General features: G+C 39.3%; 1 protein-coding gene across 6 annotated transcripts; it reads left to right on the plus strand.

Moving 5' to 3' along the window:
* The first annotated feature begins 869 nt into the window (after positions 1-869).
* COX18 (cytochrome c oxidase assembly factor COX18) lies at positions 870-87,962 on the plus strand. 6 transcript variants are annotated; one of them, XR_011073919.1, is made up of 9 exons: positions 950-1,334; positions 1,929-2,029; positions 4,407-4,570; positions 5,269-5,390; positions 6,988-7,095; positions 11,732-14,376; positions 15,199-15,301; positions 86,915-87,097; positions 87,894-87,962. XR_011073919.1 is itself a non-coding variant. In XM_068542841.1 (6 exons), exons 1-6 carry the CDS (start codon positions 993-995, stop codon positions 8,262-8,264), a joined length of 867 nt encoding a protein of 288 aa, XP_068398942.1. In that variant the 5' UTR covers positions 870-992; the 3' UTR covers positions 8,265-11,910. The 6 variants fall into 6 exon arrangements, 4 of the variants coding, with proteins under 4 accessions (XP_068398942.1, XP_068398943.1, XP_068398941.1 ...); XR_011073920.1 differs by lacking the exons at positions 15,199-15,301; positions 86,915-87,097; positions 87,894-87,962 and adding an exon at positions 8,238-11,119 and having other exon boundaries at positions 870-1,334; positions 5,266-5,390; positions 11,732-11,813; XM_068542841.1 differs by lacking the exons at positions 15,199-15,301; positions 86,915-87,097; positions 87,894-87,962 and having other exon boundaries at positions 870-1,334; positions 5,266-5,390; positions 8,238-11,910.
* Positions 87,963-144,179: the final 56,217 nt, after the last annotated feature.

The following is a 144,179-nucleotide window of genomic DNA, read 5'->3' on the forward strand; positions in this document are numbered from 1 at the left end:
AATCAACGTTTTATTCCTCACAACACAATTTGGCCTCTAGGTGTAGGGGTGACCCTTCTTTTAGGAAACTCCATGTCATTCCCGTGTTTGCTTTTGCCAGGAACAGAAAGCCAAAAATTAGTCCATGTACATTTAGCCTATTCCGTTTAATCAGAAGACACCTAATGTTGCTGTTCAGGCTCTTGAAAGCTTATATAGGATATATGTTAAGCCCCAGTAAAGAATTCACTGCGCTGCCAGTGGTAATTCCCCTTAACTCAGGAGATGGTACTTCACCCTTAACATAAGGTGTTTTGCGGCTCTTTATGATGAAAGAAAACACTTAAGTTGGGTCTGAAAATGTCTATTAGGACAGATGAGCCAATTCTTTATACCACAGACTAAACTATGCCTAGTGCATAAAGGTTGTTGATTAAAACAATCCAGAAACACACGCCTTTCTCCAAACTGGCATTTCAGCAACATGTTGACTCCTGGGTAGTATAATCTATCTCAATCTCTAGCGGAAGCAATTGGGGCGCACAAAAAGACGTGGGGGACTACCTCCTGATCACATAAGGTTAAAACTTAAACCGTGACCCGATTAGTTTAAGTGAAAAAGAACGGAAAGGCACAACCCGAAGACCAACTTTCAAAGCTGAGCGCTTCCCAGAAAACACCTCTCCCAGCCCCGGGCAGCAAGCCCCGCCCCCGACTCTACAATTCCGGTCGAGCCTCTGAGGAGCTCCACCGCAGCAGCGCGAAAGTTTCGCGTGTGCGCAGTAGGCTTGCTTAGTGCCGCGTGGGAAAGGCGGGACTTCCCTACCTCCTGCGTCATCTCTACTGCGACGCAAGACGTCACTGGTGTGACTGGGGAAGTCAATTATGGCTGCCGGCGGGCTCCCGCCATCTTTACGCCCGGGGTCGCTGGCGCATGCGCGTAGCGGCCTCGGCGGAACGGTATGCGCAGCTAGTCCGTGTCGTCCGCGTGCTGGATACAGTCGTGTGCAGAGATGTTGTGCCGGCTGAGCGTTAGGTGGCTGCAGCCGCGGCCTGCCCTGCAGCTCCGGGGCTTGGGCCCACCGGCCGCACCGGCCCCCACCGGCGGCCCCAAGCCCTCCGCTCTGCCATTGTGGGCGGTGGCATCAGTCTCTGCAGTTGGCCCGAGTGGCGCGGGTGGCTGGTACGAAGCCCTGGCTACGTCGGCGCCGGTGCAGGGTGCCGAGGACGTGCTGCTCTTTGCGCACACCGCCTCGGGCCTGCCCTGGTGGGGCAGCATTCTCCTCACCACCATGGCCCTGCGCGGCGCTGTCACGCTTCCCCTGGCCGCCTACCAGCACTACATCCTGGCCAAGGTGAGGGGCGCCGAGCCGCTCGTGGACCCGGTTCGGTGGTGAGGAGTGGTCGACGTCTACCCGGGGCTTAAGGTCGCCAGGTACTCCCGGAGTGCTTGGTGTTAGTCATCAGTACCAGTAAGGCAGTGAGCTACTTTACAAAAAGGAATTAACACAGGGCAGAAGTAAATGCAATTTTTGGTGGCTCTGTGACTGCCACAGAGCATATTGACTCTTAATAGACTTCTGTTTCCTCAGTTGACATTACTGGGAAATCCAGGAATTGAAACATTAAAGTGCAGAGTGTAGTTCTTATATAATCCTTATAATAACCCTGTGAAGTAGGTGCTGATATACGTTTTATATATGAGAGAACAGGACTTTAGAGGTTAAATAATTTGTCCAAGATCATACTGATGTACAAGATGGAGTTTGAATTTGGTTGCAACTGAGGAAATCTTAGATTAACATCTTATACGCAGACTTAGGGTTTCTTGACATGACCAGTAAACCACATTTTTAAATGAGCTGAGGGGATAGAGAGTGAAATTATGAATGGTTATGAATAAAGATCTTTTATGTTCTCATAACAAAGTCTACTTTTTCTTTAGCTAGGTGGAAAATTTGCAGCCAGAAATAAAAAACATTGCAAGGCATCTTAACCAAGAAGTTGCAGTTCGTGCAAATCAGTTGGGGTGGTCCAAAAGAGCTGCCAGGTAAGCTAATTCTGTGCATATAAGACCATGAAAATATATATACATATATATAATGTATAAGTGATATTTATTGTAGGTTTTGGTATTCTGTAGCTTTAGCAGCAAAGTAGTTCTTTTTTCTCTTTAATATTTTAATAAGTTTATGTGGCATGGTAGTTTTATATACTGGACTGAAAGCAAAAAAAATAGAGAAACAAGAAGAGAGAGTTCCTTGTCCTTAAGGGACTTCAGGCTACTGAAAAAGACAGACATGTAATCAAATAATGACTGAACTAAGTACTGTACAAAAGATTATGTACAAGAGTTGGGTCATCACGGAAAGTCAGGAAAGGCTTCACAGGATGATACTGTGACAGTTGTTGGGATTTTAGTCAACAAATGATACAGGTTATTTACAAACTTGACCTTTTGACAACATATAGCAGGTAGTAGCCCAAAGGAATGGGGAGGTAGAAAGTATGAATGCCATGGTAAAAGCAGCTGGATAGGCAAGGTGTTGTCATTCTGCTGTGGTTACCCTGTGTAGTTGTCTGCCTGGGCTCTTAGAAAGCCCTTGCCCAAGGGTGCTTGACCATGGCACAGTTCTATGCCTGCAGTCATCCACTAGGAACTTCTAAGTCCACCTCCTTCTATCAGCCTAGCTGGTTTGCTTAGTCAGTGTCCCAAATTCTGATCCTTACTAGACTGTGACAAAGTGTTCACCAGTTCACAGCAATGAGAAGAATAAGGGTTTTTTAGTATGAATATGTAATATATATATATATAGCTTTCCATATATTTTTATCTATATAGGTGTAAATTGGCCAACTATCTTCAGTATGAAATTGTGTTCCTCTTTATATAGAGTTAAAAAGACCTGACATTTAAAAAAAAAATCATTTTTACAGCTTAATGTCTTTACTTGCTAAAATAGAAAGTTGGGGGCTTCCCTGATGGCGCAGTGGTTGAGAGTCTGCCTGCCAATGCAGGGGACACGGGTTCGGGCCCTGGTCTGGGAGGATCCCACGTGCCGCGGAGCAACTAGGCCCGTGAGCCACAACTACTGAGCCTGCGCGTCTGGAGCCTGTGCTCCGCAACAGGAGACGCCGCGATAGTGAGAGGCCCGTGCACCGCGATGAAGAGTGGCCCCCGCTTGCCGCAACTAGAGAAAGCCCTCGCACAGAAACAAAGACCCAACACAGCCAAAAATAAATAAATAAATAAATAAATAAATAAACCCAAAGTTTAAAAAAAAAAAAAAAAGAAAGTTGGTAAGCCTATAGTTTTGAAGTTTTACTAATCAGGGAAATCTGAGGACTACAGCTCTAGACCAGAAGAACAGATTAGTAGCTGCTCACCTGGGTTGTAAATGCAGCCTAGACAAGACTGTGGCACCTTGCTTATGCAGCACCAGCAGGATGATTGTCCAGACACATCCTTAAACAGATGAGTGGCTTTCTAGGAAGACATATCTGAGGTTTCCTGCATTTTCAATGGAGCTGGGTTTTGAAGCGTGAAAGGGAGGTTGTCAGGTGAACAGCCAGGAAACTGGGCAGTCCACACAGATGATATAATAACTTCCAAAGGCATGCTGATGTGGAAGTCTGATTTGTTGGATGACCCCAGTCATTCAAGGGACCAGAATATACAGGTGTCTAAAGAAGAGTAACAGGAAATAAAGTTGGAAAAGTAGGCAGAGGCTGAATTACAAAGAGCCTGCAATGTCTCCGTATACTGTCTTAATTCAGTACATTATAATTTGATTAAATTCAACAAACCTATTGAAAACCAGCCTTGTACAAAACATGCTATGAGAGATTTAAAGAAGACCCAATACTATAGTCTAGAAAGTGGGACTTAGGAACAGAAATAACTAATATGGTTAATAGAGAAACAGAGTAAGAAAGTCTTTATGAAAGAGTTGATTGAAGAGTGAAGACCATTTTGACGGGCCAAGAGCATACACAGTACAGAACCACATTGCAAGGTATGTTCGGGGATCAAGTGATTGGCTGGAGTGGAGAGATACGAGTAAAATGTGCTTTCACCTCTAGTATTTGTGATTTAAATTGTGGTCATACCATGTTAGTAGTGAAATTTCCCTCCTCAAAGCCTAGTTTGCCAGAGATCACCAGAAGCAAAGACTGTAGTCTGACAGTGTCAGATTTATCAAATTGTTAATATAATTTGCGTACATTGCAAAAGAACTTTGAGTAAAAGGCTTTATTTGCCTTTTGTTTAGGCAGCCCCGTGGTATAGCTTACAACAACCAAAAATCCTGCATAAATCCTTTAGCCAGTAACCACAGCACGGGTGTGTTTGTGCTGTGGGGATGAAGCACTGCTAGTAGTCAAATGACATTTTCTCCCTTCCCTTTTTCCCTCTTCCCTCAAACTAGGCTCACTTATCTAAAGACTATGCGGAGGCTTGTTTCAGAGCTGTATGTTCGGGATAACTGCCACCCTTTCAAAGCCACTGTGTTGGTCTGGATTCAGCTTCCAATGTGGATATTCATGTCTGTTGCTCTCCGGAATTTTAGCACAGGGGCAACACATTCAGAAGGTAGTTATTATTGAAGTCTGTTTCCCCCGAATACGTTTTCTAACATTGTCTTTGTACTCTTAAAAAAAAGAAAAAACCAAGCAAAAAATAAAAAACATCCATACTTCTCATAACTAGAATACACTTTTATCATCTCCCTTACAAGGGTATAGAATTTAAAATATTAAGTGTAAAGCAAACTAGCTGTGTTGAGAAAACAAATTAATCTAGGAAGGACGTCACTAGTACTGCTTCTAGGAGGTCATGATAAAATTAGTGTTATAATTCCATAATACGTTTTCCTGGCCAAGAATTTTTTCTATTTATAAATTTAAGAAGCCAGAAAAGCTTTCACAGTTATAAGTGTAAACATTAATTAAGAAAGGTTATAAACTAAAGGGCTTGTTTTTTACTTTCATTTAAAGGCATTTCTAACCAGAAAGTAATCTAAATAGACTTGAAAGAAAGTCTAATTTTTAAAATTTTTTAAATTTAAGTTTGAAAAGATTACTGCTACGTATCTTTATTGTCTCTACATCTGTTTACTACAGAAAGCTTCTTGCCTCTTTCTCAGTACAGGAAGAACTAACTTATGTTGTGGAATGAAAATAACCTAAATAAAAAGTGTAGATCTTTAGTGTGAGGAACACCTTATTGGAATTACTTCCCTCTGCTATTTTAGAAATTCTTTTGTTTTACTTATAAACATGTTTCAGCAGGTTTTTCTGTTCAGGAGCAGTTAGCTACCGGTGGGGTCCTATGGTTTCCTGACCTCACTGCCCTGGATTCCACTTGGATTCTGCCTGTCTCCATTGGTGTCATCAATTTATTAATAGTGGAGGTCAGTGGTTTTAACTGAGATTTGCTTGCCATTTAAATCATTGGGGTTTTTGTTGTTGCTGTTCTGACCTCAAATGTAAACGTATTTGAGTTGGTGGTGATAGCTCTGAGCTAAAATTGGGACTCCTTAGTTTTGGTCGCTGATCAGCTGTTGATGAATTGTCTTAGGCCAGTTCCTTAACATCTCTGGGGGTCAGAATGCTCATAATTAAAATAAGAGAGCTGAATTAGAACATTTCCAAAATGTCTTTTAGCTTTAAAATTATATGATTCTAATACATACAGTTTTGTGATTTGCTTTTTGGTAAAGACAGCAGTTAAGATGCCTAATGAATCTGGTTTTCTTCCCACAATATATTGATGTTTTGTGTATATGTTTAATATGTCAATTTGTAGGTGGTCAGTACCTGACTGCCATTTTTTAGTTACACAACCTTAGAAAAGTCACAGAACTTCTTTATAAGATGGAGTGTAGAAACATACATATAAAATATGACCCCTATTCCATAAAGAACTGTTCTCAGACTCTGAGTAGAACATAGACTCTTTGAGCTAGAAGAAACCTTAGAAAAGACCTAACTCAGTTGAGATTTCACAGACCTCATATCCACTGCTCTCTGTTTGGGAAATTTAATACACCCCTTATTTTTTCAGACGAGAAAAGTGAGGATGATACTCTGAGGTCTTGGGTGAAGTTTTCCTGAGGAAAGACTCTATGTGTAGTCTAAGTGTGTTAGCCTAAGAGCATCTAGCACAGTTCTGTTAACGTGGTTGGTAATTAGTGAATATTTCTTAGAAAGAAAGAATCGATAATACAGGGTCACAGTGGATAGTGTCAGTCCTCTAGTCTTTCTTTCATTCCATCTAACGACCCAGCATGCATAAGTTTAATAAAAACCTGTTCTTACTTAACATTCACCATGTGCCAGGCACTATTGTAAGCAATTTACATGAATTAACTCATTTACTTCTTAAAATAATCCTGTGATGTCGGTGCTACTATTACCCCCATTTTAAGGTGCAGAAGATAAGGCACAGAAAGGTTGAGTAACTTGTGCAAAGTCACATAACCACTGAATGCAGGGCTGCCTTGTGAATCTAGGTAGTTTGAGTGTAGAATCTGTGCTCGTAATCATTAAGTTATGCTGCCTCTTAAATAAGTAATTCATAAACCATAACTGCCTTTCCTAGCCTTGGTTCTTTTCCGTACTCCACGTAGCCAGATCACAAACCTTTGAGATACCTGTTAAGTTCCTTCTTTATGCCAGGTCCTGTGTTTAGGTGCTAAAAAACAAGGACAGGGATTCATACATAATACCTATCTTGAAGGGACTTCAGTTTTACACACAATCTTTAAAAAACATTGACTTGTAAAAATTGTGCTGTGATACTATTTAGTATAGATGAATCTCTTTATTGCTGTTACGTAAAGTTCCACTTAAGAATTGTACATAAAGTTGTCAGTTTTATTTTTAATTTTTATTGCTCTTCTTAAAATATAGGTAGAGGCCAGTCAAAAATCAGTTTGTATTTTAAAGCTTGTCTCATTTAATGTGCATTTCAATAATCAGCATGTGTTATATATTCTACCCCTTCAGATTTTTGCTCTGCAAAAAATTGGAATGTCTCGTTTCCAGACATATATTACGTACTTTGTTCGTGCAGTATCAGTGTTGATGATTCCAATTGCAGCGACAGTACCTTCAGTGAGTAAGCACCAGTATTGCGCGAAGCATGTGCTAAATATAAATCTTCTGTTTCTAGCTTAGACTGGCTGGGATTCTGCCTCTTCTATTGAGCTTCCTCTGACTACTCGATCCCTTACTGGTTTCTGGGTTTCTGTAGTAACGAATCTACTGTCTCTATCACCAAGTGACATCTGAATATTTCTTGGGGGATTGGTTAATCTTCCTTTACGTGAATGTGTCTTAACCCTCCTATTAAACCAAACTCCTTTTTCCTCTTTTTCTTTTCTTAATCTTGCAAAGTACCTGACACAGTACTATGAACGTAGTATTTGCTCTGTTTGATTAACTGATATATTGAATTCTTTCTGTCTTCATAGACTAGTCCAAGGAATTTTAGCACTGAAAAAAGAAACAAAACTTTGTGCTAGGTTTGTATGGGTTCATATGTAATATTGTTTAATCTCATAATAGTTTTATGAGATACATATACTTGTCCCTATTTATATGTAATTAAACTTTTATAGAAATAGAAAAAGAAATGTTATATTTGCAGTTATTTCATATTTTTAGCCTTTTGCTTCCATGGATACTTTAGTGCTAAGATGGGTAAAGCTATGTCAGGTATAGAGCTGTCTTAGCTCAGAGCCAACACATAGACCATAAAGTAGTAGTCATTTGTTGCTGGTAGTTAGAGTTATATCATTTATATAAAAGTACTTTATAGGACTTGTCTTAGGAATCTGAAATAGTATGTTTCATCATAAAAAATGTGAATTAAATGTTTGGTTTTTTTAAGACACATTTATTCAACATCATGATCAGACTATTACATTTAGCAATCAATAGCATGGGTGCAAAAAAAAAAAAAAAGTCACAGTGAAAACCTTTGTTGGACTGCTTTACACTTTCCACAGAACAGAAACTGAAATACCCTGTTATACACTTAAGTCACAAATACAGTCCTCGAGTTTTTTTGCCCATACACATGAGTATTGTCTAAAACATGTCTTCTTTGTAGCATCTAGGCCCTGGCTACCACTGTGCTTGGCTGAGTTCACAAATCTGTTGTACCCTGTAGCTTCCCTGTCACTTCTCTGCCTCTCCTCTCCTGCTAAGCTTTGTTTCCTGGCAGTAATTAAAACCTTCTGCCACTGCCATAGCTCCTGCTGCTGCTGGAACCACCATAGCCACCTTGGTTTTATCGTTTGACGAAGTACTGGCCTCCACCACCATAGAGGCGAGAACTTTTGCCTCCAAAGTTTCCTCCTTTCATCAGTCCAGAATTTGAAGATTGACTGTTGTAAATGCCAGAATCATTGTAGCTTCCACCACCCCTGAAATTGCTTCCGTCATTACCAAATCCATTATAGCCATCCCCACTGCCACCATAGCCACCACCACCATGGCTGCCACCAAAGGCATCTTGACCACTGAAGTTTCCTCCACCACCAGAGTTGTCATTCCCACCAAAACCACCGCCACGACCACCACCAAAGTTTCCAGAACCACTTCGACCTCTTTGGCTGGATGAAGCACTAGCCTTCTCTTGCTGAGATAGGGCTTTCCGTACTTCACAGCTGTGGCCGTTCACAGTGTGGTATTTCTGAATGACAATCTTGTCTATGGAGTCATGGTCACCAAAGGTTACAAAAGCAAAGTCTCTCTTTTTGCCGCTGCCTTGGTTAGTCATGATTTCAATCACTTCAGTTTTCCCGTACTGTTCAGAATAATCTCTTTGGTGATGTTCTTCAGTGTCTTCTTTAATGCCACCAACAAAAATCTTTTTCACAGTGAAGTGGGCACCAGGTCTTTGAGAATCTTCTCTTGAGACAGCCCTCTTTGGTTCCCCAACTCTCCCATCCACCTTGTGTGGCCTTGCATTCATGGCCGCATCCATCTCCTCCACAGTGGCATACGTGACAACCCCGAAGCCTCTGGAGCGCTTGGTGTTTGGATCCCTCGTTACCACACAATCTGGGAGCGTTCCCCGTTGCTGAAAATGGCTCCCCAGACTCTCATCGGCTGTTTCAAAGCTCAAACCTCCGATGAAGAGCTTCTGCAGATGTTTGGGCTCTTTGGGAGACTCCGACTAGACATGACGGCAGTAGATGGGGGAGACTTCAACGACGCTTACTTGGCGGTGTCCATGGGCTCAATGAAATGTTAAATGTTTTTAAGCTGTCACTTAGACATAGTACCATCATTAATCCTGTGTAAAATAAGTTTCCTTGTTTCATAGTACCATCATTAATCCTGTGTAAAATAAGTTTCCTTGTTTCTAAAATTTCCTTGTTTCTAGTACCATCATTAATCCTGTGTAAAATAAGTTTCCTTGTTTCCTTGTTTCATAGTACCATCATTAATCCTGTGTAAAATAAGTTTCCTTGTTTCTAAATTAAGGAAATGACAAATGTCTGTTATAGTACTTTTCATGTAATGATAATATTGTTATAAAATACTCTGTAAAAACAGAACAATACAAATTCACTGCGTTTCTAAGGAGAAATAATACCAATTATAACTGAGGAAACCCCCAGATCAAGTAAAATAGGAGCAGTAAAGTTTTAGTGAGAGGTTGGATTCAAAGTGAGTAACAGAGATCTGAAAAACAGGGTCTTTTTTTTTTTTATTTAAAGCTTTTTTTTTAACTTATTTATTTTATCTTATATATTTTTGTCTGTGTTGGGTCTTTGTTGCTGTGGGCAGGCTTTCTCTAGTTGCAGTGAGCAGGGGCTACTCTTGGTTGCGGTGCGCAGACTTCTCATTGTGATTGCGGTGGCTTCTCTTATTGCGGAGCACGGGCTCTAGGCGCGCAGGCTTCAGTAGTTGTGGCTTGCAGGCTCTGGAGCGCAGGCTCAGTAGTTGTGGCGCACGGGCTTAGGTGTTCCACGGCATGTGGGATCTTCCCGGACCAGGGCTGGAACCTGGGTCCCCTGCATTGGCAGGTAGATTCTTAACCACTGCGCCACCAGGGAAGCCCTGAAAAACAGTGTCTTAAGTACCCAAAAATTCATTCCCTCAAATACAGGAAATTCTGAATTAGGTATTTCAATGTAGAGCTGATGTAGCGTCCCTGTGAAGACTTGAGAAAGGCAGCCTGCTTCTCTCTCAGTGCTGCATCGTCCACAGCCTGTAATGGTCTTGAAGGCCGCAGGATAGTCACGATGGCCACTGGAGCTTGTTGTCTTGCGAGAATAGTAAAAAGGTTCCTCAAGCGCAGTCAGCCACTTTCAGGACCCTTGCCGGGCGCCCCACCAAACACTGTGCTTCCATCTTAAATATGTGGCTGTGCCTAACTGCAGAAGAGGTTGGGAAGGATAGTCTTCTTTTTCTTCTTTGTAGATGGCAGTATACCCTGCTGAAAATTAGTATTTTTTTTACTAAGAAAGAAGAATGATACTTAGTAGGCAGTTTTTAGTCTGACGTAGTTGAGGCTCAGGATACTGTTCGCTTCGTGGATAAGTTTGACGATGATGGTAGTTAATATTTATTCAACATTAACATTGTACCAGGCCATTTTTAAAATCATTTACATATATTAGTACAAATATTTCTCCCAACAATGCACTGAAGTAGGAGCTATTATAATCTCCACTTTACTGCTGAGGAAACTGAGGCACAGAGAGGATAAGTAACTCATCAAGGTTACTCATCTTTTAAGTGGCAGAGTCTAACACACTTCCAGGCCGTTTGGCTCTTACTCTTAACTACTGTGCTAACCTGCCTTTAAGGATGTATTGCTTACTGCCCTTAAAAACTTGCTCTGGAACAAATGCAGGTGCTTAATATGGGCCACATACTGTGCTTACCACTCTACCTGAATTTTCTCATTTATTCCTCACAGCATCTCTTTGAGGTGGGTACAGTTCTGTCTCCATTTTATAGAAGAGAAAACTGAAACAAGAAAAATAACGTACCCAAAGTTAAATAAATAGATTTCAAACTCAGGCAGTTTGACTCCGGGACCTGGATTCAACCAACACGTGGTCTTGCCTCTGGGGACTGATTACCTTCTGATGCCAAAGAAAGGCTTGGGAAAGATGTATGTATGTACAGGAATGTTTTGAGTGGCCACAGAACTTAGTCTTTGACCTAAATAAGTCAATGTGAATGGTAGTAAAAAAGAAAGTTGAAGATAATGCTGAGACTCTTTGTCTCAGGAAGAGGCAAAGATAACGCAGTCCTGACTACACTTAGAAACTGGTTAGTGGGAAAAATTTGGAAGATAGGTGACTGTATATAGGTCTAGGGGGGCTAAGTTTGCCGTGATAAATGGCCGTCCCCCCAGTAGCGTACCTTCAGTGTAGCAGCCTGTCAAGACTCTTGGTGGGGAAAAAGTATGCTTAACTGCCAGAGACGGAGGTGAGATCTCTCTTGGACCTCTGCTTGGGAGCTGTTCTCTGTCATCCACTTTCTGTCATGAATACCTCTCCTTTTTGTTTCTTTTCGCTTTTGAGTCTTCCTGTCAACTTTCTTACCTGTCTATTAGATCTGTCACGGGTATCTAATAGCTACTGAGGGTCTTGGTCAGTCCTGGTGTACTTATATTTACAGAGATTGTAATTTTTTTTTTATTGCCTACCTATTTCTAGACCTTGGTGTCCTTGGAGAATGGAGAGATAACTAACTTTCACGTCCTTTCTTCTCTTTACAGTCGATTGTTCTCTACTGGTTATGCTCCAGCCTCATGGGCCTTGCACAGAACTTGCTGCTGCGTTCTCCTAGATTTCGCCAACTTTGTCGAATACCGTTGACCAAGTCAGATTCAGACACTCCTTATAAAGACCTCTTTGCTGCCTTTTACGCCAAGTTCATTTCAAGAAAATGACATACTTTCTAGTAATTTTGAAACAATTACAAGTTTCACTGTTAATGTATTTAGAAGACTTAGAAATTCAGATATGGTTTAATTTGCTTTTTAAAATCATGAGCTCTGTGAAGTACTGTGGATTAAGATATAATCCAGATATATTTGACAGTACTTAAAATCTTTTAAGTGCTAAAAATGTAGTATGTTCAATTATATAAAAGTGGGATCAAAGCGTCGGGCCCTGTTTATAAAATTACAACTTGCGAAAGGTGCTAGAACTTTGGAGAACAGGACTAGAGAAGTTTTATAAAATAGAAGAATCCAATGAAGTGATTCTTAAAATTTTGGGGGTGTGGAGGATCATAGACCCGTTTGATCATTTAATAAAGCCATGGTTTTCAGAAAAGTCCTGGAACTCACAACATGGAGGCTTTTATTGACCCCCCCTTCTGGTAATTCCTGGTTAATAAGTATTATTCTAATGGAACATGCATTGATGATGAGTTAATGTGTGATTTTAAAATGAAAAGGACTTGAGATACATGCAGTGGAGTAGTCCACGCATGGAAGAAAGTACCTAGTAGGGTAGGTAGTGTTGCTTCTCAGCCTTGCTCTGAAAGGATACAAAGGGTGTACATTTCCTTTCTCTATAATTTAAGAAGTCCGGAATACAGAGCATAGAACTAAGTACTGCTAGAGCCCAAAGTAGAAAATCTTAAGCTAATCATATAGAATATGAAGGAACCCAATATCTCTGATAATCCTTTAAGAAAGTGAAAAACTGGCACTAGGGTCAAGGTTATGCTAATTGGGAGACTCCTTTAGACCTGTACACCTTGGTATGATAATACGTAACATTAAATTGGTCTGAGGATCTTATATATTACAAAATTCATAATTTCATAGCTTGGAAAAAAGGATCAAAGTAAATTTTAAAAGCTCAAAAGATCAGGATAGTATTTAGCAAGTTTTAAAAATAATGACTGAATACATGAAGATACATTAGTTACACTATTACTAGAAATTAAATAGTAGGTGAAGAATCATCTTATTCAGCCAGAGAGCATGCATATGAATGTTGTGTATTCAGTCATTAGAGAATGTAGGTAGATCACATAATTGTGAAATAAGCTTGTTGTGTAGAATTCTGGAGACAGAGCTGTTTGAGTCTTTCCTGTCATCTCAAAGTACAGTAGACCCTTCTGTCTCCTAGCCCCAAAGCCACAACCATTAAGAGCTTCAAACTGTCAGCAGCTAGAATCCCAACAAACAGCTGAACCAGACTTCATTAGATAAGGACTAACATAGCCACAGAGAGGGAATGATTCTGTGACTCTTGAACATATTGACTGTAGTCATTTGTGGAATACAGTTTCAAAGTAAAAAGGACTATTGGAAAACTTTGAACTTTATTTGGTAATTGTATTGCTCTTGTTAATATTGCATTGCTGTTTTGGAACTCTTATTGTCAGGTAAAATATGTAATGATGTTTACTGGTATATTTGTTTTCTGTGGATGCTGTTAACAAAATCTTTATGCTGCTTATGCACCAAGAGGAAGATGCTATTGAATGTATTTGATATTATAAGATATATCTCTTTCAAATTTTTCTTTTAGGGGATAGATTTAGGGATTGTCCCTGAGGTCCTACAAAAGAGGGTCCTCCCCACAGTTCTCCACCCATATACTCAGAAAGCCTAGGCTTCATATCTCTTTCACCTAAGACCTTCCACAATCTCAGTTAAGAACTGATGAAATAAAATTCATGTTTGATGGCAAGGTGAGAAAAGTTTAAACATAAATTTTTTCTTTGTCCCTTTGGGCCTCCTGCCTCCCCTTTAGCAGGTATTGTGCCTCTGCATTAACCAGAGCTCTTTAGGAGATAACATTCCTTAATCTCATTAAGGGGCACTGACTCTTAGGAGATAACCTTCCTTCTTGTAAGGGACCATGATGACTCATGACCCACTATTTGCTTTGTACCTGTAGGTCTGGATTGTGTAAATGGTTAATAATACGTCATTTGACATAAACCCTTTGTCTCAAAAACGTACATAACTGTGCTTTGACCCCTAATTGGCAGAACAGCCCCCAGAGCTTTCTGAAAGTCTATCTCTCAGATTATAACCCTCAAATTGCCTTGAAATTTTTCCATATTTTTCTTAAACGGTTGATGAATTTTTCTGTTGACAGGACTGTACATAAAAGCACTTTGATCCTGGTTGATTCCTGTCCATAGCAACCACAAGGCCTGGCAATTACCACAAAAAAAAGAAAAACATTACCAGCTGAAGAATGGCAGCAAAAGAGATTAAACCAAGAAAGCACTTTTACACAGAAGCCTTGCCTAGTTATTAGAGCAGTAACTTTTGCTTTGCTGTAACTTGAACATGAGAGAGATCCGACACAACTGTCCCAAAGGAATACGTAACAAGAGAACCCTGTTCCCTTGTATTCTCACTGACCTTCTTGACTGCCCAGTTTTTACGTAAGTTTTGCAAGATAGTCTTACCTTTAATTGCCTAGGCCTATACTGCTGATTTTCTTCTGTAAAATGAGGACTTCTGGGTGTTTGAGAACAAAAACCTTGATGGAAAGACCTTAAAATCAAAATAAATGCTTTAAGAAAGCAGCCCAGCTTCCCTGGTGGCACAGTGGTTAAGAATCCGCCTGCCAGTGCAGGGGACATGGGTTCGAGCCCTGGTCCGGGAAGATCCCACATGCCGCAGAGCAACTGAGCCTGCGCTCTACAGCCCGTGAGCCACAACTACTGAGCCTGTGTGCTGCAACTACTGAAGCCCGCGTGCCTAGAGCCCGTGCTCCACAACAAGAGAAGCCACTGCAATGAGAAGCCTGTGCACTGCAACGAACAGTAGCCCCCGCCCTACGCAACTAGAGAAAGCCCGTGTGCAGCAACGAAGATCCAGTGCAGCCAAAAATAAATAAAAATAAATAAATAATTTTAAAAAAAGCAGCCACTGTTATTGAGTTATTCTGTCTAAGGCAACAAAAAAGAAATTTCTATCCTTGAAAGTCCCTGCTAGACTCCAGAGGGCCAAGAATTTCTTGAAAAAGAAGCCTGTAGGGAAAATGCCCCATTTCTATCTTTCCTATTTTGAGAAAATTTTACGGTCATGCTCCTCTTCCTTTGTATCCCTGATATGGCAGTTATATTTGTTCTTCCTTAGTTGAGAAGGCAGCATTGTATTTAATTTAGCTTTGGTTTTTGTCTTCTGGCTAAATTGTAGCTCTCCGGGGAAACTTAAGACTGGAATATGAAATATACCTAACTATATCCCTTTCATTGCAGCTGCATTTCTGCATGTTCCAACGGTAGTACAATTGATAATTTGAGGAATTTCTTCTAATCTCAGACTTCCTGGCTTTTCTGTGAGTGATGGATGCTTCTGAGGGTAAGGAGTATTAAAAATATGAATTCTGTATCTGAGAGAATTAACAGCTTCTTATTCCATGTTATTCAAAATGTGTCCCATGTGTTGCTATAGGTAGGAAACTCCTTTTGTGGTTTCATTATAGAAGCTTCAGTTGTGCTTATATGAGTTTTCAAATACAGATGTTCCATTTTGGGATGCAAGTGAAAACCAGAAATTCCCATTTAAAATTACAGTCACAACCAAGTAGAGATTTTAAAATGAAATATCTTCTTCCTTATCTTTAACTCTCACCTATCTACATCATAATGTGTTACTTTACTTTAAAATACAGTCGGTCCTCATTATTCACAGTTTCATGTTCGTGAATTCACCTACTCACTAAAATTTATTTGTAAAATGCTCGTGATGTTTTTGCTGTTACTAGCAGACATGTGGCTGCACGCTCAGAGCAGCAAAAAATGAGACCAGTGCACACATTCCCAGCAGCAGTCAAACCAAGTGACACTGCGTTTTGTTCCAACTCTCATGCTGTAAACATGTGTCCTTCTTGTGGTCTATTTAGTGCCGTGTTTTTCTCATTTTTACACTTTTTGATGATTTCTGTGTTTCAGCTGGCCCCCAAGCACTAAGTACAAGGAGACTGTGATGCCCTCACAGAGAAAATGTGTGTTAGGTGAGCCTCTTCCCAGTGTGAGTTACGGTGCTACTGGCCGTGAGTTCAGTGTTAATGAATCAACAGTATATATTACATAAGGTGTCTTTAAACAGAAACACACAGAGGACATGATTATGTCTTGATTGGTTGATGAAATTGGTTGTTGTGACCAAAGGCTTGAAGGAACCTAACTCTGAATTTCCTCTAAGAGTGATGGGAGGCTTTATAGAACAAAACTGCCGTGAATAATGAGAATTGAATGTATTTCAGCCTATGCCACACAGTTTTATAGTCATATGATGGTTTCAATCAGGCATCCTGAAATTGAGGACCCATGGGCCACAAATCTAGCTCACTGCCCTTTTTTGTACAGCCTGAAAGCCGAGAGTAGTTTTTACATTCTTAAATGATTGAAAAAAAATGAAAAGATAGTATTCCGTGACACATAAAAATTATATGAAGTTCACATTTCAGTGTTTTACTGGAGCACAGCCATGTTTGTTTATGTATTGTCTGCGGCTTTCATGCTTCAACTGCAGAGCTGAGTGGTTGTGACAGAGGTTTTATGTCACAGTACTTCATACTCTGCTCAGCACACAGATCTTAGTGATACAGTTATAACTCCACAGCATTTCATGTGTACTGCCCTACTGCGACACTTTATTTTTTATTACCAGTTCATATCCAGTCAAAATAAGAAAAGTGGATTTCAAATGTCATACTTTTAAAGCACAGTAGAGTATGGATTATTTTGTTATTGAATTAGATGGCAAAACATTGTGTTTATTATGCAATGACACTATGGCTGCACTGAAAGAACACGACGTATGTTGACATTACCAGACATCATGATATTCCCAACTTGCAGGAAAGCGATGGTCAGAAAAAGTAGAAAATTTAAAGTGGAATATCTCATCACAGCAGAATGGATTTGAAAGAAAAACTCACAACTAATGGAAAATTCTGTTTCCTCTATATACTACCCACAGAACCCTTTTGGCCACCAAAAGTGTGTGTGTGTTCTCCATACCAAGCAGTTCTCCAGTTCTTTGCAGGCACCAACTGAGTGTCCTACAATTTAGTTCAGTTCTGATACTACCTGGAGTTTTTACCTGAAAACTGGGTTTGCCTCTTGGTGGGTGTCCAGCCAAGAGACACGAACAAGCCAAAGATCAGGAGAAGAAAGGATTTATTACTTGCAGCAAGTAAGGAGGACACGGGGGATTTTCCAAAAGGAATGTCTCCCCGAACTGCAAAATTGGGGAGGTTTTAAGCTAAGGATATGTGCACATTCACGAAGGGGCTAGAGCAGAGGAGAATTCAGCACAGAATTGGGGCAAAGGTCGACAGTCCAAGCTCCCAAGGGTCGGAAAAGGTTAACATCATCATTCCTTCGGTTCTGACCTATCTGAGGTCTCAGTGTGTCGTTACCATCCTACACCTGGGTGGGGGCCTTAGTGCCTTCAGAACTCAAAGATGATGTATCAGATTGTTACGTATATCCCTTGAGGAGGAACTAGGACGCTTTTATCTCTGAACTGTTGTTTCTTGACTGCATTTCCTTTGTTCCTGCATCCCCTTATGATCATTGATTACAGAGACCTGTTCAAGGGCAAGCATCGTAGGCAGGCTTAGATCACAAAATGGCTTAGGGCAAAAATGGCTTCTCTTACATCAAGGAAGCCATGCCTAGTTCACCCCCTACCTTATCTGCTTACAGAGTCAGTACAGATTGCACAGTCCCACAAGACTGCCCTCCCAACACCGCCCCCCCAGACACCAATCTGAAGTATTACCTACAACCTCCGCCCGACTTGGTTGCAAATCTGGGGTTCCCATAACCCTTTCCTTGGGTTTGATAATTTGCTAGAACAGCTCACAAAACTTAGGAAAGCATTTAACTGACTATTATCCATTTATTATAAAGGATGCAACTCAGGAACAGCTAAATGGAAGGATTGCCTGGGTCAATGTATAGGGCTGGGTACACGGAGCTCCCATACTCTGCAGGCTTCATTACGTAGGCACGAGTGATTACATCATTGGTCATTGGTGATTGGATTCGGTCTCCAGCCCCTTTCCCCACCTGGGAGGTCAAGGGATGGGGCTGAAAGTTTCCATTTCAACCCTCTGATCTTGTGGTTGGTTCCTCTGGCATTCAGCCTCCATCCTTTGGTTTTCCAGGAGGGGCTTTCCAAAAATTACCTCATTACTATAAACTCAGCTGTGTTTGAAAGGGCCTTGTTATGAATAACAAAACTCACAGCTCCTTTAGGAGCTGTTTGAGGTGCACAAAAGACAAATAGCATAACAGAAGGTCCTTCTATTGCTCTTTTCACCTAGGAAATTACAAGTGTTCTAGGAGCTCTGTGCCAGGAGGAATCATGAATGAAGACCAAATACGTATTTCTTATTATATTACAGTATCACAGGGTTTTATTTGATGAAATTAGTGGCTTTTTAATCACCACAATGGATATTTGAAATGGATTCTCATTGGTCAAATTAGTTGTATGAAGGCATTTGGATTGGTTGAGATAGTTTAGCAACATGCCTACATTTGAATGAATAGGGGATAAGAATCTGATGAGGTCTATACCTGCAACCTCAGTGATGGTCCTAAGGCTTAATCTGTGTGAGCAGTTCTGATTCCTTCCGAGGATAACAGAACCCTGCCTGTAGTAAGTCTTCATGCCAGATGTGATGAGATCACCTAAAGGACAGGGGCTGGGATTTCTTTGAGCTCAGAGCACAGAGCTGAACTTTTTGTGTCTACTTGCTAATCAGATATTTTTGTTTAATAAATGTATATGTGGTAGAGTTTAGTCTGAGACTTGCTTTCATTTTAACCTGCTAGTGAAATTGGAGAGTGGGATGGGGGAACAACAACTAACATTCACCCCTATCAAACTCTTGAAAGAGTATCATTATCTGCCAAAAAGAACCTAACAATTTGGTATATAGCCAGATTGACTTATTTGTTACTTTTATAACCCACTATTCCCAAACTAGCTGCTATGGTGAAAGAGAAAAAAAAAAAAAATATATATATATATGTATATATATATATATATATATACACACACACACATATACACATATGCCTTCAAAAAGGCTTTGGAAAGACATGATGTCATCAAGATGTTCTGTGAATTGAAGTGATATTTTTAAGAACATTTTAAGAATCTTTCTAATGGTGGTAAAAGAAAATTAAAGTGGCTACCCCAAAGGGATTGGTCCCTGGAACCAGATTTCAGCGCTGGCCTGCTCTTATGAGCTAGGACACATTCAGAAATAACCCCACCAGGCTTTAGTATGTTTCTCTGAGTGGACACCAACCCCTGCAGAGGGGCACAGCTAGAGTGAATTATTTGGGAAAACACGTGGTTGCCTAAATCCATGATGCCTGATCACTGGTTCTTTCTGTCATCTATTGACTCTGGAGCTCTCCTTCTCATTCTGATCTAGGTTTCCCTTCTCTTTAACTAAGCTTCCCACTGTATCCCTACTCTCCCAAACCTCTCCACTCTGCTCCTCTTATCTTCATGGTAAACAAAACTCCCCACAACTTCCACATCCTTTTCAGCTTTCTTTCCTCACTCCCCTTGTAACTCAGGATGGTAGAAAATAGGGACCTCCAATTTTTACTCATAGATTACTATCCCCTTACTCTTATGTAAAAATAACTTTCTCTTGATATACATGCCAACTGGATCTACCACTGCCTACCCTCTTTTTTTTTCTGACATCTACTGGCTGCCTGGTCACCCCTCTTATTTACTGGCTTCCTCTCTATCTTCAGTCCTGCCATCACACTGGGTGACTTTGATAGCTAAACAGATGTCCCATCAGACAGCTTTGCCACTCAGTCGTTTCACCTGTTATGTTTGCTAGGTTTGTAATTTCCTCTCCACCCTTCAGGAGTAAGTTTTTTTACCAGGTGACAAGTCATTACCATTGCAGGCCATAGATGATTGGGTCAGGGTTGTTCAGGTAGCTCAAGCTGGACCGATTAAATCTTGGAGATTTGAACTAAGGTATGGAGACCAAGTCAGTTGGGGAACAGATTCATGCACAATGAATGCTAGACCAGCCACCCACCAGCCCAAACTCACATGCGTGATAAGACTAGGATGTTGCAGAGAAGGCAAGGGTAGCGGAGAAAGCTTATGATAAGAGGGGAGGCAAAATTACACCATCTTGCGAAAAGAAGCTGAGACTGAGAGATCTCATAGACTCCACCACCTTAAGAGATGGAGCAATTAGCCACAATTCCAGATTTTGAAGTTCAAGCCACGTGTTATTTTCCTATTGCTGCTGTAGTGAATTACCACAAACTTAGTGACTTAGAACAACCCACATTTATTATCTTACAACTCTGGAGGTCAGATGTCTGAAATGGATCCACAGGGCTGCGTTCCTTCTGGAGGCTCTAGGAGAGACTGTAGTTTCCCACCTTTTCCAGCTTCTAGAGGCTGCTCAAGTTGCTTAGCTCATGGCCTCCCTCCCCCCCCAACACACACCCAGTCTCTTTCTTGTCTTATCTCTTTCTTTCACTATGATCCTCCTGCCTCCCTCTTATAAGGACTCTTGTAATTATATTGGGCTGCTCTGATAATCCAGGATAATCTTCCCATCTCAAGATCTTTAATTTAGGCACATTTTTTGACCTTGTTTCTCATGTCTAAGCACCACCACTTCTAGATCAAGATCTGTGGAGATGAATGCACTCCTCTGTCTTCCATGTTGCCACTGCACTATCTCGATCTAAGGAGTCACTCCATCTCCCATCATCTCCTCCCTTTTTCTTCCTATCTGTAGCCCCCTGTTTCTTTTAGGTGGTGGTGGGGAGAGCAGGGTCACTTTCTGACACTATTTAGAGTAATCCCTCCAATTTGTGTCTTGGATGTTAATGTCAGTGCCTTGGGCAGGGTGTGTTTTCTCCCTACCTTCTTCCTGTGGGCAGGAGCTTACTAAAATGCCTTACCAAGGTAATCCTGACCATGGTCTCTAACATCATCCACCTCAGGGAACCTAACCTGTCCACCACTACATATGATAAGCTTCCAGTAGTCAGTTGTTTATATGTCTGGAACGCACAAGTGACGTTTCTGGAACCAATATCTGGCTTGCCATTCCTGTTGCTGCACATGAGTAACTTGTCTTTTCTGTATGTCAGTGATGTGCTGAACTGCCCAAGGGGTAAGATGTTCATTCCCCCAGCTCAGCCCCAGCTTACTAGCTCTGACACCTTGTCACTTACCCTAAAATTGCTTAATGGAAGCAGGACACATATTCAGAAATCAAAAAAGGTGAGGCCGTCATGCAGCTGGTAATTCCTGGTGGCCTTGTAAGCATGGCAACCCACACATTGGCTCCATTGTTATTTTCTATATGCAGAGTTGCTCACATTCATTGTCGATGAAGTTCTATTAAAATTCTCAGGATTGGGGTTCTTCTGAGGATAAATGGGAATAGACTTTTTTTTAAAAAAAGCCCTGCCAAATGAGACATTTCTTTAGTAACCACCTCTCAGTCTTACCCCCTTGACCACATAGAGTAAAGCAGAGATATTTTTCCCCATAATGTCTAAGCTAGAATTTGGCCTTCTTGAGGGTAGGAAGTAAAGTGATTGATCCACTAACAAACGTGTGTATACAGATTTTACTCTTTGATTTTATGAAAAAGCTTCATGGATATGAATTCTATGAGTTTGTTCGTTAAAATTAGCCTGGATAGCCCACTGTGGTGGGTAATATGCTGAAATGAATGCACTGGCCACCAGAGTCACATTTTAGTCAAGACACTCAGCTCTCTTTGTCCTGGAGAAGAAGCATTTCTACATGAGCTCTCGGGGTGCCTCTGTTCCCCAAGTGTCCAAAGTTAAGATGCATAGACCTCAGCCTCCCATGGGCAGCATTTCTGAGGAGGTGCCAGCTGCACCCACAGCCTTTTTTTTCAAGAATGCTCTTATTCCCATTTCATCCTCACAAGTAGGACTCAGTTCTCCCTTCACCGCATCTGAAGCTTCAGATGTTCCAGACAGACTTTGACCAGTCCTCAACCTCTATCTGAGATACAGTAGGGTTAGGATTATATAATTTAGGGCTTTATACGTGCCCAGGTACAGAGGCGTGGGTTGTCGGGTACCTGTCTACTCGCCACTTTCTCTCTCCTCCAGTATTCCATACTGTTCTAATGCCCTTGCTGGTGGGACACATGAATCTCCATGGTTACCCCAGACTGAATATAGATGCTGAAGTTATAGTTCGAGAATACCACCTTACAGTAGTCCTGGGAAGCATCCAGTTTACATAGTATAGGAAGATAAGGGAGTAGTTATGAGCCCACACTTGAAATGGTACCTCTTCATTCCGTAAATTTATATCTAATAGCCCACTCCAGTGCTAAAGATTCTAGTTTGTACTTTTTTTTTTTTTTTTTTTGGCTGTACCACGTGTCTTACAAAATCTTGATTCCTCATTCCCCAACTAGGGATTGAACTTGGGCCCATGGCAGTGGAAGCAAGGAGTCCTAACTACTGGACTGCCAGGGAATTCCCTAAAAATTCTGGTTTGTAAGTGGAGTACAAAGCTCTGTAATTCCATAGGCCCTCAACTAGCAAAGGCGACCACCTGTTCCTGTTCTTTTCTTCTCTGGAATCATATTGCACTGCCCCTAAGCCTTCCAAACAGATGTGAGTGTGTCATATGTAGGTCAGATGTTGGTACAGTGAGTGACACTGAGAAGTCAATCCACTTATTCATAGAATGCTTGCCTGCAGGCTTCTTCTCCCAGTGGGACCAGGATAGAATGACTCCACTCCTCTTCCAGTGCCCAAGGCTGCTGGGGGTCATCAGAGGAGAGAGAAGACAAGGTGAAAGTGTAGCCTCAAGTCAAAATAGTGAGAGGAATTGGAAATCCAAACCCTTAAAAAACAACAACAGCCCACTGATAACTCCCAGGTATAAGATCTCTAGTTCTCTATAAAGTGCATGGGACAGGGCCAGTATTTGAGCAAGTCTTCCAAGGGATTTTGTGTTTGCCTTTGGCTGAGATAACAAGTGCCGCACATGTTTAACAGGGATACAGTAGATACAGTACAATTGGCGACTACCACGGCGAAGTTTCAGATTCGCCTCTTTGAGATGGTCTACTGCTTTATTTTTATTTATTTATTATTAATTAATTTATTTATTTTTGGCTGCATTGGGTCTTCGTTGCTGCGTGTGGGCTTTCTCTAGCTGCAGCGAGCGGGGGTTACTCTTAGTTGCAGGGCATGGGCTCTAGAGCGCAGGCTCAGTAGTTGTGGCGCACAGGCTTAGTTGCTCCGCAGCATGTGGGATCTTCCTAGACCAGGGCTCAAACTCCTGTCCCCTGCAGTAGCAGGCGGATTCTTAACCATTGCGCCACCAGGGAAGCCCTGGTCTACTGCTTTAAAGTCTCTTCTCTTGTTCTTCCAAAGAGTTAACAAATATAATGAGATTGTCTAGATGCACCATTATGTCCAGGGAATTTGCGTTCCCAAGCACTTTCTCTAGATCAGCTGCTGAAAGGTAGTTGGAGCCCCAGAGATCTGGTGTTTTTGTTCCCTAAAATGTAGGATTAACTTTTTTTTTTTTTTCCTGAGCTAGACCTTTCCTTTATTTCATCTAACTTTTCCTTTCTTGCCATAAGACTGCTTTTGACTCGTCTACAAGGTTTTTCTTCTCTTTTATTCCCAGGTATATTCAGATATTATGTGCACACTCGCCTCTCTCTGAGGCCAAATGGGTTTAAAGTCTTCAAATGGGTTTAAAATGATATCAGTTCAATTGGTCTGAGGGGTCAGATTGCAGGTCTGCTACCATCAGACAAGACTTTGCCTGCTCTGGAAGGAAGTATTCTTTCTTGCTTTCTTTGGGAAAGAAATTGTGGACCTGGGGTGATATTAAATCAAAACTTTCTTATCTCATGCAGTATATTGAAGGGAAAGGGATTGTTTCCCCCTATCTTTTGTTGTAGACAGTAACCACCCAGAGCACTATTAGCATAAATCTTTATTCTAAAATGCTGGCCCTGAGAAGGTCCAATGGAACATTCTGACATGGGGGAGGAGGGCAAAATTGTATAGAGTTTAGCACGAAGGGTCACTTAACATTTAGATGGTTTGGAAAATTAGTCAAGGGTGTTCTCCTAAGAGAGAGGAATAGTTTGTGCTGATTCATGGCCATGGTTTGGGCATGGATTTTATCAAGAGCAGTGGAGAACAACAAGGGGCTAAGGTCATATGTAAAAGGGAGTGGAGAGGAACAGTTGCAGGGACCCAGTGGAAGGTTCTCGGGTCTCTTACACTATTTTTTTCTCTTACACTATTTTTAATGTATATATAAAGACCAAGCATGTTTTGCAGACAGAAAGAAGGCTATTTCATAATAATTTCGCAAGCATTATACATTCACTTTCTTTGTAGCATTATGTACCCTCAGAAGGGACAGACAGATAATTGCAGTATGTAGTTGGAAGAACAAGAGATAGTTTTCACGATCTACCAATTCATCTGATTTCCATGTGAACTAAGATCATTATGTGGTAATAGCAGAGGGTCCCAGGGTTTCCCATAACAACAGGGTGAGTCCTCTGGGAAAATACCCATTTCTTAAATTTAAGAAACCCGTCACCACGGACCACACCACCGAGCACTGGCTCAGCAGTTTCAGCATTTTGAAGTCCCAACGTGGATATTGATGTGTTTTAGCCCATTTGTCCCATACCATACTCCACATATGTCTTAATTTTGTTGCACTCCAATATCCAGACACTCTGACATTAATACTTCATTAATATGATGCTTAAGTTAGTCATTTTCTCTAATAAGCCATTTTTTTCTAGGATACTCCCTAAAAAGTAGAGGGCTTCATGTTGCCAGTGTTATTTCTCTCTAGCATATTTTACATCCCATTCAATGATACAGAACACCTAAATCCTGATTTATAGTTTACTTTTCCATTACTTAGTTTGATTATAAGACCTCTTTTGATCACAGTAGGTGGCACCCTAATTCAATCTAACTTCAGAAAAAGGTTATATTTATTCATATAACTACAAAGTTTATAGGTAATGTTGGGTTTAGGCATGGGTGGTCCTAGAAGTTTAAACAGTGTCCTCAGGACCATTTTATTTTCCAACTTTGCTTTCCTTTGGGTTGGCCTGATTTTTGAAGCTCAAGTGGCAAATATGGCCACTAGTAGCTCTAGGCTTACAATATCTCTTCAGTTAGTGCTTCCTGTACTTCTAGAAAATGTTCTAGGGAAGACCTTGATTGGCTTGTGTGGGTGTAGTATATTGTTTGGCCAGATATGGGTTACGTTTACCACTCCCAGATCCAGTGTTGGGGTAACTCCAACCTAAACCATGTGAATGGAATGTTGGGAAGGAATGGATTTTCAAAGGATACAGGACTTCTCCATTCAGCTCCTTAGCTGCTCAGCAGCATATGTGTATATAATATAATTTATTAAAATTATTAATAAATGAATAAAATTAATTTTAATTTAATTTAAAATTAATAAAATTATTAACATTAATAGTATAATTAATTTTATTTAATATATAATTATGTAGACTTAATATTAATTTTAATGTAATTTAAACATTATATTTGTTATATATAAATATGTAATTTATATAAATAATATAACTTAAAACATAATGTAACTATTCCTCCTTAACAGAAGACAGCCCAAATTCCAAATTCTCATATAATTCCTGCATTTGCTTTTATTTTATTTATTTATTTTTTAGTAAATTTATTTATTTTTGGCTGCGTTGGGTCTTTGTTGCTGCGCACGGGCTTTCTCTAGTTGTAGTGAGCAGGGGTTACTCTTCATTGTGGTGTGCGGGCGTCTCATTGAGGTGGCTTCTCTTGTTGCAGAGCACGGGCTCTAGGTGCACGGGCTTCAGTAGTTGTGGCTCACAGGCTCAGTAGCTGTGGCTCACGGGCTGTAGAGTGCAGGTTCAGTAGTTGTGGCGCGTGGGCTTAGTTCCTCCGCGGCATGTGGGATCTTCCCGGACCAGGGCTCGAACCCGTGCCCCCTGCGTTGGCAGGCGGATTCTCAACCACTGCACCACCAGGGAAGCCCTGCATTTGGTTTTAGAGCCAAAGTCTTTGAATAATATATATCCCTCTGAGTTAGGTTCATGAGATTCTACATGGTAAGAAATATACTTGTGTCCAATAATAAGTAGTGGAAGGGAGAGAAAACAGGAAAATCACAGTAGAAGTTCCCATTTGAAGTAGGGAAGAAGGGAAATCACCGCGTGGCTGCAGGTTCATAGAGCACACACACACACAGCCCCTGGGGCTCCCCGACGGGGAAGTAAAGCTGTTTTAGCTTGTCTTGCCCACAGCCGCGTGTGAGATGAGCACCGGGAGGACTTCCCTTCCGGAGCTGCACCAATTCCCTTTTGGTACTGCTTTTCCTGCCTGGGAGGCACCTCGGGAGTTAACAGGCTTGTGGTTCTGCTGGCAAAATATTTACTTTGAAACCGTTCCAGCCTTCCCCTTGACTTGCTTTCTCACAGTTCCATGGTCTAGCAAGCAACGCCAGAGAGCTTGTTGATGTGTGGTCTGTGAGTCCTGACCCTGTTTAGGGGCAGGCCTTACTGCACTGCCCATCTTCTGGTTCTCTGCTTACTGCTTCTTATGGACCTGTTCTTCAGAAACAACAGACTGGGGGTCGTTCTGCAGAGCAAACCTCCTCCTCACTGCTAGACTGCATCCCAGTGCATTGCTGTTTAGAATGGCAGTACTTACTATCATTGCTAGGCAGAAGGAGGACTGTAGGAGGTACTGCTGGGGAGAGGCAGTGCAGTGGGGAAAGATTTTCCTGTTGGGACCTGTAGGTGACACTGGGCCACACCTCTCCTATAGTGACAGGAAAATAATAGAGAGTGTCCAACTCCACCTGGCAAGCTCCTGCTTTGATTTTTACTTTCCTTTAGTTCTTCTAAGTCCTAGGGAAAAGAGCCTGGGCCAGCCAGGCTGCATTGTCACTAACAGTATGGAGGACGGGCCTCTGGGGTATAACACTAAACCCTATGGCCAGTCAGTCCCAGCATTCCTGGGTCTTTTCCAGTACTCAGAAGGGATTCCCCAGGAGTTTGCCATCACAGGGCCAGCTCAGCAGAAGCAGAAAAATGTGGCACCTTGAAGAGAAAGGCCCTGAACTCTCGTGAATAAGAGCCTGTTTTCAAAACACAGCTGAGCTGGTAGTGCCTGATCAAATAACTAATTCTTCCTCGTGGTCCTGAACCCAGGCCATGGCAGTGAAAGCGCCAAGTCCTAACCACTGGAGCACCAGGGAACTCCCTAGCCATTTTATTTTTAAGTTGTCTGTACTGGCTATCTTCAGTCTCTCATTCTTCACTGCCTCCCACTCTCCATTACTTTGACCTTTTGCATTGTGCTCTGGTTCACTGATTTGTTCTTCATATGTGTCTGTTCTTCAGTTGTGTCTACTCTGAAGTGTTCTACTCTAAGTATTCTTAGTTTCATTTTGTTGCAGGAAGGGGGACCCCTTCCAGGGCCCGAGAGTGGGTTCTTGTCTAACACTTGGAAGTGAATTGTCCGAGGAGACACACGTGCTGACAAAGCAAGAGACTTTATTGGGAAGGGGCGCCCAGGTGGAGAGCAGGAGAATAAGGGAGCCCTGGAGAACTGCTCCACCACATGGCTCACAGTCTCGGGTTTTATGGTGATAGGATTAGTTTCCAGGTTATCTCTGGCCAAACACTCTGACTCAGGGTCCTTTCCGGTGGCGGCACGCGCATCGTTCAGCCAAGATCAATTCCAGTGAGAAGGCTTCTGGGAGGACATGTGGACCGGCGTCTCCTGCCTCCTTTTGACCTTTCCTGAGTTCTTCCGGTTGGTGGTGGCTTGTTAGTTCTGTGTTCCTTACCAGGACCTCCTGTTTAAGATAACGCATGCTAGTGGCTACTATTGGACGTGGCCAGGGCGGGCGGTTTCAGTCAGTGGTTCCCCTGACAATTTCAGTTACAATATTTAAAAGTTTATTTGTTCTAATCAATTCTTTTTTCACAAAAGCCGACGTTTGCTACATGGGTAAGCCTGCTTTTGCTACATGGATCTTTCTGTTTAATGCTTCTGAAGATATTAATTATACTTCTTTTAAAAGAACTTTCAGTTTTATTTCCTCAGGAGTTCTTCTGCATATTTAGGTCAATGCTTATATTTCAGGGCACGATTTTACTTAACTATTTGGTCATTCTTGGTTGTGTTTTTGTCTTTGACTTAACTTTCTCTGCTAGCATCTGTTATTGTAGCAGCCTCCAGTAATTGTGAGGAAAGGCTGCAAGGCAGAAGGTGTCAATAATGTCTTCTTCTATGAGGAGTGCTCCTTGTTCCTCTTAAGTGTAGCTGGCCACTCAGGGCATTACATTGCCCCCCTAATTCAAGGACTTACAGTCATTTTTCTTATAGCTGTTAGATGACTCTGCTGGCTGTTATTTGACATAAGCAAGATCAAGTGGTTGAAGGGCTCTAAAAACAAGCGGACAGTGCCCTTTCCCTTGTCTATCTTCATATTTGCGAAATTTCCAAGCTTAGAGTACCCTCAGAACTGCTTCCGCCTTTCATGTAACTCCTTCCCTGCGTACGTTTTCTTCATCATTTCTATTCCATTAATGATTCCCTCGTTTTTCATTGCTGCTATAGATTTTTTTTAAATACCTTTTTTTTTTTTTTTGGTAATTTCTAGAGGTTTGAGCAGTCAGACAGGTATCCCCAGTCTGCTATGTGGATTCCTCCTTTCTCTTCAAACACTATGCCACCGCAATAAACATCCACATTCCTCCTCAAACTTTTTTCAATCCTTATTTTGCTTCACTTCTTGATTTCTACCTCTTGGCAGCATTTGGTATGCTTAACCACTTTTTTCTTCTTTAAACACCCTTTTTAATTTCCATGGCTATGCATGCTTTGAGTCTTCCTCTCCTATTTCCAATACCTCCCTTGTGGCCTCCTGTTCCTCTTAAGTCTTGACCATTAGAGTTTTTTTCTAGGTCTTCTCATGCTACATCCTCCTCTAGGGTGATCTCATTGGTTCCATTGGCCACAGTACCATCTATGCACTTATGTATTCAAAATCTGCACCTCCAATTCTTTGGCTCTCTAGAGCTTGAGACTAATAACGTTACCTGACTATTGGACATTTCCACACGTGGCTGTCTGTGGGCAGTAAATTCAGTATACCTAAAGTTCAACTCACTATCACCCTCTGACCAAACCCCTTCCTTTTTCTATATTCTCTACCAAGTTGCCCGGGTTAGAGAAATAAATATCCTGAATTCACCCTCTCCTGTAACCTTCCTTTCTTGCCTCATACTCTAAGTTATAAAATTCTTTTGCAAGTGTCTGCTTCTATAAGTCCCCATTGCTGGTACCTGTGAGCCACCATTATTTCACTTGAATTTCTACAACATCTTTCTAACTGCTCTCTACCTGCAGTCTTGTCTTTTCAGTCTATTCTTCATTCTGTAGCTATAGACCTTTCTCAAAAGGAAATAGAATCTTGCCGTTTCCTGCCTAAAATGCTTTACTAATCACTGTTTTTAAAAATAGAATACAAAGTCTTCAACATGGTGACTCTTATACACTCAGCTTTAATTTATGCAGTCACTCTATTCCTGATTTTTTTCCCCCAGGACTTTTCACATTCCTAGCAACACTGCTTAGCACTTCAACCATCCTGCAGCTGAAGTGTCGTTTCTTCTGGGAACTTTCCCTTGCCTCACACATTAGTGTTGAGTGGTCCTCTTCTTTGCATCCATAGCTCTTGTCTGATTCTACATGGCCCTTATTACGCTGTATTGTAACTGACTTGGATGTGTATCCTCATTAGCACATACCCAATATGAGGGCAGAAAGAGTGTCAGGTACAGGGTTTTACCCCTTAGACCTAGCACACGAACAGACAATAAATTCTGAATGAACAAAATAATAACAATATTTACCACATATTTCATAGTACTTGTGTCAAACCCTGTCCTGAATGCTTTTCATGCTTTAGCTTATTTACTCCTTGCAAGAACCTGGTAAGTTATAGGCTGTTACAATTCCCAGTTGACAAATGAAGACATTAAGGTTTAAAGAGGTTAAATCTCAGGCTCAAGGGTTCATAGTACATAGTAATAAGTAATTCAATCTGGATTTAAATCCAAGTCTCTACTGAATCCTAAAATGTGAATGCAAGGAAGGAGGGTATTGGCTGGAGAGGAGTATTAACCAGATTTGTATGGGAATAGTGGATGGGGGTACATGGATCCAGGACATATACTTTATGATTCTTTTACAGTAACTTAAACCAAAGCATCTGCTATATAGGCTGAATGTTTGTGTCCCACCCCTTCCAAATTAACCCCCAAGATGATGTTATTTGGAGGTGGGGCCCTTGGGAGGTGATTAGGCATGAGTGTGAAGCTCCTGTAAATGAGACTAGTACCCTTAAAAAAAAAGACCCTAGAGGGCTCCTGCCCCCTTCTGCCATGTGAGGATACAGCAAGAAGATGGCCATCTATGAACCAGGCAGTGGACCTCACCAGACCTTGAATCCTCTGGGACTCTGCTTTTGGACTTCCCAGCCTTCAGAACTATGAGAAATAAATGTTCGTTGTTTAAGCCACCCAGTCTATGTATTCTATTATAGCATCCCAAATGGACTAAGACAGTATCCGAGTTGGTAAAAATCAAGATTAGAAAACAGTTACCCCAAAGCTTCTTCAAATACCCAGGAATCTACTTAAAACAGGCTGTCTGAAATGTCTTCAAATGAAGACATCTGAACATTGAAACATCTGTAATTGTTGCCTGATTTTTTAAACCTTACGTTATGCTTAGATATCAAAAATGTGTATAGAAACTTATCAATAAGAATATTTCAGTGTTGTGAAATCAGAAAGAACCTTAAGTTTCCAAAAAGGCAGTTGACTCAGTTTTTTCTATGACCGTGATGTAATACTGTGTAGACATTAACAAAGATGATGGAGAAGGTAATTAATGACATAGATATTCATGACATAATTAATGGGGGAAGAGCAAATTATAGAACAATGTGTATAGAGGTTCTTTAAAATGAAATTGAATCAGTAATTCAACAACAACAACAAAAAACTCCCAACAAACAAAAGCCTAGGACTGGATGGCTTCACAGGTGAATTCTACCAAACATTTAGAGAAGAGTTAACACCTCTCCTTCTCAAGCTATTCCAAAAAGTTGCAGAGGAAGGAATGGTTCTAAACTCATTCTTTGAGGCCAACATCACTCTGATACCAAAACCAGACAAAGCTATCATTAAAAAAATTACACAACAGTGTCACTTATGAACGTAGATGCAAAACTCCTCAACAAAATGTTAGCAAGCCAAATCCAACAATACATTAAAAGGATAATATACCATGATCAAGTGGGACTTGTCCCAGGGATGCAAGGATGGTTTGGTATCCACAAATCAATTAATGTGATACACATTAACAAGTTAAAGACTAAAAACCATATGATCATCTCAGTAGATGCAGAAAAAGCTTTTGACGAAATTCAACATCCATTTATAAAAATTCTCCAAAAAGGGGGTATAGAGGGAACACGCTTCAACATAATAAAGGCCATGTATGATAAGCCCACAGCTAACATCATACTCAATGGTGAAAAACTGAAAGCATTCCCTGTAAGATCAGGAACAAAACACGGATGCCCACTCTTGCCACTATTATTCAACATAGTATTGGAAGTCTTAGCCACAGTAATCAGGGAAGAAAGAGAAATAAAAGGAATCCAAGTTGGAAAGGAAGAAGTAAAACTGTCACACAGTTTGCAGATGGCATGATACTATACATAGAAAATCCTAAAGACACTACCAAAACCTTACTAGAGCTCATTAATGAATTCGGTAAAGTTGTAGGATACAGCATTAATATACAGAAATCTGTTGCATTTCTATGCAGTAACAACAAACCATCAGAGAAATTAAGGAAGCAATCCCATTTACAGTCACATAAAAAAGAATAAAATACCTAGGAATAAACCTACCTAAGGAGACAAAAGACCTGTACTCAGAAAACTATAAGACACTGATGAAAGGAATTGAATATGACACAAACAGATGGGAAGATATTTTATGTTCTAGTATTGGAAGAATTAATATTGTTAAAATGACCATACTATCCAAGGCAATCTCCAGATTCAATGCAATCCCTATCAAAATACCGATGACATTTTTCTCAGAACTAGAACAAATATTTAAAAATATGTATGAAAACACAAAAGTCCCTGAATAGCCAAAACAATCTTGAAAAAGAAGAACAGAGCTGGAGGAATCATGCCCCCTGACTTCAAACTATACTACAAGGCTACAGTAATCAAAACAGTAGGTCACTGGCACAAAAACAGAAACATAGACCAATGGAACTGAATAGAGAGCCCAGAAATAAACCCATGTGCTTATGGTCAATTAATCTATGACAAAGGAGGCAAGAATATACAATGGAGAAAGACTCTTCTGTAAGTGGTATTGTGAAAACTGGACAGCTACATGTAAGAATGAAATTAGAGCATTTTTTCACACCATACACAAAAATAAACTCAAAATGTATTTAAGACCTAAATGTAAGATCATAAACTATAAAACTCCTAGAAGAAAACATAGGACACTCTTTGACATAACTTGTAGCAGTATTTTTTTGATCTGTCCCCTAAGGCAAAGGAAACAAAAGCAGACATTAAAAAATGGGACCTAATTAAACTTAAAAGCTTTTGCACAGCAAAGGAAACCATTGGCAAATTGAAAAGCAACCTATGGAATGGGAGAAAATATTTGCAAATGATATGACCGACAAAGAGTTAATATCCAAACTATATAAATAACTCTTAGAACTCAACATCAGAAAAACACACAGCCCAATTAAAAAATAGGCAGAAGATCTGTATAAACATTTTTCCAAAGAAGACATGCAGATGACCAAAAGGCACATGAAAAAATGCTCAGCATGGCTAAACATCAGAGAAATGCAAATGAAAACCATGAGGAGACAGCACTTCACACCTGTCAGAATGGCTATCATCAGAAAGACCACAAATAACAAATGTTGGCAAGGTTGTGGAAATAAAGGAACCCTTGTACACTGTTGGTGGGAATGTAAATTGATGCAGCCACTATGGAAAACAGTAATGGAGGTTCCTCAAAAAACTAAAAATAGAACTACCATATAATCCAGCACTTCCACTCCTAGGTATATATCCTAAGAAAACAAAAATAGTCATCTGAAAAGATACATGCACCCCAATGTTTATAGCAGCATTATTTACAATAGCCAAGATATGGAAGCAACCTGTGTCCATCAACAGATGAATTGATAAAGAAGATGTGTGACTGTGTGTTTATATACACACACATACATATATATACACAATAGAATACTACTCAGCCATAAAAAATGAAATTTAGCCATTTGCAGCAACATGGATGAATTTGGAGAGTGTTATGCTTAGTGAAATAAGTCAGAGAAAGATAAATACTGTATGTTATCACTTACATGTAAAATTTTAAAAATAAACTAGTGAATATAACAAAACAGAAACAGACTCACAGATACAGAGAACAAACTAGTGGTTACCAGTAGGGAGAGAGAAGAGGAGAGGGGCAATGTAAGTATAGGGGATTAAGAAGTACAAACTATTATGTATGAAACAAACTACAAAGATGTATTGTACAGCACAAGGAATATAACCAACATTTTATAATAAGTATAAATGAAGTATAATCTTTAAAAATTGTGAATCACTGTGTTGTACACCTGAAACTTATTTAGTATTATAAATCAACTATAGCTCAATAAAAAATAAATTTTAAAAAGCAGAAGTTAAATGCTTACACAAAGGATAAGCCACAAAATATAAAGTGATATTTTCAAAACATTAATATTTGAGGGGCTTCTTGCTTTTTTGTGAGTTTTCTGAATAATTTGAAGTTAAAAAGTGGAACATTTCTTTTGTCATCATAAAAAATGTAGTTACATCTTTTCAGAAACATTTATTTGGATAAAGCAAAAATTTACATAATTGTTCTTATTAAATGAGATCTTAAGTCTTTTTTGAAAAATTATGATTTTAATGAATTAATATGGTAATTAAAGTGATTAATTAAAGATTAAACTTAAAATATCAGAGTGGGGCCTAATGATTAACTTACAGTGAAAATAAAATGAAATCTAATGTTGAGCCTTTTATTCTTCAAACTTTTCTTGATCTACTTGATTGGTGTGTCTTATAGCACAGGTTGAGGTAGTGATGGTAGCAATGGGCAGGTGGCCTGCTGACAGTTCTGAGAAAAGTTGCAGAGGCAGTTCTTCTGTGCTAAAGGAATCTCTTCGCCCACCCTGCAGGTTGTGTCTTAACCAGATAGCCCAACACTGCCCACTAGTGGTTTGTAGAAAAAGTATCGATGCTAATAAAGGGCAGGTGTTTTTTATAGGCTTAATTACACCTAAGACTTTCAAATTATAATGAAATATTTTTCTGCCTGTAGAGCTTTATAAATCATAAGAAACAGCCTCTTTATTTTACAGATGAGAAAACTGAGAGGTTAAATGAATAGCTATAGATCCCAAAGCTTGATAGTGATATAGATGCTAGAACATGGGACTCCAGTGTCTATAGCCAACATAATTTCTGCCAAGCAGAGCTGCCATCTAAGTTAGATTGCTGACATCCTAAAAGTTTGAGGTATTTGTAAAACAGTGTCCTGAGTTGTGGACTCAGTTATGCATATGAGTTATGCTCATAGCTCCTCATTATTTTAAACTATCTCCTAACTTTGCATGATGATTTGTGATACCTTGGGTTTAGATTAGCCTTTGAATCTTGGGGACTCTGTTTATGTATTCCAGTTAGACAAGATGTGCAGATGATTAAAACAGCACTCAGCTGTCTTGTTATTGCTGATGAGATAAAGCTGGCACATGAAAGATGAACTTTCTGGAAATGGACTCCTTGTCCCTAATAGCAATGGTAACTGGAGGATCTAATATCATTTCTTGCAGACACATTTTCGTTGTTAAAAGGGCATGTTATTTCTTGAATTAAGGCTTGTGTGGAATTATTGTGGTTCCAGTTTCATGATCTCCTGATCCCCCAAAGGTAGAATTGTGGCCTTTGTGTTGTACATCTTTCTTTTGGAATAGGCAGCAAGTGAAACCACAGAATGTTAACGAATGAGATGGTGAGACAGATAAGTCAACAATTTGACAGGATGTGTCTATTTGCACATCTCTTCATTTAGTCTTACTCATTTCCCCTGACAGCATTTAGAAATGGGAGCACTTTACTTGATTAATTAATTTGCAAGTCTGTGACGAGAGGGAGAACTCATCTGGATTTTGAACTGACGTGTATCAGTTCACAGAAATGAGAGTCAGATTTGGGATTAATGCCTCTAGGTGGTGCCTGTGACCTACATTTGGATTTGGCAGCTTTGTCTGTCAGAGGCAGAGGAAAAACACTGCAGGGGAGAAGGGGCTTTTGTGGGTGAGTGAGTGAGTGTGTGTGTGTGTGTGTGTGTTTCCTACTTTGCAAGCTCTGTGGGGAGGCAGTGTTAAAAGACCAAAAGGAGCTTGGGGACCCAATATAGTTATGCAGTTCTCATTTTGCCAATTCCCTTTGTTTTCTCCTGTTTTAGAAAGAGTTCAAAAAACGGATACAAATAAGAGTATGAAATTCAAGAAGAAAATCTGGAATTTAAAAATCTCATGACAAACAGTTTATGTTTTCAGGAATGATGAAATGACTCTTTCATGCGTATATTAGTGTATAATAGTTGTGTAAAAAGCATATACAGAAGGCATTCTGTTAGAATTCTAATCTTTCTCTGTGATGTTTATGCACAGCCTGTTTTTTCCTCTTCTTTTGTATTTCAGCCCTAGAGTATATAGAATATCCACTGTTTTTGGCTTGTCAAGGTTAATTTGATCACTCAAGTGTATTTTTCCAGTTGACATCCATGTATTAGTTTAGAAAGCAGAGCTGCAAGGGCCTTTAGAGGTCAGCAAGGAACTGAGTTTCCAGATTTTTGGTTTTCAAGATCAATAACCTTTTCAAGCAGAGACAGTCTATTCACATCCTGGGTCACATAATCTGTAATTAACAGAGCCTGGATTGAAGCCTGGGTCAACCAGTCTCCAAACTGAACTATCTTTTTGCTATTATACACTCAGAAAAAAATTTTTTTTTCAGTGGATTTTCAATGATTTCATAGACCCCAAATTTGGAGGTCACTTTTAGGTTGGCAGTGTTTTACTTAGTGAGGACATTCAAGCCACCCCTCAAATCATGTCACCACTGCTTCATAGAGGGAGGAATATTTTAACACCAGATGGGTAAGAGGATTTGATCTCAGAATCAATGGCAATCTTTTATTTTAGTAACTTAATTTCATGTAAGAAATGAAATTTCTTGGAACTTCCCTGGTGGCACAGTGGTTAAGAATCCACCTGCCAATGCAGGGGACACGGGTTCGAGCCCTGGTCCAGGAAGATCTCACATGCTGCAGAGCAACTAAGCCTGCGAGCCACAACTACTGAGCCCACGTGCCACAGCTACTGAAGCCTGTGTGCCTAGAGCCCATGCTCTGCAACAAGAGAAGCCACCACAATGAGAAGCCCGCGCACCACAACGAAGAGTAGCCCCCGCTCGCCGCAACTAGAGAAAGCCCACGCACAGCAATGAAGACCCAATGCAGCCAAAAATAAATAAAATAAAATAAATAAATTTATTAAAAAAAAGAAACTAAATTTCTTACATGATTTCTACATTGTTCATTTCTCCTAGGACAGATGAGCCCCTCTTAGTTTGTTGGTGGTCCAAGAGCTACGTTAGAGAATCACTGATCTATGACAATCTCTTCCGTTTTTCAAAAGGAGAAACTGAGACCCAAATAAATTTATATGTTTCAGGTCGTATGTCCAGTGAGTAGCAGAGAACTGAGTCTTCCTTGTTAGTTTCAATAGTTAGGAACATGGATAGTTTTCTCACACTCTTCTCTTTTCAGCTGTTGCTGAGTGAAGGACACACACAAAAGCAAAGAAGAAACAGTATATGGCAGGCAGAAAGTAGATCCCATAATGAAATTTTCAATTCTGTGTCATTATGGCACTTTGATTTTCTGTCAGATCCATTTCATTTCTTTCTTTCCTTCGTTGTGTTTTGTTTTTATTTATTTCCCCCCAGCTTTTTTTTGTTTTTTGTTTTTTTTGGCTGTGTTGGGTCTTCGTTGCTGCGCACAGGCTTTCTCTAGTGTGGAGAATGGGGGCTACTCTTCGTTGTGGTGCGCAGGCTTCTCATTGCGGTGGCTTCTCTTGTTGCCACGCACGGGCTCTAGGTGCGTGGGCTTCAGTAGTTGCAGCGTGTGGGCTCAGTAGTTGTGGCACATGGGCTTAGTTGCTCCGTGGCATGTAGGATGTTCCCAGACCAGGGATCGAACCCGTGTCCCCTGCATTGGCAGGCAGATTCTTAACCACTGTGCCACCAGGGAAGCCCCTCCATATATATCTTAATTATCAGGTATATTCATTATTAATCAGATATATTAATTATCTGACCACAACCTGTCTGCAAGGGAGATTAGAAAGTGGTCTTCTAGTTGAGTATATGGTCTTCAAGAAAGCAAGAGAAACTGAAATCAGATTGGCAACTAGCAGTTTCTCTTACATATAAGAACTAAGGAATGCAACTTTTATATCTGAAGTAGGCATGCAGTAAATGAGTCAAGCTCAAATTGTGTCACGATAAATAATAACAGAGAATGAGATAGACATACGGACGTATTCACTTGACAGTTATGTTGTAACCTGCTATTAAATCTTGCCATTGGGACTACATAATAATGATTAAAAAATAAACTTCTTCTTATTGCATTTGTTTTTGAAACAAATACTTGAATGTCTCCTATATGCCAGGCACTGTTTAGATGCTTGAGATATACCAGTAAACCAAGATTCTTGCCTTTATGGAGCTTATATTCTAACAGGGGTATATAGACAATGAACAATAAATAAAATACCTTCCAGAAATCTTAGAGAAATAGGTATTTAGTGCTTGGCACCCTTGTATACCCCTTCCTTTAATGAAAAGCCATCTTTTAAACTTGTTTCCAATTTACAAATTTTGCTCTTATTTTATTTTGACCTTTCAAATCCACATAAGTGAGATTTACAGCTTTTTGTATTTTATTTTTAAAAATATTTATTTATTTATTTATTTATTCTTGGCTGCGCCATGTCTTAGTGTGGCACGTGGGACCTTCGTTGCAGCATGAGGGATCTTTTTTGTCTTTTGGTATTTTTAGCTGCGGCATGTGGACTTCTTAGTTGTGGCATGCGGACTCTTAATTGCAGCATGCATGCAGGATCTAGTTCCCCGGCCAGGGGTATAACTTGGGCCCCCTGCATTGGGAGCATGGAGTCTTACCCACTGGACCACCAGGGAAGTCCCCAGCTTTTGTATTTTAGACCGTCTTTGGTCACCTCTGCTATTTTGGTTATGCTAGCTTAATAAAATGAACTGAATTACCTGCCAGCAAAATTGTCTGGTTCTAAAATCTTTTATTAGAGGTAATTAGTTGATAATGTTCAGTTTCTTCCAAGCTTATTGATCTTTTCATGTTTGGTATTTTTCTTGAGTTTTTATTATATATATTTTTCCTATCAACCTTTTATTTCATTGAGATTTTGGAATTTATCAGCACAGACTTGCAGATAGTAATTATTTAATTTCAGAAAAGTCACTATCTCTCTTTTCATTGTAAGGCCCTTCCTGTCCCTGGGACTTAAGCATGAGACCATAGGGGCAGGATTGGAAGACAGTCTCAGAGACTGACGTTGGGCTCTACTCATATGCTCTTCTTTCATCATCTGTGAACAAATGCATGATAAAAGTAGGTTATTTTATTAGTCCGAAATTAAGTTATTATAGAAAAGAAGTGGTTTGCTTGTTCTCCTGTATTTGTAGACCATGGCTCCTATATGCTACTGTTCCACAGCTAGTTTTTGATTAGATGAATGACTTCTTTTCCAGGAAACTCTCCAGTTCCTCCTACAAATAATACCCTAGACCAGATCCAGGTTTCCTCTTTCCAGACAATCCCAGGTATGTCTGAGTCCTAGAATGTGATCTTTCAAGCTGAGCTCTATATGACATATATTGGAGCTCCTCAACATGGCTCCAGATTGAAAAATTATCAGTAAGCAGAAGCTGGATTGGAACCAATATAAAGAAGAATTTTTAATAAAATCTTGTCCCAAGTTAGAATGGGCTTCTTTGGATGGTTATACTCTCATCATTGGAGGTATCTGAAAATTGATCGAATGTTCATTCAGTGAATGTTTTAGAAGGGACTCAAGCCTTTGAGGGAAGCAGTTCAACAGGGTAGTGGTCTCATCCTGTCCTGAGAGTCTGTGATTGTATTCCTTGGAATCTCCCACAGTGCACAGTTAGGTGCCTTGTCACTGAGTGAACAGGAAGTCAAAATTAATAAACTAAAAGTAATGTACAACAATACTTCAGTGTTACAGGAAGCAGAGAAACAAACCTGCATGATGAAATCTGGCCCAGGCTGTTTCTTGGGTATAGAGAGCCCATAGAAACTGTAAGTAAATGCTACTGCTGATGTTAATAGTGTTAAAAAACAGAATTCACCTGAGTAGATTTTTTTTTAAATATTTATTTATTTATTTATTTTTGGCTGCTTTGGGTCTTCATTGCTGCGTGCGGGCTTTCTCTAGTTGGGGCGAGTGGAGGCTACTCTTTGTTGTGGTGCGCGGGCTTCTCATTGCGGTGGCTTCTCTTGTTGCGGAGCACGGGCTCTAGGTGCACAGGCTTCAGTAGTTGCAGCACACGGGCTCAGTAGTTGTGGCGCACGGGCTTAGCTGCTCCGCGGCATGTGGGATCTTCCCAGCCCAGGGCTCGAACCCGTGTCCCCTGCATTGGCAGACGCATTCTTAACCACTGGGCCACCAGGAAAGTCCAACCTGAGTAATTTAAAGATCAAATTGGCTTGAGTCAACAATTCATGAATTGGGCAGCATCCCACCTAGCAAAGAGAAAGGAACTCCCAGGAGCTGTACAAAATGGAAGGTTTTTAAAGGCAGAAAGGGGGTGGGACAAGGAAGTCATAAACAAAAGAAAGGATTTTTTCAGGTAAGATCACCTTCCTTTGGGGGAAGAGTGGAGTCTGTCATGCATATTACCTCACTAGTGTTGATCAGGTGATTCCAGATTGACTGCTAAAAGTCACATTCCTGGGAGAGGTTGAAACTGCAATTAAGTCTTTGTTTGCTGAAGTGGGGCTCAGCACAAGTGACTCTATTTGGGACCTGTTATTTCTTTTTAAACAATACTAATCATAGTAACCATGTTGATCTACCATCAACTGAGCACCTACATATTGATAGTCTATAGCAAGCATTTTGTCTATGATTTTTTTTTTTAATAAGTGGGTTTTTTTTTTTAATTAATTAATTAATTAATTTATGGCTGTGTTGGGTCTTTGTTTCTGTGCGAGGGCTTTCTCTAGTTGTGGCAAGTGGGGGCCACTCTTCATCACGGTGCGCGGGCCTCTCATTATCACGGCCTCTCTTGTTGCGGAGCACAGGCTCCAGACGCTCAGGCTCAGTAATTGTGGCTCACGGGCCTAGTTGCTCCGCGGCATGTGGGATCTTCCCAGACCAGGGCTCGAACCCGTGTCCCCTGCATTGGCAGGCAGACTCTCAACCACTGCGCCACCAGGGAAGCCCCATCTATGGTGTTTTATTTATAGTTCACAAGGGCTCTGTGAAATAGACATCATTTGCCCCATTTTATGAACCAGTGCCCCATTTTTAAAGGTAAGGAAACTGGGTAAATTAGAGCATCTCAAGAGTTGTGTATGCAAATCAATTGTAGGAGTGCCCCCCTATGATCATCTTAGCCCTAGAGGTGGGTAGGAAGAGCATGAGGCACCTGGATTTCCAGGCCAGTCACCTTTGACCAAGTGCTACCTCGCCCCAGTGTGCTGTAGAAATATTATAATTCTGTATGCCTACCAAGATGTGAAAATTGGGAAGCACATCAAGTTACCTATCCAAGGTGACAAGCCTCAGATAGGGCCCAATTAGAGATCCAAACCGAGGTCTGTATGACACTAAAGCTCATTTTCTTTCCACTATACCTCACTGCCTTTGAAGATCTGAGAAGCGATGTTTCAGAAATGTCAAGTCCTTCAGATGGAAGCAGAGGGAGGCAGTAGAAGATGGCTAATTATGTAACATGGGTTTCAGACAGAAGCTGTAGATTTGAACACTTCAGCACCTCTAGGGCTGGTACATGATGTACACTAGCATGAGGTTAAGATTGAGAGCTCTGTTGTCAACCTGCCAGGATTTAAAACCAGACTCCATCACTTACTGGCTGTTTGACTTTGGGAAAATTACTCTGCTTCTCTGTGCTTCAGGCTTTTCATTTGCAAAATAAAGATCAATTTATTGAATGATTCAACAAATATTTGCTGAGAGACTTCTATGTGTTAGGCACTGTTTTAGGGTCTGAAAATGCAGCAGTGAATAAAGTACTTGACCTTTGAGTTTATCTTGGAGTTCTTGAGCTTCTTGGGTGAATAGATTAATTTTTTCCTTAACTTTATTGAGATATAATTGAATATAACATTGTGTGATTTTAAGAGGTACAATACAATGTGTTGATTTGATGAACTTATATATGACAATGTGGTTACCATGGTAGCATTAGCTAACACCTCCATTACATCACATAACTACCATTTCTTTTTTGTGGTGACAACATTTAAGATCTATTCTCTTAGCAACTTTCAAGTGTATAGTACAGTATTATATTACACTTATGGTACAATATGTATAAGTGATGTCCATATATAAGTGACATCATACAGTATTTGTCTTTCTCTCTCTGACTTATTTCACTTAGCTAATGTCCTCAAGGACCATCCATGTGTTCACAAATGCCAGGATTTTCTTTCTCATGGCTGAATAATATTTTATTGCATATATATTTACCACATCTTCTTTAACCATTCATCCATTGATAGACACTTAGGTTGCTTCCATAGCTTGGCTATTGTAAACAATGTTGCAATGAACATGAGGGTTCATGTATCTCTTTGAAATCTTGTTTTTATTTCCTTTGGGTATACTCAGAAGAGGGATTGCTAGATCATATGGTAGTTCTTTTTTAATTTTTTGAGGAACCTTCATCCTGTTTTCCATAGTGTCTGTGCCAATTTACATTCCTGTCAACAGTGTGTGTTTTCTTTTCTCCACATCCTCAACAATACTTGTTATCGCTTGTCTTTTTGATGATATCCATTCTAACACATGTGAGGTAATATTTTACTGTGGTTTTGATTTGCATTTTCCTGATGATTATTGATGGTGAGCATCTTTACAGGTATCTGTTAGTCATTTGTATGTGTTCTTTGGAAAAATGTCTGTTTAGTTTCTCTATTCATTTTTATTTGTTATTTATTTATTTATTTATTTATTTTTGGCTGTGTTGGGTCTTCGTTGCTGTGCACGGGCTTTCTCTAATTGCGGTGAGTGGGGGCTACTCTTCGTTGTGGTGCACGGGCTTCTCATTGTTGTGGCTTCTCTTGTTGCGGAGCACAGGCTCTAGGCACGTGGGCTTCAGTAGTTGTGGCATGTGGGCTCAGTAGTTGTGGCTTGTGGGCTCTAGAGCTCAGGCTCAGTAGTTGTGGTGCACAGGCTTAGTTGCTCCACAGCATGTGGGATCTTCCTGAGTCAGGGCTCACAGAATTGCATTGGCAGGCAGATTCTTAACCACTGAGCCACCAGGGAAGCCCCATCTACTTATTTTTAAATTGGATTTTTTTAATGTTACTGATTTGTATAAATTCTTTACATATTTTGGTTTTTAACCTCTTATCTGATATATGGATTGCAAATATTTTCTCCTGTTTCATAGCTTGCCTTTTCATTTTTTTTTTTTAAAGATTTATTTATTTTATTGATTGATTGATTGATTGCTATGTTGGGTCTTCGTTTCTGTGCTAGGGCTTTCTCTAGTTGCGGTGAGCGGGGGCCACTCTTCATCGCGGTGCGCAGGCCTCTCACTATCGTGGCCTCTCTTGTTGCGGAGCACAGGCTCCAGACGCGCAGGCTCAGTAGTTGTGGCTCACGGGCCTAGTTGCTCCGCGGCATGTGGGATCTTCCTGGACCAGGGCTCGAACCCGTGTCCCCTGCATTAGCAGGCAGATTCTTAACCACTGCGCCACCAGGGAAACCCTGCCTTTTCATTTTGTTGATTGTTTATTTTGCTGTGCAGAAGCTTTTTAGTGTGAAGTAGTCCCACTTGTTTATTTTTGCTCTTGTTACTTGTGTTTTTTGTGTCGTATTCAAAAAAATCATTGCAAAGAGCTATGTCAAGGAGCTTTTCCCCTATGTTTTCTTCTAGGAGTTTTACAGTTTCAGGTCTTAACATTTATGTTTTTAACCCATTCTGAGTTAATTTTGGGGAGGGTTATAAGATAGAGGTCCAATTTTTTTTTTTTTTTTTTTTTTGCACGTGGTTATCCCGTTTTCCCAACAACATTTATTGAAGAAGCTATCTTTTTCCCATATGAGTATTCTTTGGCTCCCTTGTCAAATATTAGTTGACTGTTAGATTAATTTTTATATCAATTTTGCTAAGTTGTTGGCCACTATTTATTCACACTTTTTTTCTGCCACTTACTCTTTATTCTCTCCTTCTGTGACTTCCACTGTGCATACTTTTGATAGCTTGATGGTTTCCCACAGGTATCTGAGGCTCTGTTCATTTTCTTCATTCATTTTTCTTTCTGTTTCTTGCCTAGTTAATCTCAATTGACCTGTTTTCTGATTCTTTCTTCTGCCAGTTCTGTTATGAAGAAGCAGCAGAGAGTAATGTTGGAGTGGGCACTACTTTAGCTAGAGTACATATGGAAGGCCTCTGAGGAGATGACACTTGAGTTGAGACTTGGTCATGTTTCCTAAAGATGGTGGGCTGTCCTCAGACTGAAATGTAGACTCTGCTTCCATAGGTTGGAGCAGGGGATTGATCCTTCCCTGAGGATCTCCATAGATGAATGCATTTGATGGAAATTTCTGTGTCCCTACTTGAGCTCTCCAGATATGCAATACAAATAAATGTTCTAGTTCTGAGGGCTTTATTTTTTTTAAATAACTCATTGCCAGTTGTTCTAAAACACCTTGCATTTGCAAAGGAACCTTTATTATTTAGACAGACTTACTTGAGTTTTCTTCATGGAGAAGTGGGAGGACTTAATTACAGTTTCAACACACATTGGCATGCTTGGAGCAATTCAGAAGGAAGTCAAAGAATTTTGAGAATTTAAGCCAAGACACTTATTCCATCTTAATGTTGTCACTTGATGTTTATTTACCCCTAAATATTCTCATAAGTATCAAGTAATTGGTCTCTATTCTATGGCCTGAAGGCCAATATTCCTGAACTTGGTGAAACCAACTGAAAAAATGAATTCTAAAAATGGAATCTCTCCATGGAAAATGTGTTGCTTCCAGCCCTTGGTATTTTCACCTAAGGCCTGTTGGCACCTGTTCTTTGGCCAGCTGAAACAAGCATGCTGCTACATAAAGGCAGTTTCTATGGAAACCTGAACCCAAAAGATATGGGGGCATTGAAGATCAGGGCAACACCCTGAATTGTTTGGAGAGCCCAATGAAAGTTTCAGAAGTTTATTGTTCTCCACAGAAAACACTACAGCTAAGACTTTAAAATGTTTTCTTCTCCAGGTTCATTAGAGCTATGTGTACAAGATAGAAGTTTCCAGTTTGCTTGTGAATTTATCTGTTCTAATTATTTTACCAGCTATTTTACAACATGTATCTCTGCCATAAAGAAAATTATCATCTTCCATTTTCCCTTTCTTATCTTCATTTTAATAAATATGTGAAGCCATAAGACACAAAGAATATGCTGAGCTTATAAATTTGGAAGCAGATAATGATTTCTCCTTTTCATAAATCATGGATAATCTATTCAGTATATCATTTTTTTCACACTCCTTAAAAAATATGTACACAAATGACCACATTGCCAGATACACAACACAGCTGAATTGCAGTTGTGCCTGTAAAGCTTTTGACTTACAGTAGTGTTCCCTTACATAAGTGTAGTCTTTAAACTGATTCCTTGTTTAGTACTTATAACACAAACCCTGTTATCACAACCTTAGCAGAAATTTAAGTACAAGAAAATATTTTCCCATGAATGTGTCTTCCCAAGAGTACATTTTGTGTCTATTTTAGACATGTTTAGACATGTTTCTTCAAGTTCCTATTTTATAAAAGCTCTGATGAATAACAGTGCTGCGTATGCTTCCTGGCTGATGGATATTGTCAAGATAAAATATCTGAATTTACCACATTTATCTGTGGGCATTTGTATTCTTTTTTTTTTTTTTTTTCACACACACACACTGTATTTTATTTTTACAAGAGATAAATAGACTGACACCAAGCATTGTACATGGATGACCACAACAAAAGCAACAATGATTGCAATTACCAAACATGAAACACACTCATACTATGTCATAATATTGACATTCAGTCCAGTAATCCTCCACTGTAACAGCTCCTTTACTTTGCAGTGAAAATTGATTTGTATATTCTTTGCCTCTGAGTCCTTGTGGGATTTTTTTTTTTTTAAATTCAGACAGAAAGTCACAAAAATTATAGTCATCCTCATCAGTTCACTCAGTCCCATGTAATTAATTTTTTTTTTCATCTTGATCTTTTGTTAGCACTTTTATGAGTTCATCAGTTTTTCATTAGAGTTCTGAAAATGCTTATTCAATCAGTTCAGCAGTACGGTCAGTTACCAGAAACCTGTACTTGTCAGAGTCTTTTCCATGAATTTCTTGAAGATGAAACCCTTTTATAGGAACATATTTGCAAAATCATCAGAGTACACCCAGAACTGTCTGTAAATGACAAAAGACTTAAAAATGACCACGGTTAAAGATTTGATGAAAGTTCATAATAATGCAGTTGACAAGAAAATTAGTTATTTCTGGGATATACATTTTAAAGTAATAACTAGGATTATTACTTATAACATTATACCAGAACATATAAGATTTTTAGAAATTTCATGTAATGTCTGAAACATTTATATTAACATATTTCCATACAAATACAAATGTAAGATTTTTAGAAATTTCATGTAATGTCTGAAACATTTATATTATCATATTTCCATACAAAAAACCCAATGAAAGTTTAGATTAGTTGTTTTGTTTGTTTTTTTATACTGCAGGTTCTTATTAGGCATCAATTTTATACACATCAGTGTATACATGTCAATCCCAATCGCCCAATTCAGCACACCACCATCCCCACCTCACCGCAGTTTTCCCCCCTTGGTGTCCATATGTCCATTCTCTACATCTGTGTCTCAACTTCTGCCCTTCAAACTGGCTCATCTGTACCATTTTTCTAGGTTCCACGTACATGCATTAATATATGATATTTGTTTTTCTCTTTCTGACTTACTTCACTCTGTATGACAGTCTCTAGATCCATCCACGTCTCAACAAATGACTCAATTTCGTTCCTTTTTATGGCTGAGTAATATTCCATTGTATATATGTACCACATCTTCTTTATCCATTCGTCTGCTGATGGGCATTTAGGTTGCTTCCATGACCTGGCTATTGTAAATAGTGCTGCAATGAACATTCGGGTGCATGTGTCTTTTTGAATTACGGTTTTCTCTGGGTATATGCCCAGTAGTGGGATTGCTGGGTCATATGGTAATTCTATTTTTAGTTTTTTAAGGAACCTCCATATTGTTCTCCATAGTGGCTGTATCAATTTACATTCCCACCAACAGTGCAAGAGGGTTCCCTTTTCTCCACACCCTCTCCAGCATTTGTTGTTTGTAGATTTTCTGATGATGCCCATTCTAACAGGAGTGAGGTGATACCTCACTGTAGTTTTGATTTGCATTTCTCTAATAATTAGTGATGTTGAGCATCTTTTCATGTGCTTCGTGGCCGTCTGTATGTCTTCTTTGGAGAAATGTCTATTTAGGTCTTCTGCCCATTTTTGGATTGGGGTGTTTGTTTCTTTGATATTGAGCTGAATGAGCTGTTTATATATTTTGGAGATTAATCCTTTGTCCGTTGATTCATTTGCAAATATTTTCTCCCATTCTGAGGGTTGTCTTTTCGTCTTGTTTATGGTTTCCTTTGCTGTGCAAAAGCTTTGAAGTTTCATTAGGTCCCACTTGTTTATTTTTGTTTTTATTTCCATTACTCTAGGAGGTGGATCAAAAAAGATCTTGCTGTGATTTATGTCAAAGAGTGTTCTTCCTATGTTTTCCTCTAAGAGTTTTATAGTGTCCAGTCTTATATTTAGGTCTCGAATCCATTTTGAGTTTATTTTTGTGTATGGTGTTAGGGAGTACTCTAATTTCATTCTTTTACATGTAGCTGTCCAGTTTTCCCAGCACCAGTTATTGAAGAGACTGTCCTTTCTCCATTGTATATCTTTGCCTCCTTTGTCATAGATTAGTTGACCATAGGTGCGTGGGTTAATCTCTGGGCTTTCTATCTTGTTCCATTGATCTATGTTTCTGTTTTTGTGCCAGTACCATATTGTCTTGATTACTGTAGCTTTGTAGTAGAGTCTGAAGTCAGGGAGTCTGATTCCTCCAGCTCCATTTTTTTGCCTCAAGACTGCTTTGGCTATTCGGGGTCTTTTGTGTCTCCATACAAATTTTAAGATGATTTGTTCTAGCTCCGTAAAAAATGCCATTGGTAATTTGATAGGGATTGCATTGAATCTGTAGATTGCTTTGGGTAGTATACTCATTTTCACAATGTTGATTCTTCCAATCCAAGAACATGGTATATCTCTCCATCTGTTGGTATCATCTTTAATTTCTTTCATCAGTGTCTTATAGTTTTCTGCATACAGGTCTTTTGTCTCCCTAGGTAGGTTTATTCCTAAGTATTTTATTCTTTTTGTTGCAATGGTAAATGGGAGTGTTTCCATAATTTCTCTTTCAGATTTTTCATCATTAGTGTATAGGAATGCAAGAGATTTCTGTGCATTAATTTTGTATCCTGCAACTTTACCATATTCATTAATTAGCTCTAGCAGTTTTCTGGTGGCAGTTTTAGGATTCTCTATGTATAGTATCATGTCATCCACAAACAGTGACAGTTTTACTTCTTCTTTTCCAATTTGTATTCCTTTTATTTCTTTTTCTTCTCTGATTGCCATGGCTAGGACTTCCAGAACTATGTTGAATAATAGTGGTGAGAGTGGACATCCTTGTCTCGTTCCTGATCTTAGAGGAAATGCTTTCAGTTTTTCACCATTGAGAATGATGTTTGCTGTGGGTTTGTCATATATGGCCTTTATTATGTTGAGGTAGGTTCCCTCTACGCCCACTTTCTGGAGAGTTTTTATCAGAAATGGGTGTTGAATTTTGTCAAAAGCTTTTTCTGCATCTATTGAGATGATCATATGGTTTTTATTCTTCAATTTGTTAATATGGTGTATCACATTGATTGATTTGCGTATATTGAAGAATCCTTGCATCCCTGGGATAAATCCCACTTGATCGTGGTGTATGATCCTTTTAATGTGTTGTTGGATTCTGTTTGCTAGTATTTTGTTGAGGATTTTTGCATCTAGATTCATCAGTGATATTGGTCTGTAATTTTCTTTTTTTGTAGTGTCTTTGTCTGGTTTTGGTATCAGGGTGATGGTGGCCTCATAGAATGAGTTTGGGAGTGTTCCTTCCTCTGCAATTTTTTGGAAGAGTTTGAGAAGGATGGGTGTTAGCTCTTCTCTAAATGTTTGATAGAATTCACCTGTGAAGCCATCTGGTCCTGGACTTTTGTTTGTTGGAAGATTTTTAATCACAGTTTCAATTTCATTACTTGTGATTGGTCTGTTCATATTTTCTATTTCTTCCTGATTCAGTCTTGGAAGGTTATACCTTTCTAAGAATTTGTCCATTTCTTCCAGGTTGTCCATTTTATTGGCATAAAGTTGCTTGTAGTAGTCTCTTAGAATGCTTTGTATTTCTGCGGTGTCTGTTGTAACTTCTCCTTTTTCATTTCTGATTTTATTGATTTGAGTCCTCTCCCTCTTTTTCTTGATGAGTCTGGCTAATGGCTTATCAATTTTGTTTATCTTCTCAAAGAACCAACTTTTAGTTTTATTGATCTTTGCTATTGTTTTCTTTGTTTCTATTTCATTTATTTCTGCTCTGATCTTTATGATTTCTTTCCTTCTGCTAACTTTGGGTTTTGTTTGTTCTTCTTTCTCTAGTTTCTTTAGGTGTAAGGTTAGATTGTTTACTTGAGATTTTTCTTGTTTCTTTAGGTAGGCTTGTATAGCTATAAACTTGCCTCTTAGAACCGCTTTTGCTGCATCCCATAGGTTTTGGGTCGTCGTGTTTTCATTGTCATTTGTCTCTAAGTATTTTTTTATTTCCTCTTTGATTTCTTCAGTGATCTCTTGGCTATTTAATAACGTATTGTTTAGCCTCCAAGTGTTTGTCTTTTTTACGTTTTTTTCCCTGTAATTCATTTCTAATCTCATAGCATTGTGGTCAGAAAAGATGCTTGATATGATTTCAATTTTCTTAAATTTACTGAGGCTTGATTTGTGACCCAAGATGTGATCTATCCTGGAGAATGTTCCGTGCGCACTTGAGAAGAACGTGTAATCTGCTGTTTTTGGATGGAATGTCCTATATATATCAATTAAATCTATCTGGTCTATTGTGTCATTTAAAGCTTCTGTTTCCTTATTTATTTTCATTTTGGATGATCTGTCCAGTGGTGTAAGTGAGGTGTTAAAGTCCCCCACTATTATTGTGTTACTGTCGATTTCCTCTTTTATAGCTGTTAGCAGTTGCCTTATGTATTGAGGTGCTCCTATGTTGGGTGCATATATATTTATAATTGTTATATCTTCTTCTTGGATTGATCCCTGGATCATTATGTAGTGTCCTTCCTTGTCTCTTGTAACATTCTTTATTTTAAAGTCTATTTTATCTGATATGAGTATAGCTACTCCAGCTTTCTTTTGATTTCCATTTGCATGGAATATCTTTTTCCATCCCCTCACTTTCAGTCTGTATGTGTCCCTAGGTCTAAAGTGGGTCTCTTGTAGACAGCATATATATGGGTCTTGTTTTTGTATCCATTCAGCCAGTAGGTCTTTTGGTTGGGGCATTTAATCCATTCACGTTTAAGGTAATTATCGATATGTATGTTCCTATGACCATTTTCTTAATTGTTTTGGGTTTGTTTTTGTAGGTCCTTTTCTTCTCTTGTGTTTCCCACTTAGAGAAGTTCCTTTAGCATTTGTTGTAGAGCTGGTTTGGTGGTGCTGAATTCTCTTAGCTTTTGCTTGTCTGTAAAGCTTTTGATTTCTCCATCAAATCTAAATGAGATCCTTGCCGGGTAGAGTAATCTTGGTTGTAGGTTCTTCCCTTTCATCACTTTAAGTATATCATGCCACTCCCTTCTGGCTTGCAGACTTTCTGCTGAGAAATCAGCTGTTAACCTTATGGGAGTTCCCTTGTATGTTATTTGTCGTTTTTCCCTTGCTGCTTTCAATAATTTTTCTTTGTCTTTAATTTTTGCCACTTTGATTACTATGTGTCTCGGCGTGTTTCTCCTTGGGTTTATTCTGTATGGGACTCTCTGCGCTTCCTGGACTTGGGTGGCTATTTCCTTTCCCATGTTAGGGAAGTTTTCGACTATAATCTCTTTAAATATTTTCTCTGGTCCTTTCTCTCTCTCTTCTCCTTCTTGGACCCCTATAATGCGAATGTTGTTGCGTTTAATGTTGTCCCAGAGGTCTCTTAGGCTGTCTTCATTTCTTTTCATTCTTTTTTCTTTAGTCTGTTCCGCAGCAGTGAATGCCACCATTCTGTCTTCCAGGTCACTTATCCGTTCTTCTGCCTCAGTTATTCTGCTATTGATTCCTTCTAGTGTAGTTTTCATTTCAGTTATTGTATTGGTCATCTCTGTTTGTTTGTTCTTTAATTCTTCTAGGTCTTTGTTAATCATTTCTTGCATCTTCTCAATCTTTGCCTCCATTCTTATTCCGAGGTCCTGGATCATCTTCACTATCATTATTCTGAATTCTTTTTCTGGAAGGTTGCCTATCTCCACTTCATTTAGTTGTTTTTCTGGGGTTTTTTCTTGTTCCTTCATCTGGTACATAGCCCTCTGCCTTTTCATCTTCTCTATCTTTCTGTAACTGTGGTTTTTGGTCCACAGGCTGCAGGATTGTAGTTTTTCTTGCTTCTGTTGTCTGCCCTCTGGTGGTTGAGGCTATCTAAGAGGCTTGATGGGAGGCTCTGGTGGTGGGTAGAGCTGACTGTTGCTGTGGCGGTCAGAGCTCAGTAAAACCTTAATCCACTTGACTGTTGCTGGGTGGGGCTGGGTTCCCTCCCTGTTGCTGTGGTGGTCAGAGCTCAGTAAAACCTTAATCCACTTGACTGTTGATGGGTGGGGCTGGGTTCCCTCCCTGTTGGTTGTTTTGCCTGAGGCAACCCAACACTGGAGCCTACCCGTGCTCTTTGGTGGGGTTAATGGCAGACTCTGGGAGGGCTCACGCCAAGGAGAACTTCCCAGAACCTCTGCTGCCAGTGTCCTTATCCCCACGGTGAAACAGAGCCACCACTCGCCTCTGCAGGAGACCCCCCAACACCAGCAGGTAGGTCTGGTTCAGTCTCCCCCAGGGTCACTGCTCCTTCCCCTGGGTCCTGATGCACCCATTACTTTGTGTGTGCCCTGCAAGAGTGGGGTCTCTGTTTCCCCCAGTCCTGTCAAAGTCCTGCAATCAATTCCCACTAGGCTTCAAAGTCTGATTCTCTAGGAATTCCTCCTCCCGTAGCCGGACCCCCTGGTTGGAAAGCCTGACGTGGGGCTCAGAACCTTCACTCCAGTGGGTGGACTTCTGTGGTATAAGTGTTCGCCAGTCTGTGAGCCACCCACCCAGCAGTTATGGGATTTGATTTTACTCTGATTGCGCCCCTCCTACCGTCTCACTGTGGCTTCTCTCCTCTGTCCTTGGATGTGGGGTATCCTCCTGGGTGAAGTCCAGGGTCTTCCTGTCAATGATTGTCCAGCAGCCAGTTGTGATTCTGGTGCTCTCGCAAGAGGGAGTGAGAGCACATCCTTCTACTCCGCCATCTTGGTTAATCTCCACCCCCCCGGCATTTGTATTCTTGATTTCAAGGGCCATTGTAGAGTTGGCTAGATATATTATGATTAGTTACAGTATTCAAATGCATCATATTCACCATGAAGTAATGAAATGAAGACTAGGTATGTTACACCAAGATTTACAATTAATCTGTACACATGAAATATGGAGAAAGGGAATGGTACAATTTAACCTTTCATGACCTTTACTTCTCAGAGATGTCCAGAACCAAAGTAGTAGAGCTACCTAGACTGTATTTACTGGAGTCTAGTTTTTTCAACATTCCTGTAGGGAGAAGTTGCTTTTTTCCACCTTGCAGAAACATTCCTTCTCTGCTCCTTCTCTTTGGGACAGTTCCATTCTGTCCCAGCTCCATTTCCAGGCAAGTTCTACATGTTTCCTTTACTTCTCACTCTTGCTTTTATCCCTCATCTGTAGAGAATCAGTTGCCCATTTGCCAGAATCTTCTCTCATTATAACTCTACTTTTTCCTTCCCCTACCACGAAGAAAGGACATTTGACTCAGGATTGTGATATACCTTAATCTGGAATTTTAACTTCTCTCTATGCAAAGCAGCATATTTCAATAGTGAGCTATAACTAGGGTTTAAATCAAACTGGCAAACAGTCTGTTTGTCTTTTAATACACAGAATCATAGGATGAAAAGGTATAGAAGGGACTTTTGGAGAGTGTTTATCAGTATTTTGCCATAATTGTTCAGTAAGGGATTTCTAACACAGGGAAAAAGGACCCTATTCACCAGATGTCTGGAGGTATAGAGATAGTTCCCCTCAGAATGAGCATAATATGTCTTTGATCCTGCAACTTTGAAACTGACTCCAAGTTATATCTTTACTTATTTTCTAATAAATGGTTTTTTTAAATTTATTTATTTTATTTTTATTTATTTTTGGCTGTGTTGGGTCTTTGTTGCTGTGCGTGGGCTTTCTCTAGTTGTGTCCAGCGGGGGCTACTCTTCGTTGCGGTGCCCAGGCTTCACTGCGGTGGCTTCTCTTGTTGCGGAGCATGGGCTCTAGGCGTGCGGGCTTCAGTAGCGGTGGCGCGCGGGCTCTAGAGCGCAAGCTCAGTAGTTGTGGTGCACGGGCTTAGTTGCTCCGCGGCATGTGGGATCTTCCCGGACCAGGGCTCGAACCCATGTCCCTTGCATTGGCAGGCAGATTCTTAACCACTGCGCCACCAGGGAAGCCCTCTAATAAATATTTTAAATTACTTACCAATGAGTACAGTGGTCCCTATTTATCCTTCCCCTTTATGTAGCACTTAGTACATGTCCAATATAAAATATGTACACTGGACAATTATATCCTATAGTAAATGAGTGAAGTGACACCATGAAATGTAAGGAGATTTGTTTAAGATCACCATGGTAGAATCAGCAGAGAATTCAGGGCCAGTGACTTCCAGCCCATTGGGTTTCCCATCAATCTCTGACAGATGTTTTAGCCTGATGTCTTTTCCACATGGGTTCCTGGAAACTAGGGCTTCTGGAAGTTAGGAAAATCTGGAAGATGACTGACCCCATTTAACCTGGTTTCTGTGCTATTTAAGTAAACCTAGAAAACTGCTGTAAGAGTAATATTCCTCTACATATGCCTCTGACAGCAGCCTAGCTCAAAAGGGGAGTTGTGGGGACGTGTGTGTGTATGAGACAGTGGGTAAATGAGGGGTGAGTGGTAGTAGTGGGAGCAGTGGTGGGTAGCTTGCAACAGTAGATCGTCATATTTTCCCATTTCCTGAAACCACAGCTCTTTCCTGAAGCCCATTAGTCTGGTTTAGGCTTCAAGCGGCTGGAGGAAAGCATTATTTAGTGAGTGCTGTAGAAGTTGATTCTTGTGGAACCCATGAGAGTTAGATCTTGCTGATGTGAAAATTTTCATAAGATTTTGAATTTTCAGAGACATTTTGTACTTTGCTTGTGAGCTTGATATAAATAGTCTTGTTCTCTGTCTCCCAGATAAAATCCATGGATAAAAAGAACTTCATCTGTTCCCTATGGAAGATACAAAATATATTTGAGTGACTGAATGGATAAATCTTTGTAAATGACCATTACTCAAATTTACATTGCCATTTTCATGAAAAGGGGGGAAATTTTGCTATTTTAAACTAAATTGAAGAGTAGAGGAAGGTAATACTATGTCCATTGAAAGACTATAATAGAAATAAAATGTACATACTCTAATCAGTCAAGCAGAAATAAGAAAAAACCTTGGTTGCTTCCTCTCATTGGTGAGATTAGAAAGTTCTGACTCCTCTCTTTGGTCAGGTGAACTATTCCTGGTTATTAAGTGAATGCATTCACCAAACAATCACTTCACAGTACACCTTCTTGGTGCCAACCACTCAGGTGAAAGTCGGGAATACAAAAATGACGAAGGTCATTTGAGTCCCAAGTTTCTTACAGTCCAGTGGAAAGACAACTGCATGAATAATTAACCAGAGTATAATTAACAAATTTTATGCTAGTGATATAAACCAGAAGAGGGATTGTGTTGATATTATCTTGGGATGTTAAGGAGGGTTTCACTGAGAAGATAAGTTGAAATGCAAGGATGTATAAACATTTTTTTCCAGGCATAGAAGTGGAAAAGGCATTGTAGAAGGAGGAAAGCAAAGGCCAGGCAATGGATGGATGTGGGAAAGTGCCATGCGTGATCTCTTGGGAAAATGAAAGGAGACAAGGTAAGTGCAGGTCAGATTGAGAAGGGCGTTCATGGCATGGCATGCCCATGTGGACATGGGAGCCAACCCAACTTTCAACCAAGAAATCACTGACTGGATAAGGGCTCTTTGAAATGACATCTCTGATAGGAGCTTATAGAATTGATTGGGTGGTGGGTGGTATGAGAAGATTGGAGAGAAGGGGTGCCATCTAACTCTGTAAGTCCTTTCTTCATACAGATTCAAAAACATGTTGCCTGATTTCATCTCTGATTGGTGGCCAAGGCAACAGTAAATACAAATAAAAAGAAGTTGCACGCAATGAGAAAGAGAAGGGTAGTTCCAGGAATTGTGTGAGGAAAGAATAAAAAGCTCTTTAAAAGGAGACATTCAGAAAGTGATTTGTCTGACGTTGTAGGGATGTTGGAAGCAGTTAAAATATTATCTTTAGCCCAGTAGAGAGGAATGAGAGAGCACAGAGAAGGCATATCCATATTATGTACTTATTTATTTATTCCACATGATTTAATTTAAATGAAAAAATATCTAGATAAGAAACTTAAAAAAAATAGACATACCCCCTGCCCCCACATACTCACACTCCTCAACTACGAGCATCCTGCACCAGACTGGTACATTTGTTAAACTGATGAACCTACATTGAAGCATTATTAGCACCCAAAGTCCATATTACAGTTTAGTCTTGGTGTTGTATCTTCTATGGGTTTGAACAAATGTGTGATGTCATGTTTCCACCATTATAGTGTCTTACAGAATAGTTTCACTGCCCTAAAAATCCTCTGCACTTTGTAAAACTTTTTAATAATCAATTACATTTTTAAAGAAACATGTGATATACATATGTTACATGTATATAAAAGATTGGAATTAAATTCAGCAGCATCTTTTAAGAGTGCTGACTGTGGGGCTTCCCTGGTGGTGCAGTGGTTGAGAGTCCGCCTGCCAATGCAGGGGACATGGGTTCGAGCCCTGGTCTGGGAAGATCCCACATGCCACGGAGTGGCTGGGCCCGTGAGCCGCAATTGCTGAGCCTGCACGTCTGGAGCCTGTGCTCCGCAACAAGAGAGGCTGCGATAGTGAGAGGCCCGCGCACCGTGATGAAGAGTGGCCCCCACTTGCCACAACTAGAGAAAGCCCTCGCACGAAGACCCAGGACAGCCATAAATAAATAAATAAAATAAATAAAAAATTAAAAAAAAAAAAGAGTGCTGACTGTGGTTTATAGATTCAGATTTCCTGCTTGCTCACAGGGTGTACTACCATCCTTTCCTGTCATCTGGCCTTTTACTAGATTACTCCAGGCCCACTGGGCATGTTTCATCATTAGACCTAAATAATGGTGAAATAGGATGACTTGTGTCAGGAGACAGTTCCTTTTTTCATGAAAATTTACAATAAAATATGTGGGTGAAGAGGCTTCACTTAACTCCACCCAAGAGCAGTGAAATAAACATGTGAGGGACGTCTAAATAATTTCAACATGTCTATATTCCTGTTGGAAGAGGACAGTCATTTAGAGCCCCAGGTGCTTATATCACCCATACTTTCAGACCCTGCAGCAGTAGTGTGAATAAGTTAAGAAATTCCAGCACAACCAACTGCAGCAAAGCAGCTGCAGTAGGGTGGTGTGTGTGTTTAGTTATGAATGGGAGAAAACGGAATTTTCATAGCATTCTTTAAATAGGAGTTCTAGTTCTGTCTGAAGATAGATGGACAGTTGTAGGATTATAGATAAGATAGACCAAGTTCATGGATAGTTTTGGAAAATGAAAAGCTGATGTTTTAATAAAATCCAAAATTGGAGTATTAAGAAAGAGAAAATGATTTGTGGGATGAAAGAATAATTCTAAGAATGCTTTTTCTTTCGTCCATTACCCCCACTTTCCTGTGAATTAAATGTGGGCATAGTTGTCTTCTTAAGAACATAAGAATGCCACCTTTTGAAATAATTTCCATTTTTTTATGGCATTTAAATAAGAACATGTTTTGGATATGCTTGAGAATGCAGGAAAGATTTGATTATATGGAAATTTATATCCAGGTATAAATCCAGTATGTTTACATCTTGATTTTTGAAGCTGGTGGTGAGAGGGAGCACAGCATGTGGTGAATATGTGGATAGAGGCATGAAAGGATTTCTTTTTTTAAAAATTAATTATTTATTTTTGACTGCATTGGGTCTTCGTTGCTGCGCACGGGCTTTCTCTAGTTACAGCGAGCAGGGGATACTCTTCGTTGTGGTACACGGGCTTCTCATTGTGGTGGCTTCTTTTGTGGTGGAGCACGGGCTCTAGGCACGCAGGCTTCAGTAGTTGTGGCCCACGGGCTCAGTAGTTGTGGCTTGCGGGCTCTAGAGCACAGGCTCAGTAGTTGTGGCACACAGGCTTAGTTGCTCTGCAGTATGTGGGATCTTCCCAACAGGGCTCGAACCCATGTCCCCTGCATTGGCAGGTGGATTCTTAACCACTGCCCCACCAGGGAAGTCTCGAAAGGATTTCTTGGTCTGACGTGAGGCCAGTTTCTCCACTCTTCACCTTCCCCCACCATTTCTAGAGTTGTCTCAAATCCATGATAAATATGACTCCAGTGAAGCATGCAAATCTCTCTTCTTCAGAGTATTGTTCACGGTGTCAATATGTGTTCCATCCCTGAGATGCTTTTGTGTAAATAAGAAGTGCTACTTTATCAAAATCAATATATGCAAGGGTGTAAACTAGATATCAAACCTTCAGATTTTCTTCATGACATATTACCAGTGCTAACTCTAGTTTGTTATTTATGTAGCAAAAGCATGTAGGAGTATGTGTGAGTGGCAGTAGACAAGGGTGAGGGAATCTTCCTGCTCACATCAAAGATGTTAGGATATCAGGGACTGTTATCAAAATTCCTTTTTGCAGAGGGTTCTCTAAGACTTCTGGGAAAAGCCAACTAACTAAGTAGCCTACTGACTAACAGCAGCGAAGAGATTCATTGAATTGGACACTTGTGCTGCGTGTATCTTTCTGAATATACGATATACTTAACAAAATTTACATTAAGAAAGAGTGGGAAGAGTATTTAGGGATTAACAGGTACCCAGGCCACTGGCCTTAGGGCATTTAAACAATAAAGAGAGACAGATACTTACTGCTGGTTTCTGGTGAAAATATCACCTCTAGGTAGGAAATTCACCTGGAGATAGCTGACAACTGGCCCTAAAACTTGGAATACTGTTTGATTGTTATGGGGGAGAAATGTTTTTGAGAATGTCAGTTAAAAAACATTCTCCAGTGTAGCTGTGGGGGAATGTGTCCCACGTTCCATCAGGGAGGGGACCATAAAAATTGAACTAGCCATCTGTACTTTAGTTGTCAAACAAATACTTGTACAGTTGCAGATGGATGCTTGTGTGATGGAAAGAGAAATTCATCAAAGGTGAGATATGAGAATTTGTTAAAAAGTGGGCCAGCAGTGGTACAAGCAAGGCTGCTGGAAGAAAGAATGGAAGTAACAGTAGCAGTAACAGAATTGGTTGGAGACTATAATCCAAGGAGAAAATGACCCCTGACCCCTCCAGGACTCAGTGAGACAGAGAAGTGTTAGGGATTTGAAATCTCAGAGTTTACTATTCAAACACAACTAGGATTCTTACCTATTCACTTGATTGTCCCTATAACTTCCTCCTTCTTACCCTAGCCCTCCTCTTATAAGTGACCTGGGGAAACGGGTATATTCTAATTGACATCTTTTTTTTTTTTTTTTTTTTTTTTTTTTAAAAACAAGCATGTTTTTTAATGGGATTTTTTTTGTTGTTGTTTTTTTAAGTTTTTGGCTGTGCTGGGTCTTCGTTTCTGTGCGAGGGCTTTCTCTAGTTGCGGCAAGCGGGGGCCACTCTTCATCGCGGTGCGCGGGCCTCTCTTGTTGTGGAGCACAGGCTCCAGACGCGCAGGCTCAGCAATCGTGGCTCACGGGCCCGGTTGCTCCGCGGCATGTGGGATCTTCCCAGACCAGGGCTCGAACCCATGTCCCCTGCGTTGGCAGGCAGACTCTCAACCACTGCGCCACCAGGGAAGCCCTCTAATTGACATCTTAATTGTCATCATATCTTGATTGTTTCCTAAACTGGAATGATTTCAGGAAATAAGCTTTATATTTTAAATTAAAATAGCTACAGTGTGCAGGGTGGACTTTATTTAAAATATGTATGTGTGTAAGTATAAATATATAAGTATATTTAATCCTATCTTGTGGCAGTACTCAATTCACACATTGATAATAAGCAACTGATTTATTTAGAGCATTGTGCTAAGTGTCGAGTAGGGTACCAAGAAGTTAAGACCCAGTCTCAGCTCTCAAATTTAGTGATAAACTATTAATCTGTTTCCAGGTTTTCAGTTCTAGGACTGAGTGGTGGTTTGTGTGATGAATTATTCAAGATAGGCTAACTGCTGTAAAAACAAAACAACTCCCAAACTGAGCAGTTTACGTGTCATACTTTTTTGCAGGTCATTGGGGGTGAAGGGTCTAGTCCACGCAGTAATTTAGAGCCCTAGATTCCTTCTTTTCTATGCCTCTATATCATGTAAGGTCTTGGAGTCCTCCCTTGGATTCTCTGCATCGGAGCTTCAGTTAGGGGCCAGGCCTGGAAGATTTTTTTAGGCACTAGTTCTGGAAGTGGTGAATGTCACTTTTTCTACATTCTAATGGCCACATAACCCACTGACTAAAAGGTGGTCTGAGAATTGCAGTCTTTCTGTGTTCACAGAGGGAAACAAAGTGGAGTCTCAATGACATATAGCATAGTCTGTGCCATTGGAAGGAATCTCAGGCTGACCTTTTCTAATTTCTGGGAGCTTAAATTGGATTTGCTCATCAGTCATTAAATTTCCCACCTTTTTGTAGGAAATGGAAGCATAGAAGACAATGAACACTTATCAATTGCCTACTATATACATATATGATCTCAATTGGCCCTCAAACAATCTACTTCAATGGGTGTGATTCTAGATAACATATGTAGTTGCTGAGGCTGGGAGAGGTTAGGCAGCTTGCTTGAGGACACTTAAGAGGTTGATGGAATAAGTATAGGTCCATATGTCTGTTTCCAAGGCATTTGCTCTTTCATTATCTCTGAAGTAGGAAGTTTGGCTCAGGATGAACAAATATTTGTTGGATGAATAAAAAGATAAAAGTAAGCAGTTCAGAAAAAAATTCAAGAAACATTTATGGGGTTTAATAATGAAAAACAAAAAGACAGGAAAAAGTAAAATATATGTGCTTAGAATGATGAGAAATAGGTGCTCAGCACTTAGCTGTAGTCCCACTCTGAACCTAGGGAACAGTTATTAGTTCTTTTGTTTTTGAACCATTCATTCATTCAACAACCATTTACTGAAAGCCAACCATGTATACATAAGATACAGGGATACAGAAGACATAGTTCTTTCTCTCATGGAGCAAGCTTACACACACGGGATATGAATAACCATTCGTTTTTTTTTTAATTAATTAATTTATTTGTTTTTGGCTGTGTTGGGTCTTCCTTGGTGTGCGTGGGCTTTCTCTAGTTGCAGCGAGTGGGGGCTACTCTTCGCTGCGGTGCGCAGGCTTTTCGTTGCAGTGACTTCTCTTGTTGCGGAGCACAGGCTCTAGGCACGCGGGCTTCAGTAGTTGTGGCACGTGGGCTCAATAGTTGTGGCTCGCGGGCTCCAGAGCACAGGCTCAGTAGTTGTGGCTCACGGGCTTAGTTGCTCTGCAGCATGTGGGATCTTCCCGGACCAGGGATCGAACCCGTGTATCCAGCATTGGCAGGTGGATTCTTAACCACTGCGCCTCCAGGGAAGTCCCTGAATAACCACTCTTGTATAGCTTTCTTTGGATTTGGGCAGCCCTTTCTCTGCATTCTGTGGTTGAACCTGCCGAATGATAGCTTTGTTCTCTCCAGGCAGAGGAAGAACTCCTTATAAAGTAAGGAAGAGGAAGCACAGTAATAAGAAAATTATTTCTTATTACTGAAGGCTTCCAACCACCAATCTGCTTTTCTAGAAATTGTTGGATGGCTTTTTCCAGACACAGAGGGGAGCTCAACATTTAACTGTAGTATCCAAAAGCTTCTTTGGAGCAGTGTGGTTAAATAGGTTCTTAAAGGTTGAGGTTACATCTTTTCAGCTCTGCAAAATCAGCTTCCATCATGCTTATGTGCATCCTTCTTAAGTAAATGTGGTGATTTTGCACTTCCTAAATTGATCTGTCATAGAAAGATCCCAACATCTGGGGTTATGAAGAGGAAATGTCAGGTGACGGGCAAGACTTTTTCACTAATTCTGCAGCTAGTGAGTCCCTGAGTGAAAACCCTGCAAGTAAAATACAGCATTATAAAAGAATCATGATTATTTCTTTAAAAATAAGATTCTAATTATAATTTTAACACATATTGAGGTGCTAAAGTAATCTATAATGCAATTATTTTTAAGTCAGATTAAGTTAAATATATTCAAAATCTAATGTAGATAACCTCTCTCGATATATACCATCTCTTTCTGAAGTTCTCTGTTGTCAGTTTGGAAAAGCACCTTTCTCCTGTTGAAGTGTTAATCATATGTACTTAATTTTTCTGTCACTTGAAAAAATTATTAAATCACATCAATATTTCTTGAATTTTTCCTTCCAGATTACTCACTTTGGTCTTTTTATATGGTTAAATTAAATTTGCTTTTTCAATTATTCAACAATATATCATCCAGTATTTTCTATATATCAGGCCTTGTACTAGGTGATTAGGAATAATCTATGAACCAGCTGGAAAAAGTCCCCGTTCTTGACCTTGGCTCTAGCAGAGGGAGATAGACAATAAACACTAACTGTAACAAATCATGTGGTTTATGTTTTTAGGGTAGGCCTCCTTGGGAAGGTGACTTTAGAGCAAAGACTTGAAGATGAGGGAGCAACCCTGTGCACACCTTGAGGAAGAGACTTCCAGACGCAGGAGCGCTCTTTGCAAAGGCCCTGAGGCAGGAGCATGCTTGGCATATTTGAGGAACAGTGAGGAGGTGAGTGCCTGGAGCAGAGAGGCAGGGGAGATGAGCTCAGAGTGGTAAAGTGGGCCAGGTGGCGGGGGCGGTGTAGGCCACTGTAAAGATCTAGGCTTTTATTCTGAAGGAAATACAGAACAGGTTTTTGACCATAGTGGGAACATGATCTTTCCCTCTGTTTTCCTCTGTTCTAATGCTCCTTTGCTGTTGGACATTTTTGTAAAATTTATAATGGTGTTATTAGTAGTCTAATCATGAATAAATTCAAATTTTTATCTGGTATCTGTTACGTACAGAATGCAAAATCAGATACTGCTACAGCTTAGTTATGTAAACAGACAATTTTCTTTGTACATTCCAAGTGGTCAGGAGATTTCTCCATTCTGTTGGCTGACTGCCTGTGACCCAGTCAGTCCAAATATCAGCCTGGTTGTACATTTACAGAGTGCAGATTTTAGTAACCAATCTTGCAGTGAAGTAATATTTACATATTACATATTTTATATTTTATAACTTACCTGATTCTACTTCTTCTAGATGGATCTCTGAACATTTACATTTTAATAAACTTCCCCAGATGAAAGCTTTCTCCATGTACGCAATGACTCCCTTACATGTTTGAAAATACGAGGAAGCTTATATTTTATAGTTTACTGCCCACTGCCCTGCTGTGACCGAAGCTCGCCCCGGGCCCGTGGCTGGAGAGGGTGTTGTCCAGGTTGCCCAGTTCCCCTCAGGGTGATGGCCAGGTAGTGATGTGTGTGAACTCATGGAGTGATGTGCTTCTGACTTCAAGCACTGGGTCCATCTGAGGAGAAAAGTTGTGGTTATTGAAGAGTCTTCACACAGATTTGCCAGCTTCATACTGTTTCACATAGAAACCTTGAGAGTGGAATAAGATGTATCTGAGTTTGATCATCATTGCATATAAAAAGTTTAAGCAATCTATAAAATTCCTAGAAGATAACGTAGGAGAATAAGTTTATGATCCCTTTTTTTTTTTTTTTGGTCCCAAATATGTTTTTATTTTCAACACTCAGGCCTTTCTCCTTTGTGTCAGCTTTCTTAGAAAACAACCAACCATTACTTTTCAGAGTCAGTAATTTAAATTGCATACTCTTCTCAAACCAATTTCTGTCAACATTAAATTGCTTCCTTCAGCCCAAGAAAAAGAATGCTTTAGTACACAAATATTTTAGGACTCAAAATAATTTTTTCGAAATGTGAAATATCATTAGCAAATGAAAGGCAGGATAACCATAATCATTAGCACTACTTTAATTAGCTATTATTTGTATTTGCTGTTTTGTACTATATTGAAGAATTACAGCTATTTCATGGTCATTCTTCGTTTTCATTCAAAGCTTGAATATTGAAAGAATCATTAAAATGCCTTCTTAATTTCTTTGCCAATTTATATACATCATGACTCATATTTAAAAGTTCACTGCTTTGTTTGTGAAATTTAGATTTGTTTACGTATCTGAGACTTCCAAACCAGTGAAGTACCATGCTCAGCTGGAACTTAGCACTCCTCATTTTCCGTTTAATAAGTTTATGATCTTGATGTAGGGAAAGGTTTCTTAAACAACACACACACACGTTTTGGAGAATTTAATGAACACCCTGGACGTTCTTCACCAGCTTCCTAAATTTTGTTTACAATATGAGGGAGTTTATGGACGTTAAAAACTATTGAAGTAGGTGTCTCTGAATGAGGGCACTAAACAGGAGCCTCTAATGATAAGATCTTAAAACTAAAATATATCAGTCAGGGTAGCTTAAAGTATGTCTCAGTAACAAGCAAAGCCAAAAATTTCAATGGTCTAAGACTACAAAGGTTATTTTTTACTCACACTACATTTTCATTGTGAGTCAGCTGGAGGTCTCTAATGCAAGTCACCCTCCCTCTGGGATCAAAGTTGAAATAGCAGCTAGAATGTGGAAGGTTGCTAGTTGCTCTTTGGGGTCTCAGCAGTAATTCAGCATTCTTCCTGGGAGTGACATACATCATGTCTGCCCACAACTCTTTGGTTAGAACTAGTTATTTGGCCCTACCCAAGCAGAATGGGGCTGAGAAGTGCAATTGTACCACATACCTGGAAGGGGGAACCGGAGCATTTCAGGAACAACACTGCTGACTGCTATGTGGGACCACTCCTACCTCAATTAGGAAGTGATTATGTACTTTCTGATATCCTACCTCTCCTTCCTACGTACAGTGCCTTTAACATCCTTCTCCACCTTCTAACACAATATCTTTCTTCCTATGAAGGGACTATCTAATTTTTTTTTAATTTTAACTATGAATTGACATAAAAGGCGTGGATGAATTTCACATCAAATTCTTATTCAGTTGTATGTGACGGTGGGCAATTAGGACATTAAGTATACAGTAACTGGTCAGAGGAGAAGTCTATTTGATAGCAGGAAGGAAAGGTATCAAGTTTAGTTATAGACTGGACCAATTGATGGCTAGTATGCTCTGGTTCATTTCCTGTTTACAGCTAGTATACATTCTGATATGGTGAATACATCCATTCTGATGTATTTTTCGTGCCATGTCTGCTTTAAATACTTTGAATATCATCTCTGGTTAGTAGAAATAAATGAGTTAAATTAATGAATTCAGGAGAAGAGACAGGTCAGCAGGATCTTATGAAGATATAGATAAAACCTATGTCAGAGGAATTATGAAATATTTTACCTTCTTATGTCTATAAAATTGAGATGAGTCAAGAGCATAGTTGGAATTTGATCAGTTAGAATAGAGGATCCAACTGAGGCTGAACTTATGCACTACTGGTCGCCCTGGCAACAGGGCCCCCTTCCCATGCTAGCAATATCATAGGGTGAGTGAAGTAAGAATTGGAGATAGAGAAATATGCGTTCAAGTCAACTCCTACTTCTGGGAAAGTTAGGGGAGGAGTTTGCTAAAGGCAAAGGATGAGGTCATGCAAGGGAAAGGATTTCAATTAAAAAAAAAAAAAATTTAAGTATCCCTGAGCTTGAAAGCTTCTGGGTATAGCACTGCACATAGCAATGTTTCTTTCCTGACTCTGGTTGAAGGCAGGGTAGATAGTAAATCATGTGGTTGCATATCTACATTATCTCCTCCGTCATAGCCCAGAAAAAGCACTGGACTGGGAAATTGTGACCTGTGTAAATTGGCTTGGACTGGAGCCATCTGCTGTGTGGATTGCTCTGCCTGCTCTAACTGTTACCCAGGAAGTTCTCATTTGCCTAGAAGGGTCAAGAGGGAGTCAAGACAGGCTTGCCCATCATATACCCAGAGAAAACCATAATTGAAAAAGACACATGCACCCCAATGTTCATTGCAGCACTATTTACAATAGCCAGGTCATGGAAGCAACCTAAATGCCCATTGACAGACGAATGGATAAAGAAGATGTGGTACATATATACAATGGAATATTACTCAGCCATAAAAAGGAATGAAATTAGGTCATTTGTAGAGACGTGGATGGATCTAAAGACTGTCATACAGAGTGAAATAAGTCAGAAAGAGAAAAACACATATCGTATATTAACGCATATATGTGGAACCTAGAAAAATGGTATAGATGAACCAGTTTGCAGGGCAGAAATAGAGACACGGATGTAGAGAACAAACGTATGGACACCACGGGGGGAAAGTGACAGGGGTGGTGGTGGTGGTGTGATGAATTGGGAGATTGGGATTGACATATATACACTAATATGTATAAAAGGGATAACTAATAAGAACCTGCTGTATAAAAAAATAAATAAAATTCAAAAAAAATTATTAAAAAAAAAAGACAGGCTTGCCTGTATTTTCTGTGAATTTAGTTTACTTTGTTTTTAATGTTGCCCTTAGGTGCATTTTATTCTTGCTAAGTACTTTTCAAATTTTGAAAAAAGAATTTTTGTGTTAAAGAGGCATATTTGGGGGCAACATATTCTAGTTTCCTTTGGTGGATTGCCTATAGTCCCTGTAAAAACCTGAGAAAAAGGGTGAGAGAAACCTCAGTTGGCTCATCATACAGGTCAGAGGCACAGGAGCAATCCTTGAATCTTCCATAGGATTCAACCTTCTCACCAAGACTAAGGGCTCTATCAAGGCTCCAAGATAGTGAGATGATTTTGGTTCCTTAGCCTTGTCTTCTGTGCACATATAATTTTCCAGGCACTTAACAGGACTAAAGTTATGATTTTTATGGGCATTTGGCACTGTTGATTTTATTTACCCCCTTCCTCCATAAAAAGTATTGAAAATTATGTTTTGTGTTGGTATACAGATAAATATTATATTTAAAAAATTTTTTGACCTATAAATTTATTTTCCTTCTGCTTCTAAAATAAAACATTTTCGTGAACTTCTAAACCTATTGTGGACCCTAGGCACGGGGTTACTACTGGGTCTAATGGGTAAGTTGGTCCTGAACTTCTAAGGATGGCTGTGGTTATGGAAGGAGTTTGAGGATTCGGGAATTCTGGTCCAACCAACTGTGATCTGATATCACTAACAATTCAAGCTTGAGAAGAGTCTAAAGCAAGGATCAAGCCTCCATAACTTGTTAAAAAATTATCTGAGTCTTCTAACAACTGTGTAGGGAAGTAAGTGTTTTTGTTGGTGGTGTTCATCTTTTATCCCACGGTTGCTTTTTATGCAGTGAAAGGCAGAAAAGGCAATGAATTTGCCTTTTGCTGAAGTACAACCACAAGGATTAAATAGGAAGACTTGGGAAGCAATGCATGAGCCAAAGACTTTTCTTACCTCCACCACTGCAGCATGGAATATTTTAATTGACTGACTGATTGAATCACTTATAATGTGCTCTCTGTGTGGTGCTAGGGCCATGGTGAGCAAAACAGACATGCTCCTTGATCTTGGGTTATGTAGTCCTGGGTTGGGGGGCAGGTGGGGAGCATAGGAGAGAGATGAGTGACCAAGCAATTATAATATAGAATGTTATACTCTATCGAAGGAGAAAGTGACAGTTCTGAGAAAGCTTATGGGAAGAGCATTTAACAGATTTGCAAGGCACAGGGGCAAATAAGTTTTTACAGATGAAGTGAAATCACAATTGAAGACTATAGGGTAAGTGGGAGTTAGCAAATGATGAAAATAAGAAGGAAGCGGAGGAGAAAGAAGAGGAGAAGGAGGAAGAGGAGGAGGAGTAGGAAGGAGAAGAAGGAGAGGAGGTTGGGAAGATCTCAAGAGGCCAGAAGAGAGCTTAAAGGGTGGGTAGGAGGCAAGGAGGGGCACAGGGGAGAAACAGGGTGCATTAGAGGAACCTCAAGGAGTTTGGTATGGATGGAGCATAGAGCACTTGGAGGAAAAAGAGGAGAAGCTAGAGAGTAGGGCAGAAGCCATGGAGGCAGGGTCTTGAAAGTCATGGTGAAAGTTCGAACTTTAGTATAAAAGCAGGGAGCCATGAAGAGTTTTAAGCAGTAGAGTGACATGTTTATGTTTGCATTTAAGAAAGATCATCCTGATTACAGGATAGATTGGAAAGAGAAGAGTATGTGTGAGGGGAGAGGGAGAGATAAGAATCCATTGCCATTATGACATAGTATGAGTGTGTTTCATGTTTGGTAATTGCAATCGTTGCTTTTGTTGTGGTCATCCATGTACAATGCTTGGTGTCAGTCTATTTATCTCTTGTAAAAATAAAATACAGTGTGTGTGTGTGAAAAAAAAAAAAAAAAAAAGAATCCATTGCCATTAATCCAGGCAAAGAAGATGGTGATGACTTGAGCTATACTAGTGGCAGTGGCTGTGCAGAAAAACAGGTGTGTCTGAAAGATACCTATCTAGGAGCTCTCATTGACAAGACTTGTGATAGACTGTGGAAGCTGAGAGAGAGGCTAATTATACCCTGGTTTGGGGTTAATACAATTTATTCATGGTACCATTCAACCAAAGGGAGGGAGTGGGAAGAGAATTGAAATAAAAATCACAGGGAAGATCTTCCTTGCAGATTAATAATGAATTCAGCCTGTTCTCATCTGGGTATGATAATCCTGTAAAGCTGATGCCCAATTTGACCTCTGTTATGACCACATTCATGGTAGCACCACGTTATACAAACAGTTACTTTCTTCTTGTCTTCCTCCTCTTCCTTTTACCCTATCACCATACAATTTTTTGCCCCAACTCCCATCCCTTTCTAGAAGAAACCACCCCAGAATGCCAATCTCATGGTAGGACTGTTTCAGCAGGAGACTCAGGCAAGACCAGCAGCCTCTGGCTGCACCTCGCTGTGGCTGCTGGGTAAAAGGCCTAGACAAGAATGTGCTGTAGTTTATTTGGGCATCACTTGATTTTTGAATTGGCTAAGGAACACCGTTGCCTTAGCAATTTGCAGAGAAAAGCAGATTGTTACTAAATTTTCACCATTCAACCCTTGAAGCTGCCAAACTTGCCTCAGTCTGGACTAGAGGTGATTCCATCTCAGGTTAAATTTGGGGAAAAGAATCCTGGAGTGGTGAGTAGGTGGGTGGAAGTTTAAGATGCAAGTCCTATCAGATGTTTTCTCTGAAGATGGTGTTCTTCTTTGAAAAAGATTTTTGTTTCTTTTTGGTTTTTTGTTTCTTCTTCTCCCCCTCCTTCCCCCTTTCTCAACTCCTTCTCCTCTTCCTCTTCCTCCTCCTCCTCCTTGTTCTTCAACCCCCATCTCCTCTAATTGTTAAGTCTTGGCAGTCCACAGAGGTTAGCCTGGCAAGTGTGATTAAGGCAGTCAGAAAAATGAAACAACAGAGTGTTCAGTGTGTCAGGTACTGGGCATGAGCTTTAAAGGAAGAATACCTTCCCAGTCCACTGGTGAATAGTGAAGATGTTTTACTGTCTATTCTCCTTTTTTTGTGGGGGGAGGTGGTATTAGAAAAGGTTGGGTGGGAAAGTTGGGCTGGACTGGGAAAAGGAAAGAAGAACTGCAAAAGTGTTTTTCTGTAGAACAGCTGAGGTCTTTGTACTATATCTTTTGTTTGGTTTCGTTTTCATGGGCCCATCCTTTAAATACATAAAAGCTAGGTGTCAGAAGGATTGAAAAGTCATCTGGAATAACGATAGGAGCTGTACATGACTTCATGGGAAGAATATTGCTCAGGGGAGACAAGTGGGAAACTTACATAGATGTGGGAGGTTGACACATTGTTCACTTTCCACAGGAGGCTTGGTGGGGGACAGCAGGCCAAATACTGGTAAAATGTTCTGAAGGGCAAACCTTACGTGGCCTGACCATTTGGAATTTTTTGTTGGCTTCTTTCTGTTGCCTCATTTTCCAACTCCTTCTTGGGCTTAGGAAAGCTCTCTTCATTTTCTTGTAGGTTGTTAATTCCTTAATGTGTAAGCCTTTGTCTCATTGACTAAGTCCAAGCCAAAGGTGAGCAAATGAGAAATTTATGGTCTCACAGTTCTGTGAAAATTGGAGTTATGCTACTAAAAGCTAAAGAACTAGCAGAAGTTGGGAGAGAGGCCTGGAACAGATCCTTCTCTAACACCTTTGGGAGGAGTGTGGTCCTGCTGACACCTTGATCTCAAACTTGTAGCCTCCAGAACTGCGGGACAATAAATTTATGGTTTTTTAGCCATTCATTTTGTGGTACTTTGTTATGGCAGCCCTAGGAAACTAATACACATCATCTAAAACCTTTAACAAAGTAAGTGCCAGAATCTATGCTTCAAGTGCCTTCTCTCTCTGTCTCTTTTGTAAACTCTTTTTTTCTATAGCATGAAGATAACTAGCTCACAGATGGAGTCTGTTTGCAGTATTGTTATGAGTGGTTATGTTTCTATGTCCTTTCTGTATATGTGGTTGAGGTGAGCTTTGCTGATTTATGTGAATCTAAGTGTTTCAAAATAGACCTCAACATGAGCTCTGGATGAATATGTCCTTTATTTTTGATAGTTCTTAAAAATATTTGAAAAAAATACTTTTACATTTTTAGATGGATTTCAAGGACTATTAAATATTTCCTACATGTAAATAACTGTTAGAATGAGTGAAATTGGACAACCTCAGGTTAGTCATTTATCTCTCTGAGTCATGCTTATATTTTAAACAATGGTGGTAACGTTTCCTGCTTATATCAAAGGGTTGCTTTAAAAAAGCAAACTAAAGAGTGTGAAAGGCCTTTATGAACTGTAAAATACCATACAGTCTTGTTGACATTCACCAACTATATGATTTTTGCTTTATTTATAAATTTCACTATGCATTTTTTTAAATGAATTTGAGCTATCTTATAATGAAATACACAAACTCTAAGATGATTAAAATAGAAAATAAAACCATCTAGGGGAAAGGGAACACAAATGTACCCCAAATTCTAAGCTAGAATAGTGTGGTGAAGACTGCCTTAGCAAACAGCTAGACTACAATTCCCAGCCTTCTTTGCATTTAGAGTGGCCATGTGATTTGGTTCTAGCCAGTGAGTCCTACTGAATGGAAGTGATCTGTGCCAGTTCCAGACCTGACTCATAAAGCCTCCTATAGGGTGCCTCTCATGCCAGAACCCATTCACAAAGGATGAAATGGTGATGTGAAGACCAGAGTGAGCTTGGAAGCCATGCATTGAATATGGCAGAGTTTTGTTAGCCTAGAATGACTGTTAGGAGCAGATCCTGTCTTTCCTCCACAAGGTAATCAAAGCACCTGCCCTCGGCTGCCATCTGAGCATGTAATGAACCTCTGCTGTCCGTACATTTTGAGTCTGCTTGTTACAGAAGTTTAGTCTCTTCTAATACATACAGTTACTGTATTTGAGTATTAAATTTAGCATTCAAAATTTCTGAATCACAGATTTCTACAACTGGAAGACACTTTAGAGACCTAGCCCAGTCCACTCATTTTTCAAGTTACCATCTCTCTCTGTTTCAAATCCTCCAGTGTCTCCAGATTGCCTTCAAAATTAAATTCAGAATCCTTAACATGGTTCACAACACATGTTCTCATTTCTCCCTACTTCTGCATCTTGTTTCTTGCCACTCTTTTCTTGCAGATCCTACTCCAATTAAACAGAAAACCTTGCCTTTCCTCATTCTCATTTCTATGCTTCTTGCTCTCCTTGGACTGCTCTTTGTCTTTTTCTTGACTATTATGAGATTATCTCAACTGTCACACCCTCTTGAAACCTTTTCCTAACTCCCCATCTCCTGACTGATTAGATGCCCCTCTTATATCTTCCCACAGCACTCCATGTGAACAATTCTCATAACACGTACTTTGCTCCATTATAATCATCGGTTTGATTTAGGGACTTGTTGACTAGAGTTCATTGATGGCAGAAGACTTTTTCTGAGACATTTTGTCTCCCAAATTTCTAGCATAGTACCTGGAATATTTTCAAATAAGTGAACAATTTATTTCAGCATATATTTATCAAGTGCTTCCCATGTGCCAGGCACTTTGTTAAGTGCTGGGGATCCAAGGACAACCAAAAATTGACAAGGCTCAATTGTAATTGGAGAATACAGTCTAGTGAGGGAGACAGATATGAATCAAATAATCACACAAACAAAAATACAACGTTGATACGTGCTGCGCATATACATATTTTAGCTACTAGTTCCTTTCCAGTCTGACTTCCCAGCACTTGAGCAGAAGAAATTTATGATTTGGCACTCAAAATTATTGCAGTTTCAGAACATGCAAAATTATTGAATCCCATAAATAATAATCATAACTATTACGTTTGAGCCCTTATTGTGGGTGAGGCGCTGTGCTAACCACTTTGAAAGGATTAGCACATTAAGATCTCATTGAATCCTCATGAAAATCCTATCAGTTATAGACTACTATTGTAGAGAAATGAATTTATACTTAGGGTCTGCAGACCAAATTCAGAATTAGAACCATCCATGTAAAAGTGTAGTCAGGCATAGATTGGGGAATTGGTTTTCAGGTATGTCTCAGATCCAAGTTCTGATCGAACACCCAGGGTTATCTGGGAATTGACCTACGACTCACCTTTCTTCACAGAGGGAATTAAAAAGTGGGATGCTGCTTAGATCTGGTGAAACTTCACTCTAAATCAGTAGTATCATTGGCGTCTGTGTATTCCCGTGATCACCTGGGGAGGCCTGGAAAATTATCAGTACCTCCACCTGAGGATTTACTGCATGCTTCCTTCTTCCCTCCCTCCCCACCTCTCTCTCTCTCTTCCTTCCTTCCTTCCTTCCTTCTTCCCTCTCTCTCTCTCTCTTTCTTTCCCTTTTCCACCATTTCCTGCTTCCACACAATTATCCCCATTTTTCAGATGGGAAAGTTGGGACTTAGAGGGATTGTGTTATAGGGATAATAAGTGATAAATCTAGAGATGTGATGTTATTTGCCTAAATTCAGTTAGGAAAAATAAAGCTCTGTTTTCATACATATGAGAATAGATGACTTATAGAGATAAGAAAAAACTGTAGGTTTATAATTTCATCTATCTGAAAAAAGGAAGCACTCAAGTTTTTCAGGTGATACATTTTTGGCCTTTAATTATAGAAGGAATTGTTTGAAATTTTATTATTCATTCATTCATTCATTCATTCACTCATTCACATATGAGAGTGAAAATGTTCCATAGAACATTGTCCTTACTCTGGAGGAAAAAGAAACAGATATACAAACAAATATAGGAAGGAGGTGGCATTTGATCTGGTCCCTTTAGTTTAGGTAAAAATCCATGGAACTGAGAGAGAGAGAGAGAGAGAGAGTATAAACTACGTAGAAGTACAGAGTGTAAACAAGCTTGGAAGTATTACTGGGCATGTAGGGAAAGAGCAAAGCGCTGAGTATGCTTGTCATAGAGGGTGCTGGGAGAGTGGTGTGGATGAGAGTGGCTGGGAGACCAGATCATGGAAGTCTTCATAGGCTACAACTAGAAGTTCAGATATTATCTTATAAAATATATAAAATGTGAGGTTAGTGAAGACATTTGGGACAGGGAAAAGACATAATCAGGTTGGTGTTTTCAAATGGTAACAGTAGAGATAGAAAAGAGGGATTGCTTTGAGAAGGATCTTTTCAAGATAAAGTTAAGGGATAGAATCTATGTGTCCTGATGGCAAAAGTAATTTAGGTGAGAGGAAGGGCTAGAGCTGTGCTTTCCAATAGGGCAGCCACACGTGGCTATTTAAATTAATCAACATTAAATACAGTAAAAATTCATTTCCTCAGTCATACTAGCCACATTTCAAGTGCTCTGTAGCTACAAGTGGTTAGTATTACCATATTGGACAGCATAGACACAGAGTATTTCCATCATCACACAATGTTCTGGATAGCACCAGACTAGAGAATTACTCTGTTTTAAATTTGAACAGTGAATGACAGTGGTACTTATCAAAATAGGGAATATACGAGAAAGAGAAGGTTTGAAAGAAAAAGAAAGGGACTTGGACACAGTGAGTTTGAGGTGCTATCAGGCAGTCAGCTGAAGATGTCAAACATGCTACTGGAAATTAGGTCTGTGCTCAAGATGGAGGCAAGGGTTAGAGAGAGATATTTCAGAGTCTTCACTTTATAAGTACTAGCTGAAGACATGGAAATGGGTATGAGAAGAGGACCAGGAATACTCCATAGTTCTCCTCCATTTAAAGGGGAGTAGAGGAATAGTGGTACAGTATGAAAAGTAATCCAAGGAGGAGCAATCTGAAAAGCCAGAGAAGAATTCTGAGAGAGTGATAATCCTAGAGTCGATAATGACAAATCAGGCAGAGATGTCCAAAGCCTTAGAGCATCCAAAGAGGATTGGTTACAAAAAAACTCCTTTGGCTTTAGAGGTCAGGAAGTTATTAGTAGTTTTGCCTGGAGAGGTTTCAGTGAGTGGTGCTAGAAGAAGCTTAATTGCGGCAGAGCCAGGATGAAATTGGTGTGTATGGGTAAGTGGGGGTGAGGGGGGTATAAGAGAGCTCTCCCTCCTTTTTGAAGTTTGGCTGTGAGGGTGACAAATAGAGGTTATTCGCTGGAGGGACAAGAAAGAATAAGCGAAAGTTTTTATTTTTTAGAAAATGTGAAACTTGAAATTTCTTTACCTGCAAAAAAATGAGTGGGTGGAATGGAAAAGACTTAAATGAGCTTGGAGTGAAGGTATAATTACTGAGCCAAGTGTCAGAGATAGTGGAAGAAAAGGTGGGTGAACCTTGTAAAGGGAAAGATTCTTCTGTTTCTCAGAGCCAGGATGGAAGGAGAGAATGATTAATATCTGAGGGTTGAGGTAGAGAAGTTTGGAACTGTTAACCTCTTAGTTTTACATATATTGTTTTCAACTATGATTTATAGACAATGCAAAAACATTATATATATGGATAATAGTGTTGAACCTTGATAACATCCAAAAGCATGTAACCAGCATGTAACTTAATTCACATAATTTTGCAGTGTGGAAAGCTAATGAGGTCTAAATAGACAATATTCCAGACAGGAACGACTTGATAGTACATTCATTAGGCTACCTCTTCATATGTCAGTGTTTTAATTGGACTTCTGTAGAGCAGGTTAATAATCAGCTCAACCTTGAATTTTGTGGTTAACTTAGATCCAAGGAAGACTAAGTAAATAAATAACTAAATCTACACTTGGACACATCATAATTAAACTGCATAACACTAAAGACAGAACATAAAAGAAAACCTGAAACACTAACAGGGAGGAAAAAGCATTATCTACAAAGGTAGATAATTAGGTTAGATTTGCAACAGACTTCACAGTGGCAACAATCGAGGACAGAAGAAAAAAGGAAAATATTTTTCAAGAAAACAGTTGACAATCTAGTATACCCAACTAAACTATGATTTAAGGGCAAAGGTAAAATGAAGACATTTAACAATAATCTTGAAAGAATTTACTAGTTATTCATTCTCATTGAAAAAATTACTCAAGGACACACTTTATTTTTTTTTCCTGTATTTACGTTTATTGATTCAATCCTTTAATCATTTATTCAACACATAGTTACTACATGCCAGGTTCTGTTCCAAGTACTAGAAATACAGCAATGAACAAAACAAAATCCCTGCCTAAATGGAGTGTAGTTCACCTACTGCAATTACTAGTGTAGTTCACAGTACTGAGCATTTGGCCAGGTAGCAGTTTCAAAAATAAAGAAAATGGGTAACATGGGGTGTGGTCATCTACAAACAGTGGCATTAACATCCTGTCCTGGGAGAAGCAAAAGAAATGAGAGATAGGGAAGAGCAGACAATAGAGGGTCTTAGTGCTATGCCACAGAGTTTGAATTTCATTCTGTAATAGATAAGGACGCACTTTAAAGGAATTAAAACATTGAAAGTAGAAGGAAGGAATGAGAAGCAAGAAGCGATGTGACAAAAAGAAATTGGTAAATATAAGAATATCTAAATAATCACTAACTGTAAAATAATAAAAGTAATGCTGGCTACTTCGAAGGTAAAACACAAGTGGAAATAGAATACCAGACAATAATAATGTGTAAAATAGAAAGAATATGATTGGAATGAAAAATTCTGAAAACCTTTTATTATTCAGGAGGAAGAGATAAATTGTTTTAGATTTTAAGTCAAATTATGCATGTGGAAATTATAAGGGTAATCACTAAAGTTATAGCAATGAAATAAATAAATTCAAATAGTTCAAAATCTGAAAACAAAAAAAAAAATAAAAGAAAACGTAAGCCAAGCAACAGAAAAAGAATTGCAGACAATTTTTCACATTGTGGCAACTAGCTCTTTTTTATTTTAATTAAAAAATTTCTCACTATCAATTATGAATGATTTTGAGTGCATGGGCTGAGGGAAAAGGGAGAATATTTCTCTATGCCTACTATGTGCCAATCAACATAGTGCTAAATGTTAGTGTTATGTAGTGTTAGTTTGGTGATGAAATGATCATATGCATAGAAATTCCAACAGAGTTAACAGAAGACTATTAGCACTATAAAGAGAACTTAGGAAAGTTTTGGGGACAAGACCAACTTGTAAAAGTCAATAATATTTTCCTATACCAGCAACTATCAACTAGAAAATATAATTGAAATAATACGCTATGTATAATATCAATCAAAATGAATAAATTTCTAGGAACAAACCTAAAAAGGAAAGCCAATATCTTTGTGGAGAAATATTTAAAACTCTGTTAAAGACATAAGAAAAGTTTTGAATAAATAAATAGGCCAATTTAATGTAGTAAAGATGTCAATTTTCCTCAAATGAATCTATAAATACAATACAATTCCAGTCAAAATCCCATCTATATTTTCTGAAGAACTTGAAAAACTCTTCTAAAATTTGTTTGGGAAAATGAAAATCCATGAATAGGTAAGCCACAATTGAAAAAGAAGAGAAAAGACAAAGTTTATTATATGAGATATTAAGACATTTGACAATTATGTGGTTTAAAAAACACATAATTGGTTATGGAACAGACAAATAGATCAGTGGAATAAAATAAAGACTCAGAAATTAAACTGTATATATGGGAGACTTACACAGCTGACAGATAAAGTGACATATTAGAAAATGAAAAAACATCATTTTAGTGGCATTGGGAAAATTTTCACTCGAAGAGAAATTTGGATCCCTACTTTACACTGTATACAGAGGCAATTCTGCATGAGTTAAAGACATTGTGAAAGTTAAATCTTATAAATCTAATAGAAAAATATTCATACAAAAAGGTTAACAACATCAACAAAAAAAAGACAAGAAACCCAGGGAAAAAATGGGTTGACAATATGTAAAGGCAATGTAGAGAGGGAAGTCTGAATGGCTAACAAGTTCATAAAGAGAGTCCTCAAATGCTGTAATCAGAGAAATTAAATTAAAGAAACACTGAGGCACCATGTCAAAGCTATCAGAATACAAACATTAGAAATGCACATGCAAAGTGTTGGTCAGAATATGTAGTGATAAATACTATGTTCTCTTGTGGGTCTGTGAAGTGGCATGTTCATTGTTGTTACACCCTGTGGCCTAGCATATTCTTGGGTATTTGTCCCAGAGAATTTCTTGCACATATCTATGAAGATACATATAAGTAATGTTAAAATATGAAATAATGTGTGTTAGAGCTCATGAACGTATGAAATATTTGAAGAGAAGAGAAAGTAGGGCAAGTTGGTCAGATGCTAGTAAACTTGTTATCCTCTCCTTTGGGTCTGAGTCTTGAGGGATGCCCATAAAGCCATCTGGATAGGTATGAGGGAATCACAAAGTGTCTGGTTTATTTGTACAGGCCTTTATGCAAAGCTTTGCTTTTGGCTTGAGCCACATCTAACCTGGTGAGAGAAGGAAAGAAACACAAGTGGAGAATGGTGTCTAGAGAAATGAACCAAAGGTATTGTGCCTGGTTCCGCAGTGCAGAAGATATGAAGGCAATGAAAGGACTGGAGACTGGGCTCAGGACAAAGAGGCAGCAACATGTGGGGACTTGCTAAGAACAAACCAATGGCTGTGTCCACTGACTTCCCCAGTGGGTGTCTGCTCCGTAGGGCTAGGAGTGACCAGCCACATTTCAGTAGACTCATCACAAAATGCCCAGGGGCCAAACCATATCCAGCTACATCACAAACCCAGGTACCAAGAAAAGGCATAAAGACCTACAGGTGAGGAACTAAGCCCACTTTCCTCTGGTGGTTAAAATCACATGATTTCCCTTGTACTTTCAGACATTGGAGAGGAGAGAGGGGAAGATGAAATATTCTAAAAAAGCAGAAAACTTACCCAAAAGAGAGTTAACCTGGTAGAAATAGTTAAACAGGAAGAGATGCAGATGCCTTTAAATGGCATGGGAGATTAGATCAGTTTCAAAATAAGACGAAGCTGCATTTCTCCCCTGTGTACCTGAATGTAAAGTCTGTGGCATGTCTTTGCTACATTGCCATATGCGTTTTCATTGCACCAAATTATGTGATTCAGGCAATTCTTTTTCACACTTGATCTAAACAGATGGAAACCCTGTGGAGCAAATTACAGGATGATTCAGTGCAGGAAACACACTTTCACAAGGAAACAAGAATCATGAGGCCATGGTATTCATGTGTAATGGGTTCACCCACAACCTATTAAACAGAAGTCCTTGTGGAATAAAAGCAGCTTCCATAAATCTTAATAGTTTTGACAAGCTGAGAAGCTTGAGTCAGCCTCACTCAGATGACTTCAGGGCTCCAGAAGAGTTCCCCTTGTCCCCACTTAAAAAGAAAAAAAAATCTCCTGACAGATGCTATACTTTGCTTTTCAATCCTAAGTTAAAGCCTTTATTTTCCATTAAAATGCATGCAACTTGACTTAATATTGATTTAAAGCAATTTTCTCCAACTGTATTTTGAGTAATAATATCTACCAACAGAGAGAATTTATTGTAAGATACTTGTTTCTTAATCTTAATTAATCAAAGATATGGGACCGTTCAAATTAGAACTTCCGGTTAGCACCTCAAGCTAGCTCTGACCACTTCACTGCCTTGGTATTTTCCAGGCTAAAGTTACCCCCACCACACACATTTATCACTTCCAAGGCCTCCAAAATAGAGACAGAGTGAACTAAGAAGCTAGTACCATGCAGCTCGGGAGAAAGGACATGATTCGTTATTGAATCAGGTCACATCCTAGCGTTGTTTTTCACTTAGCCAAAACCTTAAACTGAGTCTCATTCATGTAAAGGAGATAATAGGACTTCCTGCACTGTTGTAGGGAAATTTAGTTGGTTCAATATGTGTAAAAGTTCCTTGTATTTCATACAGTTTGTCATAGTTATTCTAATTTCAGGAATTGTTTATAAGAAAGTTATCTAATATATGGAAACACTTACGTACAGAGATCTATTTGGTGCAGCATTATTTATGTGTAAGTACAAATAAAATAAGAAAAAGAGAGGGGACTTCCCTGGTGACGCAGTGGTTAAGAATCCACCTGCCAATGCAGGGGACACGGGTTTGAGCCCTGGTCTGGGAAGATCCCACATGCGGAGGAGCAACTAAGCCCATGAGCCACAACTACTAAGCCTGCGTGCTGCAACTACTGAAGCCCGCACGCCTGGAGCCCGTGCTCTGCGACAAGAGAAGCCACCGTGATGAGAAGCCCACACACCTCAACGAAGAGTAGCCCTCGCTCACCGCAACTAGAGAAAGGTGGCTTGCAGCAACGAAGACCCAATGCAGCCAAAAATAAATAAATAAATAAATAAATTTTAAAAATACATTTATTAAAAAAAAGAGAAAGAGGAAAAGACATAGTTAGCTCTTTGTCTGGTAACTTTTGACCTTGCTTTCTAAGTATCCAGGTTTGACAATTATCAGTCCATGAAACAGGGTTCACCCACAAATTTGAAAAAGTGTTTTTGGAGTAGCTATATTTTCCCTTAAGATCTTATACTTCTTCCCTGTCTATCCCCATGTGTCTTTATATATCTGTGTCTGTCTGTATCTTCTGTGCTAAATTCTGACTATGTGCCAGGTACTCACATGGGAAGCAACGTAGAATTGCTGTTTGTTGACCGTTAAGCCTGAGAATAGAAAGGTACTGAGTAATTAATTGCCCTCCTCTTTCCTCCGCCTCTCCTTTTCTGTCTCTGTCTTCATCACTTCCCTCTCAAATGCACACAATCAAGAAAGCCTCACCTGGCCCTTTACTCTTACCCTTATGTTCCCTGTCCTCTGTCCCTACCATCCTATACTTACAGTTTTCTCCTGCTTCATGTACAAGCTAAAGGGTCTTTGAACTTCATTTCCAGTGCTCCTTATTTCTGGCACCCATATCCTTGGTGTCCAAGCTTCCAAAGGGCAGAAATTAGGTCATAAATTTGTGGATTTCTTACTCAGAACAGGAATCATTGCCTTTGAACAACACATTGCCTTTTTACAACACTTAGTTCTAGAAAACTGATGGTGATTCCTGTTCAAATGCAAAGAACTTTTGGCCAGTGAAGATATAATTGATTCCACTGTATGCATCTATTAGCAAATCCATCTTAGTGTCTATTTGAATTCTCTTTTGAAGCAGTATTTTTTTTACATATTATTGGTGCCCTCATTAATCAGTTTAATAAAATTTTTGACGTGTGTTAACTTTATATTTGTGTGAGTCATGATATTAGTCTTTAAAAAATTATACCTTAACATAGCCAGTGGGGAAGGGAAAACTAAACCATTTAATTTCTAGTATTTAGGGTTGGTTTTGCCCTAGTTTTTTGGGGGACGAGGGGTGGGGGAGACAGGCTCTGTTCGTCACTAGTTGTTTAACAGTAGATAAGGGCCTTGCTTCATCTGAGCCTTAGTTTCCTCGTCACCTTCCCATTCTGAAAATGGGGGACTCTCCCTCAAAATGACCAGGAAAACCGTTCTCTGTCTACTCAGCTTTCTCCAGGTAAAATGTTCCTTTCAGTATTTCAGTTTTGCCCTAGTTTTATCTAACTTTAGTGCTGTAAACAAGGAGGCTCTAAGTAAGAGTAAAAGGTAAAGTTAATAGTTATTTGAGAAGTTTTGGTGAGTCTTTGTTGGAATCCCTCCCGAAAATTGAGACAGTGGATGACTCTAAAGTGGGTAACAAATGTTTTTCAAAGTGAGCTACTTTCCAATTCTTTGTTTAACTGATCAGTTGATAGATCATTAAACAAATTTTGGTTACAGAACCCTGTATTAGTTTCCTGGGTCTGCTATAACAAAGTACTACGAACTGGTTAGCTTAAAACAACAGAAATTGATTGTCTTACAGTTCTAGAGGCTAGAAGTCTGGTACCAAGGTGTCAGCAGGGCCATATTCTCTCTTAAATCTATAGTGGAGAATCCTTAGCCTCTTCTAGCTTCTGTTGTTTGCCAGCAAGCCTTGGTATTCCTTGACTTGCAGATGCATCACTCCAATCTGTTATCAGATGGCTATTCCTTGTGTGTGTTTACCTCATCTTCCCTCTGTCAGTCTCTGTGTCTCAGTTTCCCCTTTTTATAAGGGCACCAGTCATGTTGGAATAGAGGCCTGCCCTGTTCCAGCATGACCTCATCTTAACCTAACTAACTGCACCTGCAACAACCATATTTCCAAATAAGGTCACACACTAACATATTGGGAGTTAGAACTTCAACATGAGTTTGTGGGGGGAGGGGGGTGACAATTCAACCCATAACAAGGAGAAAGTTAGAATTCTAGAGGAAAGAAATTGCTAACTCGTAGCCAGATAATTGACCAAGAACCTTGATAATTCTGTATGTTCTCTGGGTTGTTTTGTTTTTTTCAGGCTCTAAGTCAATAAAATTTGGGAGTCCAGCTGAGTCCCTGGGTATTCATCTTTGGTTGGAGAAGTGTTTGGAGGCTGGGAAGGTCCATCAGAAGCATAATTCTCTTCCAAGGTGGCTTGGCATATGGAGCTCACCATGGGTAAAGGTAGTGGTAATGTGTGGGTGAGCCAGCAGGAGGTGAGGTAGGTGAGTCCAGACACAAGTTGAAAAGGACATTTCTACTCTGGATTCACTTCCCAGCACATCATAGAAAGCAATTCCTACTGGACCCAGGGAAAGTACCTGTCTTCTCAGTAGAGTGGTGACCCTCTCCTTCCAGAGTCACAGATTTATGAGTTTTCCTGTTGATTTCATTATTTTCATCCCCCTAGTTGCTTAGAGCAAAATCAGGATAATTTTGAATGTAGAGCTTTCAACCTAAGGTCTTTTGTTGCTCCTGAGTTTGTGGTTTTGGGTATTACTCATACCTTTACATGCACAAAGTAAGCTTGAGTTGTTATGTGGTCATTAATTAATCAATTAATCTAAGTAAAACCTTCCCTGTTAGGCATTTCTTGTATCATCTCTCCAGTGAGTTTGAAACCAGGTTTCCAAATAATTTCTGATCATGAAAGATCCTTTGGCTTAGGATTCATGGTAGAAAAGTTCATGGAAAGCCTAGGGGTGTTAACTTCTTTCCCGGCTGTATTCCAGCTGGTTTTAAATCCCTCTGCTTGCTTTGGCTTTCCTACATTACCTCTTTATGTGGGTGTTATAGGAACCTTCCTCTCAGTGTCCAATAAAACTCACCCCTTCCCTCCTAATCTTGCTACAAAAAGTTGGAAAAAACCCGATGGTAATCTTACCTTAAAATTAAGGCCAAAGGATAGACAGAGGCAACTAAGAGGATGAAGTTAGGAGTGGTTGTAATTTTTCACATTGAACTGTTTGTGAGCAACAGTCAGGAAAGAGCCCTACAGAGGGGATGGCCCTTTAGGAGTTCTTTGGAGGAAATATGTGTCTCATGAGAATTAGAAGTTCACCTAGAGATTTAAGAAAGGATTAGCAATTCATATGTGCTACCAGCCAAAGGCAAAAAGGAAATTGTTCTTGTGGGTGGTCCGAGGTCCATGGAGCCATGGGATTGTCTGACAGAGATAAATATCAATGAGGAAAAAGAAAGAAGGGATTTCTTCTAAGCAGACAGCTGGACTATTAAGTCATCCAAGCACTGAGCACTGATGGAGGTGTTCCAATGTGGAGAGCACCACACTCTCCCAGCAACCCCAGAGATTGGGGTTCTTGTCTCTGTTCTGCCATTAAGTAGTTGGAGGATTGAGTACAATCCCTTCATATCTTCGAATCTCTCTTTCCAAACTTAACACTCTTTACCATTGGCTCTGGTTCAAATAACTTTTTCATGGGTCTGTCCTTTTGCTTGAAAGCTCTTTTGACCAAAACTTTCTTTAAATGCATATATATGCATTTGGGAGGAATACTATTAGTGTTGTTATGAATACTGCCATTGGTATTGTGTAATGGGGGCAACTCTGTGGCAGGCACCACGATTTGAGTGATTTATATCTGTCACTTTCTTTAATCCGAACAGTGATCCTAAGAGATATGATCATCCTTTACAGCTGGGGAACTGAATCTCACGTAGGTTATTAAAGTGTTCAAGTGGAAATGGACAGTTAAAAAGCACCCAACCAGTAAATAGGGCCAGTGGAAATGGGACTCAGACAGGCTGCTGAACTTTTGAAGGTGGGAAAGGCCTGTGATGAGGGGTGGGCCGGTGGGGGCTCCCTTGTTCAGGGAAGTGGCCAAGGGAGCCATTTGGGAGACAGAGGAGGTTGCTGAGCGTCTCAAGGAGGAACCAAAAGACAGGGGAAAGTACAGAAGAGGAAAGTGCTAGGACACCAGATTCTCACTAAAAATTATCTTTACTCCCCTTTTTATAATTGTGAAAATAACACATGCACATTGAAGAATAATCAGACAGTACAGAAAAAATTAAGGAACCAAAGAAAAATATACTATAGACCCTTTTCCACAATTATTCTCATTACTGCATATTACCTTCTAATTTTTCTCTAATGTTCCCATTTTCCTCAGGTTGCAGTCTGCTTAATATTAAATCATAAACATTTTCCCATGTTGTTACATAGTCTTTTTTATTTTTAATTTTACTTTTTTTAATAACTTTATTTATTTATTTTTGGCTGCGTTGGGTCTTCATTGCTGGGAGTGGGCTTTCTCTAGTTGCGGTGAGCGGGGGCTACTCTTCGTTGCGGTGCGTGGGATTCTCATTGCGGAGGCTTCTCTTGTTGCGGAGCATGGGCCCCAGGCGTGTGGGCTCAGTAGTTGTGGCTCGCAGGCTCTAGAGCACAGGCTCAGTAGTTGTGGCACACGGGCTTAGTTGCTCTGCGGCATGTGGTATCCTCCCGGACCAGGGCTCAAACCCGTGTCCCCTGCGTTGGCAGGCAGATTCTTAACCACTGCGCCACCAGGGAAGTCCCACATAGTCTTTATTATTATCATTTTACATGGCAACATACTAGTTCATCATATTATGTATAAAAAACCATTTCTCCATGGCTGGATATTGGGAGCTATGCAGTTTTATGGGTAACTTAAAATAGATTTTTCATAGGTGGTACTTCAGTTCATTACATCTGGAGGAATCTGGTTTCTAGGAACCCTCTTGGGTTCAATGGACCTATAGATTTATTAAAAGTGAGAGTTACCCAGTATCTATTCCACCAGCCGTTTGTAGAAGATAAATATTAGAAAGTTGGTAACATGGAATTAGTATTCTAAAAAATATAAAAAGATTAAAAAGGAATAAAGGAATGGAAAGTGCTCTTTGGGTGTCAAGGAGAGTCAACGAGGAATTTAAGACATCAATAGAGAGATTAGTGACTATAATAATGTATTTCTGTCTTCTGTATAAGAAGACATTCGGCATAGTCTGTGCGAAATGAAGCCAGAATTCCAAGTAGAAATGGAATAACTTTAAGAAAACTTTTCTTGGCACTGTAAGCTCACACATGTACTTTTATATGCTACAAAGTTGAAAAAAAAAAAAGAAAATTCTGAAGTCCTGAGGCCATAGCTATAAAAAAATATTAAGGTTTTAAAGTAGATTTGTGAGAGTAAGAAAATATGTGTTACGGTATGCTGCTGTTCTATACAGTGCTTTTGCATGCTGGCAAATGTTCTGCTTCTGCTAATGTGAACAATTATTTTTGCTGGCAGAAACAGTTCAAATAAAAGTAGAAGCAAGCCACCATTTCTTAACATAGTGAAGCTGAAAATTTCAAACATTTAATGAAAATTTTTTACACATTTATTTCATTGCTATTCAAGGGAAGTAGTAGGCATTCCATGAAAGTTTGTGTTTATGACAAAAGTAAATTGCTAGTGTAAAGGTGTTTGGAGGCTAAAAGTATGATAAATAGGAGATGATGTAGAAAGAAACAAGTGTATCTATTTTAAAACATTATTATTATTAGCTTCAGCCCTCTCTGACTCTGACAAAACTAGGTGAGTCTGGAAAAGACAGGGCAAGTAGACTACCAAATATTCATTCATTTCTTTTTTGTGTTTAACAGAAACCGAATTTCGCTCAGTGCGTCCATGGGTCCAGATAAAATACTTTCCCAGACTTGCTTGCAGTTAGGGGTGACTACATGACATTTTCAGCTGATGAAATAATTAACAAAACCTGCTATGTTCTGCCCCTTTGTTCTTTCTTCCTTCTCATTCTTGCCTGGAAAGCAGGTAGTGAGGGTGAAGGTAATGGCCAACCTGAGACCATCTCACAGCAAGGATGAGGAATTAAGCTACATAATGAGAATGGGGGAGTGAAAAAGAAGTAGGATCCTGGGGCACCGATGACACCATGGAACCCCTGGACCACTCTTCTCTGTACTTCGTTTTATGTGAGGCAAATTATGTGAGGCTGTTTGGTTAAGCCACTGTCATCAGATTTCTGTTACATCCAGTGCACACAAATCCTAAATGATGCAAAGCCCTTGATATAGTCTCTTTTTGTAACCTATATTTTTATTTATAAAGTATCCATTATGATAATGATGTGTTTAAGGATTTTTGTTCTCAGACCCTCTGAGCTATTAATGACATTAATGAGTTAACAATTGTAAAGTATTTCCTCTTGCTTATCACTGTATTTAATGCCAAAATGTCTGACACATTGTGTGCACTTAATAAATATATATTTACGGGCAATTTGGAAAGTTGTTTTGGCAAAGTGTGTGTATATATACACACACACATTTGCACACATATCTTTACATAAATGCATATATGAGCAAACATTGTATATAGTTATAATTATAAATTATGTGTTTAAAAATACTTGTAGGGCTTTAAAATACTCAGATATTAAAGAATTACTCTATGAGAATAATTGCCACTATTTATTTACTTTCCAGTTAGGATTTGTATATGGCTGTGATAATGGACATTTTTGTGTTTCAGTGAACTCTAAGGTTTTAGACAAACATAAGAGAACTGATTGGCTGAAAGGGAGATAAGGAAACAGTGACTTTGGATTCCCTCCAGCAACATTTGTCAGACCACCTGAATAAGCATTCTGCACAAACCAGACAAAACAAAACACACAGGATTTTAAACTCAAGTACTTTTGGAAATAGGGAGTGTTATACCATTCTTTTCCTGGTGGTTCAAGGTCCATTAAAGCTGCCTACAGTAGAGAAATCTGTTCAACTTTGTTTAATCCAGCATTTCCCAATCTTTTGTGTGATTATGAAACCCTTCTTCCAAGTTACGTCAATTAATACCCATTGGAAATATGTGACAGATACTCTGGGAAACCCTATAATACAGGGACCAGAAACATGTAAAATTACCACTATTATTTAGTATTGACCTAGAAAGTCTAATGCAGTTAAATAATAATCAGAAATAAGACATACGATTTTTGGAAAAGGGGAAAAAAATTAAGACTTTTTATAGAAGACAGAAATTCCTATTTTACCGTGAGAGTGGGATATTTACTTTGTTCTCTACTTTATCTCTGATGGCCAGAGTACCTGTGTAACACATAGGTGCTCAATAAATACTTGTTGGTGGAAGGAAGGCTTAATGAAGAGAGGAAATCTCATGAGAAACCAGTACGCCAGAGAAACACCCTGGGAAAAGCTGTCTAAGAGCCATGGCTTTATGAGCTTTCTGGACATTTGAACATGCCTCACATACTGCTGGTTCTCCAAATTTTCATTGTTTGGAATTTTGAGATTTATAAAAATCCAGTGATAGAAAATATGTGGACTTGATAGCTATCAATCAGATTCCTTCTCAACATAGAACTCCAGGAAAAACAAAACAAGACATAGTACTCCAGGTAACTACGACCAATTGATTGGAGTAGACAAGAGATCTTATTGCCATCTATAATGTAAGACTTAATATTCTTTTTTCCTAGTCAAATAACTTCAATTATTTTATAATCAGCAGACTCACCTCCCTAGCATTAGCTGAAGACAGGTGATTTTTTTCCCCCTCAAATACTACTGTGGTAGTTTTAAAATAATCACAAATTCTTTGACATTTCTCTCTTTGATGGAAGGAAACTAATTCCCCTTCCATTGAGTATAGACTGGAGTGGACTTAGTGAATCTCTCCTAATAAAAAGAATATAATGGGAGTGACAGTGTGAAACTTTGAAGACTGGCTATAAAAGGCACTGTGTCTTACTGCTAATTCTCTTTCTCTTTCTGTTTCTGTCTCTCCCTCAGATGATTCACTGTGGGAAAGTTAGCTGCCACATGGCAAGAAACCAAGGCCTCCTGCAGATAGACATGTGGGTGAGCCATCCAGCAGGGCTCCTCCAGCCCCAGTCAGGCCTTCAGGTGAGACTGCAGCATCTGCCAACGTCGTAACTACAACCTAATGAGGGGCTCTGAGCCAGAGCCACCCAGGTAAGCCGCTTCTGAATTCCTGACCCTGAATAGAAACTGAATAATACATGTTTACTGTTTAAACCACTAAATTTCAGAGTAATGTTTAATGTATAAAAGGATAACAATACAATTATATTAAAGTTTTTTAAAGAAATAAAACTCATTTACAGCCTCTTTTAAAACGCACCCTCCTGTATTCCCAATTTCACCACGTTGGTGTTGCCGACTTAGCTACTTATCCAGCAATACCTGCTTTTTTCTCTCTTCCAAAGCAGGGTCAGAAAACCCTTATTTTAGAGGGCCAGATAGTAAATAGTTTAGGCCTTGTAGGCCATGTGGTCTCTATCACAATTACTCAACTCTGCCCTTGTAGCATGAAAGCAGCTGTAGACAATATTTAAATGAATGAGTGTGGCTATGTTCTAATAAAAGTTTATTTATGGACATTGAAATTTGAATTTCACATAATTTTCACATCACGAAATGTTATTTTTCTTTTGGCTTTTTTCACCCACTCAAAAATGTAAAAGCCATTCTTAACTTGTAGGTCACTTAAAACCAGGCAGTGGGCCAGATTTGGCCCACGGTGTAGTTTGCCATTTCCTGTACTAAAGTAATAGAATTCTTGATATTTAGCTGGCACATGGATGCCCAAAATAAAGACAATGTTTTTTTCAGACAGTAGCCATGTAACCACGCTATGGTTACTGGGAATTAGGTGTAAATGATATGTAAAAATTTTGAGTCATGCTCTTAAAGGGAAGTGGTGGATTCTCCCCTTTTATTCCCCCCCTTTTCACTTCCCACTGGCTAGAATGAAGATCACCTTGGACCGTGTGGATGGCAGAAATGTCCTTGGTATGGTATAACAAATAGAAAGAGCCAGAATTCCTGCCTCTGGGCCACGTGCAGTCATACTGTTATGAGAATGACAAGTAAGACTACAATTGTTTTGTACAGGGACCTCTGTTTTTAGGTCCTTTTCACACTTTGCCAAATCTATATTCTAACTAATTCAGCTGGTTAGACTTTGGCTAACATCTCTAAATGTAATGACAGGTTAATGTGTAGTACTTTCAAGAAGCACTGCAGACAGTGATTAACAGCTATGTGTGGAGTTAAAAAATTCATTCTTGGTTCCTTATCAAGTCAGGATAGTCTGGATATAGGACAGCTTTGATGTTTTTAAAACCAGAATTAATAAATAATTGCAGGCGTTTACCTTTTCTTCTGATTGTTGATTTCCTGCAGTTTGGAAGTGAACAAATGTGTCTTTGTATCCTTTTTCTCCTCCGTCTATCACACTTATGGCCAAGGCAGGAACATTGTTAATTGGGAGAAACATAAACAATTTACTCCTTATAATCTCTGAGGAATAATTAATTCACATTGTCTTTTGTGGAGTTTATTTATATAAATGAATGAGTTTAAAAATTCACCCTCCTGCCACCCCCGTGGTCCTATGGATTTTCTCAGTTATATGATAGCTGAAAGAAATTGTAGTTATAAGAGACATACTTATCTTGTGAGCATATTTTATTTTCCCCAGCAGAACTTGGGGGGTCCCAGGCTGTGAACAACAGTGGGAAAATGATCCCACAGCCTCGAAGTCTGGAAACCACTCTGAGACTCATCAGCCACCACTGGGCAGCACCAACGGATCAGGCATTGTCCAAACACAATTGTTGTGAGCTCTCGTGCTGACGTACAGTATTTCCCATTCATCTCTTTGCCCCTTTTCTCTCCTTTTTTTTCTCTCCCCGCCAGAAACCAAACTAGCTTGGACTCGTCTTCCAAGTCCTGGCTGCTGGAGTCCCCGAGAGATTTCAGGGAGAAGCAGTCTTGGCCGAGGGTTAGAGCCAGAGGCCGGCCGGGGAAGGGAACAATGTCTGGGTGTTGAGAGCAGCTGGAGCTTCGGAGGGAGAAAAGCAGCTTGGCGAATGAGGAAAGAATGTGCTTGTCACTTCAAGAGGCAAGAAACTTCGATTTCCCTCCTGCCTCTGCCAACAAGTGTTTATTGGAAAGGACAGAGTGGTGGTGATGGCAGGTGACTTTGGTTTGGATTTTATGGAATTTTTCGTGTTTATTTTACCTTCTCAAAGAAAAGATAAATGTACAAATCCCACAGTTAACTATTCTGAATTCTGCTTGTGTTTTTATTGGAGAAGTGAGTGTTGTTCCTCAGAGTTATTTTTAAGAATGCCACCCCTGGCCCATTTTGAAACTCTGCTTGCTTTCCTTGCATGTAAGCTAATATATGTGATAGGGATTTTGGAGAAAAGTAGCAGAGCGTATTTAAATGGAAAGTGAAGCCCAAGGGAGAAAAGATCCTGTTCTGAGAACATGAGAGAATTTACAGTTGGAGGAATCAGATGGGCCCATTTAGACAAAATAGGAAAGTTTTAGCTGAAACCAAAGGTGAGTTTACTAAAAGTTTGACATAGTTTGGGGGGAAAAGTTTTTAAGATGTCATACTCTTTGGTCATGTTTTGATTTCTCTCTGATTTTCTTGGATTTTTATGGAAATGGATAGAACAACAGAGACTATTTTCCCATTCTGAATTCCATTTGTTAGACTTGGAAAGTGTGACCTGATTTTAAGTATGCCTTTTAAAATGAACAAAAAGACAATCCAATATTAATATTTGAAAAATAATGTTACCATTTTAAAATCTCTTTCCTCCCTTTCTGAACTCTCAACATTTTTGCCTACTTTCAGAATTCTCCCTTTAATTGTACTTAACTGCTATTTTTTAAATTTGGCAGTGGGAATGTTAGTTAGTTGGATCTTGGGACATAAATACACCTAAAAGTTAAAATGGGGAATAAGTGGGAGTATTGGGAAGGGAAAAAACATTTCTTGAGTTCTACCTCTGTGACAGACCCCTTTACTAGGTCCTTTCCTTGTTAGAATCTGTGAAGTAAGACTTATTATGACCATTTTAAAGAAGGGAGACTGAGGCTCAGTGAGGGTCTTTATAACTTGTCTAATATTACCTGATATTCTATTAATGGTAAAGTCAAGTTATCTGGATTTAAACTTAGTTTTGATTCCAAAGTCCATATTCTTTCCATTGCCCTGATATTGTCCACATAATAATGTCTGGGTTGATTATGTTTAAATTGATTAATCATTAAAAATTTATTGATCAGAAGTAACCTGTATATATTATTTAGGGCTCCTCTTTTGCTAGTGTGTTGTGATTCTAGGTAATGAGACTTTATTACAAGGATTCAAGGGACTACAGAGTCTTCAACTATATAGTTACTTTGCATCTCCAAATTTCCAAGACTGGAATTAGTACTCTCAAGAAAAAAATAATCTGATGTGGTCTCTTGTCATTACCCACGATGAAGTTCCTGGCCTGGCAAGGTTCACCAAACCACTTCAGACGTGGTGGCTTCCTCCACATCCAAACTGTGCGATAACTTAACCTTTAACTTGGGCACTCCTTTCTGAGGCCAGAGTAGAAGTTTCACAAGGTATATCTGGTGTAAATCATTGCAAATTTTTTGTAGGAAGTGTCTCTTAGGGCTGCTGTTCTTAGAAGGAGATTGTGAGCAAAGCAGGAACTTGGAATTTTGTACTCTTTCCCAGCACATGAAGAAACAAACTGGATGTAAAGAAGTCAATGAAAAGAAGTCAGTGAGGGCTTCCCTGGTGGCGCAGTGGTTAAGAATCTGCCTGCCAATGCAGGGAACACGGGTTCAAGCCGTGGTCCGGGAAGATCCCACATGCCGCAGAGAACTAAGCCCGTGCGCCACAACTACTGAGCCTGCCCTCTAGGGCCTGCGAGCCACAACTACTGAGCCCTCATGCCACAACTACTGAAGCCCACGGGCCTAGAGCCTGTGCTCCGCAACAAGAGAAGCCACCGCAATGAGAAGCCCGCACACGCAACAAAGAGTAGCCCCTGCTCACTGCAACTAGAGAAAGCCCATGCACAACAGCGACGACCCAACACAGCCAAAAACTTAAAAAATAAATAAATAAATAAAAAACAAAGAGCCTTTCCAATGGGTTGACATAATTTTTTTTTTTGAGTATCTGCTTTGCGCGAATCATGGTGAGAATATTAAGAATCATTTTAGAAACTGGAAAAATTCTTAACCCAGAGAGATCATTACTTTGCTTTGCTGTGTTTCCACATACAGTAAATTCAACACAAACATGGCTTAGGGAGTATCTTAACCACTCTGGAAATGTAGAAGTATTTCTTATAATCCAGAATATTTAATCAGAACTTCGATTCCCCAAGCATTCTGAGTAATCAGTATTTTCCTTTGTGAGTTTCAGATGAAGAATTATTTGTATGATGACATATCTGGGTTGTTCAATACACTTTCTTCTGAATCTTTCTTTAGCATGATGTGAGGTATACTTGGGAAATGTGCATTTAAATAGTAACAGCAGTGATTGTAGTGAATTCCAAGTGGGGATTTCATGCTCTAATTTCTGTGAATTGAGGGGTAATATTTTTATGTTATTGTTTTCTATAATAAAACCTAAACCCAGCTGCACATGTCTGGCAATTTAAAAGTTTCAATAAACTAATGCTTGGTAATAATACTGACCTATTTCTCCTAAGGATTAAGTAAGTGGAGGTTTTATTTTACAACTACTTTTTAAAATAGTGTGTTATCATGTAGAACCAATGCTACGGGTATAATATAATTTGCTGTTAAGTCAATTGAATAAAACATGTACAGAGTTTTTTCTCTTGGCCAACACTCTCTTTTATAGGGCAAAGCAGATCAGAACAGTTGACCAGGGTGTTATATCTGCATAGGCCCCACATTGCTCTTGTCTTTTTTGTAAAATTGAATATATCTTAATAGACATACTTTTATGTGTCTAAAATTGAAGAACCTATTTATAGATATTGCAGTCTAATATTTTAGTGATTCACTAAGTAAATTATTAAATAAAAATATTTATTAAGGGGTAATTTTTAATTTCCTATTTTTTTTTAATTAATTAATTTTATTTTTGGCTGCGTTGGGTCTTCGTTGCTGTGCATGGGCTTTCTCTAGTTGTGGCTAGCGGGGGCTACTCTTACTGCAGTGCATGGGCTTCTCATTGCGGTGGCTTCTCTTGTTGCGGAGCACGGGTTCTAGAGCGCAGGCACAGTAGTTGTGGCGTACGGGCTTAGTTGCTCTGTGGCATGTGGGATCTTCCCGGACCAGGGCTCGAAGCTGTGTCCCCTGCATTGGCAGGCGGATTCTTAACCACTGTGCCACCAGGGAAGCGGCACAGGGTATATCATTCTCAATATTTTGAAAGCTCATGTATTTACGATTAAAAAACAACTGGATAGAAAACATTATCTGGGTATATCAACTATCAACATGCCAAGTCTGGGCTTTTTTAGGACTTACTCTGGGCTACCACTGAACATGGTCTGGCCTCACCTTTTGGCCTGGATGCTCAGTTTTTTTAGTGCTTGAATTACAAGGCATCAGGGAGACTAAACAGAGCTTAGCACACCTACATTTATGTATAGTAATTTAGCTTTATGTAAAGCTTTAGCAATTTAGTAGAGAGGTTAATCACCTAGGTTGCTGGAGACAGACTGCTTGATGAAACCCTGGCTTTGGTTTTTACTAGGCTTTAACATTGGTCAAGTTTTGTGACCTCTGTCGGTCTCAGTGTCATCATCTGAAAAATTAGGAAGATAACAGTACCTCATCTGTATGAAGTGTGAATGAAATGATGCTTGTCAAGCACTGAGCACAACTCCTGGCAATACTAAAGACTTAATAAATGTTAGATGTTATGATTGTTGTTGATGATGTTGTGACTGTTGTGGTTCTTCATCTTTTTATTACTACCATGAGTATTTATATCATATCAACCAGAAAGTTAATATAATGTAAATTTATAATGAAACATGGGATAGTGCCTGGAATGCTTGCGTAACCTCTCTTCATTTCTTGGTTTAAAGATAATTTAGATATAGAACCAATAGTTAGAAAGCTGCCTGGTTAATGAGGACAAAATTTCAGTTTATAGACAAATTAAAGCATCAATTATTTATTTATTTATCTATCTATCTATTTATTTTGCTTTTAGCTGGCATGAACCCATCTTACTATAGTAATCTCTGCTTACCTCTGCTGATAGAATGCTGAGTAAATTTATCTTTGATTAATTCTTTTTACTGAGGTGAAATTCACATAACATACAAGTAACCATTTTAAAGTGTACAATTCATTGGCATTTACTACATTCACAGTGTTGTGCAAACACTCCCTGTATGTAGTTACAAAACATTTCATCACCCCAAACAAAACCTCATGCCCATAAATCAGTCACTCCTCATTTCCTGCTCCCCCTAGCCCCTGGCAGCCACCAATTTGCTTTCTGTCTTTATGGATTTACCTATTTTGGGTACTTCATATAAATGGAATCATACAGTATGTGACCTTTTATGTCTGGCTTCTTTCACTTAGCTTAATATTTTCAAGGTCCATCCACATTGTAGCATGGATCAGTACTTCATTCCTTTTTTATGGCTGAGTAATATTCCATTGTATGTATATGCCATATTCTGTTTATCCACTCATCTGCTGATGGTCTTTGATTAATTTTTAAAATGGAAAATTACTTAATAAATACAGCCCAATAAAAAATACTTTCAACATGGGATTCAAAAGGGAAAATATTAAGATTATGAGATATAAACTATATATAGCCACCACTGGATCTCCAATGACTAGTATATTTTATGGCACATAGTAGATACTCAGCAGATATTTATTGCATGAGTGAATGAATAAACCACTGTAATATGTTAAAAACTGACTTAAATATAGAATAAATGCTCTCTGTTGCACAAACCCAAGTAAAAGGCAGAGGGCAAGGGAGCTCAATAGCGTCCACCCGGGTCAATCATAAGGGCACAAAGCAGAACGGAGAAGGGTGGATCTGGAGGGGCGAACTGAGAAAGCCAACATATGCACCAAGAGTCACCCAAGTCGTAAGTGGGCAAGTCCTGCATCTCTTATTCAGGGCTGTGTAAGCATGAGTGTGCTTCCCCTCATTAAACCTCTTATATTCTTGCTATTAATGTAAGGAGTTAAAAATAGCATATAAAAACTAATGATTTTGATTAATATACAGTTGCATTTTTGGAAACGGGAAATTTAAGACCCACAGAGTGACAGTAATGTGAAACTGTAGAAAAATTGAAACTTACCACACAATGTATATTGTATACCCTAGATCTGATTGCAAAGAAGCAAAATGAAATTAATAGAAATTTTGCCAGTTTAAGGACTCTGGGAAAAGATCTTGTGCTGAAAGAACTCACTACACTTTTGCAAACATAAATCAACTTTAAGACATAATTTTCCTTGAATGGTTAAAGAATGAAAGTCCTTGTAACCTATTTCATGGGCATAATCAGAATACTTTCACCACCCAAAGCACTGTTTGGTTATTCTGCAGATTGTAATGAATTTGCTCTGCTTTAGAATTGCCTTATGTCCCATATGCTATAATTTTTTAAGCTGGGAGTAATTTCATGATGCTTTTGTTTAGCTAGCTTAAGATTTAAACATAAATGCTTATAAATAATTTTTTAACAATAGTTTTGTGATTTATGGACTTGCCAGGAAATAGATGTAGTCTGTATACAGAGCAGTTTGACATATTTTATTGAGAGAGAGAAAATTAAGAGGTTGGGAGAAAGAAACATGCATGAGTAAAAAACATGTAAATCATATATGGGAAATGGCTAAAGAAATGGATGTAATTTAACTTAAATAAGGGGTGTTTGAAGACCAATTAATATGGAATTAGTATGCTGACTAGATCTTTCTCTTTATTAAGGGCACAGGATAATGAACCTAAAGAATATAAGTTAAGGATATGATTACTGGATACAAATAGACTTGGGTAAGAGTCCCATCTCCAAACGCTAGCAGATTATAACTTTGGCAGATTCCTTAATTATCTGACCTTCAGTTTTCCCATATGAAAAATACAGATAATAACAATAATTACCTTATCACGTTGTGGGGAGGATTAAATGGGCTCAAATCTGCACCCTGATGCACAGCAAACATCCAATGAATGTAAGCTACTTTTATTGTTCAAAGTCAAGGACAATTTAAATATTGGAGAGGATCATCAAAGGAATAAATCCTTCCCTTGAGAGCAGCTGAGGATATGAGAGGGTCATCTCTGTCTGCAAGCAACATTCTTCTCCAGGTGATCCATTTACGTATTTTTCTAGTCCACAATCCTAGAAGTAAACTATAAATAAGGAGCAACTGTTGTAAAAATACTTTTTATACTCTTTCAGTGTTGGCTGGCTATCTCTGGGAAGGAAAATTTTGCTACTGAAATTTCATGTTTGTCACTCTGAAAGTGGGTTGGAATCAGCCTGGCTGCTGATGGGACTATACTGAAGTTTCCAGTTGGGAGTCGGTGTCTGAGGCATATGCTGCTCTACGTGCCCTGCTCTTATCTCTCAGGCAAGCCTCGCTATTTCAGTGAGACCAGCCATATCTGCCCAGTATTTTCTCCAAAGCCAAGGATGTCTACTTTGCCTGGGCATGTGGCAGGTGGAAGGGCCAGGGGATTGACACTCCAGGAGCAGCCCTCACCAATGACTGTTGGAGTTGGTGGATGAGTTCTTGAAATTTACTCCTTGGGTGAGAAAATATTCATTTACACTCTTTTCCCATGGGAACCATCCCAGTCACTCACATGGGACTGGCTTGATAATTCACCTTTATTGGCTGCCTCATCTTCCTTGACTCCTTTCGCCTACTCTCCCTCCAGTGTTTGGGGTCACCTCTCAAGTAAATTGCTTGCATTAAAAATCCTTGTTTCAGAGTCTGCTTTGAGGGGGAGCCAAACTGAGGCAGGGTGTCAGTGACTTTCTTTTGTAATTTATATATTTTTCCAGCTTAATTGAGATATAATTGACATATAATTGTGTAAGTTTAAGGTGAAAAATGTATTGATTTGGTACACATATATATTGCATCTTTCATGTTTTCATCACAATACAGATTATAAGAGATTTGATGCAAATGGGAAAGGATGGGATGTATGGGGGGACTGGAAAGACGAATGTCCATTCATTTTAATTACAAACATGTTATTTAATACAGGCATACCTTGGAGATATGGCAGGTTTGGTCCCAGACCACCGCAATAAAGCAAATAGAGCATTAAAGCAAGTCACACGAATTTTTTGTATTCCCAGTACATATAAAAGTTACGTTATATTGTACTGTAGTGTATTAAGTGTGCAACAGCATTATGTCTAAAAAAATAGTATACATACCTTAATTAAAAAATACTTTAGTGCTAAAAAATGCCAACCATCATCTGAGCCCTCAGGGAGTCCTAATCTTTTTGCTGGTGGAGGGTCTTGCCTCGATGCTGATGGCTGCTCACTGATGAGGGTGGTGGCTGCTGAAGCTTGGGGTCGCCGTGACAGCTTCATAAAATAAGACACCAGTGAAGTTTACTGCACTGATTGACACTTCCTTCCACAGGCAATTTCACTGCAGCATGTAATGCTGTTTGACAGCAATTTTACCCGTAGTAGAACTTCTTTCAAAATTGGAGTCAATCCTTTCAAACCCTGCTGCTGCTTTATCAACTAAGTTTATGTAATACTGTAAATCCTTTGTTGGCATGTCAATAATTTTCACAACATCTTCACCAGGAGTAGATTTTTATCTCAAGAAACCACTTTCTTTGCTCATCCTCATTCATTAAAATTTTATCATGAGATTGCAGCAATTCAGTCCCATTTTCAGGCTCCACTTCTAATTCTAGTTCTCTTGCTATTTCTACCATGTCTGCAGTTACTTCCTCCAATGAAGTCTTGAACCCCTTAAAGTCATCAATGAGGGTTGGAATCAACTTCTAATCTCTTGTTAATGTTGGTATATTGACCTCTTCCCAGGAATCACAAATGTTCTTAATGGCATCCAGAATGATGAATCCTTATCAGAAGGTTTTCAGTTGACTTTGTCTAGATCCATCAGAGGAATCACTATCTATGGCAGCAATAGCCTTATGAAATTTATTACTTAAATAATAAGACTTGAAGTTGAAATTACTTGTTGATCCATGGGATGCAGAGTGGATTTTTATTTGTTAAGAGACATGGAAACAACATTAATCTGTTGTAACACCTCCATCAGAGCTGTTGGGTGATCAGGTGCATTGTCGTTGAGCAGTAGTATTTCGAAAGGAATTTTTTCTGAGCAGTAGATCTCAACAGTGGGCTTAAAATATTCAGTAAATCATGTTGTCCACAGATGTGCTGTCATCCAGGCTTTGTTATTCCATTTATAGAGTACAGGCAGAGTAGATTTAGCATAAATCTTTTTTTTTTTTTAGCATAATTCTTAAGGGCAGTAAAGTTTTCAGAATGGTAAATGAACATGGGCTTCTACTTAAAGTCACCAGCTGCATTAGTCCCTAATAAGAGAGTCAGCCTGTCCTTTGAAGCCAGGCATTGACTTCTCCTCTTTAGCTATGAAAGTCCTAGATGGCATCTTATTCTGATAGAAGGCTGTTTTATCTACATTGAAAATCTGTTGTTTAGTGTAGCCACCTTCATTAATGATCTTAGCTAGATCTCCTTGATAATTTGCTGCAGCTTCTACATCAGCACCTGCTGTTTCACTTTGCACTTTTATCTTACGGAGACAGCTTCTTCCCTTAAACCTCATGAACCAACCTCTGCTAGCTTCAAACCTTTCCTCTGCAGCTTCCTCACCTCTCTCAGCCTTCACAGAATTGAAGAGAGTTAGGGCTTTGCTCTGGATCAGGCTTTGGCTTAAAGAAATGTTCATGGCACCCCAAAACAATTGCAATAGTAACATCAAAGTCAGTGATCACAGATGATCATAACAAATATAATAATAATGAAAAAGTTTGAAATATTTCAAGAGTTACCAAAACGTGACACAGAGACACAAAGTGAGCAAATGCTGTTAAAAAAAAAAAATGGCACTGATAGGCTTGCTTGATGCATAGTTGCCACAAACATTCAATTTGTTAAAGCACGGCATCTGTGAAACAATAAAGCGAAGGGCAATAAAATGAGGCATACCTTTACGAGGTGCCAGACCCTGGGCTAAACACTGGTGGCAAAAAACATGGGTCCTGCCCTGGAGAGACTCACATTCTTTTGGGAAACACAGACATAGCAATTCTTCATTAAAATCCAAGGTGACCCATGACTTATTTAAGCAAACTGAGTGTAAAGTGCTTATGGGAGTAAAGATGGGAAAGAAGCCCAGAAGGCTGATGGAGGTGTACTTCAGATTCCGTGATATGTCTACTAAAGGATGAGTAGGACTTTGGTGGAATAAGGTTGAGAAGAGCCTTCTAAGCAGGGAAAACATCTCGCATAGAGCTTGAAGATGCATGGAGTGTTTGGCTGGACAGTTGGAGAAAAGTTTATTGTGGGGTAGAAAAGTGGCAGGAGATAAGGCTGAGAGAGTGGAAGAGCCTGAACATGTAAGTTGTAGAACAGATGATAGCATGGAGAAGGACTTGATGCATCAGAAAAAGCAAGTGCCATCATGGCTTGTTCTAACACTTCCTTTTCTATATGTCTCCAGGGCAAGGAGAAAAGGGGGAGGAGAAGAAACTCACAAGAGAGGCTGTGTATTTTCAGCTACCATTAATGAATGATGATCATTTGCCAGGCCCTTCCCAAACCTTATCCCATTTTATCATCTTGATAAGCCTTTGAGATAGGACTATTAAGACCTTTCACTGGTGAGGACATCGAGGATCAGAAGAGGTCTAGAAAGTTTTAAAGTTCAGGGTTCATGATTGCCTGATTCCAAAGCCATTAACCACTGCATTATACTAGTTCTCTTTTCGAAGAAGCAAATGTGGGGTGGACAGAAGTTGCTGTGATTGTTATTGTCTGGATTGGTGCAACAGCTAGGTGCAGGCCGCTGAAAGGAGAGCCCCAGTGGCTGACTTCTGCTTATCTGGGGCAACGAAGAAACCAGAAGGAGCAGCCATCATGTTGAAAGTCATTTGTTTTTATTATTTACTTTGGTGAAGTCTCCAAGAAGTATTTTGGATTTGGAGTATTTGTTTGTTCAATAAATTCGTTCTTAGCGATTGCTAAAATCATCCAACGGAGGAAGAAAGAATAAAAAATTAACTTAAGTCACAACAATGGCAATGCCAGTGCTATAGAGCAAGTGAGTTTTGGCCTGTGGTTAATTATTTCCTCTAAGAGCCCTCATACAGTACCACAGTTAATTCTACAGCACTTCAAAGTTTATCTTTTCTTTTGTAAAAGCCTTAAATAAACAAAATCATAGCTTTTCTGCTATGTTCCCAGCACTTTTGAACTCTTTGATTTCTTCTGAAGTTTAATGGTTGTCTTCAGAATCTAGTTACTTGAATGAAAATTTTTGCCATTAAATTGTCAGTTAACAACAGCTCAGGAGAAAGTTGACCTAATTGGCCTGACTTTTAAGTTTTTTTCTATTAACACCATTCTTAAATCCAGATAGACAAAAAGATAAAATGGACCATATATTTTCATAAATAATGAAAAAACAGACATTTAAATGCTTTTGAAAATTCTAAGCACCATGCATTCTCATGCTACACTATAGTAGAACAGGGAAGGAGTACAGAGACAATCTAGGAAATGGGATGCACCCTTTTAAGCATGTGATCAAAGCATTAATGAAAAAGCTCTGCAAATTCCACAATAATTGATTCTTAATCTTCTTCTAGACCAGTAAATAGTCTTATAATAAAAATCTACTATAGTCAGTGCAACTTAAAAAATTTTTTTAAACATTAAAAAAACAATCTTAAAAACATTCCATTTCTGTAATGGATTTTAAAATACCCACATCATCAGGGGCCCTAAAATCTACACGCCAGAGTTATAAGAACATCATGGAATGTGGGGACTGGACGTTTTGAGCAGTAATTGTTTCAGGTGGCAATCTTATCGTCAGCTTTAAGTCATCTTCCCATCAGCCACTTGAAACCCTTTAGAACTGGGACAGTGTTCACTCTATATCACAGACTCCCAGGGGTCTTTGAGAAACAACCTGGAAGTTAAGTTGCTGCTTGTGATGATGGCTGCTTCCTCTTTAGGCTGCAGAGGAAAAAATCTGATGCATTCATCTAAAAACTTTATTTGCTATGGGAATTGCTTTGGCTAATGCAACTTTTAAGATCTGTTGGTTCACTCAAAGGTCAAGGAACATTTATATAAGGAATCTTCAATAACATTCTTTCAGCTTGGCAAGCCGTGAATGCCCTGATGCCAGTTTTTCCCTCTTTTGAGTATTAAATTTGCGTACGCCTTCATTTGAATTCCCACCAAATAGTGAAATTGTTTTCTAAATATGCAGATAACTTCGTGTAAAGCTAGAGACTTTTGTTCTACTTTTATGTCCTTATGTCCTGACCCTCCTGAATAAGTCCTCAATAAGGGTCCCTCTGCCCAGTGTCGTTTGAGACAATAGAAGGAGACTGAGTTCGGTCAGAAGCAAAGGAAAGCTTTATTCCTTGGTAAGAGAATGGAGAGGTGTGAGCTCGCGCGGCACATGCCCTCCCGCTGCTCTACCGGACAGGCCGTGGGCGGGGCTGCTTTATGTGGATCTCATCAGCGGGGAGGGGAGAGAGTGGAGTTCTCGCGCGAGCGAGGCAGGCGCAGCTGTGCTGCTCAGGTTCCAGATTGCGGTGCCGGGTGCAGTGTCTCTGCGCACGGCCCGCCGCAGCCATTTTGCATTGCTGAGTCATGCACAGCGCTTTTGCACGTGGCCTGCTGAGCTGCAGTGTCGGGCACAATGGTTTTGCACTAGGAACTCTGGTTTGAGGGGTCGGGGCAAGGCCTCTGCCCACGGCCCCCTACAAGCAAGTGAAACTAGACGAAACACAAAGGAAAAGGAAAAGAAAGGTAAGATTTTATTACTCAGATTCTATTTTTATTTCCCGGGAATTGTTAATGGGCTTTGCCGGTGACAAATACCCCCTCTGTCTTTTGTCCTGCTCCTCATTCTTGAGGGGTGCAGGTCCGTCTGTAACTATTTCCTGCAGGTTTGGGACATCGTCATAACCGCGGGGAGAGGAACAGAGCTTCTCCCCAGCTGCCTTTAGACGTTTGTCCCCAGGCCTCAGCCCTGTCTGCATCCCTGAGCGACCACCATTTGTTTAACCTTTTGGAGACAAAGAACACCAGACTGTTTAAAATACATGGCCCAGGGCTTCCCTGGTGGCGCAGTGGTTAAGAATCCACCTGCCAATGCAGGAGACACGGGTTCGAGCCCTGTTCCGGGAAGATCTCACATGCCGCGGAGCAACTAAGCCCCTGAGCCACAACTACTGAGCCTGCGCTCTAGAGCCTGTGTGCCACAACTACTGAAACCCACACACACCTAGAGTCTGTGCTCCGCAGCAAGAGAAGCCACTGCAATGAGAAGCCCGTGCACTGCAACAAATAGTAGCCCCCTCTCGCCGCAACTAGAGAAAGCCTGTGTGCAGCAACAAAGACCCAACGCAGCCAAAGAGAAATAAAATTAAATTTAAAAGTAAAATACATGGCCCAAATATTAGCAAGAAAATAATGGTCAAGTGACAAATTATTCTAAAAATAAAGGTATCTAGGTTTTTCGCCTGTAGGCACAAGACCTGTGTGGCCTAATGTGAAGGCTCACTGCCATGGCCTGAATATCCCTAGTCACACTTTTGTTGTTTTTCGGAAGCAGAGAAAGGTTCACAGGGAGTAGTCCAGGGGGTCTGTTGCTGTTTTTTAACCTCTTCTGAAAGTTTGGTGATCCGAATGGTCAGGTGTGGATATTAAAGATACTACATTGATCTAAGAAGGAACTAGCTCTGTGGAGTTATAGACGCTTGTAATTATACACACAAAAACATACTTGGGGGACATCTTGGGGCATGATTTGAGTAATTTTTCCCCTTGTGTAAGTAAGTTACTCTGGTTTGCAGTACAACATCATTCTATAGAATGTTAAGTGGAAGTAGATGCTCCCTACTTTTCATGTGGAAGTGGACCAATGTCCATAAAGAGTGGCAAATAAAATTAATAATGATTCCACACACACACAAAAAATGTAGTAGTCCAGGGGGTCTGTTTGCCCCAGGTTGTCTCTCCGCTGTTTGGGGCTTAGGGTCTCTCTTTACTGGAGTGTGATGTACCCACAAAGTGATCCCCTGCAACTTCAGGGCAGATTGGGTGGTTGGGGTCACCAAGTGGGGTCGTTTCCCCTTAGGAGTGAGCTGATCTTGCAGGCTGCCGGTTTTCCAGGTTTTTAGGTTCACGCAGTCTCCTGACCAGAAAGAGTGGAAAGCCAGGTCAGTGGGTGTGGGCAGCACGTGGTTACCATATTCTGTGAGGGCTTTCATGGTTTCTCCTACCTGGAGGGCACACTTGAGTTGTTCCATTTTGAGGGGGTTAAGGTGTCCCTTCTCTTGGGCTTGGGGAATGGGTCTACCATACCTGAATTCAAACACACTTTAATTTTTCCCTTGGGGCAATCAAAAGCAACTTAATCCAATTTTCTTGAGTCTCCTGGTATAGTTTGTCTAAGGCCAGTTTCAAGGTCTGATTGAATCTCCCTACTTTCCCCGATGATTGGGGTCACCAGGCTGAGTGCAAGGTTCATTTTATGCCTAGGGCACTTGTTATCCCCTTCATCACTTGAGACACAAATGCTGGACCATTATCACTTTGTAGGGATAGTAAGAGCCCAGACCTGGGGATTATTTCTTTTAGCCACTTCAGCTGCCATTTCAGTTCTAGCAGGGAATGCTTCTATCCACCCAGAAAATGTGTTTACTAGCACCAAGAGTTATCTGAAATTGCCCGATACTCTCAGCATCACAGTGAAATCAGTCTGCAAACCTTCCCCAGGATATGTCCCCCTGGTCTGAGTGGACCTTATCTGGGGGCTTCTAGGGGGTTTGGTGTTGGAGTGGTTTATTTTGCATATGGGAACTGTCTCAACTATGTGACTAATTATACTTTTCATGCCAGGAGTTACCATGACCACAACTAACCACTCTCTCACTTCATCCTAGCTTACCCTTCCCCCTATTGGTGTCCTCAAGTCCATTCTCTATGTCTGTGTCTTTTCCTGTCCTGCCCGTAGGTTCATCAGAACCATTTTTTTTTTTTTAGATTTTGAGATTGTTCTAGAAAAAACATTCACTTATTGCCAGAGGCTAAAAGAGAAAGGGCAGATTTTAAAAACTTGAACATATAGTGTTCTATAGTTGAGTTACTATTTCTCTCTCCACAGGAACATTTTCTTCCCTCCTGCTTCCCCAGATTTATTAAGACAAGGACTGTGTTTCATTTATTGTTGTATATCTGGAACCTCACATCTGTCTTGTAATAAGATTGGATGCTAAAGAAATATTTGTTAAATTGCGCAAACTAAACTGATTTCTTTTTATATGCTATTTATTCTAGATTTGCTTATTCTGCTGTACTGAGGGATCATAGAGTTACTATGATTGTTATTCTTTTAAGACTTAGAAGCAACTAAGCAGCAGTGGCATAAATAGTAACATCATCTTTTTTTTTTTTTTTTTTTTACATCATCTGTTTTTATGAATCAACATGCAGAAGAAGACTTAGAGACAAATTTCAGGCTTAATTATAGAATGTCCATTTCTATATTCAGTCTACAGAAAACTTGACATTTTTCCAGTGTCTACCCAAAGAAGATAAAATGTTAATTTCCAGTGAGTTCAGTCCAATTACTCCTCAGAATTTCTTTCCTAAAGTTTCTCTTAAAGCCAAACAATGAATAGCTATGCCCCTCTGTACCTACTCCTACATTAGTGTCTTCCTTTATCACTTGCATTTGGTTATTTCTAACATTGGCCTTGTGAGGGGTTAGAACTAGAATCAGAAGTTGCAAACTGGTGGTCTGCACCCAAATATGGTTCACATAGTTTCTTTTGGTATTTTAAAAATTAGTATTTGTATTTGCGGGTCCCTAAAGCCACCCTCAGGTTCAATGTGTGATTTACTAGAAGGACTTATAGAACAAAGAAAAACTGTTTTACTCATGGTTACAGTTTATTACATCAAAAGGATAAAGATTAAAATCAGCAATGAAAAAAGGTGCATAGGGCAAAGTTCAGGAGACATCAGGGAGAAGCTTCCAGTTGTCCTATCCCAGTAGTCATGGGTACAGTGCTCATTCTTCCAGCAACAATGTATGACAGCCTGCTTGGAATATTGCCAACCAGCAAAGCTACCTGAACCTTGGTGTCTAGTGTTTTTCTTGGTTGGTCACATAGGTGTGACTGACTGCCTATGTGGCTGGCCTTATTCTCCATTCTCTCCAGAGGTCAAGCTGATATCACATGACCCTAGGTCCGCATCATAAATCACATTGTTAGCATAGACTATCTGATGTGGTCCAAGGCCCTTAGGTAAACAAAGCAGTCTTACCAGGCGGGATATTCCAAGGGCTTAGAGGTTACCTTCTTGGAACCAAGCAAAGGCCAATCTTTCTTTGGAATGTAAAGAGCCAATGCAGCCAATCCAGAGTATCCAGCCAATACTCTGCTGCACAGTGTTAATCGTAAAACCTATGAGGTTTAAGAGATTTCACATTAAATATGGATTTTTGGATTCTCTTGAAAAACTGGATGATCTGTCCCACATGTTAACCTGGCTGCCACTGATGGGAGCTGAGCAGCTTTTTTACTTTGAATAAGGCATGTGCTTTCTAGCTCACCAAAGTCCTTCAATATTACACCCAGTTTGTTTCACACAATTACATGACTTACTTGATTCTGACAAGTGTTAGATTATAGATGATTTGGAAACTAAGAGATATGTTGAAGATTGAGAATAAAATAAAAAAAATCAGCCTTTTACCTACTGGATTTGTCATGTGACTCCTCAGGTTGTTTTTCTACGTTACTCTGTTCACCATTTCTTTGCTTAACTCATGGGATAAATTGTTATTCTGAGAATATCATCATTATCCAAATAAAAGAATCAGAAGATTACTCTAGAGTAATAGTTGAAATTTTTTAAAAATCTGGGGTCTAAAAAGAATTTCTTTGCAGTAAAGTAACTATATATTGTCTACTTTTTCTAAACTCATTCATCCCTTTTTCTTCCTAAACTACTTTCACCAGAAATAAAGGAATCAATATTGTTCCTTATTTTAGCCAGTATCACATAGAAGGTTTAGTTTGGGAACCAGGACGTAAACTTTTCGATCGCATATGACCACTTGTAACACTTTTTACTGGGACCTGTTCTAAGTTACTCCCCTACAACCTGGCTACTAGGTTATAATGAAAGAAATTTGCAGGAAAAAAAATTGCCACACATTCAAGTATTTGTTAAATAGACATTCTTTAGAAAATAGGCACAAAACAATTGATATTCTTTGTTTGGTAAGCCACAAAACAATTGATATTCTTTGTTTGGTAAGCTTGACGAGTCCCAGCTCTGTGTCTTCTCAGATGCTTTGGCCGCCTTATCATAAGAATGTTTTGCTCAAAGCACACACCCATCAGTACAGAGACAGGAATAAGGCAACTGAATTCCTTCTGATCCAAGGGATCAAAGCAGGTCTTTTAGGAACCAAGCCTGAGTATTACCCATAAAGGTGCAGGCCAGAAGCTTCCAAGATTCTCAGTGTCTGTTCAAGTATGTTTGAAGGGTCATGAAAATATTTTAGCTAATCCACGTCTTGAATACCTTGAGCCTATTTCTAACATTTGTCTCACTAATTAACAAACCAGTAATTTCTCCAATAAATTATGCTTACTTCATAATTTATTGGAGAAATTACTGGTTTGTTAATTAGTGAGACAAATAAGTAAGTAAGCACTGATGCTTACTTCACTAGTTAACAAAGTCTCAGCTGTTGACTGCGATGTGGCTAACCAAATGGCCTGCAGTGGCCACGTTGGAGTGTGGCCTTTCTGAAATAACACCAGCTAACTCTCTTGTAGTCTGAATTTTATAGAGTGATTGCTTACCTTAGAGTTGAAGCTTAAACTAGCTGGCACATTCATAATACCACACTGTCTCTGCTGAATTATTTTAAAATAAATTACAAATATCTTAACACCTTTCCAGATTTCTAGTGGTAATGATTTCCAGATTACTCCTTGAGAGAGTAGATATCATATGACCTGTTCCCTACTCCAAAGCAGGAGATGCACTTAAAAATATCCACATATATAGATATCTGTCATATTCTTAAATTCTGTGGTTATTGTGGAGAAAGGAGAGACTTTGTGAGTTGATGGTTTTTATACTTTAACTCTTTTGCTGATACTTATTTTGAGAAAAAAATGCCAGTTTTTTTAAACTTAAAAAGTAATGATGAATAAAGGAATAAGACTTATATAGAGCATAAGTTTATAAAGCAATAAATCATAATGTAAAACTAGCACCCAGAATGTATGGGTAAAAAAAACTCTCGGTTTGCAGCAGCTTATTTGACCGGCTTTGAGATTTGTTCTTTATAACAATGGGCAATCAATTATACAAATCTAAGAAATATTGTGTTAATCTTAGTACAGTAATGTTAAAGCAAGTTGTTAATTACCAAGAATCGAAAGTTCCATTTGTAGCTATGTCCTTAGAGCCATTAAAAAGTCAGCTTTGTTACTGAAAGTCCTGCAGGAAAGCTAAATTTGTTATTAAGACTCTGGAATTTTCTAGCTCCCAATCTCTTTTTCCCTCCACTAAAACAGTTGTTTTTACAGCATGGATTTGGATAACTAAAGTTTCTTAGGAACATAAGGATCATATTATAACAGAATAAAGGGTATTTAATGCAACACTAATAGTATGTATGGGACTAGAAAGAGACAGGTAAGAGGATTTGTGAATATTTGAGTCATTTCCTTTAAACCTTGTGATTTTGTCTTACAAGCAGACTTTTAGCTTATTAATGGTTCATTCTTTTGATGTTTAAGAGCAGAATAATGATTTTTCTTTCTTTAAAATTTATATCAAACAATGGGTACTTGAGCTTTACTCTTTGCTCTCAACACAAAATTAAATATTACGTTTTGTATATTTGTATACTCAATTGTGTATAATACACATATAGTTATACCCTTGCATATGCCAGTTACGAATCTAATTTTCTTCTCCAAAGAGTTCTTCCTTCACATGTTCAAATTATATGCATCTTAGGGTTTCTTCTCTTTGCCTGCTCACGCAGCAGCACTCACACTGAAAGACAAAAGTGATTGGGAACGTGCATAAGATACAGTTGGTAAAGGAGCAGGGAGAAAAAGGTGGAAAGAAATTCTGTGTCAGGAAAAGGGATGTTTTATGTGCAGGAACTACAGAAGGCAGTAAGATGTTGGGTAGTATTTCTCCAGCATTTGAAGGAATATCGTAAAATGTGTTAATCATTAAGGGAACCAAACCTTTTCAGATACCTCATTCATGTGTTATCTTGAAGTAAATCTGAAGCTGGTGCTTGTTCTGCTAGTGATTTCCTGTCTACAATGGGGGAAAGAGTTACTATTTTTAATTATATTATAGTGAAACCCTTGTTGGTTGGGCACATTACCTTCATTTGAGAACCACTTTACTGTTTTTATTTCAGGGATGTTAACAGCATATTTTATCAGTTTTGAAAGGTTTCCAGTTAAAGGTTTAATGAGGGTGAGGCTGAGGGGTGAAAGGGACAAAATAGAATAGGTCCCAAAATTCTGTTTCTAGTGGGAGCTAGAAAGTTCTTTGAGTTCTCCCTTTAGACAAAAAAATCAGAGGAACTGTGATATGTATTTTTAAAAAATATTCGTTAGCTGAATAGGAAAAAAATCACAGAATGCCAGTTTTTTTTTTTAATGTAAAGCTGTAAAGTCCCAGCATTTAAATTTATTTTTTTTTAATTTATTTTTTTTATTTTTGGCTGCACTGGATCTTCTTTGCGGTGCACAGGCTTCTCATTGCGATGGCTTCTCTTGTTGCAGAGCACGGGCTGTAGGCACACGGGCTTCAGTAGTTGTGGCTCATGGGCTCCAGAGCACAGCCTCGGTAGTTGTGCACGGGCCTAGGTGCTCCGCAGCATGTGGGATCTTCCCGGACCAGGAATCGAACCTGTGTCCCCTGAATTGGCAGGAGGATTCTTAACCACTGCGCCACCAGGGAAGCCCAGTCCCAGCATTTAGAAAAAAACTCTCAGTTCATATTTAGATTAAGCCCAATCAGTGTGTATCCACTGTTTTTATATTAAACTTTATTACTCTCTCAAGTACGTTCCTTTATGTAACCAAATACATTTCCTGAAAACTTCTGGCACATACATACATCTGGCAGTCGTGTGTAGGATGATGATGATTATTACTGAAATTTATTTTTATAGGTGATCCACTATAGAGTCTGGTGGTTATTAACCTACCTATCAGTGTCATAAAGGTTGTGGAGAAGAGAACAAAGCTGTGAGCTCAGAGATCTGCATCTTCATCTCTGTATGATGAAGGTACCCTGGTATGGTGCCTGGGATTTATATAATAGGAATTCAATAAATGTTTTAGCTTGAGCAACTGGAAAAGAGGAGTGCATAAACTGTGATTGACACAACGCATTGTCTCATTTAATTCTCAAACCCCTCAAATATAATAGATACCATTTTAATCTCTGTTTTATTAATGAGGAAATGTTGACTGGTGAGTTTTTGTAGCTTGCTCAGGGTCATATAACATAATAAATGGTGGAACTGAAATTTGAAGGCAAGTTCTTTAACCTCCTGTTACACTAACTTGCTTTTGCCACAGCGTTCTGAATGTTTAAACTTTTTTAGAAGGAAAGGAGAAGTTCAAAGTTTGCAGTGAGAGTGCTTTTGAGACCTAGTGGTTTTGCACAGTGACTGGTGCATAAAGATTTTAAATGGATGTTATGAGTGCTCTGAGTTTCTGCTTTGGGCAGGAGATTTTTTGTTTTTTTTAATGCAAACATTTCCAAATGGGAAAGGCAGAAAAAAAAATCTTAGAAATCTTTATTCTTTCGAATACATGGGGAAAAAAGTCCCAGCAATGTGAGGCGGTGGCTTGGATGCAGATGCCAGTGACTGTTGCTAGATCCAGTTACAGCATTTATTCTGATGACACCAACTTATTGTCTTTTAATTTTCTACTCAATTTTCAGGCTAAGTTTAGATATTTTGTGACATTAAACTGTTTCTAAAGCAGTTTTTAAGGAAACCTCCCATGTGAGGCACTTTAGTTAATAATTAGAAAGTCATGATGTATAAATTAAGTGAAACAGGCTGTGTGCCTAGAGGAACAGGTGGGAAGGGGCAGTTTCAGAGACATCAGCTAGAGTGGCCCCCATGTTTTATTCCTTTTCCAACAGCACCCCACCCCTGCACCCCGGGAAACAAGTTTTCCAAGGTCCCCATGGATGTTTAATGTCAAAACGTAAGAACAATTTTTCAGTTATCAAAATTTGAGTATGCCTGACTCCCAGTGATCTTGGAGGCTCGCCCCATCCCTGATCCCTCTCTCTTTCTGCACCCTACTGCACATGTGTGATTTCAGCAATGAGGGTGGGGAAGCTGTGAGAGTGTCCATGCTTGAATATTCTCCAAGTACTCCAGCTCTCCGGGTTTATTTTATCTGTTAGATTCACTGAAATTGACACAACCCCCTTCCTCTAACATCACATCATATTTGATGGGAACGCAAAACAATTCCTAATATTTTGGGCAAATAAATTTTTTTTGGTGCTGGGCAGGGGGGTAGAGATGATGATTTCCCTGAATGTCTCTGGCTCTGAATTCCTGCCTCTGCCTCTCTGAACTCTCTCTCTGCTCTGCATTTTACTTCTCTCCACTCTGTTCTTTGCTGACTTTCCCCACATCAAAAAAATTCATCCTGTTCTGTCATTCACAGCAATTCAGTTTTCTGCAGCCGTGACTGCAAACTTATCTCCAGATCTACTTTTGCATATTCAAAACAAATCAACAAAAAGCTTGCTAAACGTAACTTCTGTACTGTTAGTAGCATGAAGCACCATGAGAAGCTTTGAAATGACGGTTTTTCTTTTATCCTGGGCCAGCTCAATTTCTTGGGTAGGACTTTCTCCTCCTTACGAAAGCAAAAGGCTACAGTCAGTATTGTCTGTTTTGTTAATAGGGAATACTTATTTCCCCGGTTTCTTGTTTCCAGGCAGAGAGACATTCATTACTGCAGGGAAGGAAAATCTTTTCCTCTACCCTTCTTTGCCTGATCTAATAATCAAATTAACATAGGACAGATTAACAGGACAAAAACAAACTTAATTACATACGTACAGGGGCGTCATAAGAATATGAGACCCACAGGCAGTCAGACAACTGAGGCTTATATGCCATCCTGAGCTAAGGAGAAGGGAGTAGGGGTCTGGGACTTCAAAGGGGGAGAAGACAATTCACAGGAAGATGGGAAGAGCAAATGTTTGGTAAACAAATATTTGCCATGCCATGCAGAGACAGTGGAACACAGAGAGGAATTTGATTTCCAGACCAAGCTGAGCTCCCCTCCAGCTAACCACACTTATAGCCCATATTCTTTGTAGTTATCTCTGGTGATAGTGCTTTTCCTGGACCAGGCCTTCTACCTAAATTCTTCTAGGCAGCTGAGGGAGAGATTAAAGTTTTTCTTGAATCTGCTGGGTCTTGATTGCCTTCAGCTCAAAATAGTCTACATGCCGAAGTGGCACATTTTGGGGAGACTTGTTCTCATCCCCTTCATTGTGGTAACACACGTGACCTCTCCTTGTCCCTTTGTTCTGTTCTTTGGTGAATCTGGGACAAGAGACTGGGCATGTATGGCTCACATCTTTCCTCCGCCTGAGTCTTGGTGTTTGCCTGCCTAGAAGGAGTATACAGTCTGCATTGCTCTTCTGTGATGTCAGTTTTAAGGGGCAGGTCCTTCTCTTTGGGAAGACCCAAAGGTTGTCCAGGCTGCCTGTGACTGGATGGGTAGACCTAATTCTGAGATTCTAGGTATTATGAAGCTTTTTTTTTCCATTCTACTGATCTAAGGCATATTCTTACATAGCTCCCAAAGTAATAAAGCAAACATTTTGATCTTCATTTATTTGACTTTTACATGTCAATTTCTCAGTTATTTTCAAACCTATATGGAGATAGGAGGGGCTTTTTGCTGGTTTCCTCAAACCCCAACTACTTTATTTTTATTTTTATTTTATTTTGTGGTGAAGGAGAGTGTATCTTTATTGTAAAAGCACTAATACAAGGAGGACAGGTGGCTCATGTTCTAAATCCCCGAGCTCCAAACCCCATCTAATTTAAATAGCACACCCTCGCTTACCACCAATGTCATGTTCCATTATTACCAATATCCTAAATCCCTAATGCCTGCTCCTCTCACCCTTCAGTCTCAGAAGACAATCTAATCTCCTATTTCAAAGGGAAAATCAAGCCAGCTGTCTCTTTGCCTTAAATCATGAAGGTCCTTCCCCTCTTTCCTCTAGCCTTCAAAAAAGGAGGTGTTCCACTCTTGGGGTAACCACTTTACATTGCTTTTAATCTCATGCCCTCAAGCCACATATAGGACATTACTCCATCTATTAGCACCTTCTCTTTTGAACTGCCAGTTTCTCTCCTGCTGTCTCCTTTTTCTGCCTGTAAACATATTTAGGTGTCCTTCATCTTAGAATTCTTTCCCATTACCCTGTCTCCTCATGACGTTATCCCACTTCTTCCCTTCACAAACAAGTACCTTTAAAGGGTAGTCTATCCTCACTGATTTCTTCATTATGTCCATTTTTTTCCTTAACTCATTAAAGTCAGGCTTCAACACCACCAGTCTAATGAATTTATTCTGATAAAGGTCTCCATTGAATTCTTTTTTTTTAAAAATTTATTATTTATTTTGTGGCTGCGTTGGGTCATTGTTGCTGCACAGGCGCTTTCTCTAGTTGTGGCGAGTGGGGGCTATTCTTTCTCTAGTTGCGGTGCATGGGCTTCTCATTGCAGTGGCTTCTCTTGTTGCAGAGCACAGGCTTTAGGAACGCGGACTTCAGTAGTTGTGGTGTGTGGGCTCAGTAGTTGCGGTGCACAGGCTTAAGTAGTTGTGGCGCACGGGCTTAGTTGGTCCACGGCATGTGGGATCTTCCCGGACCAGGGATTGAACCCATGTCCCCTGCATTGGCATGTGGATTCTTAACCACTGCGCCACCAGGGAAGTCCTCTATTGAATTCTTAATTACTAAGTCCAATGACTCTTTTTCATTTATCATTCAACTTTCCTCACTGCATAACTTAACTCATTTACCAACTCTTCCTTGAAATCCCTTCTTGGGTTTCATGGCATTACTCCATCGTGCAGTCTCTGGAATCTTCTACACTGGGGTTTGCATTCTACTTCTACCACTTACTGTGAGGCTTAACCTTTCAAAACCTCAGTTTTGCCATTTGTGAAATAGTGGTAATAATAGTATCCTCCTAATAGGGTAGATGTGAGAATAAAATAGAAAACAGTACCTGCTAAGCTCTCACTCTAGTCCATGGCATTAAAAATCTTCAGTCCTACTGCCCCACTGAAGTGGCTCTCCTAGTACAATGTGAAGCTCTGTGTCATTAAATCCCACACATTTTTCATTCTCATCGTTTTGAACTCACAGTATTCAATACCCTTGCCTATCTTTAAAACATTCTCTTCTCTTGGTTTCCTGGATACCATACCCTCTTGGTTTTTCTCCTATCTCTCTGCCACCCACCCCCACCCCCCATTTCAATCACCTTTTCTGACTCATCCTTATTTATTTAATATTGAAGTGGTTAGAGTGTCTTGAAACCCTCTTGTCTTCTCATCCTCTATTCTTTGCCAGGTGATTTCATCCATAGTCATGAATTCAGTTCTCATCTACCTACTGATGATTTTTAAATTTATTTTTGTAGCTGGAACTGTCCTCTGGGCTGCACAGTTATATATCCATCCATCTACTCCTGTATATCACAGGGAATCCACAAACTCTCTGTGCCTTAAAAACTGAAGTTGTTCTCTTCCTTCACCAAACCCTGATTTGTCCAGAGTTTTCTAATATCACTTCTTTCCAGAAATCTTTTCCATACTTATTAGATTAGGTCAAGCTCCCTATTTCAGTGTTCGTATCATCCTCTATTTCTCTATCATAATGTTATCACAGTTATAATTGTATAAATAGTTATTTGATACCTTCTTTCCCAGATGGTACAAGCTCCACGACAGCTAATGTGTCTGCTTGTTAACAACTAAGTAAACAGCATGTAGCACTTTACTTTACATAAATAAACATTTAATAAAGAGATAAAATAATATGTGAAAAGAAATTTATTGTTTCCTGGCATATAGCTATTACTCAAAAATGTTAGCTATTACGGTTTTGGCCCGCAGTCTTTAACTTCTGTTTTCCTCTCTACCCCTTTAAATATTGCTGTTTTCCAGGGTTTTTGTCTCTCTCTTATGTCATACTTTACATATCCTTTCTAAGCAATATAATCTACTCTGTGGTTTTATCTGTCCCCACTGTGCTGACATTATGATGAGGCACTCAGTTTATATTGAAAGACCAGAGAAAAAAACCTCTGAGGAGTGACGTTAAGTGCTGAGACCTACAGGATGAGTATGGGCCTGACCTCTACAGGCCAGAGGACTGTACGCCCACTATAGGGAATGAGTAGCCCTGGAAAAGGCTGCTTTGGCTTTAAGTCAGCCACCAAGCATGAGGTATCTGAAACAGGGCATTCCAAATAAATCCCCCACTTACTGCTGCTGTTTCTTCTTGCATTAAATTCTCATCCTCTCCACTTTGCTGAAGCAATGTCGCTGGGCTTGACTCTGGCTACATCTTCTATTGCCATTCATGCAGGTCATTCACTAAATTGCAGTAATTCTTCAAGATGTTGAGAGGAAAATTGCATCTCACCCATGCTTAGTGCTATAAACTGTTAAGGGGGGACACATCCATATGGTTCTGGGCTTCCACTCTTAATCTCTTTAATTGACAGTCATTCACACAACCACTTTTAACAAAGCAAAAATTGTTAATAGTATTCCCTTTCACTCTAAAAATGTCTAGATTTGAATGATAAATTATATGACCACCCTCCTTAAAGTCCACCCAACCTAGAGTGGTTGGGTGATTGGAGAGAGAGAAAGGTTTCTAATTTCAGCCACTTAATATGCCCAAACCTAGCCTCTCTCATGACGACTGAGGTCCCGTCATTGAGCCAAGTTCATCAGTCTTTGACTATCTCTTTTGTCAACTTGAATGACTTCTTCAGAACCCTTAGTATACATTACAGATAGATGGCCTCAGCTGGGACCTTAACAGTGCTGCTGAGATACTCTATTTGCACTGAATCCTAAAAGATGGGGAATAAATTTCAATCTCTTTCATATATGGAAGCTCTCAATCTCCTAATGTGAATTCAAGCACCTTTTCTCCGATATCCTTGAATTCTGCATACCTAGAGTATTATTTAGTCAAGCCTAGAAACTCTAGTTTTACCTTCTACTTATAAAACATGATTAAAATAGTCCACTGATAAGATTCAGCAAAGAATGAAGATCTGTCTAAAGTTACAGATCATCATCACTGAGAGACTTAGAAGCAGCTCACAACTTTTAAATGGCAGCTTCTTGAGCTTTTATTTATGCACATATATGCACATATCATACATGCACACATTCATGTATATAAACATAGAAGTCTAAAGGTTATTCATGAACTGATAAACTGTAAAAGCTGTTTTCAGATCAAACTAAAGAGTATAGGCACACATAGAAATCAACCTGGTTACATTTTCATCAGCAAACATTTTTTGAATACCAGCTATATGCTAGGCATTGTGTAAAGAGCTGTCTTTTTAAATAACATAAGTAATAAAATGATGTGATTTGGGGAAAAGTTGATCTTTTTTGTAGTTTGCAGTTCTCTGACCAAATTAATTGCACATTTATCCTTCTTTCATAGAACATCATACTCACGTCCTGTATAGCATACATCACACTATATTACAGCTATTTGCTTCCATTTTTATTGTCTTATATTGTCTATGAGCTCCTTGAGCAGAAACTCTATCTCTTCATCTTTATAATACCAACTACTGGCCCAGTTCCTGGACTATAATAGGTGCTATTTTTTTCTCTTGATGCTAGATTCTTAACTTTTCTTTATATAAGTCAATTTAGAGCTAAAACAACTGAGTGGAGTTGAAGTCTGTGTGGAATAACTTTAGCAGCAGACTGAGAAAAAAGACAGCTACAGAAATAGTTTACTAAGTTAACTGAATTGAAAATAAACTTCCAGACTTTGATGTAAAATTACTTTAGAGGACAATGTGTAAGTTTCAGAGTGATGATAGGTTCCAGCAAATTTATTAGAGTTGGCATATGATGAACTTTAAGTTTATTTTGAGTAAGAACCATGTTTTATCGTATCTGTCTAGTCCACCTAGATAATACCTTAAGGCCAGTGCTAAATAAATGCTCATGAAATAAATGAGTCTACATTTATCATAGATTTGCATTACGTGTTCTACTAGAAGTAGCATTTGTTTTAATGTTTAATACTTATCTAATAATAAGGAAAGCTAATTCTGATTATAAATGAAGCATATGCTTAGGAGTTAATATTTCCTTATGAGCAGAGCAGTTATTAAGTCCTAAACAAATATTTGGCAAAATAAGAAAATCAAGTGGCCACACTGCTCTTCTCTGTGACTGGTCTAGCAAAATTGGGCATTTTCCCTACTGTCATTCCTTAGTCTGTATCTGTTGTAGTTCTTATTTTTATGGCTGATATTGCTTATACAGTAGTCCCCCCCACCCTTATCCATGGGGGATATATTCCAAGACCTCCGCTGGATGCCTGAAACCTTGGGTAATACCAAACCCTGTATATATACTTATGTTTTTTCCTATACATACTTAAAGTTTAATTTATAAATTAGGCACAGTAACAGATTAACAGCTAATAATAAAATAGAGATTAGAACAATATACTATAATAAAAGTTCTGTGAATGTGGTCTCCCTCAAAATATCTTATTATACTGTACTCACCCTTCTCCTTCTTGTGATAATGAGGTGATAAAATATCTATGTGCTAAGATGAAGTGAGGTGAATGCAATAGGCATGGTGACTAGTGTTAGGCTACTACTGACCTTCTGAAAATGTGTCAGAAAGAGGATCATCTGCTTTGAGTAATCCTGGATCATTGAACCATGACAATGTAGTTGGCTGGATGTCAGGAGCAATGTCGATGGTGGGGGACCCTGGGAAAACAAAGTGGGAGAGCAAGAGACTTCATCACTTGCACTTTGCTGGTGGTGCAGTGGTTAAGAATCCACCTGCCAGTGTAGGGGACATGGGTTCAAGCTCTGGTCGGGGAAGATCCCACATGCTGCAGAACAGCTAAGCCCGTGAGCCGCAACTACTGAGCCTGCACTCTAGGGCCTGTGAGCCACAACTACTGAGCCCACGTGCCACAACTACTAAAGCCCGTGTGCTTAGAGCCCGTGCTCCAAAGCAAAAAGAAACCACCTCAATGAGAAGCCTGCGAACCACAATGAAGAGTAGCCCCTGCTAGCTGCAACTAGAGAAAGCCCACATGCAGCAACAAAGACCCTACGCAGCCAAAAATAAATAAATAAATAAATAAATTTATATTTAAAAAAAAGAGACTTAATCACTCTACTCAGAGTGGCATGCAGTTTAAAATTTATAAATTGATTATTTCTGGAATTTTCCATTTAATATTTTTGGACTGCAGTAGTTGACTACAAGTAACTGAAACCTCAGAAAGTGAAACCAGTGGATAAGGGGGGACTGCTATAGTTATTTATTTACCTGTTGATTTCACTCACTGTGGTCCCTTCAAGGGGCCAGTTTGCGGCAGCCTGAGATTGTGGCACAGCTACATCCTGGCTCTGTGTCCTTTGATTCATTACTCAGCCTCTGAGAATGTCAGTTTCCTTGTCTATAAAGTAGAGAAAATAATACCTTGCCTCACAGGACGATTGTGAAGATTTAATGAGATTGTGCGAATAAGCTACTTCATGTCACCTAGTATTCCAGATATGTGAAGTCATGCCTTCTATCAAAAAAAGTCCTTAGACTCCTGTCAGATAAAGTAGGAAACCCAATGCCTTCCTAACGTTTTTGTGGATTCTCAAGGAAGGTTTGGGGGGTGCTTCCATTCTCCTCCTGACACTTGAACTCTCTGCTCCAAGCTTTTTCTCCATGTTAACTTCAGTTACTGTTCCCTGTCTATCCTTTTACTCAATGTTGCTGCCCTCTCTCCACCCCTGTGTGAACATCTCCCTTTTTCTCCAAAGCACCATTCATGTGTCAGTATTGTGAATAACAGATTTTCAATGGTTTTGTTGGTGATTCTGGGGTAAGGGGGCTGGGGTGTTAATTTCCATGCAGAACAGGAAACAGCAAATTCAATATCAGTCCTCCCTTCCTAGACTTTCATCACTTTTGTCCACCCTAGGGAATATCTGATAGACTCTTCATGCCTCTCCTTAGGCCCTGATCTTTCACCAAGTTGCAGAATCCACAGTTAGGTTGTGTGTGTGTCTGTGTATGTGTGTGTCTTGGTGTTGTGGGGTGAAGGAAGGAAAGGATGACTTGTAATCTTTTAATGACCTCAGCCTTGGAATTTACCTTTGCCTTTGCATGACCTTTCAAATGCAGATTATTGTTCTTCAATGTGTAGTCTCACATACTGTTTCTTCAATCTTCGTAGGTATTCTGTGAGCTCTAGATGTCTGTTTACAAAAGTACTTTATTGAGGTGTAATTTACATTCAGTACAATTTACACGTCTTAAGCTCATAGTTGATGAGTTTTGACAGCTATGTACCTGTGTGTAATCACCATCACAATTAAGCTATAGAATAGTTCTGCACTCCTAAAGATTCCCTTGTGCCCCTTTGCAGACAGCCCTCCTCCACCAACCCCCAACTCCAGGCAACCACTAATCTGCTTTCTGTCATTATAGATTAGATTTCCCTTTACTAGACATTTATGTGAATGGATTTTTCTGGCTTCTTTCTCTCATCATATTATTTTTGAAATTAATCCACAGTGTTGTATGTATCAGGACAGCATTCCTTTTTATTACTGTATGGCATTACACCGTATGGATTTACTAAATTTGGTCTATTTACTCGCTGATGGACATTTGAGTTGCCAGTTTTGGACTATTATGAACAAAGCTGCTATGAACATAAACAAGTACAAGTCTTTACATAGTGATATGTTTTTATTTCTCTTTGTTAAATATCTAGGAGTAGAATGACTGAGCTATATGGTAAGTCTATGGGAAACTGGCAGACTTTTCCACAATGGTGATACCATTTTATTTATTTATTTAGCTTTTTATTTTTAAATTTTATTTATTTATTTATTTATTATGTATGGCTCTGTTGGGTCTTTGTTTCTGTGCGAGGGCTTTCTCTAGTTGCGGCAAGTGGGGGCCACTCTTCATCGCGGTGCATGAGCCTCTCACTATCGTGGCCTCTCTTGTTGCGGAGCACAGGCTCCAGACGCGCAGGCTTAGTAATTGTGGCTCACGGGCCTAGTTGCTCCGTGGCATGTGGGATCTTCCCAGACCAGGTCTCGAACCCGTGTCCCCTGCATTGGCAGGCAGATTCTCAACCACTGCGCCACCAGGGAAGCCCAACAATGGTGATACCATTTTAAATCCACACTAGCAATTTATGAGAGTACTGGTTGCTCTACCTCTACCTCTACCACCAATCCTTGATATTGTTAGGTTTTAAAATTTTAAATATTCCAGTGGGTGTGTAGTGGTATCTCATTTAGTAGTTTTAATTTGTATTATCCTGACAACCAAAGATGCTGAGCAGTTTTTCATATAGTTATTGGTGATTCATGCATATTCTGTTGTGAAGTGGCTACAAAATCTCTGTAAATACCAGTTGGGTTCTTTTTATATCTTCTGTTTCTCTCCTCCTAATGTTTATGTTTTTCCTCTATATTCCTGAGCATATGGAACAAATTTAAAATAACTGTTATATAACTGTTATAATGTCTCTGTCTGCTAATTCCATTAACTCTCATTTTTGGATTTGTTTCTACTGATTGGTATTTTTCCTGCTTATGGGCTGTATTTTTCTGCTTCTTTTCATGCCTGGTAATTTTTGTTCTGATGTCAGACATTGTGCATTTTTTGTTGTTGGCTGCTGGATTTTGTTGTATTCTTTTAAATAATTTTGGGCTTTGTTCTGGAAGGCAGGTAAGTACTTGGAATCTGTTTGACCCAGTTAAGTCTTGCTTTTAAGCTTTGTTTGGACATGTCTAAGAGTAGTCTTTAAACAGACAGAGTAGTCTATAGACTAAAGCTATAAAGATATACTTCTGAGGACTCTACCAATGGCCCCCTTTATTATGAAATCTTTTCAGTCTGTCTTGTGGGACAAAAATCATTCCTAGTGCTGGGTGAGATCTGGGAATTGTTTGATTGTTTGGCGCACTGCTTTTTGGTGGTTCTTTTTTTTTAAAATCTTTTTAAAAAATTAATTAATTAATTTTTGGCTGCATTGGGTCTTCATTGCTGCGCTTGGGCTTTCTCTAGTTGTGGCGAGCAGGGTCTGCTCTTCTTTGCGGTGTGCGGGCTTCTCATTGCGGTGGCTTCTCTTGTTGCAGAGCACAGGCTCTAGGCATGTGGGCTTCAGTAGTTGTGGCATGGGGGCTCAGTAGTTGTGGCTTGCAGGCTCTAGAGTGCAGGCTCAGTAGTTGTGGTGCATGGGCTTAGTTGCTCTGCAGCATGTGGGATCCTCCCAGAGCAGGACTCGAACACGTGTCCCTTGCACTGGCAGGCAGACTCAACCACTGCACCACCAGGGAAGTCCCCTTTTTGGTGGTTCTTTACCCCACATTGTGGAGTGTGACTCCTTGTGGGCACAGACCAATACTCAACAAAAGATTCAAAAGGAACTCCCTCCTCTTACGTGCTGTGCCCCACAAATTCTAAATACTTTTACCTTCTCAAATTCTGATCTCTATTTCCTCAACTTAGTGAGATGGTGGGGCTCTGTGCTTTCCTCTCCCTATGCAGAGGCAGGAAACTAGGGCTTATTTAATTCATTTCTATTCTATCAGAGGTCACAGTGCTGCACTCTCTGTTGTCCAGTGTCTGAAAGCATTTGTTGATATATTTTGTCTAGTTTTCTAGTTGTTTAATGTGGGAGGGTAAATTCAGTCATTGCTGTTTCTTCAGCTAGAAGCAGAGGTTCATGTATGAATATCATTTATAAAATTGAGGACTGTAGTAGGATTAAGAACTTTTAATTTTCTAATTAAGGAAAAAAAAGGAAAATTTATACTTACTATAGCCATCATTTCCTAAAAGAAAAGATATTTCATGGTAAAAAACTAAGAAATATATATTATCACTATGTAGGATAATCCTTTCTATTAAATAAGTTTTGTTCATGAAAAATTACATTATTAATTTTTCCCTCATTTTGTCACATGAGTAGAGTTTACTTATCAACCACTTGTAATCTGTTGATTAGTGTTCAGAAAAGACTGATCCAGGCCATGCCATCCTTTTCTTATGCCCATACTATAGAAAAAAGTACTGAGATTCAGGTGAATTAATGCTAAAGTGATAAATGTTTAGCAATATAGCCAAGTCTAAGACTCAGATTTCCTGACTCCTAGTTTCCTTCTTTTCCTCCATCACAATGAAGTTTTCCGTGTGTGTGAAGATAGTAAAATTGAGCTACTGGACACTTTAGACATTATCTTCCCACTGAGGTATAACATTTCATAAAGTTATCTTGGCCCTTTTTTACTATTCTTTAATCTGAGTTAAGTACAATTATTATTATGATAAAAATGCTATCTACTATTTGTGTGGCACTTTATACTGTTTATACTGAGAGCATGTTATTTTTTAGCTTCTAGAAAGTATGCTCAATGAAGCAATTAAAATAAGAGCCCCAAGATTTCATAAAATACTTAAACATATTCAGATATTTATTGAATTGATTGCATTTGAAAAATACCAAATTCAAGACCATTAATCTTAAAGAAAATAACTTACTAAACATATATTCTATTTAATAAATTAATGAGAAGTTACCTAAAGAGATGACTTTATCTTATAAAGAACTTGACACTTTTACTTGGATGTCTCCAGGCAATTAAGATTTACATTTTCTGAAACATTCATTTTGCCCCTCAAAAATCTCTTTTCTACCACTTGTCTCATTCAATTGCTCATTTCAGGAACTCACAATTTATACTTGATTCTTCCCTGTCCCTCAGCTTCTACAATCAAGTTGCCAAGTTTTATCAACTTTACATCCAAAATGTATATCAAATCTTTGTATTTTTCTTCACCTTCATTACAAACCACTATCATTTCTCACTCTTTTTGGACCTCAACGATTGTCTGGTTTCCTCACATCTATGTTGGTGCCTAGTCTTTACTCAGCAGACAAGGGGATCTTTAAAAAATTCAAATCTGTTCATGTGACTTGTGGGAGAGACAAGGATGCTCACCAGACCCTCCATCTGCTCCCTGACATTTCTCAGCCTCCTCGAGTTAGGAAGGCTATGGGACTAGTTCTGGCCAGTTGACTGTGGGCAGAAGTGACTTGTCAGTTTTAGGCAGAAGAAGAGAGAAACTAGAGTCTAACTCACCAAATGCCTTTCCTCTGCTGTGAGGTCTGTGCTGTGAGCACATTCCCGATGGTGAAGTTACAAGTCAGTCAAGTTTCCTTCAGCCTGGATTTTTGAGTGGCTTTGGGGAGAAGAGTCCCTATCAACCTGCAATAGACATATAGCGTGAATGAAAAATAAACTTTTTTTCCTTAAGCCACTGGGATTTGGGGGTTACTACAGTATAATTCAGCCTATACTGCATTCTCATTGGCTGTAGGATACAGTCCTGAATTACTAATGAAGCTTTGAATGATTCTTAATGCACCTGCCACTCTCCATCTTCATCACAGTTTGGTCATATTGGTTTTTCTCTTTTTGTTAAATGTTCTTTCCTCCTTAAGCTACTGCGTATCCTGGCAACTTTGAGGGTAACTGAGTGTCATCTTTTGTATACTGCCAGTCACTGATCGTGCTAATGGATTGGGTTAATTATAGCATGTCAGCATATATTGGGTGGAATTTCTACTAAAGTGCATTTTTTGTAGCTGGTATAGAAGTGGCCTTGTTAGGCCATGAATTGACATAAATAGTCTTTAGGGGTAAATTGGAAACACAATATTACATTCATTTTTAATGAAAAAAGAAACTAATTTGAGGTAATTTAAAAAGTCAACAACATCAAGAAAAAGTATTTGTTGGAAAGATATTTAGGTATCTCATGGAACCCCAAAATATCTGAATCTATAGCCTGCTGGGATAGGAATTAAAAAATAAATCTTTATCCCAGGCAACAATTTTTTGTCTTCAGTCTCTAGTCTCTGATTTGCTCACCATACTGCTTTATTCTTTTCTATCAACTGGAGTTATCTGCTTCTTTGTGTGCATGGGGGTAGATGGCTACCCATAGTTCTCAAGCTGGATTTATCTTGGTTCTGGTCATATGGTAGAAGCTAATTAGCTGTCTCTGAACCTTTATTCCAAATTGCTAAGAAAAATATGTTTAGCCTAGTCAAGGTCAGTTGTGTGTGCACGGGAGGGGTGGGGTGTGTGTATGGTGTGGTGAGCAGTTCTTAAAGAAATGAGATCATTGTGAAGTGAGCAGAGACCCTGAAGTTATTTCCATTTATTTGAAATCTGGGAAGCAGTGTCAAGAGCAAATCAAGGAGTTGATAGGTGAAATTCACCAAGTTTTATCTAGAAAAAATTTAAAAAATCTTAAAACCAGGAAGTTTATGTAAGAATCAAGAGAATTATTGATTAAAGGTACGAACATAGGATGAGAAAAATGACAGATTTTGCTTAATTTATAAAGGCTTGTTTTGACTGGCCAAATGCTTATGAAATTAATGAGTTATAATACACAAAATGGACAGCATTCAGGAAGCATTGGTTAGTTCCACCTCCCCTCTCACGCTTCTCCAAGTTGAGTTTTTTTAAAGGAAATGCATAAATGCTGGAAGGGGTTTTGGTTATATGAATAGTAAAAATCAAGGAGAGAATTAAAAGACTAAAATGTTTCAGAGTTTCCAAAACAGGAATTCAAGGAATTTCACAGGTAGCAAGAGTGTTGTGGAGATGAAGATGGGCCAGATATCTTAGCCAGAGGGCTCCAAAAGGGGTGCACGCTCCCAAGGATAAAATGATGGAGTGCAGAAAGAAGATATTTAATTTCTGCTTATACTTATTCTTTATCTAAAAATTAAGAAGGAAATGAAACTTTGCTGATATTTCATATACAGATCAAAGCTGGTAGCCTAAGTTGGATTGCATGTTAGACTAGAGCTACCATGTGTGGTACATGATAGAAAGAGAATATGCAGTATGGCTAATATCATATACTTTGCACCATATTCCCTGGGTTGAGTCTCATCTCTTATACAAACTATCTGTGTGACTTACATGAATTACTTAACCTTTCTGTGCCTCTTTTGCCTCACATGTGAAATAGGAATGAAAATAATATTTATCTCATAGAATTGTTCTGAAGATAAATGAGCTGATAGATGTAAAGTGTTTGGAAGAGTTGTTGATATACAGAAGCATGATATGAGTGTTAGGAACAACTATGAATCTGAGAGAAGAATGGGGTTCTAAACCATGAAGGAGCTGACAGTGGTGCCTTCCCTCTTCTGTTCAATTTCAGCCTTATGTAATGTATTACCATTCAGGTGAATTTTATCCAATGGAATCATATAAGACTGCATCATTTACTTTTAGTGAGAGCAGAAAGGCTTCTTGGTATCATTAATATATAGAAATAAGCAACAAACTATTTTTTTTTCATGTAAACGTAGAATAAGAACTCTTGATTTTGGCTCTTAGTGACCCTAAGTTCTTTTCTTTCTCGAAATGATAATTTCTAGGCTATTGTTTGTTATTCATATCCTATTTATTTGAGACATTTAAAGGCATTTCACTTAATGCAAGAAAATTGATCAGAAAAGCACTATTAGATTAATTGTATCAGGCATCAGCACTATGGTGGAATCTTTAATTTGGGGTCAAATTAAAGAATAGACATATCTTTGACTTTAAAAATAAAAACAGACCCCAAAGGTAGAACGTGTGCACATAATTGCTATAATTATTAGGAGGCCCTGAATGGGTTGGATTGTTCAGATTGTTCTGCTTGGTTGGGAACAAGAGGAGATAATTGAGAGAATCTTCATGGAGGATGGTAAGATCAGCTCAAGGAACCAATCATGTAATGAAACTTATGCGTGTCAAACCCTCTGGGTGCCTGTGCCATTGGTGGCATAAATGGGTAGGTGAGGAAGCATTTTATGTTCTGTAGAAAAGGCAAAAACTTAGCAGAACTGATATTGAGAATGTTTAAAAATGGTGGAAACTGTTTTCACATGGGTTCCTAAGATTAAGGACCAGGAAGACCATCCTGAGTTGTGGTCCCTGTGTGGCCCCCTTACATTTTCCTTCACTATGCCCAGAGAGTCAGAATTTGGAGAAGAAAAATAGCCAAACTGAAGGATATGCTCAAATTATGTTATGGTTAATTTTGTGTGTCAACTTGACTGAACCACAGGGTACCCAGATATTTGGTCAAACATATTCTTTTTGTGTCTGTCAGGGTGTTTTTTTGGATGAGATTAACAATTGAAGTCAGTAGACTGAATAAAGCAGGTTTCCCTCCCTAATGTGGGTGGCCCTCATTCAGTCTAAAGGCCTGAATAGAATAAAAAGACTGACCTTTCCAAGAATAACAGGGAACTCTTCCTGCCTGAGTGCTGAGCTGGGACATTGGTCTTTTTTCCTTTCTTAGTCTTTGTACTTGAATTGAAAGGTCGGCTCCTCTTGGTCTCAGGTCTACCAGATTTCAGACTGGAACTAAATCCATCAGCTCTTTTGAGTTTCCAGCTGACTGCAGATCCTGGGACTTCTTAACCTTTGTAATCATGTGAATCAATTCCTTATAATAAATCTCTTTATGCAATAAAAATACAAATATAAATTTAAAAAATGTCTCCTATTGGTTTTGTTTCTCTGGAAAACACTGACTAGTACAAGTTTCAATAGTATTAGGAATGATTTTTCTCATTCTAATACATTCTAATAGTATTAGAATGAAGAAAAATGACCCACATGGTGGCTCAGGCAATACACACTTAAGAAATTGAATTCAGTGTGGAGATCTGAAAAAAAAAAAACAAAACTAAACAAAAATAGTTCTAAATTAAAGCACTCAAAAATACTACATTTTATGCTAATAGTACATCTTCTTTGGGATTCAAAGCAGTATATGGCTGCTTAAATCATTATGTAGTACAGTATATTGACAAGTAAAGGAAAGAAATGTAAGTCAAGCTTAAGAGGAATTCACATGTTTATAAAAACTGAACAACTGCATCTTAATTAAGACAGCCTACTCTTCAGAATCATCTCTTACATTTCTGATGTATTTTATGGAGTTGAACATTAACAGTAATATTATTGAGGATTTTTAGTTTGTCTTTGCCTTTTAACCATTAATTAATATGGATTTCACCATTCACTTAACAATATGACATTGTGATTCGTCAGTGCAGGAAATAAACATTTGTAGCATGGCTTTTTATTATTCCCTAGGCAGCCATGAAACCAAATAAAGAAGAGACCCAGTGTTTTGAATTTCACTTCTTTTTCTATGTGCAAAATGGTCTGAGTTTAGTGAGAAAATGTTCCCCTAAGACCTTAGAACATGTTTACTTGGATTGAACTTCAAGAAAAATTAGAGTTGGAAAGAGGAGAAAGATGCATTTTAATAATCTGAGTGAAAAAATGTATAGGTATGATAAGTTCTCTAATGTATGTTTTTGATGAATTCTGTTATCTTGGCCTTTGAAATAAACTGGGTAGGTGCCTTAATAAGCAGGAAGACAATGGTATTAGTGAAATTGATCAAGCGGCACTAAACCTAACTCTGGCTTTACCAGTCTGTACTTGCCTAGGCTTTTCCACCCATCTCAGGTACGCTTATAATAGTTGGAGATTCTGGGATTGATTTCCCTAGGCTTCAAATAGCCAAAAGTCAAATACTATTCATATTTCATTCCCAGTTTCACCACAAGTCCAAGCTTTTGCCAAATATCCCAGTATCTGAATCCAGAATATATTCCTTACAGACTTTCTTTTTCATAAGGTGTTATTTATGTGACTGTCTTGGGATTGGATAACATGATTTTTGATTTAACCAAAAGGCAAAAGCAATGCACTAGATGCTACTTGTGAGACAGTGTCTGTATGAGAACAGTGGTCTTTTGAGGAAGAATTAGACCTGGAAGTGTGGGATAGCCTGCCAATTTCTAACAATAAAATCAGACGTCTTGGCAAATGAGTTCTGGGTAGTAAGTAGCTTTTACTTACAGATTGGAAGGGTCCTGCTCTTGAATACTAAGGAAAATAAATCCAGGAAGGTGGAGTGCGGGGGAGATTGTTGCTGTTTCCCCAGATAAGCAATTTTCGGTGCTAATGGGAACGCAGAGTTCTGAGAACTGCTTTGGTTTCTTGGTGGGGGCTAAGAGAAGAAGGTTAGATAATATATTTTATGTCAAAGACGGAAGTTTAACAGAGTTAGAGTGAACCTTATGGGGAAGGGCTTTCAATTTCATGTGTTACAGAATTTCAGCTCTGTCTTGAAACACATGATAATTATATGAAACCAGAAACAATAAAGTCATGGGTAAAATAATTTTCCTAAGCTTCTTTCTCCTCTTTTGCCAAGCTCTTCTCTCCTTTCCTGTTACCCAGAGTCTTTATCGTTCATCATCATAACTCCTCCTGTGTCATTTCCCCTGAGGCTCTTTCAGACTCTGATGCTAAAACTAAAAATTCTATTTTAGCAATAATTTCAGTGACCAATTACTGTTCAATGTGTTATCTCTCTTAGGTAATATTTGTAATTTAAATAATAGTTTTCTGCACCTCTATCCAAAGGACCAACCCATGATAAGGCAGTTTAGACTCCTTCTTGCTGTTATTCTAAATATCACCCTTTGACCCAAAAAGGCATATAGATTAAAATATTATTCTAGGTCTTAGAACTAATTCAACACATATTTAATAAAACCTACTATTTGCCAGGGGCTGTTCTGGACATATGAAAACAAAGATCATAAAATACAAACCGTGTTGTCAGTGAGCCACTGAAGATGTTAGTGAAAGGAGAATGTTAGAGGGGGAGGAGGTCATTCACTGTGTGAGTGTGAAGCACCTAAGTTACAGGGAAGAGTTGTGAGATTCCAAGTGATATGCTAATCACTCCTCTGTTTCCCGTTGTACCCCCCATGCCTTGTCTTCCCCATTCTACTGTGAGGTCCTCGCTCAGGAAGCAAGTCTGTCAGTACTCGCAGTCAGGGAGCCAATCTGACACTTCAGATTTTGGCTCTACAACCTACCAACTGTGACCTCGAGCACATTTATTTACCCCCGCAAGCCCCAATTTCCTCATCTGTGAAAATGAGGAAAAAATAATCCCTAAATTGCTTATTTGGGGGAGGATTTTTTTTTTTAAAGATTTAATTTTATTTATTTTTGGCTACGTTGGGTTTTTGTTGCTGTGCGCAGGCTTTCTGTAGTTGTGGCGAGTGGCGGCTCCTCTTCGTTGCGGTGCGCGGGCTTCTCCTTGCGGTGGCTTCTCTTGTTGCGGAGCACGGGCTCTAGGCACTTGGGCTTCAGTAGTTGTGGCACGCGGACTCAGTAGTTGTGGCTTGTGGGCTCTAGGGCGCAGGCTCAGTAGTTGTGGTGCACAGGCTTAGTTGCTCTGCGGCCATGTGGGATCTTCCCGGACCAGGGCTTGAACCCGTGTCCCCTGCATTGGCAGGTGGCTTCTTAACCACTGCGCCACCAGGGAAGTCCCTGGGGGGGAGGATTTAATTGGATAATTCATGCAAAGCACATAGTATAGTTCCCAGGACATAGTAAGCCTTCAAAAAATGTTGGCAAATGTAACATAAATAAAAATGGATGTACCACGTGGCCCAATCTTTACATGGAATTAAACCGAAGGGAACAGAAATCCAATTCCAGAAGCCTTGATGAATAACGTAGAGCTTTGGTGTCATTTTCTTAAAGAAGATGACCCAGAGATTTTATAGAGTCTAACACATAAGAAGCTTCCGAGAAACACTCTAGAGTATTTCTAGTTGTTTGTTCCACTGTCTCCACAAATTCCATGGCGTTCATGACAGCTGCTAAAACCTCAGTTACTTTCTTGGGTAAATTGGTCTTCCCATTAATTGCCCCCTGCCCTCTTCCCTGAATAGCCAACTCGCCGTTGAAGTTCATGCTCACACTTCCCATGCACTTCCCCACCCCTGAAGTATGACCAGCCCCACTATGTACAGCCCCTGAGGAGCCTAGGTTTTCTCTCATTTGGATTTATTTTCTCATAAGCATTAGTTCTCCTGAAATTGTGATGAATCAAAAGCTATATCTTGTTGCATAGTGCTAATAACATTATCAGTAAATGAATAACCAACTCATGACTGCTGTTGTAGCATGAAAAGAGCCACAGACAATATGGAAGTGGATGGGATGTGGCTGTGTACCAAGTAGAAAACAACACTTTTTTTTAAAAACAAAACCAGGTGGATTATAATTTGCTGATACCTGATGTAGAGATTTGTCAACCATTGTAAGGACTTTGGCTTTTACTCTGAGGACAAACGATGCTGTTAGAGGGTTCAGGGCAGAAGGATGGCATAGTCTTACCTTTGAAAAGGATCACTCTGGATCGTTCTAGTATAGACTTTTTTATAAAAAAGCAAATACCATGCATTTAATTTGTATATTTACTTGTGTTATTTACAGGGATGACAAATTGGGTTACAACTAAATTTAATAAAGTATGACCTTTACTTTTTTCCCATAATGAGTATATTTATAAGTCCCACTAATGTATATAATTCTGTCAGCTTTATCCAAGGCTGCCTTACATTATGAAAATTGAATGCTCCTTCAACTTTACCCTCATACCCTTTGATTTGTGATCACCAGGGAGGATTTTCATTTTCTAGAACTCCTCGTCAGCACACTCTTTCTTCAAACTGTGGTTCGGTGTGACTTCTATATTTTCTTCCTTCTTGAGTTTTCTTCCTTACTTCGTTGTGTTGTCAGCGCTCTGGATGAACATTGCCTGGCAGTGTATTCTGCCAGCTCAGAGTGCGAAGGCTTAAGTGGGGGAGGAGCATATAGGGAGGAAGTCGGTGTAATAACTGTAAATGGAAAGTAACCTTTAAAAACTGTATAAAAATTTAAATTTAAAGAAAATTAAAAGATATCCTTCTAATTTTAAAAACAAGAAAAGGATCACCCTGGGTCTGTGTTGAGAATTAACTACAGGGAAGCAAATATAGAAGGAGGAGAAAAGGTAGGGGGATTATTGCAACAGAGAATGATGGCATGAAAGTGAGAAGTTATGGCATTCTGGAGATACTTTGAAGATAAATATTACAGGGTTTGCGGATGGATTGCATGTGGGTTAGGAGTAGTAAAAGTCAGGCAGGGGCTTGGCTGGTTAGAAGGCAGTTCAGTAGTCCAGACAAGGGGTGATGCTGGTGGGAACTAAGGCAGTGGCTTATTGATTTTATGTAAAAAGCTGGCTTTGTGTAGTAGTGAAGGGGTGTGGCTGGGGCAGGGAGTTATCCCCTAATATCTTTTCATGTGGGAAAACTATTGCTCTGCCTCATTTCATGTCAGTGTGTTTCTTCTGGGCTGCAACTTAAGAAACTTAAGAGAAAATGTGAGGGGTTGCTGATAACATCTCTTCCAGCTCTGTGCCTGAGTGGCGAGAATCCTCTTAGCCTCTAGGGGGAGATGGTGGCATGCCTAATGCAATGGCAGTAGGCTAATGTTGACTTGTTTTCTTGTCTTTATTTCACAATTTAGTATGTGAAAATCTGAACCTTAGTTATAGTCATAAGAAGTTATATCATCAAGTTTATAATCATCTGATTATATCATGCACCTTCATTTTTATGTTTATTATTTTATATAACACCTTTATTTTTATAGTTTTATTTTGTCATACACTGTAAAAGAAAAAAAAAATCACTGCCAAGTGAAACACCATGCTTCTTCTCACCTCAGTTGTGAGACACATCCTGATTTTAGAGCTGTCAACATGTTAAAAATATGTGTCTTAAAAATCAGTGAAATACAACAAAATAGCAATGTAAGCTGAAATCCAAATGAGTTATTCTTTTGCTTTTGTCCTGGATGCCCATAGTGCATCAGAATGCTCTTTGGGGGCTTCCCTGGTGGCGCAGTGGTTGAGAATCCGCCTGCCAATGCAGGGGACACGGGTTCGAGCCCTGGTCTGGGAAGATCCCACATGCCACGGAGCAACTGGGCCCGTGAGCCACAACTACTGAGCCTGCGCATCTGGAGCCTGTGCTCCGCAACAGGAGAGGCCGCGATAGTGAGAGGCCCGCGCACCGCGATGAAGAGTGGCCCCCGCTTGCCACAACTAGAGGAAGCCCTTGCGCAGAAACGAAGACCCAACACAGCCAAAAATTAATAATAATAATAAAAAATAAATAAATAAAATTTATTAAAAAAAAAAAAAAAAAAGAATGCTCTTTGGAAACTCCAGCATTACCATACCTGAATTTTCAAAATAACTAGTGTAACTTATAAAGCCTATTTAAATTATATTTTAGTGGATATCTTTTTAAAATATTACGTATTTTAGCTAACTTAACTGCCATATCTTAAAAAGAACATACTGAATAATATTCCACCTTTTTATAAATGATTTGAAGTCATGGTTATAAATGCCATTTGTGTCCAAGATACCACTCTCTTTGTTTTACTCCTACTCTAGTGGCTCCTCTTGTCTCCTTTGTTGGTTCCCTCTTGTTTTCCCTAAGCCCTAAATTTTCAGGTGCCCTGGGCTCAATCCTTGCATATCCAGTCTTCTCTTTCCATACGTGGTCCTCAGGTGAGCTCCCTCATTTCCTGGTTTTAAATACTTTAATTATCACCATCATAACCTCCCTCTGGACTTCTTGCTTATATCCAATTATACAGTTGTCTCTTTCGCTTGGATGCCTATAGAGCATCTCAAACCTGACCTCTCCATGAACCCCTCATTTTCCTTCTAAAAGTTCTTCCTCCTGCAGTCATTTTATTTCAGCAAGTGACATTTCCATTTGCTTAGGCCAAAAAATTTGGTGTCATCTTTTACTTCTTTCTTTCTCTCATCCCACATATCTAAGCCATCAGTAAGCTCTTTTTACTCTACCTTCAGAATATATTCAGAAAACCACCATGTCTCTCCACCTCTACCGTGACTACCATTGCCTCTCACTCCAAGTTCAGTAGCCTCTCCCTGCTTCTGCCCTTGCCTCCGTAGCACCCATTCTCTACCTAGTGGTTATTGGTGACCGAGCCTTTAAAAATGTGATCAGACCGTGCCATTTCTCTGGTCAAAACCCTCAAACGGCTTTGCAACTCCTTCAGAGTAAAATCCAAAGTCCTTACCTTGATCTACAAGGTCCCACACAGCCTTGGCCTCTACCTCCTCTCTGACTTCATCTTCTATTTCTCTTCTACTGACTCACTGTTTTATCACTGGCTTCCTCTGTGTGCTCCTAATACAGGGTTTCTCAGTCTCGAGGCTACTGGCGTATGTTTTGTTATGGGGGGGTTGTCCTGTACATCGTAAGATGTTTGGTAGCATCCCTGGTCTCTACTCAGTAGATGACAGTATCATTCCTGCGTTGTGACAATAAAGAATATCCCCAGACCTTGCCAAATGTCTTCTGGGCATGGGGGAGCAAAACACACCCTGGTCAAAAACCACTGCTCTAATGTATCAAGCATGCTTCTTCCTCAGGAACTTTTCTTCTTTTGTTCTCTCTGCCTTTTCCCAGATACCACATGGCTTGCTCCCTCACTCGGTGAGGTCTGTTTCAAATACCATCTTAAGATAAACTAGCTGTCCCACTCTTATTCCCTATCAACCTTACATGGTTTTATTTTTCTCTGTTCCATTTACTGTTGGCTGGTCTTAGTCACTTACTATATCCAGGTGTTTCCTTCAATGTGGAGGGAGCACAGTTAGGGTAAAACTCTTGGTCTCTTTTTTCACTCCACCCCCGGAAAGTGGATTGACTTATCTGATTTGGTAAGATATTTGGTAAGAAAAAACTGGGTGTTTTTGGCTCAGTGCTCATTGTTTTTTGTTTTTTTTTTTCTCTTGGAGGTATGGTTCCCTCCAAGGGCAAGTGAGGGGATCTGTTCCATTTCATGCTATCTGTGACTGCATGGGTAAGTTTTCCTCAATCTGAGGTGCAAAGACGTTTTGGCCTTTTTAGCCAGACTCTCCTATTTAGTCTTTATCAGTAACAAAGGTGCTATTTTGTGCTCTTTATGCTATGTCATCTTATATCTCCATTTGTTCAGAACTTAGGGAAAAGGAGTGATATTTCCCAGACACCTTGAGACCCTAATGATTGATGCACTGAGAAATGAAGAAAGAACTGGATGTTGGGGAAGTACAATAATTTGTGAACAATTGAGGATTCTGGTGTGGTGAGAGCATGCAGCTTTTTGGTTTGGGATTTTATTGTGAGGGTAGGGGGTACTGACTTTAGCTATTTGTAGAGGATTATACTTGGGCAGTTTTTAATTACTGTGGCCTGGACAAGAGGCTTTAGGCCTTAGGCCATGCAATATTTTACCCTTGGTGATGACTACATTGTGGACAGATGTCTCCATAGTCCACTTATTTCTACAGGGTCAAGACTGTGGATTCTGGGCCTCAGAGAACCAGGGCTGCTTGGGCCTTAGCAAGGGCACAGGGGTCTCTTGGGCCTTGGCAAATGCCGACTGTGTGGGCAGCCCTCACAAAAGCAGGAACACACAGGTGCAGGATGAGCAGGCCTTGGCAGGTGTAAGGACCTCCAGATTGGTGGATGCAGCTTTGCCTGGGATATTGCTGAGGCAAAGATTTGACAGTAGGCTGAAGGGACTTTCCATATACAGCCCTTTATGACACTAGGGGAAGGCAGGATACTCATTACCATTCAACATCAAGGCAACTAAGTCTTATGTATACTACAGAGCATTACTGGGATCCGGTTTTAATTGTTAGTGCCAGGCCTGGTAGGCAGAACCAAATTCATGGCCCCATACTCCATTCAGAATTCCTGAGGAAGGGACTGTGGAGAGTTAAATTTGGATTTATGTGCTCTTTCCATAGGCTCAAGAGTTCCTTCTCACCACATGGTCTCAAGTTGGTTCTTGACCTGGTTAGTTGTTTTTTTTTTTTTTTTTAATTTTTATTTATTTATTTATTTATTTATGGCTGTGTTGGGTCTTCGTTTCTGTGCAAGGGCTTTCTCTAGTTGCGGCAAGCGGGGGCCACTCTTCATCGCGGTGCGCGGGCCTCTCATTATCGCGGCCTCTCCTGTTGCGGAGCACAGGCTCCAGACGCGCAGGCTCAGTAGTTGTGGCTCACGGGCCTAGTTGCTCCGCGGCATGTGGGATCTTCCCAGACCAGGGCTCGAACCCGTGTCCCCTGCATTGGCAGGCGGATTCTCAACCACTGCGCCACCAGGGAAGCCCTGACCTGGTTAGTTTTGTAAGAGGGAGAAATTGACAGGAGGCAGGATTTTTAGGTCTAAATACTCTCTTGATGAGTAGAAGAAACAGCCATTGTAGCCTAGAACCAAGAGATATCTGATTTCAAAGGAGTATGAACGTGACGATCCTGGATAGAGCCCACACTCCTTTTCGAATGGGGTGTCTTAATTTGTAGCTCAAAAGGGAAACGGAAATCGGATAAGCACATTGGAAATGTAAGGATCCTTGACAAAGAACTGGTGATTGGTGCTCTCACCAGTGTAAAGTTTCACTTTTGTGAGAAGACAGCAACTTAACAATGCCACATACTGAAAAGAGAGACAGAATACAGGAGGGAGGTGGATTCTTCCCTCCTCCACACGTTAAATGTTTAATGCCAAAATTAACTTCTTACTGGAATATTTCTCTCAATCTAAGGTAAGTCCCCAGGTCTTGGGCTTCAGGCATCAGGTTAAGCTGACTGACATTCTGGCAAAACTATCTATCCTCATTTTTTAAAAAAGACAACACTGAGTCTCTGCAACACTAAATATTTGGTTTAAGAAACATAGTTTTTCCTGAGGTAATAGTATTGGAGGGATACGTTTATTTTCTAACTTAGTGGGTACTGGCTGGTGCTGTGACATACTTATGTGTCCAATTAACTTTTTGGACTCTATAATAAGGGAAGTGCATCAAAGTCTTGGCATTGCACTTATGTAGCCCCTAGGCAACCACTCCCTTCTCGTAAGAGACAGCGCACACTGCCGCTGATTAAAAGACCCCCAACTTCACCCTGGCAACATGAACCCTTTTGGAGCAGAGTAAGAGACTTTGGTGGAAAAATTTTGGATCTGAATTTTATTGACCTTCAACATACATAGGCAAGCATATTTGGTTCCACTGAATTTTAATCCTTTTGGACATTAAATTGCAGAGATGTAATATTTGAACTTTTAATTTTTCTCTGAAATTACATAATAGAAGAGAGTTTATATCTAATTGTGGATCATCTTTTTTTTTTTTTTACGTCTTTATTGGAGTATAATTGCTTTACAATGTTGTGTTAATTTCTGCTGTATAACAAAGTGAATCAGCTATATGTATACATATTTCCCCATTTCCCCTCCCTCTTGAGCCTCCCTCCCATCCTCCCTATCCCACCCCTCTAAGTGGTCACAAAGCACTGAGCTGATTAATTGTTGATCATCTTTATGTAGGCATGTTATTATAGAGTGTCTTAAATTGTTTACTTTTTTCTTTTTTTGGCCTCGCCGCGTGACATGTGGGATATGGGATCTTAGTTCCCTGACCAGGGATCGAACCCATGCCCCTTGCAGTGGAAGTGCAGAGTCTTAACCACTGGATTGCCAGGGAAGTCCTTTAAATTGTTTACTTTTACTGAAGAATCTCTGATATGCTCTTTTGGACAACGTGGCTTATCACAATTGGGCAGGAGAAATAGGTTGCCAGCCTTGGCACAGAGTGACCTTGGAGTTGCTTTAAATATTTTAGGGTTTTCTGGCAGCAAATTCTAAACCTCCCAAGAATATACTCCCCAAAGAAGTGACTGGTATTGGAGGAGTTGCCTCAAGAAGACAACAGCAGGATTATTCTAATAAATTGCTTTCTTCTATTCTCTGAGGGATAGCAAAACCCATAGTTAATCATAGACTTAATGGTTAAGCCCAGTGGATTAAAAGATCAAAAAGCTGATAAATGTTCGAAGAAGGAGGTAGAAGTGCTTCTTAAATGCTGATGTCTCCTTCCAGGTCGAAGGAGTTAAGTAAGTGTAATACTAATGGTATCTCTTCAATCCTTTGCTCAGAGCACATCTAAGGAGGAGAAACTGACTTATTTAAACATTTGGGAAGAATAAATTGTGCACACTTGGTGTTCAGCTCCTTCATTTCTCTCCTGAGCAGTCAGCGACATCCTGGTTCTACATGCCATAAGTCTTAGCACAGGCTTTTCCCATAAGAGAATGTCCTCCCTTTTCTAGGCTTGCCTATGACTGGGTGGGAAAACCTGTCCAATTTAGGGGTTCAGAATTACTGGCTAACTTACTTGTTAGGCACATCCCCCAACTTAGCCTTTGTCAGTAGTAAAGTTGATATTTGATCTATTGTCAGTCTTTCACTTTTGTCTTATTTTTCAGTTTGCTTGTAACCAGAGCAGAGAGATATTATTGTTGAACTCCCTTGTAAATACCTACTTACCACTCCCTGATATATTTTTTCTTTCTTTCTTTAATGTCCCTCTACCCTGGAATACAAGTGCCAGGGTAAGAACGTGTTTTAGTATCTGTCATATCCACAGTGCCCAGGATTAACACAAGGTACGTGCTCAATAAATATTTATTGATGAGGACATTGATTATTATGCTATAATGAACTAGGGTGATGACCTCAGGGATGATCGAGGTTTTTCTGAATTAAATTTCTCCATGTATTTTGTGGATTATTAATTTCCTGTCTCTGCTCTTTCTTAGGAGTACTATAAAGATACATTCTTTTACTTGCTCTCTACCATCTTCTTACTTTCTAAACTTATGTGTACTTAGAGCAAATAATTTTAAAATAATAGCCTAAGAGTCTTTCTTTAGTAAAGTACATGGACCTTGTATATGAATTGAGGCTGTTCTGTAGTATTTCTCTTTCTGGTGTTTAGCTGTTTCAATAACTTCAATTTGCTGGATACATGACATCTGGATAAGTGAGTAGTTACATTTTATTATTATGAAATTGAGAATAGTGCATATACGTTTTGAAGTTGACAAGAAGGAGATTCTGTTTTGCTTCCATCAAGGCCAACAAGCAGTCATGTTATCACAGTTACATATTTGGCTTCAGTTCACGTTGAGTTTTGTCTTTCAAATGTCCTCTTAAAACCCTCTTTATTCATAGGACTCATTTCTTCCTTTGTTTTCTGGATTTAGGCATGTATAAATTTGGGCACTCTCATGTTTATTCTCAGGCACTTTCATCTCTTTAGTTTCCTTTATTCCTATGTGGCCAGCCCTTAGTAGTGTTAGGGTTTTGAATTAGGAATGATTATGAGGCAAACCACAGGCTTAAACTTAATTTTGTGTATGTGTGTGTATGGGTTTCAGTGCAAGTTCGGTTAAGTAAAAAGGTTTGCATTGCCTTAAAATTGTTGTTTTAATCATGTATTAAAATTCCATTTGGAACCTCACGAAAGGGGTGGCTTTGTTAGAATTCTGGTATTCCTGCATTTCAGTGGTCATAATACCAACTTAATATCATTAAAACTTCACAGCAAACTCAATTAGAACTCTTTCTGTTAAAAGCAACAGAAACCAATTTGAGGTAGGCAGCCATTGAGATGGTCCCGCTGACCCCCACCTCCTGGCATTTACACCCTTCTCTGGTCCCTTCCTCTTAAGAGCAGGCTAGACTGAGTGACTTGCTCCTAATGAGTAGAATGACAAAAGTAATGGGAATCACTTCTGAGATTAGGTTATAAAAGACTGTGACTTCCATCTGACACTTTCCTACTCTCTCCCCTGCTCACTCTGATGAAGCCAGTTGCCATGCTAAGAGCTGTTCTGTGGAGAGGCTCACATAACAAGGAACTGAAGCAGCCTCTGGCTGACAGCCAATGAAGAACAGAGGCCTTCAGTCCAAGAGCCTGCAAGAAACTAAATCTTGCCAATAACCACTAATTGAGCATGGAAGTGGATTCTACCCCAGTTGAATTTTGAAATGACATTAGCACTGCTGATACCTTCATTGCAGCTTCTTGACATACCCCTACCTGGAGGACCTAAATAAGCCATGCTTGGACTCCTGAACCATAGAAACTATGAGCTAAGAAATGTGTGCTGTCTTAAGATACTAAGTTTTGAGGAAATCTATCACTCAGCAATAGATATAACATACACATTCTAAATCTGTCATGAAAAATTATATTTAATAATTTATTAACTTACATCTTCAATTTTAGTTAAAAGCAAAGAAAAGGAAATCATTTGACTTGTAAAAACATTTGTTACTCAATCATTAGAATAATTTACTTTCTCAGTTTCTGGGAATCTTATCCAAAATGGCTTTACCAAGACTTAACAAATAATTACAGGTAATATGTGCTGCTTTTTAACTTAGATGCTCCTTGTTTAATTCAATATACTAAAAAAGTGGGAAATTTGGAATGGTAATTTTTTAATCTTTGCGAATTTAACATTTTTGATATATTTTTATCTTTTAATATTGCCTTAAATATATTTTTCTCAAGAATATTGAAGTTGCAAATTTAGCTCATTCAATTTATAGAACATATTGGCCAAAAACCTAATTTCCAAAGTAATCTTTGTGTTCAAATTAATTAAGCAAATTGGATTTATGTTCTGTTGGAAAAAGCCTGACTTTATTTTAAAATTTTAAACATAACACACATTTTAAGAATATTATATAAACCACTGAGAAATAAATTGTGGTGCACATCTTGTAATATTCAATTCAAGAACCAGCTAGAGAGTGTTGGGTTTATTTTTGCCTTCAACAGCAGACAGCCTCTGATGGAAGAAGGAGAAGAAGGTGTGTGTTTGCCAGGTGTTTACCTGGGAAAATGAGCCCTGGGAAGAATTTCTCAATCGGGTAATAGAGAATATTAAGCTTCCTTCCTTATCACCAGTGTCACAATATATGACTTTCATAGTGAAGCTCAAATCTCATTTCTGTCTTTGGGGAAAATAAAGTTGTTATGTGAAAAATAATGTTATTAATCTTATTAATAAAATAAATTATTAGAGCTATTCTATGGAGAAAAATATCCTTCATAGAATAGAAAGACATTCTCCAAAGAACACATATAATAACATTTTTTTCATCTTGGGTTGTAGGAATTAGGTGGGATGCTCAAGGTGAAGATGCGTCACGTAAGTCTTAACACTTTGTAGGTACCAGTTTTGTTTTGTTTTGTTTTCAATGCATTGATTTAAGGCCATTAGTCTGTGTTCTGCAGGTGAAGGTCATGACAGCAAGTGGTTAGGATATCTAGAGATCAAGGGTTTTGAGCACAGCCTTGAAGTTGCTGAGGATATTTCAACTTTCATAATATATATATATATATATGTTTATGTTTATATATAAACATAAACATATATGTATAAATATATATAAACATTATCTGTCTGTCTGTATGATGTCAGGAGCCTAGAATTTCCTTTTCTAGAAAGAACAAAATATCAGCCCTTAAGACAACATGGGGGACTTCCCTGGTGGTCCAGTGGTAAAGAATTCGCCTCATAATGCAGGGGACGCGGGTTCCATCTCTGGTCAGTGAACTAAGATACCACATGCCGCGAGGCAAATAAGCCCGCGTGCCACAACTACTGAGCTCATGCACCTCAGCTAGAGAGCCTGCGTGCCCAAACTACAAAGCCCACGTGCCCTGGAGCCTGCGTGCCACAACTAGAGAGAGAAAACCCACATGCCACAACTAGAGAGAAGCCTGTGTGCCGCAACAAAAGATCCTGCATGCTTCAACGATGATCCTGCGTGCAGCAACTAAGACCTGATGCAGCCAAAAATAAGTAAAATAAATAAATAAAAATAAATAAATCCTAAAAAGAAAAAAAGACAACATGGAAGGGAAAGCTGGCTGACTGCTATAAGGGACTGCTTAACTTTGGAATGGGCTACTAAGCGAGACTGAAATCCCATCCTCTGGCTGCCTACAGAAGTAGTGTTTTCTCATCTGTCTGGTATGTTAAGACAGAGATGGGATATGGTTGCAGGAGAGTGGAGGTGACCTCTCAAGGTCCATCCAGTCCTAAAAGTGACTAATTTTTGCAAAGGAATGCATAGTGTCGGGTAATAGGGAAATAAAACCATCTATCTAGAAGGCATGTTGCGAATTAGAATTTGTAATTCTTGGGAATTTTCTCAAGAACTGATCAGTAACATATTTTTTTGTAATCTTAATTTTAAAATGATGGTGCCTAATGAGAACCTACTGTATAGCACAGGGAACTCTACTCAATGCTCTGTGGTGACCTAAATTAGAAGGAAATCCAAAAAAAGAGGGGATATATGTATATGCATAGATGATTCACTTTGCTGTACAGTATAAACTAACACAATATTGTAAAGCAACTATACTCCAATAAAAATAAAATAAAATAAAATGATGGTGCCTACTTTTACACGTTGCACATTCTGTATTTGTATATGATTTGTATAATGCATCCTTTTGTAAGTAGTATATACACAGATCCCTTTACTAGCTTGTGTGCTCTTCTAGGCAGGTACCATATCTTCTTGATCTTCATATGCCTAGAACCTGGCACAGTGCTGAAACTTAGTAGGGGCTAAATGATCTTCTGATAGACCAAACTATCCTGATTCTGCCCCTGTAACACACTGTACCTTTCCTTGTAGCATTTATTTCACTCATGTTGGGGCATTGTCAATTTCTATTTACTTTACCTTCAACATTAAGTTTTGCTCTTTTGCTTTTCTTTGTTTTAGAGAAACAGTGTATTTTAGTGGCAGAGTCGCATACTCTGCCAGACTAAAAATCTGCTTAGGTAATATGCTGTGTAACCATATGCAAATTCCTTAATCTCTCTATGCCTCAGTGTCTTCGTCTGTAAAATGAGTATATTGACAATATCCATTTCATGGGTTTCTTTTTCTTCTTCCAGTTTTATTGTGATATAATTTACATAGAGCACTGTATAAGATTAAGGTGTAGGGCTTCCCTGGTGGCACAGTGGTTGAGAATCTGCCTGCCAATGCAGGGGACACGGGTTCGAGCCCTGGTCTGGGAAGATCCCACATGCCGCGGAGCAACTAGGCCTGTGAGCCACAACTACTGAGCCTGCGTGTCTGGAGCCTGTGCTCTGCAACAAGAGAGGCCGCGACAGTGAGAGGCCCGCACGCCGCGATGAAGAGTGGCCCCCACTTGCCGCAACTAGAGAAAGCCCTTGCACAGAAACGAAGACCCAACACAGCCAAAAATAAAAAATAAATAATAAATAAATAAATAAACTCCAATCTCTTTAAAGAAAAAAGAAAAAGTGAAGATTAAGGTGTACATTGTAATAATTTGACTTACATATGTCATGAAATCATTCCTACAATAAGTTCAGTAAACATCAATCATATCATATAGATATAACATTAAAGAAATAGAAAAAATTTGTTTTCCTAGTAATGAGAACTCTTAGGATTTACTCTCTTAACAATTTTCATATATAACATAGAGCAGTGTTAATTATATTTATCATGTTGTACATTACATCCCTAATACTTATTTATCTTATAACTGGAAGTTTGTGTCTTTTGACTGCCTTCATCCAATGCCCCCTCTTAATCCCCACCTCTGGTAACCGCCAACCTGATCTCTTTTTCTGTGAGTTTTTGTTTGTTTGTTTTTGTAGTATAACTGACCTATAACACTGTTAGTTCCTGGTATACAGTGTAGTTCCTGGTATACAGTGTAGTGATTCAATATTTCTGTACGTTTCAAAATGATCCTCATGTTAAGTCTAGTTGTCATCTGTCACCCTACAAGGATATTACATTATTATTGACTATATTCCCACATGGTACACCTCACACCTGTGACTCATTTTTTCTGTAACTGAATCATAGGATTTTGTGGAGGACTAAATGCGATGCAGTATGTAATGTGTTTAGCACAATACCTGCAGATGGTATCAACAAATGATACCTAATTTTACCTTGCTGTGTAGCCTCATAAGCATCTAATTCTCTGTGGGTGAGAGACATGCAATCCAGGTTGAATTGAAGTAAGTCAGGATTTGGGGGAGAAATGGTCAAAGGCTGTAGTGGGTGGAGATTTGTAAGAGATGATTAGTAAGTTAATGTTTGACTTAGTCAATATATTTTAATTATTATCATCATAGTTACTATTTTTTTAAAAAGATGCTCTTACCTAGATCCTCAGCAATCCTCTCTACATTCTACAAGTTATGTGCAACCTTACTTAATGCCATGTGTTTCCATGTGAGTTTTATGAAGTTAGTACCGTATGCTTTCATAGGGAACCCATTCTCAAAGGCTGTCATGGGATGCAAGGATTTCATTTCAGAGAAGCATAATTGCTGTAACATGTGGGATACATTTATGATGCTATATAAATAAAAAGTGCTAGTGTATATGTTCTCATGGCTGCACTCTGGGAACAGCTTTAAAACAGTTTTTGTTTCTAAGTTAGGAATAGTTCATGTAGAAGAACTGCTACTATTCATTCATTAATCTTCAAAAGTTAAACAGTGACAGCTCTATATGTCTCATTGCATTTTATTGTCCCAATAAGCATTAAAAACAAAAACTAGGAATGGTAGGTGAGATGATTTATACCATGGGAATGTTATCAATAATGAGTTACTCAGAGTGGCCTATTTGCTCTCAGATCCATTTCCTAACTCCCCTCCACCCATTCTATTTTTTTGTATTCTCTATTTTTTAAAAAAATCAATTTATTTTTGGCTGCGTTGGGTCTTCGTTGCAGTGTGCAGGCTTCTCACTGCAGTGGCTTCTCGTTGTGGAGCACGGGCTCTAGGCGTGCAGGCTTCAGTAGTTGTGGCACACGGGCTCAGTAGTTGTGGCACGTGGGCTCAGTAGTTGTGGCTCACGGGCTCTAGAGCGCAGACTCAGTAGTTGTGGCACACGGGCTTAGTTGCTCCGCGGCATGTGGGATCCTCCCAGACCAGTGATCGAACCCGTGTCCCCTGCATTGGCAGGTGGATTCTCAACCACTGTGCCACCAGGGAAGCCCTTTTGTATTCTCTTGAAAATGCTTTCTGGCTAGATTTGGCTAATGGAAGATCTTGGTGGGAGATCAGGGGACAAGACGCCCTTCATTTGCTTGGGTTGGGAAGAGTCCTCTTGGGCACTGGCTGCGTCTCATCACGGTTATAGCTTTTGCGGGACTGGCCCTCCATCATTGTTCCTGCTAACCCTGATGGTCCAGCTCTTGCTGCACAGCTTTGCTTTTGGGATTGGCCCCCTCATCTCCTCCTCTTTTAGTCGGTTCAGACCTAGATGGGGTTAAAGATTTTGTTACTAATTTCTGGGTTGCCTCAAGGACCCACCTTTAGTTTTTCAGCTCTTCCAAACACCTTTCAAGTCTTTCTGTTGCATTATCTGACATGGACCTTGGTGCTTAGAGTAGGCTATTTAGGGATTTTAGCAATTTGGATAGATAAGCAGAGACCTCTGAGTTTTTATCTATATGTAGCAGATCTATTAACAGATACATAGTAGATGTCTTGGTCCATTTGAGCTACTCTAACAAAATACCACAGCTTGGGTGGTTTACAAACAACAGACATTTATTTCTTACAGTTTTGGAATCTGGGAAGTCTGAGATCATGATGCCTGCATAGTCATGTTCTGGTCAGGGCCTTTTTCTTGGTTCTAGCTAACAGCTTCTCACTGTGTCCTCATGTGGTGGAAGGGGCTAGGGAGCTCTGTGGCGTCTCTTTTATATGAATACTAATCCCATTCATGAGGGTTCCACCTTCAGGACCCCAGCACTTCCCAAAGGTCCCACATCCTAATACCATCACATTGGGCATTAGGATTTCAACATAGGAATTTTGGGGGTACACAAACATTTATGCCATAGTGCTAGGCAATGCAGAGGTTTCTGGAATCTTGTTCCTTTGATTGCAGGGAGTAAAACTTTGTTTCTTAATCCCTTCTAAGGACTTGAATGTTTTAGACAAAGATTTATTAGTCTATAGCTCTTCTCTTATCAAAATTCCTGTATTATTTCTCTGTAGCTGAAATTTGCATAACCATTTTTTTTTTCAGTTGGTAAGCAGAAAGACAGAGGAAAGAGAACATGGAGGCTCTGTACATCCCTCTTGCCAGCTCAGAAAGTTTACCTCAATCTCAGGCTCTTCTGTGTTGATCTTTAACTTTCATGGAGCAAAGAGTAGCTCTTTTCAAAAAGGGATAGGAAGTGTTGATGGATTGGTTGGTGTTGGTGGGTATAATACATTCTAGAGAGGAGGCTCATCATAGGTATGAAAGACCTTTCTCCTCCTGCTCTGATCTTCTCTTTCACAGGGAGGAATATTAGAAGTATTGATTTATACCACGGAAATGTTATCAATAGTGAACTGCTCAGAGTATTCTGGATATATGTACTAGTCTTAAGCAAAGAAGGTGCCAGAAGCAGTGTTCAAGAATACTAGGCTACTACTTGGTCAAATGATTTCCTTATTTACTATTATTTGGTTAATGTAATACTAGGGATTGAATTGAGAGCATTTGCTGCTTTCAGGCTTGCAAGAGGGAGGAGATATGGGGATATATGTATATGTATAGATGATTCACTTTGTTATAAAGCAGAAACTAACACACCATTGTAAAGCAATTATATTCCAATAAGATGTTAAAAA

This window comes from Eschrichtius robustus, chromosome 4 (assembly GCF_028021215.1).
Source record: "Eschrichtius robustus isolate mEscRob2 chromosome 4, mEscRob2.pri, whole genome shotgun sequence".
Classification (NCBI taxonomy): Eukaryota; Metazoa; Chordata; class Mammalia; order Artiodactyla; family Eschrichtiidae; genus Eschrichtius; species Eschrichtius robustus.

Excerpts from the sequence above, each read along its gene's own strand:
- COX18 (XM_068542840.1), top strand. The coding sequence starts at position 993 with ATGTTGTGCCGGCTGAGCGTTAGGTGGCTGCAGCCGCGGCCTGCCCTG. Across the intron at positions 1,335-1,928 it reads AGCACTACATCCTGGCCAAG|GTGGAAAATTTGCAGCCAGA; the intron begins GTGAGGGGCGCC and ends TTCTTTAGCTAG. Across the intron at positions 2,030-4,406 it reads TGGTCCAAAAGAGCTGCCAG|GCTCACTTATCTAAAGACTA; the intron begins GTAAGCTAATTC and ends CCCTCAAACTAG.